General features: G+C 41.6%; 14 protein-coding genes and 4 gene segments (V, D, J or C); 1 reads left to right on the forward strand and 17 right to left on the reverse strand.

Annotated features, from left to right (window-relative positions):
* Window positions 1-2,224: 2,224 nt before the first annotated feature.
* On the reverse strand, window positions 2,225-4,233 carry LOC128468464 (anionic trypsin-2-like). Its single transcript, XM_053450204.1, has 5 exons — window positions 4,194-4,233; window positions 3,546-3,705; window positions 2,823-3,076; window positions 2,599-2,735; window positions 2,225-2,374 (listed from the first exon to the last, which is right to left on the reverse strand). The coding sequence occupies exons 1-5, from the start codon at window positions 4,231-4,233 to the stop codon at window positions 2,225-2,227; spliced, it is 741 nt and encodes a 246-aa protein (XP_053306179.1).
* A 2,918-nt stretch (window positions 4,234-7,151) lies between these two features.
* Window positions 7,152-9,763, reverse strand: LOC128468462 (trypsin-like). The gene is made up of 5 exons (XM_053450202.1): window positions 9,724-9,763; window positions 8,960-9,116; window positions 8,586-8,839; window positions 7,787-7,923; window positions 7,152-7,366 (listed from the first exon to the last, which is right to left on the reverse strand). Exons 1-5 carry the CDS (start codon window positions 9,761-9,763, stop codon window positions 7,217-7,219), a joined length of 738 nt encoding a protein of 245 aa, XP_053306177.1. The 3' UTR covers window positions 7,152-7,216.
* A 4,037-nt stretch (window positions 9,764-13,800) lies between these two features.
* On the reverse strand, window positions 13,801-15,873 carry LOC128468463 (trypsin-like). Its single transcript, XM_053450203.1, has 5 exons — window positions 15,834-15,873; window positions 15,250-15,406; window positions 14,873-15,126; window positions 14,426-14,562; window positions 13,801-14,015 (listed from the first exon to the last, which is right to left on the reverse strand). The coding sequence occupies exons 1-5, from the start codon at window positions 15,871-15,873 to the stop codon at window positions 13,866-13,868; spliced, it is 738 nt and encodes a 245-aa protein (XP_053306178.1). The 3' UTR covers window positions 13,801-13,865.
* A 3,850-nt stretch (window positions 15,874-19,723) lies between these two features.
* On the reverse strand, window positions 19,724-22,869 carry LOC128468465 (trypsin). 2 transcript variants are annotated; one of them, XM_053450206.1, is made up of 5 exons: window positions 22,830-22,869; window positions 21,004-21,154; window positions 20,577-20,830; window positions 20,336-20,472; window positions 19,724-19,906 (listed from the first exon to the last, which is right to left on the reverse strand). In XM_053450206.1, exons 1-5 carry the CDS (start codon window positions 22,867-22,869, stop codon window positions 19,757-19,759), a joined length of 732 nt encoding a protein of 243 aa, XP_053306181.1. In that variant the 3' UTR covers window positions 19,724-19,756. The 2 variants fall into 2 exon arrangements, with proteins under 2 accessions (XP_053306181.1, XP_053306180.1); XM_053450205.1 differs by lacking the exon at window positions 22,830-22,869 and adding an exon at window positions 21,314-21,353 and having other exon boundaries at window positions 21,004-21,157.
* A 1,414-nt stretch (window positions 22,870-24,283) lies between these two features.
* On the reverse strand, window positions 24,284-28,536 carry LOC128468460 (trypsin-like). 2 transcript variants are annotated; one of them, XR_008345842.1, is made up of 6 exons: window positions 28,388-28,536; window positions 27,468-27,624; window positions 25,744-25,997; window positions 25,349-25,485; window positions 24,555-24,770; window positions 24,284-24,519 (listed from the first exon to the last, which is right to left on the reverse strand). XR_008345842.1 is itself a non-coding variant. In XM_053450201.1 (5 exons), exons 1-5 carry the CDS (start codon window positions 28,425-28,427, stop codon window positions 24,621-24,623), a joined length of 738 nt encoding a protein of 245 aa, XP_053306176.1. In that variant the 5' UTR covers window positions 28,428-28,536; the 3' UTR covers window positions 24,284-24,620. The 2 variants fall into 2 exon arrangements, 1 of the variants encoding a protein (XP_053306176.1); XM_053450201.1 differs by having other exon boundaries at window positions 24,284-24,770.
* Window positions 28,537-29,948: 1,412 nt separating this feature from the next.
* Window positions 29,949-33,383, reverse strand: LOC128468451 (trypsin-like). Its single transcript, XM_053450191.1, has 5 exons — window positions 33,270-33,383; window positions 32,571-32,727; window positions 31,082-31,335; window positions 30,773-30,909; window positions 29,949-30,131 (listed from the first exon to the last, which is right to left on the reverse strand). Exons 1-5 carry the CDS (start codon window positions 33,376-33,378, stop codon window positions 29,982-29,984), a joined length of 807 nt encoding a protein of 268 aa, XP_053306166.1. The 5' UTR covers window positions 33,379-33,383; the 3' UTR covers window positions 29,949-29,981.
* Window positions 33,384-35,409: 2,026 nt separating this feature from the next.
* LOC128468458 (trypsin-like) lies at window positions 35,410-37,539 on the reverse strand. The gene is made up of 5 exons (XM_053450199.1): window positions 37,429-37,539; window positions 36,971-37,127; window positions 36,209-36,462; window positions 35,970-36,106; window positions 35,410-35,699 (listed from the first exon to the last, which is right to left on the reverse strand). The coding sequence occupies exons 1-5, from the start codon at window positions 37,466-37,468 to the stop codon at window positions 35,550-35,552; spliced, it is 738 nt and encodes a 245-aa protein (XP_053306174.1). The 5' UTR covers window positions 37,469-37,539; the 3' UTR covers window positions 35,410-35,549.
* Window positions 37,540-41,047: 3,508 nt separating this feature from the next.
* On the reverse strand, window positions 41,048-43,138 carry LOC128468459 (trypsin). The gene is made up of 5 exons (XM_053450200.1): window positions 43,086-43,138; window positions 42,826-42,982; window positions 42,002-42,255; window positions 41,743-41,879; window positions 41,048-41,297 (listed from the first exon to the last, which is right to left on the reverse strand). The coding sequence occupies exons 1-5, from the start codon at window positions 43,123-43,125 to the stop codon at window positions 41,148-41,150; spliced, it is 738 nt and encodes a 245-aa protein (XP_053306175.1). The 5' UTR covers window positions 43,126-43,138; the 3' UTR covers window positions 41,048-41,147.
* Window positions 43,139-46,054: 2,916 nt separating this feature from the next.
* Window positions 46,055-47,990, reverse strand: LOC128468454 (trypsin-like). The gene is made up of 5 exons (XM_053450194.1): window positions 47,881-47,990; window positions 47,324-47,480; window positions 46,984-47,237; window positions 46,531-46,667; window positions 46,055-46,277 (listed from the first exon to the last, which is right to left on the reverse strand). Exons 1-5 carry the CDS (start codon window positions 47,975-47,977, stop codon window positions 46,128-46,130), a joined length of 795 nt encoding a protein of 264 aa, XP_053306169.1. The 5' UTR covers window positions 47,978-47,990; the 3' UTR covers window positions 46,055-46,127.
* A 2,893-nt stretch (window positions 47,991-50,883) lies between these two features.
* On the reverse strand, window positions 50,884-52,786 carry LOC128468453 (trypsin-like). The gene is made up of 5 exons (XM_053450193.1): window positions 52,677-52,786; window positions 52,198-52,354; window positions 51,858-52,111; window positions 51,403-51,539; window positions 50,884-51,106 (listed from the first exon to the last, which is right to left on the reverse strand). The coding sequence occupies exons 1-5, from the start codon at window positions 52,771-52,773 to the stop codon at window positions 50,957-50,959; spliced, it is 795 nt and encodes a 264-aa protein (XP_053306168.1). The 5' UTR covers window positions 52,774-52,786; the 3' UTR covers window positions 50,884-50,956.
* Window positions 52,787-56,574: 3,788 nt separating this feature from the next.
* On the reverse strand, window positions 56,575-58,700 carry LOC128468457 (trypsin-like). Its single transcript, XM_053450198.1, has 5 exons — window positions 58,639-58,700; window positions 58,105-58,261; window positions 57,765-58,018; window positions 57,051-57,187; window positions 56,575-56,797 (listed from the first exon to the last, which is right to left on the reverse strand). The coding sequence occupies exons 1-5, from the start codon at window positions 58,676-58,678 to the stop codon at window positions 56,648-56,650; spliced, it is 738 nt and encodes a 245-aa protein (XP_053306173.1). The 5' UTR covers window positions 58,679-58,700; the 3' UTR covers window positions 56,575-56,647.
* A 3,233-nt stretch (window positions 58,701-61,933) lies between these two features.
* Window positions 61,934-73,844, reverse strand: LOC128468456 (trypsin-like). 3 transcript variants are annotated; one of them, XM_053450196.1, is made up of 5 exons: window positions 73,786-73,844; window positions 73,325-73,481; window positions 62,737-62,990; window positions 62,317-62,453; window positions 61,934-62,194 (listed from the first exon to the last, which is right to left on the reverse strand). In XM_053450196.1, exons 1-5 carry the CDS (start codon window positions 73,823-73,825, stop codon window positions 62,045-62,047), a joined length of 738 nt encoding a protein of 245 aa, XP_053306171.1. In that variant the 5' UTR covers window positions 73,826-73,844; the 3' UTR covers window positions 61,934-62,044. The 3 variants fall into 3 exon arrangements, with proteins under 3 accessions (XP_053306171.1, XP_053306170.1, XP_053306172.1); XM_053450195.1 differs by lacking the exons at window positions 73,325-73,481; window positions 73,786-73,844 and adding exons at window positions 63,082-63,238; window positions 63,627-63,730; XM_053450197.1 differs by lacking the exons at window positions 61,934-62,194; window positions 62,317-62,453; window positions 62,737-62,990 and adding exons at window positions 72,081-72,372; window positions 72,691-72,827; window positions 72,949-73,202.
* Window positions 66,500-68,589, forward strand: LOC128468452 (trypsin-like). The gene is made up of 5 exons (XM_053450192.1): window positions 66,500-66,611; window positions 67,089-67,245; window positions 67,332-67,585; window positions 67,974-68,110; window positions 68,368-68,589. Exons 1-5 carry the CDS (start codon window positions 66,515-66,517, stop codon window positions 68,515-68,517), a joined length of 795 nt encoding a protein of 264 aa, XP_053306167.1. The 5' UTR covers window positions 66,500-66,514; the 3' UTR covers window positions 68,518-68,589.
* A 4,935-nt stretch (window positions 73,845-78,779) lies between the features above and the next one.
* On the reverse strand, window positions 78,780-81,013 carry LOC128468450 (trypsin-like). The gene is made up of 5 exons (XM_053450190.1): window positions 80,887-81,013; window positions 80,286-80,442; window positions 79,532-79,785; window positions 79,275-79,411; window positions 78,780-79,029 (listed from the first exon to the last, which is right to left on the reverse strand). The coding sequence occupies exons 1-5, from the start codon at window positions 81,011-81,013 to the stop codon at window positions 78,880-78,882; spliced, it is 825 nt and encodes a 274-aa protein (XP_053306165.1). The 3' UTR covers window positions 78,780-78,879.
* A 3,025-nt stretch (window positions 81,014-84,038) lies between these two features.
* Window positions 84,039-84,715, reverse strand: LOC128468318 (T cell receptor beta variable 6-1-like). The segment is given in 2 exon segments: window positions 84,039-84,388; window positions 84,611-84,715. Coding segments are annotated over 2 exon segments (396 nt in total).
* Window positions 84,716-86,536: 1,821 nt separating this feature from the next.
* On the reverse strand, window positions 86,537-87,625 carry LOC128468469 (T cell receptor beta variable 7-4-like). The segment is given in 2 exon segments: window positions 86,537-86,934; window positions 87,275-87,625. Coding segments are annotated over 2 exon segments (369 nt in total).
* Window positions 87,626-92,594: 4,969 nt separating this feature from the next.
* On the reverse strand, window positions 92,595-93,557 carry LOC128468319 (immunoglobulin heavy variable 3-43-like). The segment is given in 2 exon segments: window positions 92,595-93,070; window positions 93,185-93,557. Coding segments are annotated over 2 exon segments (522 nt in total).
* Window positions 93,558-94,923: 1,366 nt separating this feature from the next.
* Window positions 94,924-97,453, reverse strand: LOC128468466 (T-cell receptor beta chain V region LB2-like). The segment is given in 3 exon segments: window positions 94,924-95,357; window positions 96,787-96,960; window positions 97,239-97,453. Coding segments are annotated over 3 exon segments (633 nt in total).
* Between the last annotated feature and the right edge of the window lie 30,822 nt (window positions 97,454-128,275).

Raw genomic sequence — 128,275 nt, forward strand, 5'->3', positions numbered from 1 at the left:
CCATTGGGCTCTTTCTCCTGTGAAGGTCACATCTGTAGTAGAATAAGGTGTTGAGTCCTTGATGTCCTGTATTCTTTAATATTAATCTCATTTCTAATAAACTCCATCAATATGAACAACTTAAGCCCAGTCTGCTGGTCTTGGGCTTGAAGAACATGACTGGTCTTGAAGATGACATTGGAAGGAGGACACACCTCTGGCATTCTCTTTTTGAGTCTTCTCTACCTCCCATAAGATATGTTCTTTATAATATATAATGTGGCTTCATTCATCCCTTTATTCATCATTCATTCAAGTCTTCTTCTCAGCTCCATACATGGTCGACATCAGAGGACCCTGACCCACAAGTCCATGATTCTAGAAGTATCTGAGAATGCCCGAAAGGTCTGGTCCATGGTTACTTTTTATCTGCAGATCAGAGAATGTGTAAACTGTTAATATTCCTTTTCTTTTCTTGGGAAATAAAGCATCATATAAAATACATTTAGTCCTCCCAAGCTATAAGACGTACCTGACACAATTCCATCTCTGCTTTCTGTCTCGCCCCTTTTCCAGACTGTGAGCTCTCCGTGTCATCTCTTCTCACATAGATCGTAAGATCCGGAACATCTGCTTCCTGCCACATTCAGACAAACATAGTAACGGTGATAAATAGTAATACATGGAAAGCCACTAATATAGATCTAAGAAGAAGGAAGAACTTTTAATATTTTATTTATGTGAGCTGTCCATAGCTAAAAAAAAAAAAAAAAAAAAAAAAAACTCCCAAAAAAATCTAAAAGCATCTTCTGTTGCAATGTTCTGTAGGAAGCAATTGTTGTGTACGATATACACAGAGACTTTTGTTACTGCTGGTTGTTGGTTGAATTAATGGTCGAATTCTCCTCAGAAAAAGTTTTTTTCCTTTATTTAGATTATGCGCATAATCGAGACAAGGCACACAACACACAAAAGTCGAAGCGTTGTCTAATTACATATTTGGATTACATGGTTTATATAACTTCTTATATTTCTTATCTGCTTCTAATAGCATGCATCATTCTGATTGGTTACTTTTTAAGCAGGTTACGCCTCTTAGTAGATATGTTGGCGCAACTCGTGATATATCATAGACTAGACATTTTCTACTGTCTTTGTCAGCAATAATATTTATGATAACATAAGCATTTTTCTAACACTGGTAATAAAAAATACGTATAATAACATTGGACTGAGAGGGTGGTAGATAAGTTGAACAGCTTCCCAGCTGAAGTGGTAGAGGCTTATACAGTGACAGGATTTAAACATGCATGGGATAGGCATACGGCTCCTGAGTCTGAGACGAGACCAACGACTGATAAAGGTTTGAGTATAGATGGGGCCGAATGGGGCCGATCTGCTGGAAAATTCTATGTTTCTAAGTTGCTCGATGGGAAGAAGTCTAGAAAAAAAGGCTTTCGAGAGCATCAGTGATATCGGCTCCCTCTGGTGGAGCTCACAGGATACTGCACCTTAAAATAAATTAAAATGCTCATCTACAAAGTTTTTCAACTGCAAGAGAATACTATAAGAGGTTAAAAAAATATACACACAAAATATATACCCAGACCTTCTAGAGACATATAAAAAAATGCTTCATGCAGAATGGATCTCAAACGTCTTAAACGTTAAATTCGGCTCTCGTGATCCTCAGACGCAGAGATTTCAGGAGTTTTTAAAGTTGTTTTATTGTCGTAGCAACTGAATCATCCCACTAATTGTATTTTCTCTTTTACTTGGTTGCTATAGTGATACAAAAGCATTTTTGTCTTTACACCAGGTTATCTTCTCATATAGAACCCCTAATACATTTCATTATACCCAAGCATATTTATATATATATATACGAGTGCATGTCAGTAGTCATCGGTCATCATTTAATTTAATTAATTTTTCATTTTTTTCCCCCATTTCCCAATTTACCAGCCCTTGCAAGAACTTCCGTACACTCGTGGTTAATGTAATATTATTATTATTATTATTTATTTTTATATCGCCATCATATTCCGTAGCGCCGTACAATGGGTATATATATATATAAACAAACTCCGACGACGCATTGCTGAATAGACACTTTATCATATTATTAAATGTGAGGATATCCCCATGCATACGAGAAAGTCCAGCCAAGGATTTTAAATAATTTTTTTATTATTTTTTTTTGCCCATCTATCAGCTTCCCAATTATTCCTCGCTCGCAACATATTTAATAATCTGCGATGGTGTTCTCGATCCAGGTGACGTAGTTGCACACCTTGGTGTAGACCCCCGGATACTCAGGTAGGGCGCAGCCCAAACCCCAAGACACCACTCCTTGCAGCTCTCCGTTGCAAACCACAGGTCCCCCGGAGTCACCCTACAAAAAAAATAATCCAAATATTTAAGAGGAGGCACCGAAATCTAAACCTTTCTCTAGTTCTCTGCTATCGGTTTAAATTTTGCCCTCAATGGCAGTGCCAAAAGTATCGTATTAACCCAAATGGTTTAATTGTCCTTTGCTTGGCATGTTGGTGACCCTGTTTTGGTGTCGAAAAAAGTATTAAAGGTATTAAAATATTTTTTTTTCTATAAGATACACACCTGGCAGGAATCTTTTCCTCCTTCCAGATACCCCACGCACATCATGTTCTTGGTGATTTGCCCTGGGTAGGAGTTGTGGCACTCCCAGTCAGTGAGGATGGGGGCGTCCAGACATTGCAGAAGATCTGGATTTTTAACTTGGAGAGAAGCAAATATCACAAATGTCAAAAAAATGGAATAACGTACGGTCTAATATATGGGATGACATCGTGTTTGATCCATACCTCCATCGCTTAGAGTGTTTCCCCAGCCAGAGATGAGGCACATCGTTCCTGGGGGGTTACACTGGGTGGGCAACCTAATGGCCTGAACCCTGGTATTGAGCTTGGCTGGCTTGCTTAGTCGGATTAGCATGATGTCGTTGTCGAGAACATCGGGGTCGAACTGAGGGTGTGGAATGACTTTGGAAGCTTGAATGAATTGTTCTGGTCCTTCTAGAACTTTAAGATTGTGCTCCCCGAGTCTGACCATGATACGTCTAGAACCACAAGAGATATATTGGAACGTACCCAAAACACCGTACACCCATTGATCTTCTCCGCTTAATTAATTTTATTTAGAGCAATTTAAATTTTCAGTCTAATATCATATTGGATGAGAAAGGACACTAAGGACTGAGCCTCTGCTTCGGGAAGAATGGACGGACTAGATGGGGCCGAATGGTTCAAGTTCTATGTTTCTGTACCCATTCAAAGTCGTGGCCATTGGGGGGATATAGGGGCAGGTCAAGGTACCAAGATGTAGGGGATGCTATATAGAACCCAAATATCTTATCCACTTTGGAGCTTCTTGATGACCCAACATTCCTACAATGAATGGTTGGCAATTATACATCTCTCCCCCCCATAAACCAGGAGTTAAGAGGTGTGGAATTGTGATCTCATCCAAAGTTTAACCTCCTCCGCATCTTCTGCTAAAAACGTATCTGCTTGAACATTATTACTTACGATAGGTAACAATGCGCAGCGGACACCACCCACACCGTATTAATCAGGGACCCTCCACAGAAATGATACCCTGCATTCAGGGACACCTGATAGGGGACAGAGTACTCGGGGCAGTCGTAGCCACCCACTATCTTATCGTCGTCATCGATGGGCAATGCCACTAGAAAACAAGACTTTGTATTAGTAATAAGGATAAACTCCGCTAGAACAGAACAGACTTTGATGACCACAAGAGCCGCCAATATATTACGGAAACTCTACCGAGGTGGCCCCTGTGGAACCGTGTCAATTAATTACATTAATTAATAAAAAAATAATTAATAAAAAGTGGTTGAATGCAATAAGAATTGATTGTTCTAACATCAAGTCTATTGAACATCGCAAATAAGGCATCACTTAGTAACGTCAGTAAAAACAACGTCCAAACTCCATCATCTTCACAATATGATCACATTTATCATTATTCTTCCAAGCATTTCTTCACAAAGTCAAAGTATCAATGAGTATTATTTATTGTTACTTAGTGTTAAAAGGTCCTCTTAAAGGAGACCCCATATAGAAATACATTTGAAGAGTTTGGGGTGAAGTATAGTTCTTTTTTTTAACAAAACAATTTAACAGCTATAGGTCCATGAAGATGAAACATACCAGCGAGCCCCAGGAGAGAGAACAGTAGGAAGGACTTCATGTTGAGACAGAACGTGAGATGTTTCCTGGTCTGGAGGCATCACTTTATACCCAAACTCGACTCCTAATCTTATCTGTCTTCCCAAACAACATGTCCGTTCCCACAGAAGTCGAGTCTCGCCAACTTAACAGAAGCCTCTAATGTTGGAATGTTCCGTTGGCGGTGGAAGTTGGCGTTCCTCCTGGGCGTCGTTGGCCAGCTTCCCCATTTCACCTGTGTTTCTGGATGCTGCGACATGATGCTGGTTCCCACACGGTGATGAACCTTGTTCCGCTGACCTCTTCATGACTACAATTTGTTTTAACCAGAAGAAAAATGGAGTTAGAGATAAGCGGAGGCCTCTCTGTTCCACACAATCGCACTTTCATGTACTTCAACCCATAGGCTAAGCCCTCATCGTATCTCCCTTGCTGATTTCTCCCTTTTGTTGCCAAAAAAAGTCATTTATTTTCTTATAATTTTGATGACTTCTTCCTCTCGGTAGGTTCTCTCCATGCTCCTCGGTTATTGCCGTAAATATTATTACTCCAAACAGTAGATAGAGCGAGTCCTAATTGTGGAATTCTAGATAGTTCCATAATGATGGAGATGGACTGTTCTAAATAACTAAATCTAAATTGACAAGGAAAAAAAATGGAAAAAGGAGAGTAATGCTTAATTTGTGAAAACGTTCCACATAAAGGCCGACATGAGAAAATCCACGTCCAGAGCTCATGTCACCTCCACACCAACATGGCCCTGATCCATCTAGAACAGCAAGAGAGATTTTTGAAGACTTGTTCTACCCATTGGTCTTCTCTGACACGGTTTTTCCCTTGATGTCCCTATTTATTTTTAAGAGAATTACACTCATGAAATCAGACACGTCTTGGGATAATAATACAAATCCCTTTATTCTGAATCAAACATTGATCAAAAGGTCACTGAGCCAGACACCCAACACGTAGTCATACACACACACACACATACGTACACCGGAAGTGTTTTCTGACCCTGTGGTTCCCTCACTGTGGATCCTCTTCCATTAGGACAACCACCCCATGCAGCGGACAAAGTTCTGCAAGTTCTTAACCCCTTAATGACAAAGCCCGTACATGTACGGGCTCAAAATGCTTTTTTTTTCAATGGGTTTAGGGACCACCCATTGTCCTTAAGGGGTTAATGCTTCCATTCCTTTGTGCTTTAATATTATGTGGTAATATTTATGGCAAAGCGCATATAAAAGCTAATGCATGTAAAATGATAAGGGAAAAAGTTTCTACTGAATGAAAATGTCTTGGTGGTTTCTAAATATCCTCGAGATAAATATTTTTTTACCACAACAACAGAAGTCTAAGCGATATACGGCCGTACAGTGTGGCGGAATCCCCAAATTTTATGCCGCATTTCTGAATATTTTGCTCCCATTTCTGAATATTTTTTGTGCATATTTGCAGGTTCTGACCAAACCTTAGGGTTGAGCGGCTCCTCCTGCCACACAGGCGCCTCGTTAATGGTGTCCAGAGAGGGCTTTAAATTGCAGGAGAGTCGCATTTGGGTTAAAATACAGAGCAGTCTAACTGATTCAGCTCCTTGGTAAGGGGAAAAGCCATTAAAAATTAGATAGGACTCCCCAAACTTGGGGTCCTTTGATGTAGTGGCCGGCGAAGCGATATATGGCCGTATAATGTGACGGAATCCCCAATATTTTTTGTTGAACTTATTGGTCAATATTATTAACTGAGAATATGAACGTTTATGTTTTTTAGGCTATGCGCTCTCCTCTCCGTATATTTTTTTAACAGAAGTTTACAATGAACCCTAGTCATGGTTAGGCCCAAATTAGGCCCGTTCAGTATACTTAATGTGGGGACCACAGTTGCCCTTAGACTATGTCATTGGACTGACAGCGAACGCCTCAATCTCCAAGGTCCATAAGCAGTCCTGTGAAGAGTCCTCCATAAGGTACAAGGTCTGAAAGTAGACGAGTTGCTATGCTTTTCAGCTCATTGCACGTTGAGTCGAGTTCACCTGACTCAAGATGGCAGATTCTATAAACAAGCAAGTCGCTCAAATTCAGCCAACTGCTTACTTAGTCAATTCGCCTGCCATCTGAAAGATTTGTGTCTAGAAGCCAGTATGTTTAAATGATATATGTTAAAATAAATATCATTGATTGTGCTTTACAAGACTGTCTTTAGATCTAATTTTGCCATGGGGCCCTCATACTCGAGCTAAAAGTGGAGGTCTGTACAGCCACCTCTACACCAACACTTCTCCCTTAGAGGTCTGCTTTCCGTCGGGATATGGTGTCCTATCCCAGCACCCCGTACCAGCCGGTGATGGAGCCACGAGGGATGAAGTGTTAGATGATGGTGGCTGTTAAGAGACTCAAGGAACAGCTGCCATGGAGCTCTAAAGTTCTCCAGAACCTCTTGGCAGCGGTCCAAGCAGCCGCTGATCTCAAGATCACCAGCCCATCCCTGGTTGGTTTCAATGGGAACTCAGCTTGCATGAAGTGCAAATTCTGTATGAGGATTCCTGTGAGTTCCCAAATATCTTGATGAAGACGTCACCTTTTTCTCGCTATTCTTAGCATTAACCAATGCCTTCCTGAGTAACATTGAGTAACATGCCCAACCAACACCGTGTAACAGCCTGTGTCTTATGACCCCAAATCATCTGGACCTATAGAGCGAACATTACCATGTCCCATATTCCAATAACGGTTCCATCTTCAATGAACCCAACAGTTCAACCACTGATTCACCTTTGAAGTCTTTTTATCACCGTAGGGTTCTGGCTGCCCACCCCATACAGCCCACAACGCGATTTGCCTGCTTTATATCAGTATTTCATGTTGGATGTCCACTCTAAAGTATGAAATATCTCATTGATTTGCTATAGATCGCGCTAATGAAGGAAAGCAGACACAGGGATTTAAGATGCTAATTTATTGGCTTTCTCCTGCATTTGATGAAAGACTTTACATTTCCCGAGATATTTAATAATTGCCGATGGTTTCTTCAATCCAGGAAACATAGTTGCACACCTTGGTATAAACTCCGGGATATCCAGCTAAGGCGCAGCCTCTACCCCATGACACCACTCCTTGCAGCTCTCCGTTGCAAACCACGGGGCCACCAGAGTCACCCTAGGGCGAGAAAAAATGTTTAATGTGATTAATATGAATTTTCACATGTTCATGTCTTGAAATGATTGACTCAACGGGGCAACCTTTCTGTAGGGTCGGGGGATTAGATGTAATGTAAGGAAGTTTTACTTTAATGAGAGGGTGGTAGATAAGTGGAATAGTCTTCCAGCAGAAGTGGTAAAGGCTAATACAAAGAGGGAATTTAAACACAAGATGAGACCAAGGTTTGAGTCTTTACAGCAGGAACAATTATCAGACTGGATGGGACCGAATGGGTCTGATCTGCTGTCAAAATATATTAAAGCAGCCAAGTACAAGCAGGAAAGTTCCCCCTTTGAACTTAAGGAGGTCAAATATTAATGGCGGCTGGGAGTCCCGATAGACCCCCTTGAAATCTTGCATTTCCTAAAATATACACACCTGGCAGGAATCTTTGCCTCCCTCCAGATACCCCACGCAGATCATGTTATCGGTGATTTGCCCTGGATAGGCATTGCGGCATTCTTGGTCAGTGAGGATTGGGGCGTCCAGACATTGCAGGAGATCAGGATAATTAGCTAGGAAGGAAACAAAGAATAATTAAATCCTTACGCTTTTAGTGCCCACAAAGCTCTAAACCTGCTGTTCCAGACAAAACATCAACTACACTCTCTCTAAATAAGCAAATAAACCTTAGCTGACGTTAATCCAAAGGAAACAGCACAGGAGCTTCTAAAAAGATGTTTTTAAAATGTTATCCAATCAGTGCCTGCTTTTATGTCACATGACAATTAAGTGTTCCTGGGTGAAATTACAAATGAGGCAAAATGGTTGAATAATTATTGTAAGGAATCATTCGTTGGTACAAGGAATGAAGTTTCTAATGCAGCATCTAGTTAGAGAAGTGTTAAACTGAGCGGAGTGCGGAGGACAAAGGCTTTCATTTTTATAAAAAGTATTAAAAAAAAGTATAAAAAGTACAAAAGTAAAAATAAAAAACAAAATTTGCATTCCCATTTACAGATTCTTCTCTTGTTCTATCCCTTGTTTATGCTGGTTCCATTCGCCTTCTCTCCCCCACCTTTCAGAGCTTCGCACAAGACATATTTACCTTCTAGAAGCTACCACGAATGGTCTATAAGTAACATCTACTGATCCATCTTTAACCGTCCTTGTTCTAGAACCCTGGTTATGCTCACTGCTGTACAGATAGCGTTAATATGAACGGTTTGATACTCACATCCATAGCTCAAGGTGTTTCCCCAGCCGGAGATCAGACATTGTGTCCCGGCAGACGCGCAAGACGTCGGCAGGCGGATTTGCTGCACGCGGCTGTTGAGTTTAACTGGTTCGGCCAGTCGGATCAACATGATGTCATTATCCAGGAGATACGAGTTATATCTCGGGTGACGAATGACCTTTTCGGACTTGATGAACTGTTCAGTTCCCTCTAAAACGGCGATGTCGTGTTCTCCGAGTCTGACTTCGATACGTCTTCACGGGAGAGAAAAACAAAGACAAGAGGTCACTTTATATTTAAATAAATATGGTGGAAAGGGGGACAAGAAGAACTAAGTCCTTTCCGTGTATTTTCTGGTCCATCCTATTACTTACGATTGGTAGCAGTGAGCAGCCGAGACCACCCAGAGGTCGTTAATGAGGGACCCTCCGCAGAAATGGTAGCCGGCATTCAGGGACACGATGTACGGGACAGAGTTTTGAGCGCAAGTGTAACCGCCTACAATCTTGTCATCGTCAAAGGGAAACGCCGCTGCGAATAATGACAAATTATTAATTGGAGGATCAATAAGGAAAGAAAAAAACATAGGAAAAAAATTATTCCATGTCTCTTATAAAGATTCAATTTCCAAAAAGTTGTCGAAATTTACTATTGCTAGTCTTAAAGGTTCCGCTCCACCAAACATGGCACTCCGTTATGTGTTAAGCATATAAACCCTATCTATGTATTTTATTCTTTTCTTTTAAGAGGTTTTTTTTCAGTTTCTATGGCAAAATACGTTCTACCTTTTGTGTCACATGACCATGAGGAGTTCCCAGAAAACAAAACGGTCGGGATCGGTCTACCCTGTGTATTTATTACACAGCTGTCTAGCAGTTTAATAATAAGACTATTAGACATATATACCTAAACATATATCAAACTGGAGTATAGAACAGTTAATAAACTCTTCTATTTACAGCAGAGAGAGTCGATGCTTACTGCCCTTTCTTTTAAACCAGTTTCAAAGTATCATCATATCATTTCAGATATGCAAGGCCACATGAACTTAATGCTGTCTGAAGTTAAAGCCAAACAAGAAAAGTTGAAGAACAAGACATGAAGGTGGAAGAGGAACGTGTTTGAAATGATTACTTACCAGCGAGTCCGAGGAGGGAGAGCAGGAGAAAGCACTTCATGTTGAAATGGAGGTGTGTGATCGTTCTTGGTCCTCAGACATCATTTTATATCCTAAATGTCTCCTAATCTTATCTCTGAGGAAGAACCACATGCCCATTCTCATGGATGTCTTATCTAACAAAGTTGGTTGGTTGGCATCCATCCCGGGTGATGTTGGCCACTCACTAGTCTCACTTGTGTCCTTCGGTATGAAGACCTGCTGCTGCTTCCCCTGGGTGCACTTTAGAATACATGTGTATGATTCTTCCTCGTGCCGTTACAGGTCACCATTCCAGGCAGCTGACCTGCCATGACTTGTAGCAGACGCACATCCAGCGTATACAACACACACCCAACTGAGATAGATCTATACACAACAGCAATATACATCCATACGTTGCTTACTCAATGCTCCATCCATTTTGCGCCAACATTCCAAGAAAACATCATCACAAACTATGTGATACACTTTTGTTTGGGTGCCTTTGGGATGGAGACTTCCATCCTTCTCCCCTGACTGGAAGGTCAGCGGAGAGGACGTCTGCAGAAGCACAGCCATTTTGGCGGAAGTTCGTTCCAGGTTATGTCCATGGAGATGCGGACAAAGATAGGAGATAAAAGAGAGAAGATGAAATATAGAAGATAGAAGAGAGAAGATGAAGAACAAGAAGATTCGGAAGTGGTGAGAGTGAACCAGATTGAGAATGTGAGAGAGTGAGAATGTGAGAGAGTGTGGGTGAAAGGGCCCACAAACTTTGGCCCCTGGGAATCAGCATAGCTAAATGGACAGGGAGCATGTATGTGTGTGGGTGAGTGCATGCTTGGGGCATGGGTGTTTTTGATGGGGGTATGTAAATGTAGGGGTGGGAGTCCCTAAGGGATAAAGGGTGCCCTCTGGGTGACCCCGGTCACTGTCACTTTTTCAGAGACGGATAACAGACTTACCTGCTTCCCACCCTCCCTCCCTAATTTTATGTACTAACTTTCTTTTCTTTTGTCACAGCAGGCGGTTTGTGTAACATAGTAACATAGTAACATAGTTCATAAGGTTAAAAAAAGACCAAAGTCCATCAAGTTCAACCTATATACATATTGTGTCCCTACTGTGTTGATCCAGAGGAAGGCAAAAAACCCTTATGAAGCAGATGCATTCATAACCTTGCCGGTCTGGTTTGGTAAGTTATGGAGTTTGGATGCTGGTGTGATGGAAGGCCTCCCCTGACCTCTGGTGTTTATTGGACGTGCCCACCGAGTTTATGGACGGCTGGTGGTTAGCATTGGTGGTGGGACAGCGGAAGTTAGCTGTCATTTTTGTTTGGACGAGGGGGGAAAGTAAGTACCTGTGGTCTGGATTGTACAGTGATGAGCGGCCGGCAAGGACAGAGTTAATTCAGTTCCTGTGTTGGTGATGTCTGAATGTATTTTGGATTATGTTAATATGTATATTTATATATTTGTATGTATTATTTATTTTGGTTGTTTACTGTGTATTTATGTTTATTGGGTTATGGTGTTTAGGCCAACACAGTGTTTGTGGTTATTGTTAAGAAAATATGCTGTGGCCTGTTTTATCCAATTTCAGTCTCCGTGTCTTTACTCGATGGGTTTAGGTGGTAGGTGTTGCCATTTGAATTATTAGGATAGGATAACCGGGTATATAAGAAATTTATATATATAAAGATGGAGGCAAAACACACAGGTACTCCTTGCTTCTGTGTCTTTATTGAAACATATTATAACTACTTCTCTTCCTGTTCAGGAGGAAGGAGGAGATAACAACATAAACTTTATTTATACTTATCTTAACCATACAATTGTGTCACATAGGCTATAGCACTGTGAGAGCACTTTCAGATTATATCTCAACAGTAGGGCTTTTTGCTTCATTTTAATCTGGTACGTAGGGTAGTCTGGCCTTGTTTCCATGGCTTCATACAAATCCCCAAGTTTGCCAAAATTCAATAAATCCCCAAAATTCCCCAAGGCTTTAAATTGCTTGAGAGTCTTTTTTGGGGGATAAAATGCGGTGCAGTCCCACTGATTCAGCTCCTTGGTAAGCAATATAGCTGTGAATAATAAGATAGGACTCGCCAGACTTGAGGTACTTTGATGTAGTGGCGGGTGAAGCGATATGTGGCCATGCAGTGTGACAGAATCCCCAGTATTTATTGCTGAATTAATGCTTTGAGAATCTGAATGTTTATGTTTTTTTAGGCTGTGCGCTCTCCTTTCTGTATATTTTTTAACAGTTTACAATGAACCCTAGTCATGGTATCAAATTAGGCCCATTCAGTATACTTAATATGGGGACCACAGTTGCCCTTGGACTATGTCATTAGACCATGACAGCCAGGGCCGGCCTTAGGGGTGTGCGACCTGTGCGGCCGCACAGGGCGCCATGGCAACCGGGGCGCCTGCCCGGGACTTAATTAAAACATCAGGGTTTTTTTGTTTGTTTTTTTTTTTACTTTATTTAACATCCTCCATGTTAAATAAAGTTTTTTTTTAACTTTATTTAACACGGAGGATGTTAAATAAAGTTAAAACAAAAAAACCCCCCGGTGTTTTAATTTAAGTCTCGGGCAGGGGCCCCAAGCGGTCGCTCGTGAAGTTTTCAGCAACCGCTCGGTCCCCCTCACTCTCCGTGACTCCGTTGCGGTGCCGGCGTTTCATGCTGAGCGACAGACGCCTCCCGCTCCCACCGCAGGACTCAACAAGGTAAGTAAGGATAATGAGACTTACGGAGAGGGGTTAGATAGTGAGAAGGGGGAGCAGTGAGAAGGGGCAGAGGTGGTAGATAGTGAAAAGGGGCAGATTTTTTTCCTCTCTTTTTTTTGGGATGGGGGGCGCCAGAGGAGTAGTCCGCACAGGGCGCCAGAACACTTAAGGCCGGCTCTGATGACAGCCAAGGCCTGTATCTCCAGGGCAGTCCTGTGGAGTGTCCTCCTGAAGGTACAAAGGTCTACATGACTCAAGATGGCAGTCGCTCAAATTGAGCCAACTGTCTCGAACTTACCTGAGTAATTTGGCTTTGTGACTAGAACCCGGTATGTTCAAATAATACATTTTAAAATAAATATCTTCGAATGTGAAGCCTAAGGAATTTCTGCATTACTGCCTTGTGGTTTTGCTATAAATCACTAGACATCTTAGTTCTAGAAATATGAGTAATCTAACCTAAATGGTGTGCAGCCAATTCAGTATGTCATTGCATGCTAATCGTTCATTGTAGACCCTGGTGTAAGTGTTTGGAGCACATGTTTTCGTGCTTCTTTTTTTGGTTTTAATAGGTAAGTCATATTCCATGAGCAAAGACTGTCTTTAGATCTCATTTTCCCATACCTGAGCCCAAAGTGGAGGTCTGTGTAGTCCCCTCTCCACCAACACTTCTCCCTTAGAGGTCTGCTTTCCGTTGGGATATGGTGTCCTATCTCAGCACCCCGTACCAGCAGGTGATGGAGCCACGAGGGATGAAGTGTTAGATGATGGTGGCAGTTAAGAGACTAAAGGAACAGCTGCCATGGAGCCCTAAAGTTCTCCAGAACCCCTTGGCAGCGGTCCAGGCAGCCGCTGAACTTAAAGCACTAGGGAGTTCCCTGCAAATTAAATCTGCTGGGGTCAGATATTGCAAGGATTTTCGTGCATGAAATATCAATCTTATGCGCCAAACACCCCAAAAATTAATATCTTGATGAAGACGTCACCTTTTTCTCGCTATTCTTAGCATTACCGAATGCCTTCCTGAGTAACATGCCCAACCAACACCGTGTAACAGCCTGTGCCTTATGACCGCAAATCATCTGGACCTGTAGAGCTAACATTACCATGTCCCATATTCCAATAACGGTTCCATCTTCAATGAACCCAACAGTTCAACCACTGATTCACCTTTGAAGTCTTTTTATCACCGTAGGGTTCTGGCTGCCCAAACCATACAGCCCACAACGCGATTTGCCTGCTTTATATCAGTATTTCATGTTGGATGTCAACTCTAAAGTATGAAATATCTCATTGATTTGCTATCGATCGCGCTAATGAAGGAAAGCAGACACGGGGATTTAAGATGCTAATTTATTGGCTTTCTCCTGCATTTGATGAAAGACTTTACATTTCCCGACATATTTAATAGTTGCCGATGGTTTCTTCAATCCAGGAAACATAGTTGCACACCTTGGTATAAACTCCGGGATATCCAGCTAAGGCGCAGCCTCTACCCCATGACACCACTCCCTGCAGCTCTCCGTTGCAAACGACGGGGCCACCAGAGTCACCCTAGGGCGAGAAAAAATGTTTAATGTGATTAATATGAATTTTCACAGCTTCATGTCTTGAAATGATTGACTCAACGGGGCAACCTTTCTGTAGGGCCGGAGGATTAGATGGAATGTAAGGAAGTTTTACTTTAATGAGAGGGTGGTAGATAAGTGGAACAGTCTTCCAGCAGAAGTGGTAAAGGCTAATACAAAGAGGGAATTTAAACACAAGATGAGACCAAGGTTTGAGTCTTTACAACAGAAACAACTAGCGGACTAGATGAAGCCGAATGGGTCAGAACTGCTGTCAAGCAGCCAAGTACTAGCAAGAAAGCGCCCCCTTTGAATTTAAGGAGGTTAAATATTAATGGCAGCTGGGAGTCCTGATAGACCCCCTTTGAAATCTTGCATTTTCTGAAATATACACACCTGGCAGGAATCTTTGCCTCCCTCCAGATACCCCACGCAGATCATGTTATCGGTGATTTGCCCTGGATAGGCATTACGGCATTCTTGGTCAGTGAGGATTGGGGCGTCCAGACATTGCAGGAGATCAGGATAATTAGCTAGAAAGGAAACAAGGAATAATTCAATCTTTAAGCTTTTAGTGCCCACAAAGCTCTAAAGGTTCCGTTCCAGGCAAAACATCAACTGCACTCTCTCTCAATAAGCAAATAAACCTTAGCTGAACTTTTTTTTCTTTTTTAATTTATATGTTGTCCTCCAATCAGTGCCTGCTTTTGTGTCACATGACAATTAGCTGTTCCCGGGAGAAATTACAAATGAGGCAAAATGGTTGAAGAATTATTGTAGGGAATCATTCTCCGGTACAAGGAATTAAGTTTCTAATGCAGCAATGAACAGTTTGATACTCACATCCATAGCTCAAGGTGTTTCCCCAGCCGGAGATCAGACATTGTGTCCCTGCAGACGCGCAAGATGTCGGCAGGCGGATTTGCTGCACGCGGCTGTTCAGTTTAACTGGTTCGGCCAGTCTGATCAACATGATGTCATTATCCAGGAGATACGAGTTATATCTCGGGTGACGAATGACCTTTTCGGACTTGATGAACTGTTCAGTTCCCTCTAAAACGGCGATGTCGTGTTCTCCGAGTCTGACTTCGATACGTCTTCAGGGGAGAGAAAAACAAAGAAAGAGGGTCACTTTTTATTTAAATAAATATGGTGGAAAGGGGGACAAGAAGAACTAAGTCCTTTCCGTGTAACATTTTCTGGTCCATCACATTACTTACGATTGGTAGCAGTGAGCAGCAGAGACCACCCAGAGGTCATTAATGAGGGACCCTCCGCAGAAATGGTAGCCGGCATTCAGGGACACGATGTACGGGACCGAGTTTTGAGCGCAAGTGTAACCGCCTACAATCTTGTCATCGTCAAAGGGAAACGCCGCTGCGAATAATGACAAATTATTAATTGGAGGATCAATGAGAAAAGAAAAAAAACATAGGAAAAAAATTATTCCATGTCTCTCATAAAGATATAATTTCCAAAAAGTTGTCGAAATTTACTATTGCTTGTCTTAAAGGTTCCACCAAACATGGCACCCCGTTATGTGTTAAGCATATAAACCCTATCTATGTATTTTATTCTTTTGAACAGTTTTAATGTATCATCATATAATTTCAGATATCCAAGGCCACATGAATGAATGCGGATGACCGGTCTGGTTATATTCACTATGTAGTCAGAACTTGGGACTGAGATCTATGGAGGAGACTCATCTAACTTAATGCTGTCTGAAGTAAAAGCCAAACAAGAAAAGCTGAAGAAAAAGCCATGAAGGTAGAAGAGGAACGTGTTTGAAATGATTACTTACCAGCGAGCCCGAGGATGGAGAGCAGGAGAAAGCACTTCATGTTGAAATGGAGGTGTGTGATCGTTCGTGGTCCTCAGACATCATTTTATATCCTAAATGTCTCCTAATCTTATCTCTGAGGAAGAACCACATGCCCCATTCTCATGGATGTCTTATCTAACGATATTTATGGAAACCATGTTCTGTTGGTTGGCATTCCTCCCGGGTGATGTTGGCGGCTCACTAGTCTCACTTGTGTCCTTCAGTAATGAGACCTGCTGCTGCTTCCCCTGGGTGCACTTTAGAATACATGTGTATGATTCTTCCTCGTGCCGTTACAGGTCACCATTCCAGGCAGCTGACCTGCCATGATTTGTAGCATATGCACATTCAGCATATACAACACACACCCAACTGAGAGGGTGTGTCTGGCCTTGTTTCCATGGCTTTGTACAAATTCCCAAATTTGCCAAAATTGGATACATTTGCAATTTATACAAATCTGAATACACAAGTGCCTTGGATGTAGTCAGCTACTATCATAAGTTATGAAAGTGTCAAGTTAGAATTCAATATCCTTAATAATCTATGTACTCCTCAGTGGCAGAACTACCGGGGTCGCAGGGGTCGCGACTGCGACCGGGCGCTGGAGTTCTGCCAGTCAGGGGGGCCCAAGGGGTGCCGAGCAGTTGCTGAAAACGACCGCTCGCCAACTCTTGGACAGAAATCCAGGATGCCTCCGCTCCCCGCCGCTGCTGCCGCAGCCGCCGCCGCCGCCTGCCTCAGCGCTGCCCAGAGTGCAGTGTTGGGAGCGTGAGGCGTTTGTCTCGGGTGCCGGCGCTTTACGCTGAGCACCGGCATATGACCCGAGACAAATGCCTCACGCGCCCAACACAGGAGTTGACGGTAAGTGACCTACAAAGGGGGGGTAGGGAGGTAGTGGGTAGATCGTGAGAAGGGGGAGGTAGGGAGTTAGTGGGTAGATCGTGAGAAGGGGGGTAGGGAGGGAGTGGGTAGATCGTGAGAAGGGGGGGTAGATCGTGAGAAGGGGGGGTAGGGAGTGAGAGGGTAGATCGTGAGAAGGGAGGGTAGGGAGGGAGAGGGTAGATCGTGAGAAGGGGGGGTAGGGAGGGAGAGGGTAGATCGTGAGAAAGGGATAGATGGGTTGGGGGTGGGGGGGGCCTTAACAGATTCTCGCACCGGGAAGAATGAAAGTATGAAAGACGCTCCTATAGCGTTACCACCAAAAGATCCTTTTTTTTTTGCCTCCTTTTATGGTAAATTAGACAGAAACCACCATTTTTTTACCCAAAAATCCAAAATGCTTATGACACCAATGGTGACAGAGACAATTGCATTTTTATATTGTTCCCTGTATTCAATACATTTAGATTATATAAAGGCTATATGACCAAGCGTACTTGGACACCCTTCCTAGATGTTGAGTTTAGATTAGGAGTTTCAGCCTCACCCATTGCTATCAGATGTATAAAATCTACCCCATAGGCAGCCGTCCCCGGAGAAGACGTTGGAAGTAGAATGGGTCGTACTGAAGAGCTTGCTGACTTTACTAAACTATAATAAACTAATAAAATATTTTGAAATTGTCCCCTAATCCTTCTTTTTCCTCTGGCCAAGGCACATGTGTATTCCCACAAGTTTTATCAACTTCATGAAACCCTCTGATTGAGGAGGTTCCAGGTAGATATTTGGTTTGGCATTCATCCCAGTTGACATTGGCTCTGACCTGTGTTCCTCTCTGAGTTAAACTTGGAATCACACTTCTGATTCCCAATTTTAGGTGTCTATTTCCATTCTTAATGGCCTTTTCATGGAATTTCAAGTACAAAGTATTCAGTGGGACAAAGTTTCAAAGATTAAAGGAAACAGATGGAAAATTACAATTTTTTGGTGCAAACTCACTTGAGCCATTAATGTTATAGCTTTTAGGAATAAGAGCTTCGTCAGGAGCTAAAATTGGATAAACATGACAATGAGCGATTTCAAGGTGTGCTGAAATCTATTGGCTCATCTGGGTTTATTTTATAACTCTACCTAGCTGAGTAATTTAAAGCAATCTGGACAGAACAAACTTCTATGTCAATGCGGGAAGACCAGGTTCCAAGATCTTCTTGGTGTGATGAAGGTTCTGCCTATAGTAACACACTGAAAATCCAGATCAGCCTTTAGAAGGGGGTGATGTCTTTTTCTCTCATGCTCCTCCAGGTTGGATCATAGAGAAACTTCTTACAATACTTGTTGTATATCCTCATCCTTTCTGGGCTGCAGAAGTGAAGACCTGTCCATTTCTCATGGCATTTTGTGAGCTTTTAAGAATCTATCCCTAAATCTCCTCTTTAAGCTCGGAATCTTTCTCCTTAGTCGGTGACCTTGAAAGGGGGTGGGTAATATATATATATATAAATATATATTTTTTCAAATCAAGGAAACTGATGACATCTTAGTCAATAAATGAGGTCGGTCACAGACCAATACTGTTAACATTAAGCGGTCAACTATTGCGTAAAAGGTCTCCTCTGATGTCTTTGGTGAATAGGGTCAAGATCTAGGATAGTCGTATCCCTTCCACTGGTCCTAATACAGATCAGTGTAAGAAGTGTCATGGCACATACCCGTTGGTTGGTGATCTTTCCATTACAAGAAATATATTCTGGGATGAAAGATAGCAAATCCAATGTAAATACATTATATTAATGAACCGTGGGACTTGGTACTCAATAAATACACAGGAGCCTCAAGACATACATTATGGGGGATATTTTTATATAAAGAATCTTCATCAGTTCTCCCCGGACAAAGATGATTCTTGTGTTACATGCATCTAGTGTCCTGTGCGTAGAAGAACCAAGAGCTCGACCCTGAGATTTCGCCTCTTTTCTCCGAATGTTTTTTAATATGCCCCTGCGAACAAGCTTCTTGACATCATGATTTCATATTTTTTATGTGTTTTCCCCTTTACTAATAAATTATTATCATTATTAGCATTATTGGTTCTTCGCCTTTTACACTTGGCTCCAAATATACAGTGTCGCTTTAAAATATATCTTATTATAATGTATTGTTCTTATTAGGACTAGTTGACTGGAGCATAACTGCATCTTTAAACTTTTTAGCTTTTATTGTAATTGATTCAATTTGCCTGACATTATGGAAAACCACTATTTAAGTTACTTTTTTTGTAAATGTCCTAGGGAGCATTGTCTTATATAGGAGTAAATACAACTTTTAGATTTACAAGGCTTCCAATGTTTACGGGTGTACCTGATGTGCCCATTATATATATATTTATTTTACTTCTGCATTCACAGAATTTTAATTACAACTAAATGTAATTTTAATTTTGTGCTTTTTTATGTATTTATTTGACTTGTTTATTGCATGTTTTTTTTATATTTTATTTTCCATTTGCTTATTTTCTTTGTTTTAAATATACTGTTTTCATTCCTTCATATTGTTTTAATATATATATATATATATATATATATATATATATATATATATATATATAAAAAAAACATTATTCTTTGTTTTAATTATACTGTTTTTATTCTTTCATATTGTTTAAAAAAATATATATTATATATATATATATATATATATATATATATAATATCATTATTCTGTTTTACAGTCTAATGATATGTGTTAATATTATAAATATGTGTATTGAACACTATTTCTAATTTGTCACAAATTCAACTCAACGATTATTTCTTACAGTACCATTGCTGCGTTCCAGAGAAAGACGGACACATATGTTATTAAACTCCATAGTGTGAGGCGACCCCAGAAATAAGAAAACTACTCTCTGTACGTTTTAACAAATAGTATATTGATCATTCAATATCCAGGCCAATGGATACACAATCAGAGAAATTCAAGGAGAAATTTAAGGGGAAAAAATGACATTTTATGTAGATAATTTAGTTGGAATTAATTGTGCTCTGGATCCAGCTGACGTAGTTGCAGACTTTGGTGTAGACACCGGGGTAATTTCTCTGAGCGCATCCATAGCCCCAGGACACAACACCTTGGAGTTGTCCATTACAGACCACGGGGCCACCGGAGTCACCCTGTGCGGAGGAGGAAAAAATAAGTTAATGGATAATAACTCTAGTATTATTACATAATGGGAAATATGTTGGAAAAAATATTATTTGGAGATCATAGAGTAGACTTCTGGTTTTTTGACTTTGTGTTTAATTAGAACAAAGTCTAATTTGAGGACTTCAAAGATAGACTTGTCACCATTAACTAATCCCATTGCACGGTGACTGTGTTGTACAAATAACTAATAATACATTTTGGGCAATTATTCTCATTTTTCTGCATTAGTTAAAGATTTACAAAGCTGTTTTATAGGATTATTATCGGATACAGCATATTCATGTGACTGCAAATGTTTAGCTGCAAGTGTATTTAAAAATCATAATATACAAATTTGTATTAATTTAAAAAAAAATGGGTCAAAAAAATATAGTGCCCGCGCTACAGCAACTTACCTGGCAAGAGTCTTTCCCACCGGCCAGGTAGCCAGCGCAGAACATGTTCCTGGTGATCTCTCCGGGGTACGATTTGCTGCAGTCGCTGTCACTCAAGATGGGGGCATTCAGACATTGGAGAAGATCTGGATAATTAGCTGCAGAGATAGAACGAGTATTATTAGTAAGTGTTAGGAAAATTGGTGGCCAATGGTGTTTTGTTCATTTCTTGATGGGGGAAAAAGAAGTCCGTGCCACTTACTGCCACTGCTGAGAGTGTTGCCCCAGCCGGAGACCAGGCAGCTGGTTCCAGCGGCGGCGCAGCCCGAGGGGAGAGCCACGGCTTTCACGTAGGAGTTCAGGCTGGCGGCGGAGGACAATTTAATCAGCATGATGTCATTATCCAGGTTCCTGGAGTTGTAATTCGCATGCTTGATGACCTTGGCGGAGTTGATGAACTGCTCGGTGCCCTCATTCAATGCAATGTTATGTTCTCCCAGTCTGACTTGTATACGGCTGCAGGATAAAGTAACATGAGTATGGAGTATAGTTTCCATCTATGGTTTGTACAACCTAAACCATGGTTTCTGTATAAGGTATAAGCACCATAAGCTTATAGAGATAGGGTATCTAGAAGATAATTTCACTGGGAGTTTGGTTGAATTACAAACCGTCCACTGGTTACTTACGATTTGTAGCAATGAGCGGCAGAGACCACCCAAAGACTGTTAATCAGGGACCCTCCGCAGAAATGGTAGCCGGAGTTCAGGGACACAATGTATGGGACGGAGTTCTTGGTGCAGGTGTATCCTCCAACAATCTTATCGTCATCATCAAATGCAGCTGAAGGCAAAATACATCATTATCAGGTTTAAGCAAATGAGAGGTCTATCCAATCCAGTTTATGAAGACGTATTCTATGAAGTTTGTGTTAGGTTTGTTTTAGGTGCGTATAGGTTTTTCTTTGTACTATATGACCCGCTAATGCGCAATACTCACCTACAGCTCCGAGGAGGAAAGCAATCACAAGGAACTTCATGGCTGGAATTCTCAATCTCCGTCTAACGTCAGGATCTCGGTAACAATATATCGTATATTTATATCAGGTCGGAGGAGTGCGGGGATTGCTGGTTCAAGGATATCTTTCTTTAACAAGTATAAATTAATCACTGATTAACAGCCATTGTCACTATATGGAAAACAGATGGACCGACGGCCAACATCCCAGCTGTCTCTTTTGCCCAAAGTATGGGCAGGTTCCCATGTTCTTTAAACAGTCAAACCTGTTGCTTTGGTGTAAACATTGACTTCAGATGCCACAGTGCATGGAAATAGATATTGATGTACCAGAGGGTGTCCTTGGTAGTTTTTGAAAAGAGGTGAAATCATTTAAAAAGGTCAAAGCAGGTCATAAAACCAAAGAAAATACCAATGTAGTGCCTGCTGTGACATATTATTCCCTTACATAAGTTATGGTGAGTAAAAGCAATGGGGGGGGGACCCTTCCACTAAAATTAAGGAGGTAGTAAAAACATTACTAAACACTCATCTACAGACACCAGACAAGCTAGAAGGCTTGTTTTTCCCTCAGAAATCTCATGGTGCTGACACAACCACAAGGGATTCTGGGTAGGCGCATGCAAATAAGGTCAACAGTAATCACCTTTTGCCTCTATATCCACTTTATACATGGATCCCTTAAAAGTAATCACCCGCTGTACAGGACAGCCTTTAGACAAAACTCAGGAAGAGATGAAATAGCCAGATCACCGCTCAAGGACAGTTGTTTTTTTTGGAAGCCCAAAGTCGTGCTTCTCTGTGCATAAAAGCAGCAGAAGCCTGATACTTTTTAATGTCTTTGTATGGCATTCCCCGTGGGGATATGTCAGACTCAATTCCTTCCCTCCCCAGCCATAAGACCTGCAGGAGAGCAGGAGCTTCTAGTCCACCTCCGAAAAGGAGGACCACTGTACGGAAGAGGGAGGAAGCCACAAGGCATCTCACTACCTCTACCTGCCAGGACAAAAAAGTCCAGCTCAACCGCTGGACTGCAGTGTACAAAAGTGCTAAATCCGTGATCCAAAAACAAAATCAACTCCTTGCCACGTTCAAAAAGCCATGATTCGGAACTGATTAGTTGTTACATGCACACGTGTTGGTACAAATCATGAAAATCCTTTGCCAAAACCAAAAAAGTTTTTTTTATTTTTAAGCTCATAAGGGTCAAGAACAATGTAAGGTGCAGACCACCAAATGCAACACAGGAAATAGCAAGCTGGGGTTCAAGTGCACATCACAGACTCCCTAAGGCCTATACTTTAATTTAGCCAAAGCACAAGCACTGCTTCATCCTTAATAGAACTCACCAGCACAAGGCTATAACACAGGCTTAATGCTTGGGGTAGCCAAGAAATACCATTATATAAGTTATGGTGAGTAAAGGTGATGGGAAAACTCTTCCACTTAAATTAAGGGGGTAGTAGAAGTATTATTACACACTCATCTACAGACACCAGATAAGCCAGAAGGCTTGTTTTTCCACTCAGAAATCTCATGGTGCTGCCACAACCACAAGGGATTCTGGGTAGGCACATGCAAATAAGGTCAACAATAATCACCTATAGAGGCAAAAGGTGATCATTGTTAATCTTATTTGTATGTGTCTACCCAGAATCCCTTGTGGTTGTGGCAGTACCATGAGAAAAACAAGCCTTCTGGCTTGTCTGGTGTCTGTAGACGAGCGTTTAATAATAATTCTACTACATATTATTCAAAATATGTTTGATGGTAAAGAGAGGATATAAGAAAATATCAGAGAGAAAACACCGACTAATTGAGTTGCAAGCAGACAGACGCTTAATCTGCTAAACAGTCTTCTTAAGGATGGGCAGTCTCTCTTTTTGGGCTCAAAAGCGCTCTGCTCCTCTTTCCTCTCCTGATGCTCTTCTCTTTTTTTAGGAGGTCAGAATGTTTGCTGGGTATGAGGGGGTTCTGCAGCCCTAAAAGCCCCAATAATGTGTATAAAAGTAGCAGGCAATGGCTTTATAAATTACGCTGTGTAATCATAAAATGTTCTTATTCTAAAAGCTTTAACCAGTTATATTTAATAACTAGCTAACAATAGATAACATCACATAAATGATCACACCCCTAAAACAAAAGTGCCCCTCTTTGGCCATTTGACTCCATTATGGATGTATGATCGGTAACGTCAGGATCGGACAGTAAAAATTTATTTTGTGGTCGGTAAGTGGAAGCTGCAGGCTTCAAGTGTCAGAGTTACTGAGTCAGGATCCTCCTGCCAGCAGCCTGCAGTCACAGGAGCAGAGATACTCTGTCTCTGTTCAGGTTGGAGCTTCGATCTCTGCTACCAGGACAAACGCAAAGATTTATTTTTATAAGAACCTGGTGCGGACATTTAGCAGCTGTTAGAACTTTCACGTGGATCCACTTAAATATTATTCCTCACCATGCTGCCATCTGGAGCTTTCCGATCTCAGGGTGAATGATCAGCGACTGTCTATGTGTGAACAAACAAAGAACAGAACTGTAGCAAAGTGTTTGTAGGATAAAAAACATACTAGGAAAGACCAATGGATCTCAATATGTCCGGCTTGGAGGAAACAAGAGAGATAGAAACATTTAAATACATAAAGGGTTAAAGGGATAAAAGGATTTTAACAAAGTAAGTAATCTTAATCTAAAACTTTATTAGGGTGAGAGGCTGGCAGATAAGTGGAACTGCCTCCTGGCAGAGGTGGTAGAGGGCAATACAGTGAGGGAATTTAAACCTGCATGGGATCGGCATACGGCTCCTGGCTTCTTTTTTTGATGAATTTGTGAATTCTATTAAATATTTTCACTCGATCCGGAAGTAAGAAGTATTGTAAAGCTATCGTCGTGGCGTAACCCCGATGTAATTGTGGCTCCATCTAGTGGCGACACAACAATGAAACTGGAAACAGTTAATCCAGTTAAAAAAAAAAATGGTATTTTTATTTTGCGTTTTTAGTACAAATAAGTTTATAAAGAAAAATCAAGCCTGACAAAACTACCATAACTACTAAGATACTTTTTGGGGTAAAATTCATTAATTACAAATATTATAGATCTATTATGTATTTTTTTTTTCATGTGGAATATTTTTTGCCGCTTTAATCCACTTTTTTATATATGCATAAATTTCAAAAAGTCAATTTTTTTTTCTGAAGTTTTCTTTCGACGGGCAGATTACAGTGACATTTTGTTGAAATTCGTTTATTTATGGTCTTGTGTGAGAAGGGAGAGCAGATGCCGTGGTTAAGGTTCAGTTGGAGGCTATGGCGTTCTGGATCCAGGCGACATAGTTACACACTTTTGTGTAGACGCCAGGACTGTACTTCAAAGCACAACCGTATCCCCAGGAGACAATACCCTGCAGCTGCCCGTTACAGACCACCGGTCCTCCGGAGTCCCCCTGACGAGAGATCATTATCAGAATTATCTATTAAATATTATAATTAATAACTCAACAGATCAATCACAAGTAACAGTCCCGGAGCGCAGACCCCTTCCCCTCCACCAGGCTTTTCATAGGACTTGCAGAAAAAGTAAGGATTTTGCCCAACAGGGAAAATAGATGATGTCATTTTTCCGCCCCACTCCAGAAAAAAAAAAACATGAGTGGAAAAGGACACATACTGAAAAGTCACCAACTCCTTAGATTTTCAATAATTCTACAAATTAGTTGTATTTTAAACAGTTTAGTACCAAAGTCTCTGTTTTCTACTACTTTCTGATAAAAAAATCAATTTTTTTTATAATTTTTCTTTTTTTTTTATTTTAACTTTAATTATTGTTGCTTGTTAACCCATCATCGTCTTTAAACTGTACATTATGGAATTCTCAATCACTCTTATATCTATAGAGTAACCTCCTTAGCCGGTGCCCCCCCCCCCAATCTAAGCAATGGCTACGTCTGCGAGCGCTGAACATACAATAAAAATAATAAATCATGGATCTAAGAAGATTTATGGCGGACGTATAGGGCAGTACCTGGCAGGAATCCTTTCCGCCTTCGAGGTACCCAACACAGATCATGTTCTCAGTGATTTCGTCAGGGTAGGAATTATCGCACTGGGTGTAGGTCAGGATGGGGGCGTTTAGACAGTGAAGGAGGTCGGGGTAGTTGGCTACAAATGTAAAAAAAATAAATAAATAAATAAAATCAAACATTATTGGATATAAATATAAAAAAAACCCATAAAATATCTTAATATTCATAAAGTAGACTTTATATATTTATTCATTCATAGACATGATAATTTGCCAATAATGTTTTTTTTAAGGTTTTTTTTTTTACGTTTTTGTTCCAGAGACGTAAACCCTGCAATGTGTAATTTATACTATTCCTCCCCAAAAAAATTATGGAAGAAGTTAGGCTGACTTACTGCTAACGCTGAGTGTGTTGCCCCAACCAGCGATGAGGCAGCTCGTTCCGGCGGGTGCACAGCTGGTCGGCAGGGCCACAGTGTTGACATAGGCGTTCAAGGTGGCGGGAGAAGCTAGCTTGACCAGCATGATGTCATTGTCGAGAGTCTTGAAGTCATACCATTGATGTCTGATGATTTTGGCGGATTGGATAAACTGCTCTGAGCCTTCGCTCACCGCGATGTTATGTTCCCCCAGACGCACTTGGAAGCTCCTGTAAATGTGAACAAATATGATATTTCTATCTCTAAATCATCTGCGTACACAGGGCCGGCCCTATAATGGGGCAGACTGGGGCAATTGCCCCAGGCGGCACTTTAGAAGGGGGGGCACTTCGCCGCCCCAAGCGCTTTTTTTTTAAATTTTTTTTTTTGAAGCGGAGGAGAGAGAGAGGGGCGCCGAGTGGTTTTCGCTTACCCGCTCGGCGCCTCTCTCTCTCTCTCCTCTGGGGCGAGTCTCCCTGTTCGGTCCCGGTGCCGGCTTGTAATGCAGAGCGCCGGAAGTGACGTGAATTTCCGGCGCTCAGCATTACAAGCCGGCACCGTGGCAGAGCAGGGAGACTCGCCGCAGGACTGTTTAAACGTAAGTACCGGGGGGGATCGTAGATTATGGCGTCGGCGAAGTTTAAAATGCCCCCCCGACGTCGGCAGGGGGGGAGCGGCGTTTTAAACTTCGCCCCAGGCGGCGTTAAGTCTTCGGCCGGCCCTGTGCGTACAGCTAGGTCACAGAATGACAGAAGTCCATCGAGTTCGACCTCGATAAACGTCCTTGGGAATCTAGCAGAGACATAGCTTCGACCTCTGACTCCTGGGGCAGGATCTGATGTCCACTACCACAGCGACGTCACGTCTGATTCTGGAAGTAGAAGGACAACTGAACAAAGTTCACTAAAGTATCATCCAAGTCCTTTTGACTTCTGTCCAGACTCGATTCAGATATTTGGAATCCAGCGGCTGTATATATAATCTTTTTGTCGAACATCAAAATAATTTTTTTTACCTAAAACCTAATATCACTTTTTTAATGATGATGACTCTGTTTGAATAGAGCCAATTTTATTTTTAGGTTAAAATGTGCGGAAAACTATACATAGGTTTTTTTTTCTTGACTTAATAGTTATAAATATATATCTACTATGTGTAGTTATGTGCTGATACCTAAATATATGTTATGTTTTTGCTACTCCAAACAATTTTATATATTGTAGCTTTTTCCCTTTTTTTCCCTTTTATTTTCATTTACTTGATAACTGTTTGGTTCAAGATCAGGTAGATCCAAGATCAGAAATATCTGGTTATTTTTATTGATTTCTTATAGAGATTCCTTGTTAATAATTTAATATTGTGTTCAGTTAATATATATATTTGCTTCAGTATTTATTTATTTATTTTCATCTATTGGAACCAATTTAACAATTGGAAATCAATTTTGAATTGGATATCACATTTTTTTATGTATTTTCCTCAACTCAAAAGTTTATTGTTACTATGTTGTAATAAGTACCAAAAAAAAAATAAAAAAAAAAAACAATTATTGACAAAAAATGTGCTTTATAATGAGGGCTCGTCGGCTCTAACGATTGCTCGTCAGAGAATGTCCACTGACCTCACTATAAGGTATTTTTATATTAATTTGCGAAACGAACAGATTTTTTTTTATAATTTTAGGCGGAACAATAACTTACGATTTGTAGCAGTGAGCAGCAGAGACCACCCATAGGCTATTAATCAGGGACCCCCCGCAGAAATGGTAGCCAATGTTCAGAGACACGATATACGGAACTGAATTCTTGGCGCATGTGTAACCTCCAACAATTTTATCATCATCGATGGGTAACGCACCTAAAAAGAAGAGAGACAGGTGACATTATTTAAAAACTTTACTCGACTGACCGGACTCCACTCCAGTTGCATGATTGTGGATTTACATGTCCTCGCCTGAAATTTGCAAAATATTAACCCCACTTAACTACAAAAAAAGTATTGAAATTAATAAAGAAATGGTAAAATAACAAAAAGAAATGGGGTTCCTTGGACCCCCTATTAACCAATGGGATGGAGTAGCGTTTGTCCCGCCTCTTTCTACATCCTGTGTGCTTTGAGGTGGAGGGTAATTAAAAAAAGCTGGCAAGGGGGGTACATTGCCCTATATCCCCCCGCTTCTGCATCCGCTGTTTATTGAAAACAGGTTAATTTATTAAATATATTTGAAAAAATAAGAAATATACTACAATATCTGATAATTTTTTGTTAAAAAAATTCAGATAAAAATACTTACTCCCATTCCTCTATATTTTAGGGCACTGTATACCCCACTCTTGCATCCCTTGCATCCACTTTTTTTTTTTTTTTTAAATACAAACTTAGTACATTGTAGTATATATATATGTTTTATTTGTATTTTATTTTTTTTTTAGAATTTTTTTTTTTTTTAAAGTGTTACAAAAAATACTTCCCCCCCTACACAGATAGGGCGCACATACTATGCATATGTAAATCACAACATAATGTATGTAAAACAGAATTCTAAAAGATCCATGTCTTATAACCAAGTGTACATTATTATATTATAAAATATATAAAAAAAATTGCATAAAATATTTACCAGCTATTCCCAGCAGAATACAGATCAGAAGCACCTTCATGGCGGAGCGCTGCACGGACGATCTCACAGCATTAAACTCTTTAGGTTTGTTAAATCCAAAACGTCTGCGGCGACAATTCCAGCCCTAGTCCCTCCCCAACCGGTAAACGCGTTTAATGTATACCAGACGCATACAGAAGCCAGGTGTATATCGGTGGCCTTGCGCAGAAGGCTATTTCTGTAATGGAAACTTTGTGTTTATTGCCGAGTGGCTCGAGATAAACTTATGCATGTTGTGAGTTTCATATCATTTTAAAAACATGTGCTGGGGGCATCAAATCAGCTTTATTTATTTATATATCTTGCAAAAGAAGGGTATAGTTGAGATAATTTGTTATTTATATTATTTTTTCATTTTCACAATGGTTCCACTATGTCCACCATTGTGTCTATTCACTGAAAGTCTGGTGGCCTCTTGAGATAAGAGTTAACCCAACAGATGCTTGACTACCACCGCCATTGGAATGGGATAGGGCTATTATGAATAATTAAAGTGGTGGCTTTTATTTGGCCAACACGTAAACAATGTCAGGTAAGCTTTCAGAGACCTCGGGGAAGGAATAGCTAAAATACAACATGAACGGAAGAGGGAGACAGAGTCTCGGGAATTATCATGACCCACAGGAGATGCGGACCCATGGCACGGTTGGTTAATAATGTATATGGTTGGATACCTCTGGTTCTTTAGCTCAATATGGAACTCAAGCCGCTTCTCTATAATCTTATATATTAGTGTATTTTCTAATTTAATCATCCTTGCCGAAAGCCACCGACATTTCAAGTATTTATGTTATTATGAATAATTTATACATGATTATCTTAGTACATAGAGAGCCACAAGATGTCCATTTGGTGGTAGAATTCCATGTTGGAATCATCTCTACTGTCTCATCATTTCAGCGATACTTTTTAATAAGAGGGCAACATCCGATGGGACAAACTTCTCTTGCTTCCCATTTACATTATAGAATTGTGTATTTCTAGAGAGGAACCCAGCCCTGTCTCACTAGAACGACGACTTTGGTGAGACCAAATTTCTCAAAGGTTTCTTCTCTGGAGTTTCATATCTTTGGGTATTGTATTATTATATAATCATATTATTGCCATATGTTGTAATACATTTATAAATAGTGTTATACATAATGTTTTTTTTTACATTTGTTTTTTATTTTTGTGTCCATTTAAATTGTGTTTGAAACCTCTGTAATGTTAGAAAATGTAAGATTTACCAATTTCTTAGAACTTGTTATAGTTGGGGGTGCTAAATTAATACACGTCTATGCTTTCTAATGAAACACACACACATATATATATATATATATATATATATATATATATATATATAAATATATATATATATATATATATATATTAAAAACTCACATTATGTGTATACTATCAGAGCAGCCTGTTATCAGGAATTTTTAAAATTTTCCTCACCAAATTATGTTTTTTTTTTTTTTTAGTAAACTACTTTGTTTAGTAAAATTTGTAGAAAAATCAAGGAAATGGTGTCTGCAGGTGAAAAGAAAGCGTATATATTTTATTAAAACATTTAGTTAGCAGCGATGGTGTTCTGGATCCAGGAGTTGTAGTTGCAGACCTTGGTGTACACGCCGGGGTAGTTCTTCAGCGCACAGCCGTATCCCCAGGAGACAATACCCTGGAGTTCTCTGTTACATACCACAGGGCCTCCAGAATCACCCTAAGAGGAGAAAAGAAAGTATATAAATACCAATACAAGTAAATATACAGTACATAAAGGATATCTAGATTTTTTTTTTTTTTTTTTTTTTTAGTTATGTTGCTGGTTATTGCTGATTGGTTCAGGCAGCCGTTGTAAGGGTGAGGGAGGAGGAAGTGGGCTTCTGGACAGGAAACTGATTAAATAAAGTAAATTCTGACACTTTCTGCCATCAAATCCATCTGTGATATTAATTTACTACTAATAAACCGAATGTCCCCAAAACAATTAAGGAAATATGCCTACAAGCCTACAATATAAGTTAAAGCCCCCCCTTTACATAAGTAGAGCACTGAATAGCTTGGCCGCCACTGAGCTTCTGGTAGAACGTGGACCCCACAAAAAGATTTTGTCCATGTATCCATACAGGAGGATATTGGTGCAAATACATCGAGTGATTATTGTTGGCGAGTTGAAAGGGTTCATGGAAATCACTGCACGGATTGCATTCAGAATGCGCTATCAAATTAATTTAAATGGAGAAACCTTTAATTTTATACATAAAGTAAAAAAAATTAGGGGGCGCCAGCGAGATATTTTGTTTCCTCTCCAAAGCTTCCAATAGAATATATATTATGCTAGTGTAATTAAAATTGGATTACCTGGCAGGAGTCCTTGCCACCGTCAAGGTAACCAACGCAGATCATGTTGGCGGTGATCTCCCCGGGGTAGGCGTTCTTGCACTGGGCGTCAGTCAGAATGGGGGCTTTCAGACACTGAAGGAGGTCTGGATAGTTAGCTATGAAGAAACACTGATTAAAATACATAGTCTTTGCATGCAGATATGACTTAAGACATGGCACTTCTTATATGGGAAACCTCAACCATTGTGGGTTCCACAACAAATGGCATCTGCTCACACAACAATGGAGTAAATCAAACTACATTATTAATCCGTCCCTTGAACTTACTGTCGCTGATGAGAGTGTTGCCCCATCCAGAGATCTGACAATTGGTTCCAGAGGAGGCGCAGCTGGAGGGCAGAGCCACGGTATTCACGTAGGAGTTCAGGGTGGCGGGAGAGGCAAGCTTGATCAACATGATGTCATTGTCCAGGGTTCTGGAGTTGTATCCGGAGTGTCTGATGACCTTGACGGAGTTGATGAACTGCTCGGTGCCCTCACTCACAGCGATGTTGTGTTCTCCAAGTCTCACCTGAACATTCCTGTAATGAACAAAGTATTAAAGTAACAGGATACTTTGAAAAGAAACCGAGTATCTGATCCAATGGAACATGTGGGTCCATTTAGGGTATTTCCCACAAAACTTTGTAACTAAGAAAAAATAAAATAAAATCTCACCTTTATCAACCCACTTTTTTTTTCCAAGATTTTCAAAATAATCAGTCATTGGTGGTGATTTCAAATCCAGTATAGCCTAAACCACCAGTATAGCCATTGTGAATTATTTCACTATATTTCTACCAGTTTTGTTGGAAGTCTGCTCCAATTATCTACCGCACTTTCAATGAAGAAAAACCTTCTGAAATTACGTAACAACCTATATCCTTCTAGTTTAAGCTTCTAACCTTATTTGCATGCGCCTACCCAGAATCCCTTGTGGTTGTGGCAGCACCATGAGATTTCTGAGGGAAAATACAAGCCTTCTGGCGTGTCTGGTGTCTGTAGATGAGTGTTTAATAATGCTTCCACTACCCCCTTAAATTTAAGTGGAAGGGATTTCCATCTCCTTTACCCACCATAATGGTGTTTCTTGTGCTCTTCCAAGCCTCAAGTGTGAAGCTGGTATCCAACCTCATACTGGTGAGTCCCACTAAGGAGAGATGTGATCTGGCTGTTGTATTTCTTATCTGAGTTTTGTCTAAAGGCTGTCCTGTGCGGCAGGCAATTACTTTCAAGGGATCCATGTATAAAGTGGATATAGAGACAAAAGGTGATAATTGTTGCCCTTATTTGCATGTGCCTACCCAGAATCCCTTGTAGTTGTCATAGCAACCATGAGATGTCTGAGGGAAAAACAAGCCTTCTGGCTTCTCTGATGTTTGTAGAGGAGTGTGTAATAATGCTTCAGTTGTTTACAGCAAATTTTCCTTAACACTATATTCTGCTTTGGGATCGTTATATCCCAAGTGCATCGTTTTACATTTATCAACATTGAACTGCAGCTAACAACAATCTACCATGCCTTGAAGTCACTTAAACCATTAACCATTTGGGTTATTGCACTTGGAATGTCTATACTTTTTTCAGGTGTTTTTTATTTGCCTGCACTATAACATGAAATGTTTGTGCTGATTTTACAATTGAGTCAAGATCCATGAGGTATTAAAATTAAGTGGATTTTAAGATCTGTTCTTTCTTATGTTTAAAGTTTTCCACAAAATGCAACATAGACTACATTTTGTTCACAAACAACTTCGAATCCGGATATAATACTTACACTTTGTAGCAGTGAGCGGCAGAGACCACCCACTGGCTGCTAATCAGGGACCCTCCGCAGAAATGGTAACCAGCATTCAAGGATGCAATATAGGGGACAGAGTTCTTGGTGCACGTGGAGCCTCCGATGATCTTGTCATCATCCTCCTCAAATGCAGCTGCAGACATAAAAGGTCCTGACTATTCCTTAATGTTAAAATCAGATTCCAAGGAAAGTTGTGCCAAGTTTAATAGTCACTATTCTTATACAATCTTTTTTTACAATCAGATTTGAGAAAGCAACCTGTACTTTGAAAGTTGACAGCTGCTTTTTCTGGGTAAGCAGCGCGGTGTCATTGTTCATATCTGGTGGGTAGAATCAGAAATTTTGGTATGGGGAGAAAGTAGGCACCATGGCAGCCATTGGCGCTGGCCATGGGAGCGCGACCCACCTCGACGACACACAATGTCACAATTATTGAGGACACATGGAAACGCAGAGACAAAGAATAATTAAAGAATTCATTACTATAGAAGCAAAGAACAAAATTAGATCTATGTATTTTTATATACATTTTTGATCATTTTTAGCCCCTCCCAACGATCTAGATTCTTTTTATGTGTTATTACATTGTAGGGAGATTTAGACACTCAAATAAAACATGTAAATATGAAAAAAGTCCCTACAAATTTCAGTGAGTTAACCATTCCTAGAACTTACCCGCTGCCCCGAGCAGCACACAGACTAGAAGGAGTTTCATGGCTGATCCGGAATGAAGCTTTTGGAAGAAGTAACCGTTATTTATATTATGAATGCCATTCACTCCCATATCTCTTTATAACTCTTTACCCTCCCTTCATGAAATGTGAATGCAGGTCACTCGGTGGGTAGATGACACGTGGAACAGATAGTCTATCAGAAACCTTGTAAGTGAACCTATTTCGAGAATAGGGAAAAGAAAAGATGTCGGTGCGCTAAGCTAGTCTCAGGCTCAAATAATACAAATGTATAATACGAGGCCTACCAAACAGTGTGAGCATGCTGCAAATACAGTGTGTTGGCTGTACAATGTATACAAAAAACAAAATACTGTCTGCGCTTCTCACCCTAATAAAGTTGGCAACAAATATATAAACATAATATAAATGAGAGGTTTTGGTTATATGAATTGGCCAAAGCATAATTATTTCGAGAATACTATATAAACAACCTGCCACCATTAAAACCAAACTGAGACTCAGATACTAAACCAAAATCATAAACCATAAACATCCCACAATCGTCTTCTTCCTAATTTGAAACCAATGGCTTCACTTTTTATGACTGTAGTAAAACTTGAACAATTAAAAATGTCGCTGGTATTACAGCTGGGAGGATGTTCATAGAAACTTTCCACGTAGCTACAGATACCCTCCTAAGGCTTTACCTCCTGGACCGCACTGGGGATGACGAGGCGGCCCTGACATTTTAATGTCGGTGGCCACCAATGAGGTACGTGCAGCCAATGGAGGGATATTGGGTTTTTATGCAAGTGGCCACCCACTGCAGCACCCAATCTCTTCGCACAACTTCTTCATAACCAATGTCAACATTCCACACGTGACAAGAAATGAGATCAACAAGGATCGCCAAACCAATAATACACATCTGATTGGGCAAAATTACATGTGGCAGGAAATGAAATTATTGGGGATCATCAAACTATGAACACATATTTTTACATGGAAACATTACATCTTTGACAGGAAATTGAATCATCAAGGATCATCGTGGTTAAAGTTTCCGTGGCGTCCAAACATTTAAAATATATTTAAATTCATATTTAATATAAACCAGCAATCACATATACTCATAGCTGAAGCCCCAGTGTGATGGGAGAAGTGACCAAATGCGATAAAGGCCAAGCTGGGCTGACTAAACCAATACTATTAAACTAACACGGTGAAACTAAGATTCTTTAGCTGGTATCCCTGGCCATGTTGATGTTCTTCTTAAGTCCTCCAGGAATGATCCTAAGAAGCACTCACGCTGAAACTCTCCGTCTCCAAGAGTTTTCTGTGGAGTTGCAGAGAAATAGAGAGCAATAGAGCTCTTTTTTCAGGAACCCTCATGGCGGGGAAAATGTTGCTCATGGGTGGAGAGTGACCAGAGAAGACCCTACCTTCTCCATATTATCCTGTGGGGAAGGATGACCAAGTTGAGAAGCCCAATTCATTAAACATAGCTCTAGAAGATTGGTATTTGATAACACAAATATAATTTATTATAAATTTACAACTTCAAATCTTTTCTTTATTTTTTTTTCTTTTGTTAAATATGGATTTGTTGACTTTTCTATCTTGGCATTACATTTTTGAGACAAGCCATTTATGGAACACATGCCATCTGAGAAACTTAAAGAAAGAGGAATTGGGGTGTCATAAATATATAGCATTCAGAATTGGAAATGTTAATAAAGAGTTGGAGCTACGTCATTACTGAACAGAACAAAGAGGGCAAATATAGATATTATTGGGAAACAAACATTTGGCTTATGTGATGGAATAAGTGGACAAGGCGAATACCAATTCCATCTAGAACTAGTGTTTAATAATGTTAGCATGTTGGTATGTTTGGATGTATCCCATTTTCAATGCCATTTCCATTTAATTTTATATTCACAAATGCATAACCTTTGATTTCTAAACGTTTAACCTCAACCTTGACCATTGTATGTTTTTTTCTTATTTATGAAAGTGATGTCTCATGTTTTCTATGAACTGATTTAACATGAAGTTTGATTAGGTACAGCATTGTGTTTTTCCAAAATCCTCTTGAAGCAGAGGATTCAATCTTTCACAAAGAGTTTCCACACAAATCATTCCATTCAATACTTTATTTGGACATTACGAGATACAATGTACTGCCCAAGAAGTTTGGTGAAGAAGAAGAAAAAGAAATAGAGTATCCGAGAGAAGTTTTAAGAATGAAAAGAAAGTGTATATTTTCATATTAAAACATTTAGTTAGCAGAGATGGTGTTCTGGATCCAGGAGTTGTAGTTGCAGACCTTGGTGTACACGCCGGGGTAGTTCCTCAGGGCGCAACCGTATCCCCAGGAGACAACACCCTGGAGCTGTCCGTTGCAGACCACGGGGCCACCAGAGTCACCCTAAGAGTTAAAAAAAGACAGATATAAATTACAGATCTGTATATTTTATTGTTGCCGTTCAAGATTACCTATCCTTAAGTGTGAATTATTTAATGTTCCTAAAGACAGAAAAATTAGGAAAGTTTGGAAAAATGTACTTTTCACTTTGCTGAGAGGGTGGTAGACAAGTGGAAGAGACCAACGACTGATTAAGGTTTACAGCAGGAGAAACAGGCAGACTAGACGGGGGCCAAATGGGGCCGATCTGATGGCAGATAGAAGACACATTACCTGGCAGGAGTCCTTGCCTCCCTCAATGTAACCAACGCAGATCATGTTGGCGGTGATCTCTCCGGGGTAGGCATTGCTGCACTGGGAGGAAGTCAGGATGGGGGCGTTCAGGCACTGGAGGAGGTCTGGGTAGTTGGCTGAAAATAAAAAAGATATTATTACATAAATCAATGGTTCATTGACGTTGTCATATGCCAAATGCATATTTATTTCCAGCCTTGTATGTTTTGTTGACTTACTGCCACTGCTGAGAGTGTTGCCCCAGCCGGAGATCAGGCAGCTGGTTCCAGCGGCGGCGCAGCCGGAGGGCAGAGCCACGGTCTTCACGTAGGAGTTCAGGGTGGCGGGGGAGGCAAGCTTGATCAACATGATGTCGTTGTCCAGGGTTCTGGAGTTGTATCCAGAGTGTCTGATGACCTTGACGGAGTTGATGAACTGCTCGGTGCCCTCACTCACAGCGATGTTGTGTTCTCCAAGTCTGACCTGGACGCTTCTACATGGAGGGATAGTTAATCGTTAATGACTACGAACCAATTTGTCTTTGCATCCCATTAAATTGCCATAGGTTAGACTAAATGGATGAAATGCTGCTCAAACCTTCCTGGTTTCTCACTCTAAAGTTCTAAAGTAGCCTTGGGACTATCTTGTCTGCAACCCATTATGTCGTCTCTTGTAATGTTACGTGAGTGGGATAGACTTTCTTCAGGAGTGAGAAAACAAACATAAAGCTTTCCTTCTTCATACCTAACTATAAGAAATAGAAAGTATAACCTAACACTTATATCAGAGGTGTTCAACCTGATGATTATTTTCATAGTATGTTGATGTCCTCCTAAACTGGTCGATTGTGAATAACAATTTACAAATTTCTAAATCTTCTGTTTCTACTCCTCTGATGTCGGTGGGATTATTTTCAGAAAACCTCCATCTAAGACTTTTGTCTTTGTTTTTGAACCTCACGAGTGATCAATGTTAACATGGAAATAAGACATTCTACTTACGATTTGTAGCAATGAGCGGCAGAGACGACCCACTGGCTGGCGATCAGGGACCCTCCGCAGAAATGGTAGCCGGAGTTCAGGGACACAATGTATGGGACGGAGTTCTTGGTGCAGGTGTATCCTCCAACAATCTTATCGTCATCATCCTCAAAGGCAGCTACAAAGAGAGGACACATTATTAAGAAATGTCTAAAACAGACAATAATTTAGTAGTATTACTAATAAAGTGTCGGGGAATACCAAGGAACACTCAACAAGGGTCTTCCATTTGTCGTAGACCACTTAATGGTCCTCAAAGTACTAGTGTGGTCAACAAGTAGATCCTTCATACACATAATGAAATAAAAAGTGCCCTAAATCTAAAATATATCTTAACATGTGTGCAATGTATACGTGAACTGCTTAGAATCTGCTTTAAAATATATAATTTTCAGAAATAATATAGTAAAAGGACTCACCAGCTGCTCCGAGGAGCACACAGATCAGGAGGAGTTTCATGGTGGAGTCAAATCCAGAATAGAATTTCACTGAAAAATAACTGGTATTTATACCAAAATCTCTCTCTACTAATATCGTCTCCTGTACCTTTTTTTATCGTCATTACAGATAAAATTTGGGAAAACCAGCAGGCTGTTGTGTTATAGGTCACCTATGGAAGAGACCACTTATCATTGACCTTGTTGTTGGGTGCTATTTCTGTATAGTAAGTAAGTTTCAGAGTATTTTAGTTCTGTTAATTTAGGTTAGAGGTAATATTTACTGTTTTAACGTGACGATTTATAGGACTTTGGGTAATTTCATTATATTCAAATCTCTACATTTATTAATAATTAACCATATGCCGAAGACTCAACAAACTGGTCACGATAACCACATACATCCAAAATATATATTTTTTTAAATTAATTTATAATTTTCGGTCAGCTATTATTTTAATACATTGCAATTTTCATGGGTTTATCAGTTAATATTTTTCCTCAATTATGTTAATTATTTCTAAATTATTAGTTTTGAAAAGATGATAGTTTAAGATGACTATTAAACCAATATCACTATAAATATTTTCTTTATCTCTACTTATATATTAGAATTACTTGTGGAATCATTTGTTCAAGGAATACATTATATGGTTCTCCTGTCTTCACTGAGATGGTGGTAGATAAGTGGAGCAGCCTCCAAGCAGAAGTGGTAGAGGTTAATCCTATACATGGGATAGGCATATGGCTCCTGAATCAAAGTCGAGACCAACGACTGATTAAGGTTTGAGTCTTTACAGCAGAAGAAACGGGCGACTAGACGGGGACGAATGGGGCTGATCTGTTGGCAATACTATGTTCCTAAAAGCAAGATTTTTATGATGTAATATTACAACGTAGATTGTGTAGGGAGATTTCTACCTTTTTTCATTATTTTCAGATTATTTAGGATAATTTTATTTTATGTTAATGATTATATATATATATATATTATTATTATTAATATTATTATTATTATTTATTTATTTATATTTTTTCATTAAAAAAATTTCAGTTTTGTGGTTTTATTCATTAAAACACGGCTGTGATTTTTTAAATTGAGTCAATTTTTTCCCAGACAAGACCTAATTTTTTGTCCAAAATGTCAGACATACTTCATAACTCATCATCTCATCTGCAGGCTTCCCGCAGGCTTTACTTTTATTGAACATCTGAATCGGGTCAAGTTTTCTCAGCAATTTTGACCCTTAAACCCACCTGACAACCAAACTTTAATGAATAAACAATTTTGCGATCTGCAATTTGAAAATTTGCATCTCAAATAATAATAATCGAGAATTAATTTATAAGGCAGGATTGGCCAAGGTTCAACTAAAACAAAATATAGAACGCACATTGATTATGCGGACCCAAAATTACCCGAATTATCTGAAAGGTCAATAATTACCTTCACATTTACTTATTTTTGCGTCTGATAAGCGTTCGTCCTAAATTGGGACTGTTTGTGGTCACCCTAACTGGATGATAACACTCCTAAAATTAGATCTAAGTCTAAGCCATAACCCCGTGTTACAGGTAACTTTGCATGACTTTAGCAAAACTTTGGATTGCAGCCTCTTTGGAAGCTGCCTGATTGGGTTAATGTTGGTTTTGTGAAAAAAGGACGGATATAGTGGGTCTGGCACTGGTCAGCGGATGGCTAACGATGTAAGCGTGTGAGGTAATATGTCTTCAGTAGAGTCCAGTCAGTCAGATTCAAGCTTATTTGTGTCTCTTAGTGAATAGACTCAATTGACTGGATGGAAACTTTATATTAAATATAGTTTGGTATATATGCATCCCAGACAATAGAGCTCCAATGGCCATTATAATGGACTCCGCACGGATGCCTGCTCTCGATCATGACCTAGGTATTGGATATTGGGTTTCCTTCTTGTATCCACTTGCAAAAGAGATGAAATAAAGATGGTAGGCCGTAATCATTGGAATGTGTAGGCCGCAAACATCAACTCTTATCGTAAAAGCTATGCAACCCAAACTTAGTACCCTCCACAAAGACACACTGTACTGATATTCCACACGAGCTTTAATACTACACCAGCAGGTGGACCCGTACCCAAAAGGTCCAGGGCTCATTCTTTGTATAATAGACATCTGTGTGAGACAATCAGAAGGAAGCTTGAATTGGCTATTGCATCTCTTCCCGAGTTTTGTTTAAAGGCTGTCCTGTACAGCAGGCAATCACTTCCAAGGGATCCATGTATAAAGTGGATATAGAGGCAAAGGTGATTATTGTTAACCTTATTTGCATGCATCTACCCAGAATCCCTTGTGGTTGTGGCAGCACCATGAGATTTCTGAGGGAAAAACAAGCCTTCTGGCTTGTCTGGTGTCTGTAGATGATTGATTAATAATACTTCTACTACCCCTTAAATTTAAGTGGAAGGGGTTTCCATCACCTTTACCCACCATAACATATGTAATGGTATTTCTTGGCTACCCCAAGCCTCAACGGTTAAGCCAATATTGCAACCTTATGCCTATGAGTTCTGTTTAGGATGAAACAACCAGGCTCTATCATTGTTTCACAAAATAAACCATCAGGGCTTTTGCATCTGAAGCCTGCATAGATTATGGGGGTGGTTGGGCCTTAGCCTTCTGACTGGATCTGTGTGGTCCCCTGATGAAGTTCAGGGGGGACCTCTGTCGGAACTGGATGGTCCCCCAAAGAGAAAAAAACAAAAGCTGTCTGTGAGAGGTGACCTGGTTATTGCGTCTCTTCCCGAGTTTTGTCTTTGCCGTTCTGTACAGCGGGCGATTACTTTCGAGGGTTCCATGTATAAAGTGATATAGAGACAAAAGGTGATAATTGTTGGCCTTATTTACATGCGCCTACCCAGAATCCCTTGTGGTTGCGGCAGCACCATGAGATTTCTGAGGGAAAAACAAGCCTTCTGGCTTGTCTGGTGTTTGTAGATGAGTTGTTTCCATCACCTTTACTCACCATAACTTATGTAATGGTAAACACTTCTATGAACTGACTGAACAGCAAACAACGATCTTACATTTAATGTCTGTATTTCCCTATCGTAATGGAATTTAGTTCGGAGCATTAAATATGTTTCCTTCTTGAGCTTAAAGTCGGATTCTAATACGGATCATGGAAGATGATAAAAACATGCCCATGAAATTAAAGTTTGTTGGGTAGAACTTTTCTCCTACTAAGAACATTCTATTATGTTTTCAAAAATGTTATGTCTTATCGACCATCAGAATGGTCTGATCCCCCGGAACAATCCCGTGGTGAATGATCGCTATATCCAATATCTCTTTATAAATACCTTCCCAATGTATTATCATGGATGGTCTGTGCGAGACACGCTTCAGCCCTCAGATAGAATTTTACTTCTGGATTAGAAGAAAAAATATGGTTGCTGAACCCTAAACTGCAATGAAATTCTGGTCCTAGGAGATTGACCTAATTCACCTAGAGTACAAAGGAATCTGATGTCATTTTACGGTTTAACAATGGACCTCACCAGGACAACTGATTCCGAACTCCACAAGATTAAGGAGACTTTATAAATCATTCACAAAGGTCTTTTGTTAAATTGTCATTTATTACATTCTTTCTGAATAAGATGCAGGTAGTAGTAACAGAAATACAAATCAGAAATTTAAAGTGTTAAAGTTAAGAATTTTTAATTGGCGGCGATGGTGTTCTGGATCCAGGAGTTGTAGTTGCAGACCTTGGTGTACACGCCGGGGTAGTTCCTCAGAGCGCAGCCGTATCCCCAGGACACAACACCCTGGAGCTGTCCGTTACAGACCACGGGGCCACCAGAGTCACCCTGAGTTGAGAAATGAAAACACATATATAAACAAGTGTATTTTGGTAAAAAAGAAAAGAAAAAATATAGACACTAAAATTTCATCTACCTGAAGTTATTAAAAAGGAGGCATTTATAAATTAAAGACCGTCTTTTTCTAACAGTGCAGATTAACCTCGCCCCAAAACATATATTTCTTAATAAATTAAAGACCCATTTTGTCAATGTTTCTGGGTAATATAATCTAAACTAAAAGAGATATTTAATATTTATTACTAAAAAAAACCTTATGTTCCTCGATGATAGATACATTTTATAGGAAATTTATAAAGGCAATCTGAATGTATTTGCTTTTTAAATGTATCCTGAAAATTTTTTATTGACATTTGATTCCGAGGAAATAAGGAAATTGTTAAAGTTGTATAAAAATGAGATCTGATTATGATGCAGATAGAAGACGCATTACCTGGCAGGAGTCCTTGCCTCCCTCAATGTAACCAACGCAGATCATGTTGGCGGTGATCTCTCCGGGGTAGGCATTGCTGCACTGGGAGGAGGTCAGGATGGGGGCGTTCAGGCACTGGAGGAGGTCTGGGTAGTTGGCTGAAAATAAAAGATAATAATAAATAAACCAAAGGCTCATTGACGTTGTCATACAAAATGAAGATATTAGAATGTCATATCCATCACATTTATTTCCAGCCTTGTATGTTTTGTTGACTTACTGCCACTGCTGAGAGTGTTGCCCCAGCCGGAGATCAGGCAGCTGGTTCCAGCGGCGGCGCAGCCGGAGGGCAGAGCCACGGTCTTCACGTAGGAGTTCAGGGTGGCGGGGGAGGCAAGCTTGATCAACATGATGTCGTTGTCCAGGGTTCTGGAGTTGTATCCAGAGTGTCTGATGACCTTGACGGAGTTGATGAACTGCTCGGTGCCTTCACTCACAGCGATGTTATGTTCTCCAAGTCTGACCTGAACGCTCCTGAATGGAGAAAAAAATCCATTGATTAACAAAAAATAATTCTTGCCTGAAAGCTATTAAATACTAAATTAAATACTAAATATTAAATTTTCCTGAGATTATAAACATAGAACATTAACTCAGGTATTTTCCAACAGGCAGGTCAAGTTGGCCACCAAGTTGAATGGTTGTATTGTTCCTCCATTGCCTCTCCTAACATTGATGAAACTCTCAATTGATCAGGCTTACCAACTTATATTCAAAGTCAACAGCGATCAACAGTGGCTCGACTATTGTTAAGGACATCTCTCAACTCCGTGGGAGGCTTAAAAATTAAAATGTCAACAAAAACACTTGGTTCTGGCATCTGAAGGTTCGATAGAATGACATTGGCTATGCTTGTTGGTTTTGGTTTGTTGAACTCAAACTTTAGTAATTGACCTTGCTTATACATGTGCTGTATTTTTTATTTATTTATCAGGGTTGCTTACTATCTTTGTAAATTATACAGCACAGACACGTAGGCATTATGGTATCTTTAGTTATCTATCCATTCTCTTTCCAATATCGGTTTAGGCGCATGTTACTTACGATTTGTAGCAGTGAGCGGCAGAGACGACCCACTGGCTGGCGATCAGGGACCCTCCGCAGAAATGGTATCCGGAGTTCAGGGACACAATGTATGGGACGGAGTTCTTGGTGCAGGTGTATCCTCCAACAATCTTATCATCATCATCCTCAAAGGCAGCTGTTAAGAAATAACGCCTTTTAGAAACAACCAAAATATGGCTCACAAGATATGTAGATCATAGCAGAATAATGAGGGCAATTTCTCCAGTAAGTTAACTCACCAGCTGCTCCAAGGAGCACACAGATGAGAAGGAGCTTCATGTTGGATTCACGTCCAGAATGTGACTCTACTGAAGAACCGGTTGGTATTTATACAATGTTCTCTCCTAATCACTTGTCTTGTTGATACTCTTTTCCTGACCTTGGTCTCTTTCCACAGGTCAGTTACTGTACACATGACATATATTTATCAGTAACCTTTTTTTAACTTATTCTGTAATGTAAACATCTTACAAATTTCGGGTGAGAACTATTCTACGATCACCAACTCTGGACACCAATGACGTTCTAATCGGTAATGAGTTTTTGATCTATATTTAGTTATTCTGATTACACTACAACTAAAATAGACATGAGACGTTTGTGCCTGGGAGACTCTATTTGAATCCGTATAAAAAATATGACTTTGCTCACAAAAAAGCATTATATGTATGTTCAAGTTTGGGTGAAGAACATCAAAGTTCTACACGTGGGACAATCTGCCCGCGTTACTAGTGGACTCCCTCTTCCACTTGGCCCTGCACTTTCATTGACCATAACCCATCATTATCCCATGGCATGGTCATGACAGACCTTATGGAATCGGGGCTTTCTATAACATTTCAGACATAAAACATAAAAAATATATGAAAGAGCCCATTTTAGTTAGAGAAAAGTGTTTTTCACGATTGATAAGAGTACTATTTATTATCGTCATGATCCGATGTGGTGGTTGAAATTTCAATGTTGAGATTAAAGGGGCCACTGGTTTATTTTTAGAGAAACACCTGGTAATTCATACTTGTCACCAAAAAAAAATTCTACTTTTTGAATCGATATGAACTCCGCGACCTGCAAAGATCAAAATAATCAATAACCTTGTTTTACAACCTGTTTTAGGTATAGAAAAAAGCAAATAGGTGACTATGTTCCTGATGTTACTGAGCAAGAAATTTTTTTTTTACAGGCAGAACACCATCTTTAATAAAAATGAGTATGATTTGACTTTAAAAGCAAGTCACTTTGTATCTTTTGGGAGATAAAGCCCTATTTTAGCTCTGTGAAATGAAACGACAGACACGTTATTTATTGGATTCATTACTATTTTTATTAAAGAGTGTTTAGATTTAGTTTTTGCAAATAGTTCTGCTACTAAAATCAGGATTTCGTTTCTAGTTTATAATATATGTCTGTAACGGGGGTCCGGGCATCTTTAACCCCTTAATCAGGCCTGGACTGGCCATCGGGCAAACCGGGCGTTTGCGTTTGACTGCAGCTCCAGGCCCCTACATTAAAATAGGCCCAGTCAGGACCGAACTGACTGGATCTTTGCGGCCTCTACGGCCGCATTAACGCATTAACATAGGACCGGGTCCGCCACTCTAAGGGGCCGGGAAGCCCCCACCAGGGCCAGCCTTACGGGTGTGCGGCCGCACAGGGTTTAAATTAAAACATCGGGGGGGGGGTTACTTTATTTAACATCCTCCATGTTAAATAAAGTTTTTGTTAACTTTATATAACATGGAGGATGTTAAATAAAGTTAAAAAAAACCCCGCTTTTTTAATGTAAGCCCTGTGCGGCCGCAGACCCATAAGGCCGGCCCTGGTGGGGGCTTCCCGGTCCCTTAGAGTGGCGGACCCGGTCGCAGTTGCGGCTGGCTTAAGGGGCAGGTGCCCCTTATGCCCTGCGTTAATGTGGCCGCATAGGCCCAGTCAGTCCGGTCCTGCCGCGGGCCCGGCCGCAGTTGCTGCTTGCTCCGACAACAAGGTAAGTAGGGTGAGGGAGGGGGGTGCAGTGAGAAGGGGCAGAGGGGGGTTAGATAGTGAGAAACGGGAGAGGGGATAGATAGTGAGAGGGGGCAGATAAGATGGGGAGAGGGGGTAGTGTGAATGCGTATGAGAATGAATAAATGTGTGGATGAATTGTGTGAATGCGTATGAGAATTAATAAATTCATGTGTGGATGAATTGCTTGAATGATTTGTGAGACTGCATTAATGAATGTGTTAATGATTTGTGTGAATGAGTAAATGCGAAGATGGTAAATGAAGGGTGGGCATTAACAATAAATAAATAAATAAAAATGGGCTGCTCGGGCTTAAAAGCCTATTTTTTGTCCCAGTCCTGGCCTGCCCTTAATGACAAAGCCCGTACATGTACGGGCTCAAATTGCATTGTTTTCAATAGGTTTAGGGACCGCCCATTGTCCTTAAGGGGTTAAAAAAACACCAAAACAGTCTGGGGCATTTGTATGACTTGACTAAACCCTTTTGGAAATCATAACCTAGCTTTTAAAAAAGCTAAACCTGAAAAAACTCTTAGACAAAGCATTGTTTTGTGACATGCAACTTTAATGGCATTACACAGTACAAACACAGAACCTGCCGGCAGATCGGCCCCATCCGGCCCCCATCTAGTCGCCCGTTTCTCCTGCTGTAAAGACTCAAACCTTAATCAGTGGTTGGTCTCGTCTTAGATTTTTTTTAGATTACAGCCTCTTGTTCTAACATTTCTCCACCTTTGAGACAAACCTTTTATCGTGTCATAAATATTTGTTAAAATTACCATTTATTTCCCTTTTTATCCAACAATATATGGAATTTTGGCGTGGAAATTATATGAGAACATGATTTTTTCATGGTTGGAAAAAATGTTGGAAATGATATTATGGTTATTAGTTGGAAGCCACCATTTGCCTTTTCGAATGAATGTTCTATAATAAAATAGGTGATACGTATAGTCTAAAAGAGTCACTTCCATCCTTTTTTGGGGGGGATGGGAGGCGGTTTTGGAATTTGCAACGGATTTCTCCCAAGGGCTAAAACCTTATTTTTTATTTCAATGTTTAGTTTTCTTTTTAGCTCTGATCCTCAATATCATGGATCAGTAGAATCCAGAAGAATGTAACACTTTCCCCAGAAAAGTTCCTTCTATATTCAGACCAATGTTTTTATGAAGATTCAAACCATTAAGAAGATATTTTCACCATTCATTTAGTTCATAAGTTTATTGAAATGATACACAGCCTTAAATACACAAGTCAAAATGGTCTTCTTTTCAGGGTATTAGTTGGAAGCGATGGTGTTCTGGACCCAAGCGTTGTAGTTGCAGACCTTGGTGTAGACACCGGGGTAGTTCCTCAGGGCGCAGCCGTATCCCCATGAAGTAATACCCTGGAGCTGTCCGTTGCAGACCACAGGGCCACCAGAGTCACCCTGTACGGAAGAGAGACATTGGGAGACAGTGAGAACATGGCAAGGCCCTTAGAGATATTTTAAGTTATATGAACCCAATATTCTATAATCGGAATGATAAATGTTCAAGTAATTTTTTTTCACATCTCTTTATCTCGTTTATTTCTACTCGGAATGAGAGCTAAGTAATACATTAGTAGTTTAGCTGATCTAGGATTTAATGTTAAAATACATTCATGTTAATGACATAAATAGCAGTGACACGATGCATTACCTGGCAGGAGTCCTTGCCACCTTCAATGTATCCAACGCAGATCATGTTGCCGGTGATCTGTCCGGGGTAGGCATTGCTGCACTGGGAGGAGGTCAGGATGGGGGCATTCAGGCACTGGAGGAGGTCTGGGTAGTTGGCTGGAATAAAATGATTTGATTGGTTTTGATTATTTTTTGCAAAAATATGATGTAATCCAAGTTTTATCACAAGTTTTGATTCATCCTTTTGATTTGTAGGAACCTAGAATTACATATAGAATGTTACAATAATGTTGTATCCAGATGATAAACCTAAACCTACAGAGCGTAGATATTGTCTTATTAAAAACAAAATAGTCTTTTGGAACCATTTGCTGATGAGTATATTCTCCTCCTAGGGAAACATTTTATCCTATAATTTGATCTAATTCTTTGTAGAGATATTATAGCTTCACTCCCTGTTTTGTTGACTTACTGCCACTGCTGAGAGTGTTGCCCCAGCCGGAGATCAGACAGCTGGTTCCAGCGGCGGCGCAGCTTGAGGGCAGAGCCACGGTCTTCACGTAGGAGTTCAGGGTGGCGGGGGAGGCAAGCTTGATCAACATGATGTCATTGTCTGTGGTCCTGGAGTTGTAGCTGGGGTGTCTGATGACCTTGACGGAGTTGATGAACTGCTCGGTGCCCTCACTCGCAGCGATGTTGTGTTCTCCAAGTCTGACCTGGACGCTTCTACATGGAGGGACAGCAGGACAACCATTGAAGAAAGTTGTAAGAAGTTTTTGTAGTTACTTTGCTAACCCATCACGTGTACTTACGATTTGTAGCAATGAGCGGCAGAGACGACCCACTGGCTGTTAATCAGGGACCCTCCGCAGAAATGGTATCCGGAGTTCAGGGACACAATGTATGGAACGGAGTTCTTGGTGCAGGTGTATCCTCCGACAATCTTATCGTCATCATCCTCAAAGGCAGCTGCGGATTGAAGGCATAAAAAATCTTATTTGTATGAAGCTCAGTTTGCAATATTGGCCTTAAAATTCCTGAAATGTTGAAGACATCGTGATCTCATCTGAGATCTTTGGGGTCTCTCTGAATGATCTACTCTTGCTAATGAAAGAATCACCTATACTGGTTCTAGAAGTCCATTGAAATTAGTTTTTATTTTTTCTGAGGCTCTTTGTGGACCTTTTTATAGTAGCTTGGGATATAAATGATAAAATGTAATTCATGACAAAGATGCCAAGTAGGAGAATGTCTACCATAAAACATGAGAACAGATAATTTAATATAATTTAAATCCTAATTAAAATTAGCTATAATCCCATTTATATTGTAAAATTATTATTTCATATTCCCTTATAAATCCACGTACCAGCTGCTCCGAGGAGCACACAGATCAGAAGCAGCTTCATGGTGGGGATGGGTCCAGGCGAATGTTCTATGTGAAGAATATTCCGGCATTTATACATTTGTCTTCCTAAACTTATCTCCCTCCTTTTTTTCACAAATTACGCAAACATAATCACGTTTATGTATATATATATATAGAAAACACAGCGTCCGTGTCATACTATCAGTAACCTTGCAATATGGACTATTTTAAGCATGGAAACCACTTATTCTGTAGCTGATAGGAGACTTTCTTAAATGTATTACATTTTTTTGTGGGTTTTTTTTTTTTATAATGGAAGAACATTTTTCAGCAAAAAGCCTAAATTCTGCTTAAAATAGGTTAGTTTCTGCATATCTTAGAGACCGTTTGGGTTACTTTGGAATCCGGAGATTGTATGTTTCTTGTAAATGTGTGATTTATCAACCCGCTGGAGAAACAGAGGGTTCTGATCAACCTATTAGTTGAAGAAATAACTACAATTTTATTATTATTATGGTGACTTTATTTTTTAATTACGTCTCTGTGAAGTAGACTGGAAAAAAGTACAGTGTTGTAATAATATAATTTACCCGATCGGCCAACTAACTTTAATATAAAACAAAGACAACGTGAATAAACACAAAATGTGGACTCATGAACACTGACCCTAAGTGAGGCGAGTGAGGCCTGACGTGCTTTACATGTTAGTCTGAGTGCTTTTGCGGCCTCCTGGATGAGTTGTTGACCGGCTCTTGGAGGAGTTTTGATCGGCCAGCTACTCCTGGGAAGGTTCACCACTGTTCTGGTTTTTCTCCACTTGTAGATAATGGCCCTCACCAGGTTCGCTGGAGTCGCAGAGCTTTAAAAATGTATTTGTAACCCTTTCCAGGCTGATAGATGTCAATCACTGTGTTTCTTGTATTATTCTTGAATTTCTTTAGATGGTGGCATCATTAGCTGCTTTTTAAGACCTTCAGCCAACTTTACTTTTTAAGACGGTTCCATTGATGTTTACATACAACAGGACTGTTCACAATCATGCCTGGATGTGTCTGGTGAAATTGAACCCAATTATCAATTAAATTTGGTTAATTGGTTGATTTAGTAAATAAGGGGGCCTTTATTTTTTGGGGGGCCAGGTAGGATTAGCTTTTTTCCCCCCCATCTATACATAAAATAGTACTTTTAAAGCTGCATTTTGTGTTTCTCTGGTGATCTTTGTATTACATTAAAATTAGTTTAATGATCTGAAACATTTAAGTGTGAAAGTTATGCAGAAATATAAGGAATCGGGAAGTAATGTAGCCAGCAGTAGAGAGATCATAAAGTCTTTCCACGTACTGCGTCTTACGGAACTGGTATGATTTCACTTTAAATGCATGTCACTTTGTACCTTTTGGAAGATAAAGTTCCATTTTATATCTGTGACATAAAATGACAAAAACACCTTATTTCATATTTTTATTGGTAATACAGGACTTAGTGTTTAGGTTCAGTTTTTCCAAATAGTTCTGCTATTAAACGATGCCTCTAAATCCACTTTATACATGGATCCCTTGAAAGTAATTGCCCATGTATAAAGTGGCTATAGAGGCAAAGATGATAATTGTTAACCTTATTTGCATGCGCCAACCCAGAATCCCTTGTGGTTGTGGCTGCACCATGAGATTTCCGAGGGAAAAAACAAGCCTTCTGGCGTGTCTGGTGTCTGTAGATGAGTGTATAATAATACTTCTACTACCCTCTTAAATTTAAGTGGAAGGGGTTTCCATCACCTTTACTCACCATAACTTATGTAATGGTATTTTTTGGCTACCCCAAGCCTCGAGTATTACAACCTCATGCTGATGAGTTTTATTAAGCATGAGGTTTGTAGCCTTAATCGGTTGGTTGAGTGGTATTATTTTTTCTTAATTTATATAATTCACTTCGTTTTACACGAGTGCCGATTAATTTACTCCCCTTTTGAATTCATGGTTTTGAAATTCACGGCTTGGCCCTCACTACTCTATGGCACGCGTTTTGTAACCATGTTTTTGGTACACTGTTTTTCTTTTTAGGAGGCAGTGAAGCCTGGACTTTGCTGGAGGAGGATTGGGAGCCTTCTGGCCCCTTCCTCTCTTCAAGAAGGCCAGCAAGGAGTCTCACTCTTCAGGGTGAGACTCAAGATCCGACCCTCCCATGGGGGGGGTTGGAATTTGTCCGAGTTCTCCGTGAGGGAACTTGGTATCGTAATCTGGCTTCTGCTGCATTGTGCACAGAATGCGGCACCAAAGGAGCACGCACCTCGGGCTTCCAAAAAAAAAAAATCAGTTGAGTGGAGCCTAATTGCTTCTTGGTCTTTTGGCTAAGATCAAGTATAGTATGTGTAAGGCAGAGGTGCTGGTTTGCCCTGGCTAAATGCCGGAGTCATGAAATTCACAGCCTGCACACAACTGTGTGCACAATATCACTGAAGGTTTTTTTTTGCTATTATGCACTCTTCTCCCCCTGAACCTTATGGGTTTGAGGTTAAGCAAAATTTTTTTTAATCTGGCCAGGCCAGGCCAGTAATGGCTGGCCCTTATTTATTTATTATCCGCTCACCTTTTGCCTGAGTGCCTATTAATTTGGACTGATGCACGTTATTGAACCCACGGCGAGGCAACTATTTTGTTTTGGATCACGATTTGGCACTATGTTTTTTTGGTCACTGTTTTTGCAGTGAAGCTTGCTTCGGTTGGAGGAGGTGTAGGGAACCTTATGGCCCTTCCCTCCATCCAAAAAAGGGGTCTTTCCTCTTGGGGATTGACCTGAAGTACAAAGGAGTCTTACCCTTCGGGGTGAGACTTGAAATTGAGGGAAGGAACTCTGTCTGGGTTTTCCCTTTGGGGAAGCCCAGAATAGTTTCTCAGGCTTCCGCTGCCTTCCTACTTCTACTACCCCTTAAATTTAAGTGGAAGGGTTTCCATCACCTTTACCCACCATAACTTATGTAATTACGAAGAAATTGTTCACCATTCATTTAGTTCATAAGTTTATTGAAATGATACACAGCCTTAAATATACAAGTCAACATGCTCTTTCTTTCAGGGTATTAGTTGGAAGCGATGGTGTTCTGGACCCAAGCGTTGTAGTTGCAGACCTTGGTGTAGACACCGGGGTAGTTCCTCAGGGCGCAGCCGTATCCCCATGAAGTAATACCCTGGAGCTGTCCGTTGCAGACCACGGGGCCACCAGAGTCACCCTGTGCGGAGGAGAAACATAGGGTGAAATTAACAAAAACAAAACCAATACCATAGGGTTGATATAAATTAAACAAATAGAGATGGTTTTCTAGAATACATTTCATTTTGCTAGTATGGGATTGTTTATAAATTATTCAATTCATTATTTTAAAAGATGTCTATGCCTTATGCATTATAGATATTTCATTTTAAAATTAAGTAAAAATTATTTGATATAGCATTAATTCATTTTAGTAAGTTTTATTTTCCAACTAGAGACAGGACTGAAACAAAAGGGAATGGCATAATAAATCACCTGGCAGGAGTCCTTGCCACCTTCAATGTAACCAACGCAGATCATGTTGGCGGTGATCTGTCCGGGGTAGGCATTGCTGCACTGGGAGGAGGTCAGGATGGGGGCGTTCAGGCACTGGAGGAGGTCTGGGTAGTTGGCTGGAATAAAAGATTTTATTGATTGTGATTATTTTTCCATAAATGTGATGTAATCCAAGTATAATCATGTGTTTTAATTCATCCTGCTGATTTATGAGAACCTAGAATTACAGTTAGAATGCTATGCTAATGCTGTATCCAGAGGATAAACCTAAACCTACAGGGAGTAGATATTGTAGATGTAGTGTTTTGGAACCATATCTTATGAGTAGGTTCTCCTCCTAGGGAAACTGCAGAAGCATTTCATCCTTTAATTTGATCTAATTATTTTCAGACATATAAAAGCGTCTCTCCCTCTTGTATGTTTTGTTGACTTACTGCCACTGCTGAGAGTGTTGCCCCAGCCGGAGATCAGACAGCTGGTTCCAGAGGCGGCGCAGCTTGAGGGCAGAGCCACGGTCTTCACGTAGGAGTTCAGGGTGGCGGGGGAGGCAAGCTTGATCAACATGATGTCATTGTCTGTGGTCCTGGAGTTGTAGCTGGGGTGTCTGATGACCTTGACGGAGTTGATGAACTGCTCGGTGCCCTCACTCACAGCGATGTTGTGTTCTCCAAGTCTGACCTGGACGCTTCTACATGGAGGGACAGCAGGACAACCATTGAAGAAAGTTGTAAGAAGTTTTTGTAGTTACTTTTTTAATCCATCACGTGTACTTACGATTTGTAGCAGTGAGCGGCAGAGACGACCCACTGGCTGTTAATCAGAGAGCCTCCGCAGAAATGGTAGCCGGAGTTCAGGGACACAACATATGGGACGGAGTTCTTGGTGCAGGTGTATCCTCCGACAATCTTATCGTCATCATCCTCAAAGGCAGCTGCGGATTGAAGGCATAAAAAATCTTATTTGTATGAAGCTCAGTTTGCAATGTTGGCCTTAAAATTCCTGAAATGTTCAAGACATCATGATCTCCTCTGAGATGCTTGGGGTCTCTCTGAATGATCTACTCTTGCTAATGAAAGAATCACCTATACTGGTTTTAGAAGTCCATTGAAATCTGTTCCCGTAATAGAAGCTTGGGATATAGATGATAAAATGTAATTCATGACAAAGATGCTAAGTAGGAGAATATCTACCATAAAACATGAGAACAGATATTTAGGTTGGGGTTAATTTAAATAAATCCTAAATCCACGTACCAGCTGCCCCAAGGAGCACACAGATCAGAAGCAGCTTCATGGTGGAGATGGGTCCAGGTGAATGTTCTGGGTAAAGAATATTCCGGTATTTATACATTTGTCTTCCTAAACTTATCTCCCTCCTTTTTCCCCTATCACATTATGCAAACATAATCACGTTTATGTATATATATATATATAGAAAACACAGTGTCCGTGTCATACTATCAGCAACCTTGCAATATGGGCTATTTTAAGCATGGAAACCACTTATTCTCAAGATAATATGAGACTGTCTTAAATTTCTTAGAAAGTTTTTCTGTAAGTTTTTTTTAAGGAAGAAAGCCTTTCAGCAAAAAGCCTTAATTCTACTTAAAATATGATACTTTCTTCAAATCCTAGAAGCAATTTGGATAATTTTTGAATCTGGAAATAATGATAAATAGACCCATTGGGCAAATAGAGAAGTCTGATCCTTTATTAGTGGGAAAAATAACTAAAGTTTATTATTATGGGGACTTCAATCAATATGAAGTGGACAAATACAGTGCTCTGAAAAATCATTTGCCCGATTATCCGACTCATTGCAATATAAGACAAAGACAACGTGAATAAACACAAAATGCTGCTTTAAAAAGATACGTTTTTTTATTGAAGATAAAGAGTTAATCATAGCCTATATATATACCCATGTGAAAAAGTAATAGCTCTCCTAAACTCAATAACTGGTTGGTCACCCTCGGAGGCAACGACTGCAAACATTTGCGATCACCGGCAATGAGTCTTTTACATCGCTGTGGAGGGATTTTGGCCGCTCTTCTTGGCAGAATTGTTTTAATTCAGACACATTGGAGGATTTTCAGACTGCCTATTTAAGTCATGCTGCAGCATCTCAATCTGATTCAGGTCATGGCATTGACTCGGCCTCCGGAATCTTCATTTGGTTTCTTTTGACCCACTCAGAGATGGACTAGCTCGTGTTCTTCAGATCCTTGTCCTGCTGCACAACCCAACTGCGCCTGGGCTTTAGGTCGGTTACTGGCGGCCGGACATTCTCCTTCAGGATTTTCTGGTAGAGAGCAGAATTCACGCTTTCACCAATCATGATGTCTCCCAGGTCCCAAAAACGGCAAAGTAGCCCCAGACATCACGACAGACCACAGATTGTCAGTATGCTGTTCTTATTGTGGAACGCTGTGTTACCTTTATGCCAGATGTAACAGGACCCATGTCTTCCAAAAACTTTCAGTTTTGACTCATCAATCCACCGAATATTATCCAAAAAGCCTTTGGGGTCATCAAGATGTATTAGACACTCAACTCTCCCATGGATGCCATTTTTATGCAGTTTATTTCCTATTGTGGAATCATGAACACTGACCTTGCCTGAGGTAAGTGAGGCCTGTAGTTCTTTACATGTTAGTCTGGGCTCTTTTTTGACCTTCTGGATGAGTTGTTGATGGGCTCTTGGAGGAGTTTTGATCGGACAGCCATTGCTGGGAAGCTTCTCCAAGGTTTCCGCCATTTGTAGACAATGGTTCTCACCGGGATCGCTGGAGTCCCTGAGCTTTAAAAATGGCTTTGTAACCCTTTCTAGACTGATAGATGTAAATGACTTTGTCTCTCATCTTTGTCGCGGCATCATTAGCTGCTTTTTAAGACCTTTCAGACGACTTTACTTCATAAGACGAGTTCTATTTACTCGATGTTTAGATACAACAGGACCGGTCATAATCATGCCTGGATGCGTCTGCTGAAATTGAACCCAATTATCAATTACATTTGGTTATTTGGTTTATTTAGTAACTAAGCCTTTACTTTTTTTCATTTATGGCCAGATAGAGTTAGATTGTTTCCATCTATACATAAAATCTTAGTTTAAAATCTGCATTTTGTATTACTCAGGTTACCTTTGTTTTATATTAAAATCAGTTTATTGATCCGAAAGATTTAAATGTAACAAAAATATAAGGAATTGGAAAGGGGCAAAAACTTTGCGTTCCATGACCCCATTGGATCTCTGCCTCCGCAAATGGCCAGTGCAAGGGGTACCGATCCTTTTATTGAATTATTTTGGGGTGATCTGGGGGAGATTGGCCTGGATCCCACACTGGGCAGATGCCCCCTACCCCCACAATGTGGGGCTTCAGGGGCCCCATTACATCAGTGTACTGTGGCATTCAACAGAAGCGGCACAAATATTAAAGGAGAAGCAGGCAGCATTTAGGAACGATAAGGAAACTTAGGATAAGCGAGATGAGCGCAAATATTAAGTTAAGCTGAAACTGAAGCTTCTGGAACATGCGCAGCTTAGTGGAGGGAGCCTTGACAGGGCTTGGAGGTGGGCCCCAGGAGTTTTGCTTTAATTTAATTGGTTTACCTGTTTAGGGGGTTGGGTCTTATAAATAGCTGGCATCCATTTTGTGAGCTCACTTTTTAATCTGCTTTTCAGACCTGTGGTTGTCCCTCCCTCCCTCCCTATTTATGGCCTGGGGGGGGGTTTCCCGTTTTGTCACAGCGGCGGGGTGGAGAGGCAAGTTTGGAGAGTTTTGAATGGGGGTCTGAGCGGTAAAAGTTAAATAAAGGTTGTTGGTTGGTATGTTTTGTAGGTTTCGAGCTGGTCTGTGGCTCAGAACCTGGGGGTGTGGGGGTATCTGGGTATACCCCTAGTAGGATTTGTGGAAAAGTAAAGTATTGGCACTTTATGGTTATGTTTTTGGTTTATTGTTAAATTATTGTTGGGGTCATTGTCATGGTGGGTGGTGTCGGGATACTATTGTTATATTGTATTTTGTATGACAATGACTTTTTGTGTATTGGTGTTTTAGCTGTGGATTTATAAATCATTTTCCACTGCAATCTGGTGTCCGTGTCTTAATTTGGGGGTTTGGGTTTGCTGGGATTTCTTCCCTAGGGGGCACACGAATCGACTATGCTCCTGTCAACATATTACATAGAAATAAATCATTAAAAAGGAGGGGATAACATGTTTTTTGTATTTATATGGAGGTGAAAATGAAAATAAGGAATGATTAGACAAATGACAAATGAATGTAAAGAAAAGGTAAAGAAAATCAGAAAAAAAGGAATAGGGAGACGTGAAACACGAGTGTATTTACTAGAATTGTGCCCGGCAAGAAAAAACTATTCTGACAAATTTTTTTTTTTTTTTTTCATGTTTTCAAACTTTGTTTTCTGACTGTTTAAAAAATATTATTAAGATATATATAATATTAAGATATTGTTTATTATTATTATTGATAATAATAATTATCCTACTTTTTGAAACAATATGCACATTAAGTCTTGCTATTAAACAATCGTCAATTCTGTAACGGGGATCCTGACGTCTTTAACCCCTTAATGACAAAGCCCATACATGTACGGGCTCAAAATGCATTGTTTTGCATTGTCCTTAAGGGGTTAATAAACCCACCATAACAGTCTGGGAAACTTGTAGGACTTGACTAAACTCTTTTGAAACTCGTAGTCTAGCTTTTAAAATGCATAGCCTAATCCCCCAAAAATATCATTATGAGAAATTATATGAGATAAGGTTTTTTTCATGTTTGAAATAATATTATGGTTTTTGGTTTGAAGCCACAATGTTCTAGATTTAGGCCCTATTGCTGGAAAACTACTCGTCAACGATTTCTACATAACTTAATTCACACGGTTCTCTTCCTTGTCGAATGAATGAATGTTCTGTAATAAAACATTATTTAAATATTTAAAATGTATTTTCTCCACTAAAAGTGTTTTTTTTTTTTTTTTTTAGCTCTGGTCCTCAATATCTTGGATCAGTAGAATGTTCCCGCTGATCACACCACTTATAACACTTTCCCCAGAGAAGTTCCTTCTATATTCAGACCAATGTTTTTATGACTTCCCGCCATTAAGAAGATATTTTCACCATTCATTTAGTTCATAAGTTTATTGAAATGATACACAGCCTTAAATATACAAGTCAAAATGGTCTTCTTTTCAGGGTATTAGTTGGAAGCGATGGTGTTCTGGACCCAAGCGTTGTAGTTGCAGACCTTGGTGTAGACACCGGGGTAGTTCCTCAGGGCACAGCCATATCCCCATGAAGTAATACCCTGGAGCTGTCCGTTGCAGACCACGGGGCCACCAGAGTCACCCTGTACAGAAGAGAGACATTGGGAGACAGTGAGAACATGGCAAGGCCCTTAGAGATATTTTAAGTTATATGAACCCAATATTCTATAATCGGAATGATAAATGTTCAAGTAATTTTTTTTCACATCTCTATATCTCATTTATTTCTACCCGGCATGAGAGCTAAGTAGTGCATTAGTAGTTTAGCTGATCTACGATTAAATGTTAAAATACATTCATGTTAATGACATAAATAGCAGAGACACGATGCATTACCTGGCAGGAATCCTTGCCACCTTCAAGGTATCCAACGCAGATCATGTTGCCGGTGATCTGTCCGGGGTAGGCATTGCTGCACTGGGAGGAGGTCAGGATGGGGGCGTTCAGGCACTGGAGGAGGTCTGGGTAGTTGGCTAAAAGATAATAAATCATGATCGTTATTTGTATCTAAATACTGATGCAGTACAGGCAGCGCTGCTTTGAAGAGGAGGACTACCCTAGGTCTGATTTCCTACTCTTCTAGTCACCCCCCTTCCATAACGCTCTGTGCCAGGTTATGGCATCAAAACTTTTCCAAGCACACGTAGCCCTGGAGGCTGGGGCAAATAGACTCAGTCCTCCATAGTGTAAATGGTCCAATTTGGGAGATCACAGATCATCCTTATCCCTGACCCACTGAGCAGCAGTGCATCAGCCGTCCTCAACAAACTTCCTTCCCCCAAACTAGGAAGAATCTGCAATCATCCTGAGAAACTAAATATTTATATGTATTTATATATTTAGGGAAAAGAAAAAATGTCGGTGCGCTAAGGCTCAAATAATACAAATGTATAATACGAGGCCTACCAAACAGGTGTAAGCATGCTGCAAAAAACAGTGTATTGGCTGTACAATGTATACAAGAAACAAAAACTGTCTGCGCTTCTTACCCTAATAAAGTTGGCAACAAATATATATCATTTATATTATATTTATATATTTAGGACTTACTGCCACTGCTGAGAGTGTTGCCCCAGCCGGAGATCAGGCAGCTGGTTCCAGCGGCGGCGCAGCTTGAGGGCAGAGCCACGGTCTTCACGTAGGAGTTCAGGGTGGCGGGGGAGGCAAGCTTGATCAACATGATGTCATTGTCTGTGGTCCTGGAGTTGTAGCTGGGGTGTCTGATGACCTTGACGGAGTTGATGAACTGCTCGGTGCCCTCACTCACAGCGATGTTGTGTTCTCCAAGTCTGACCTGGACGCTTCTACATGGAGGGACAGCAGGACAACCATTGAAGAAAGTTGTAAGAAGTTTTTGTAGTTACTTTGTTAACCCATCACGTGTACTTACGATTTGTAGCAATGAGCGGCAGAGACGACCCACTGGCTGTTAATCAGGGACCCTCCGCAGAAATGGTATCCGGAGTTCAGGGACACAATGTATGGGACGGAGTTCTTGGTGCAGGTGTATCCTCCAACAATCTTATCGTCATCATCCTCAAAGGCAGCTGCGGATTGAAGGCATAAAAAAAATCTTATTTGTGTGAAGCTCGGTTTTATAATGTTGACCTTAAAGTTCCTGAAAAGTTCAAGACTTCAGGATCTACTTTTCTATTCGATAAACATTCTACTTTTTTGTAAGAATCTTTAAGGACCTACATTAGCAGTATGATATATAGATCATAAAATTTAACTCATTTCCTAAAAAATGGAGCTAATAGTAGAGGATTTTCTTAAAGTTTTATTAATGTAGATGGCAGGAGAATGTCTACGATAGAAAAGGAGAAGAGACATGTTGAGAGTAATTCACATAAATATTAATTGACATTATCTGTAACCTCATGTAAATTACGATTATTTTATATTCACTAATAAATCCACTTACCAGCTGCTCCGAGGAGCACACAGATCAGAAGCAGCTTCATGGTGGGGATGGGTCCAGGTGAATGTTCTGGGTGAAGAATAATCTGGTATTTATACATTTTTCTTCCTAAACTTGTCCCCACCTCCTGTTTTCACACTATCACATTAAGCAAACAAATTCGGGTTTATGTATATGGAAAATACCGTGTCTGTGTTATACTATCAGTAACCTTGCAATTTAGGCTATTTCCAGCATGGAAACTATGCTTATTCTGTAGATGATATAAGGAACTTCTGATTTCGGTTTACTTTGTGCTGTAGTTTTTTATCATACAGATTTTCAGCTAAATGCCTTAATCCTGCTAAAAATATGTCAATTTCCTAAAAAAGTTAGCGAAAGCTAAGGTAGCATTATAATTTGGAAATAATAAGGTTGCTTGCTTAGGTGTGATATTAACACACACTCTAACATACACAATCACGCTCACGCTAACACATACTCCCTCTAACACACATTCACACATACACTTTCATGCTAGCACTCACGTACACATACATACTCATACTAACACATGGCCTCTAACACGCACTTACGTATATACACTCATACTCTCATCTACACACTTACACATACACACTCACTCTAGCATAAGTATATTCATGCTCCCTTAATGCCCTTACCCTCTCATTTTCTTACTCCTTTATCTCTTTGCCTTACCTGGAGTCTTCTTTCAAGCTAGCTAGTTAATGCTGCGTTCCAGCTTCCACAAGTGGGCCAGTCCAAGCCGAACCGGCCCTTTTTGAAAATATTTGGAAAGGCCCAGGTTAGAAAATGCCCTTTGGCCCCCACTTGGCAGGTGGCTGCGTGGGACCCGTTGTGCCAGTGCCTATGGTACAGTTCAGTGGCACAAATATAATATTTGTGATAATAATGAAGATTAAAAAGAAGGAGATAACACATTTTTTATATCTACGTTAATGAAAAAAGAAAATGTAAACCTGGAATAATTTGATGAATTATGGAATAATATAAATGAGGATAAAGTTCCAGTTGAATGTCTCGATAAATACTTCTGTTCATGTTTTTTTATACAGGAAGCTGAAGGCAAGGGACATTAGTTTTAGAAAAAATACATTGGGAGACTTATGAAACTAAGTGTAAAAGTAAAAACAAAGCGAAAACAGATTAATTAATGGGACCCGAAGGGATATCCTCAGAGTTATTTAAATAAAGAACTTTCAAAATGTCGAAAACCTTTAACAGACTCACTTAACCGGTCGCTATTGACGGGGGTAGTTCGAGAATTTTGCATGTTGCCGATCGTACCACTTAGCAAAAAGCGAAGACATGAAAGACTTATGTTGGTAAATGGAAAATTAATGGAAACCACATTGAACAAAATGATTGTTAGATATCTGGATATACATTGTTTGCCAGAACAAAAACAAAAATGCATGGAGATCTTGTCAAATCAACCTATAATTTTCTTCTTTTTTTTTTTTGTTTTCCTTTTTTTTTCTTTTTTTTTTCCTTTTTTTTTCCTTTTTTTTTCCTTTTTCTTTTTTCTTTTTTTCCTTTACAACTAAAGTTTTAGGCCAGGATGGAGCAGTAGATGCCGCCTATTTAGATTTCAGTAAGGCATTTGATATTGTCCCTCATGGTTGACTGACAAATACATTGAAGTGTTTGGATTTGGTTGTTAAAAAAGATGAATGGGTAAGGCGATGGTTGATGGCAGACAGAAGGTTGTAGTTAATGGAATCTATTCAAAGACAGGTCATATTACTAGTGGGGCAACTAAACCCAAAGGTAGGGTATGTATTTTGTCAAACAATACCAGGGCCTGCAGCAAGGTGGATGTTTTAATTCTGATAAGCCGAATGGCTAATGATTTAAGTAAATTAGAAGAATGATCGAGAGTGTGACAGCATCAGTTTAATGTTGATAAATGTAAAATAATGCACTTGGTAGGATTTATTTTATTTAAATTGAATCTTTTCAATGAACATGTATATATATTTTTTAAATACTTAATCCTATAAGGAACTGGAGAGAGGGGGTGAAGGCACGGAAGAGCTCATGACTCTCCAGAAGGTCAGGTTTACTTCCTGTGGGCAGGGGGCACAGGTGAGCTTTATGTCATCTATCGTATTTACTACCTGTTAGCACTCACATCACGCATCTTTTTAGAAAGGGCTATGGGACGGGTACGGTATAAGCTCCATATCTCTCATAGTGTTATTCATTATTTTAACCCCTACTATTTTCATTCCTACTAAGCACAGGATAGGTGGTGATGGAAGTATACACTGGGTCTGTACACGGGGTGGGCCAGGAGGATATAATAATTGGATATTATCACTCTGCAAGCAACTTGCATTTAGTAAATACAGAAGTATTAGCATGAAAGGCCATGTCAATTATGTGGAGTCCGGTCAGTCGAGTGAACGCGAGATAAGAGAATGTGAAGAGATTGTAAGGAATCGGTGGTGGATTCCAGCTTATTGGTTCCAACGTCTCCTGCATTTTTTCACAATTGGTTTTCTAAGCGCATGCCTGGCTTCTTTCTATACATATTTGTCCTAACGATAGTTCAAGGAAGACAGAAACCTCTTATGAAGCAAAACGACTGCCTCTTAAAGGAACAAACATTGTCTGTAAGAAAAACTTTTGGGGCCTTTACTGTATTAGCTCCCATGTGGACCCTTATTCCTGATGCCCTTCTTTCCTCCAGTAATGCCCCTATTTCCTCCCCTGATGCTCCCCTTTCCTCCCCTAATGCCCCTCTTTCCTCCCCTGATGCCCCTCTTTTCTAGGAGGTCAGAATGTTTGCTGGGTATGAGGGGATCGCAGGGTTCTACAGCCCTTAAAGCACTAAACGGCTTTATAAACTGTGGAAATAAAAATACATTCTATATTTATTCTTATAAATGTTGTTGTTCAATTAATAGTTATGAATAAAGTCACAAAGTCACATAAAACTATTACACATTCTTTACACGCTAACAACTTCTCTAACCATACCAGGGCCAGATATGGGATGACCGGTTAGCCCTGGCACGTTAAGGCCGGTGGCTTCCGAATGAAGTGCTGCCACCGACTGCCACCGAACCCATGGGTTCAATTTTTATACTCTCGCAGTGTGCAGCCGCGCTTGTCTAGCTGGATCCATAAGTAGGCATCCCTATTGGCCACAGGGGCATCTGCCCAGTGTGCCAGATGGTAAGTCTAGGCCTGATAGTAGCCCTTTTTGGCCCCTTGTTGGCCCTTTGAAATATTGGTAGGTTTTTTCTTGAATTGAAACAAGTACAAAACATTCTTTCATTAATACTTTATTGAAATAAGAGATAGATATTTAACATTGGCCTGAATAAGCCACATCGTTAAATATAAAACACTTTATGCTGGAAGCATCTGAAAAGGGTTTTTAGTTGGAAGCGATGGTGTTCTGGACCCAAGCGTTGTAGTTGCAGACCTTGGTGTAGACACCGGGGTAGTTCCTCAGGGCGCAGCCGTATCCCCATGAAGTAAGACCCTGGAGCTGTCCGTTACAGACCACGGGGCCACCAGAGTCACCCTGCGAGGTGGAGAGATGAATTAAGAGTCAGTGTCACAGGTAGGAAACAATTCCAAAGTAAGTTTTTTTTTATCCCATATGTTTAGTGTGATTTTTTATATAAAAAAGACAGAACGCATTACCTGGCAGGAGTCCTTGCCACCTTCAAGGTATCCAACGCAGATCATGTTGGCGGTGATCTGTCCGGGGTAGGCATTGCTGCACTGGGAGGAGGTCAGGATGGGGGCGTTCAGGCACTGGAGGAGGTCTGGGTAGTTGGCTACAAAAAATAAATAATGATTAATTGTGATATAAATATTGCTTAAAACAACAAGCCTACTTAAAAGAAAATTCATTTGTTTATAGTCTTTATACAGTCTTCAGGTAGATATTGGGCTAGATTGGTGGCCATCAGTGTATATCTCGTGTTATCTAGGGTTTCAAGCCCCTCAACAAAGTTCCTTCCGCTCAGAGACTGATACATCAGGAAGAACCTGTCATATGTCTTATTTCATTCTCAAAAAGTAAATATTCATGTAATTTTCTTTGTCAGAATGACTTACTGCCACTGCTGAGAGTGTTGCCCCAGCCGGAGATCAGGCAGCTGGTTCCAGCGGCGGCGCAGCTTGAGGGCAGAGCCACGGTCTTCACGTAGGAGTTCAGGGTGGCGGGGGAGGCAAGCTTGATCAACATGATGTCATTGTCTGTGGTCCTGGAGTTGTAGCTGGGGTGTCTGATGACCTTGACGGAGTTGATGAACTGCTCGGTGCCCTCACTCACAGCGATGTTGTGTTCTCCAAGTCTGACCTGGACGCTTCTACATGGAGGGACAGCAGGACAACCATTGAAGAAAGTCGTAAGAACTTCTTGTAGTTAAAAGACGTTGCTAACCCATCACGTGTACTTACGATTTGTAGCAATGAGCGGCAGAGATGACCCACTGGCTGTTAATCAGGGACCCTCCGCAGAAATGGTAGCCGGAGTTCAGGGACACAATGTATGGGACGGAGTTCTTGGTGCAGGTGTATCCTCCGACAATCTTATCGTCATCATCCTCAAAGGCAGCTGCGGATTGAAGCCATAAAAAAATATAATCAAAATTTTGACTATAAATCCCGCTCAGCCATGTGGGGTTCTAAAGATTTCTCCAAATCAGCCAAGGAGGATCCAAAGATCAGGAATCAACTTCCCAATTCTCTACAAATATACCCAAACTTCTTGGAGAAGTATTGCTGGGCCTCCTAAGAACATACCCACAATTTACACTTTCCCAGAGGACATTGTTTATAAAATAAAGATCTGATGAACATTAATTTTTTTCTATTTTAACTTAACAGGTAACTTTTTTTAATATAATAAAATAGAGTGGAAACTTACTACCACAATGAATGAGAATGTTAGAAGAAATTTGATGCTACAATATTCTCATGAATGATAAATAAAAGCCACTCACCAACTGCTCCGAGGAGCACACAGATCAGGAGCAACTTCATGGTGGAGATTGGTCCAAGTCGGTGTTTTTGTTGGGGAAAAATACGGTATTTATATATTTTAAACATCCAACTAACCTCGCCTTTTTTTCCCTCCTATGACATTGTTCAAACAGATTCTGGTTAATGTATAAAGAACATACCGAGTTCATGGTTTGGTGGCTATTTTAGAAATGGAAATTAGACAAAAATAACTTTCTAAACGTTGCTTGGGATTAGCTCATTCTATGTGTCTTCTTTGGGGTGTTTTTTATTTTGTTCATATATTCAGGAAAATTGAACGGTCAACCAATGAATCAAAATATGGCATAAAGGGATAGTCTAGACCCTCAAACAGCTTCATCATGCATGAACACGTATAAAAGTACATTGTAAATACTTTAATATGTATTTTTGGCTTTGGTTGAAAAAAAAAAAATGACCTCCTGAAAACGTCTCTTCTGCTCTTTGCGATTCCCACCTGTTTTGACTGCTCAGCGGGGGGGGGGGGGGAAGCAAATAATCCAAAAACAAGGTTTTGGGTTATAAGAACTTTAATATCTGGGAATCTTTTTTTTCCCTTTCTTACAATAAAAAAAAAACTTCTGGATTTTTAATCGGTCTTTAAAACATGTCTGCAGAGTTCTTGTTTCTTCAATTGCGCAGTAATAATGATTATTCAACCTATAATTGTTTGGAAGATGGACACTCAAGTCATTAAGGTAGAGAAGTCACCTGGTGTAGTTCCACTTGTCTTTTCAGTGTCATTTTACAGAGATCAGTTGGCAACCGAGATGACTTTGCGTTCGACAGACTTGGACTCGTAGGACAAATAGTCAACTTATATGAGAACTTGACAAGAACTGAACTTCACGCAACCCATCAGAATTTATCAAGCTGAAAATGAAAAAGCGACTTTGGGATTTATTAACCCATAAATTGCCAATTGAGTTGAAAATGTGAGTTTAACATGGAAGTCAGATTAACTCATTTGCGAAAGGTCCATCCATATGCATGTTTGAGGTCGAGTGGAACGTTAGTAAATATTTGAGTTTATTCTGTGAATTAAGTTGTGTCAAGTTTTGGAGTGTTCCCTTTAACTTGAATGACAGCTTAAACTCTAATTTCTCAGGTAACCTATCGAGTCAAGTATATAAACAATACATATGTAGGCTCTAATATGTGTGTTAAAGAATTAATCAATGTTATTGTTAATTTGACAATGCACTATAGTAATGCCGCTAAATAATATGCTACATAATATTATATATTATAATATATAACCAAGTGATTAAAAACAATCATTGTTTTACATCGTATCCTATCAACTATTAATATTTACCTGAGATACTGATTTTATCATCTGAAAATTAAAAAAAAATGATAAAAGGAAAATTGTTAATAGAAAGAATTATGACACAATATGTTTATTTAATTATTACTAATTATATAAACTGAAAATATAAGGTACTGTTGGGTTTTTTCATTTTTCATTTTGCAAGTTTAAGGAGATGACATGCGAGTTGTTATTCAAACAAGATTTGGCATCCGTTTTCAACAAGACGTATATTAGTGAATATCTGAGTTGTGTTAACTTACTATTCTTAGGAAGAACTTGTTACTAAACATACCAAAAAGTCTATGACAAGCTGAGACTGCTAAACAGGAATTGTTGATCAATAGTGGTCATTCGATACACTGGAATCCACTGGATTTCTGTTATAGTCGAGACACTAGCCACATTCTCTACACTGAAATCACAGATTAATCAGCAGGAAAGTGCACCCAGAGAACCGTTAGCTGACTTGTTGAATGGAAAGCCAACTATGAAACTTAGAAGCAGATCGGCCCCATCCGGCCCCTATTTAGTCACCCGTTTCTCCTGCTGTAAAGACTCCAACCTTAATCAGTCGTTGGTCTCATCTTAGATTTAGGAGTCATATGTCTATCCCATACATATTTAATACCCTCACTGTATTAGCTTCTACCACTTCTGTTGGGGGGCTGTTCCACTTATCTACCGGCCTTTTAGTACTTGTGGGTATATATCTAAACTACCTATCACGATAATAATTAACATCTGAGCAGAGCTTCTTTGTTCTGACAATTCTGCTGACCCACTCACAATAATTAAGTTGAAGTTGGAAAAGGTAAAGCTAAAGTTGACTTGTTGCTAAATGAAGTTACATGTCACTGATGTGATGACCCCCCATGTAATGTAGAAGGATCTAGAGGGGGCATGGGATGAACGTGAGTTCCTAAGAAATATTCAGCAGCGTTAAAATAGGGAATGCTGTTAAAATGATAAAACAGCATGAGTTTCTGGCAATGTATATGATCGCTGAGTCAGCAATGTATTGAGCTGAACAAGGCCTGACCCAGGGCAGCACCCTCAGCCGCATCTCTCCGAGGCCTCCATCTTCTCACATGGACCATTGAGATATGACATCATATTCCCATGCTTTGTGTCATAGGGGCACATTATTATATGATGGCCATTATATCTATCCCTTCGATGACTACAAAGCCTCTATGTGTCCATGTTACAGGCAATGGGAGCAGAAAGGTGGTTTACCTGCGACAACAGCTTTATATGATAAAACATAGTCATTTAATAATTACCTTTAATCTACCAAAAATCAGACTCAAGCTACTGATGATTCATATAGAATTGTAATTTAAGTATTTAGCGCATAAAAATAATCATGGAAATTAATAAATCATCAGAAACTTGTTGATTGCATTCCCAAAATAGCCCTAAAAACAAGGTTAGTGATAACAGAAAATTTGACCTCAATACATTCTATATACATTAACCAGAATCTGGTTGCAAGAAGTGATAGCGGCAAATGGTTAGTTTGAGATAACAAAAATGTATAAATACCAAATTATTTCCAACCAGAATCACCCACTTGGACCCATCTCCATCATGAAGTTGCTCCTGATCTGTGTGCTCCTAGGAGCAGCTGGTGAGTAAATTTTACTACTGGATACACTATACATTTATCAATCACTCACATAAGGCTTAGAATTCATTCTTACCCTTCCACCTGTGTGAAAATGTTTCTTCTTAACAATACTTCATAATTCCCCAGTAGAGGCGCTTCAGCGAGGTAGAGTTCCTTGGTGTGTCCATAGAGGAATAGGAATCTATTTCTTTGGAATCAGTTCTTCATCTTCTTCTGTTTCTTTGAGGAGATGATTTGACCCTTTCATTTTAGAGGAATGGACTGGTGTTGGAATATGTGCTTCATAATTTATTGAATATATCTTTATATGCTTTCTCGGCAGCTGCCTTTGAGGATGATTAGCAAGAGTAGATCATTCAGAGAGACCCCAAGCATCTCAGAGGAGATCGCGATGTCTTGAACATTTCAGGAAATTTAAGGCCAACATTGTAAACTAAGCTTCATACAAATAAGATTTTTTATGCCTTCAATCCGCAGCTGCCTTTGAGGATGATGACGATAAGATTGTCGGAGGATACACCTGCACCAAGAACTCCGTCCCATACATTGTGTCCCTGAACTCCGGATACCATTTCTGTGGAGGGTCCCTGATTAACAGCCAGTGGGTCATCTCTGCCGCTCATTGCTACAAATCGTAAGTACATGTGATGGGTTAACAAAGTAACTACAAAAACATCTTACGACTTTCTTCAATGGTTGTCCTGCTGTCCCTCCATGTAGAAGCGTCCAGGTCAGACTTGGAGAACACAACATCGCTGTGAGTGAGGGCACCGAGCAGTTCATCAACTCCGTCAAGGTCATCAGACACCCCAGCTACAACTCCAGGACCACAGACAATGACATCATGTTGATCAAGCTTGCCTCCCCCGCCACCCTGAACTCCTACGTGAAGACCGTGGCTCTGCCCTCAAGCTGCGCCGCCGCTGGAACCAGCTGCCTGATCTCCGGCTGGGGCAACACTCTCAGCAGTGGCAGTAAGTCATAAATATATATAAATATTTAGTTTCTCAGGATGATTACAGATTCTTCCTATTTTAGGGGAAGGAAGTTTGTTGAGGGTCAGGGATAAGGATGATCTGTGATCTCCCAAACTGGACCATTTACACTATGGAAGACTCTATATAATGGAGTCTATTGGCCCCAGCCTCCAGGGCTATGTGTGCTTGAAAAAGTTTTGATGCCATAACCTGGCACAGAGCGTTATGGAAGGGGGTGACTAGAAGAGTAGGAAGTACAGCGGAGGATAAGGCTGGTGGAGCTGCCCTAAATCAGACCTAGGGTAGTCCTCCACTTCAAAGCAGCGCTGCCTGTACTGCATCAGTATTTAAATACAAATAACGATCATGATTTATTATCTTTTAGCCAACTACCCAGACCTCCTCCAGTGCCTGAACGCCCCCATCCTGACCTCCTCCCAGTGCAGCAATGCCTACCCCGGACAGATCACCGCCAACATGATCTGCGTTGGTTACATTGAGGGTGGCAAGGACTCCTGCCAGGTAATGCATCGTGTCTCTGCTATTTACCTATGTCATTAACATGAATGTATTTTAACATTTAATCCTAGATCAGCTAAACTACTAATGTATTACTTAGCTCTCATTCCGAGTGGAAATAAATGAGATATAGAGATGTGAAAAAAAATTACTTGAACATTTATCATTCCGATTATAGAATATTGGGTTCATATAACTTAAAATATCTCTAAGGGCCTTGCCATGTTCTCACTGTCTCCCTATGTCTCTCCTCCGCACAGGGTGACTCTGGTGGCCCCGTGGTCTGCAACGGACAGCTCCAGGGTCTTACTTCATGGGGATACGGCTGCGCCCTGAGGAACTACCCCGGTGTCTACACCAAGGTCTGCAACTACAACGCTTGGGTCCAGAACACCATCGCTTCCAACTAAACTTTTATTGTTGTTATTGCCTTTTCATTGTACTCATATGCTGGGCAGCACTTAAATAAAGTGTAAATGACATCAACAATATCTTGTTAATAAGACCATATCAAAGACGCCGTTACATAATCATAGAGAACACCGTGCCTCTGGTACATAATGGGACACTCTTCTTTTCAACAAGAGAAAAGAACTAGAGAAAAAAAAGTTATAGAATATACACGAACAACACTTTTATGCAACCAAAAATTGAGTTATTCAAGTTGTTGGAAAAACCCAAGGGTTCTATGGGAAATGGGCTATGTTTTGGGTAAAAAAGAGCTCTCCAGGTGCTGACACACCTTCATCTCGGGGGTAAATTGTTTAAAGTCACATAGCACAAATAACAAAAGGCTTCCTGAAAAAGAAAATGGAAGGTTTCAAAATGTGATGAAGCCTGTGAAGCCTAACACACACAGGGTTAAATTGGAACTTAAGATGTAACAAGAATGGAACCAGAATGGAACCAAAGTGTAACAGTGTAGAGTGGGAAACCCACAATACTTATAGGATGAATGACATCACATGTCTACAAAGACGCAAAGATTCTGGAAGGAACCAGGAACTAAGCGTCAAGCAATGCTGGTGGCAGGGTGTGTGCACACATCTACTCCAAACACCCCATGTCCTGCATGCTTGCAGTGATAACCCACAGGAAATTTTAACCCAGGATCTAGTGGTTCATCTACAAACACCAGACAAACCAGAAGGTTTGTTTTTCCACAACCACAAGGGATTCTGTGTAGGCGCATGCAAATAAGGCTAACACCTTTGCCTCTACATCCGCTTTATACATGGGCAAGACAGCCTTTAAACAAAAAGCAAGAAGAAATGCAATAGCCAAATCATCACTCATTGATAACAACAGTTTTTCATTTTTCTTTGATTTATTCATTTAAATTTTTTTATCCTTAATAGGACTCATGAGCACAAGGTTATGATGCTGCCTTATCACTCGAGGCTTGGGGTAGCCAAGAAATACCATTACATAAGTTATGGTGGGTAAAGGTGATGGAAACCCTTCCATTAAATTTAAGGGGTAGTAGAAGTATTATTAAACACTCATCTACAGATACCAGACAAACCAGAAGACTCGGTTTTTCCTCAGAAATCTCATGGTGCTGCCACAACCACAAGGGATTCTGGGTAGGCACATGCCAATAAGGCTAAAATTATCACTTTTGCCTCTATATCCACTTTATATATGGATTTAATAATAATTCTACTACCTTAAATTTTAGTGAAAGGGTTTTCCATTACCTTTACCCACCATAACTTATGTAATGGTATTTCTTGGCTACCCCAAGCCTCGAGTATTAAGCCAGTATCACAACCTCATGCTGATGAGTCCCGTTAGGGATGAAACGGCTGTCCGTGAGCTGTGATCTGCCTATTGCACCTCTTCCTGAGTTTTGTGTAAAGTCTGTCCTGTACAGCAGGCGATTACTTTTAGGGGATCCGTGTATAAACTGGATATAGAGGCAAAGGTGATAATTGTTGACCTTATTTGCATGCGCCTACCCAGAATCCCTTGTGTTTGTGCCAGCACCATGAGATTTCTGAGGGAAAAACAAGCCTTCTGGTGTCTGTAGATGAGTGTTTAATAATAATACTTCTACTACCCCCTTAGATTTAACCCCTTCCGGACAGCCGATTGCATACTGCGTCTTCACTTGAAGACCGCAGTATGTTTTTAAATATTTCAATTCCGTGATCGTGATTCGCTGCAAAGCGATCACGTGCCCGGAATTGAGGGGGGGTGGCTGCTACTGATCGCTGGGAACACCCAGCGGTTAGTAGCAGCCGCCCCTCGCGACCCCAGCGTTCAAAGCGACGCTGGATCGCGTAAAGGCAGTGATGTACCTGGTACGTCCCGGTCTGCCGGTGACCCGTGACCCGGAAGTACCAGGTACGTCCCGGTCTTGAAAGGGTTAAGTGGAAGTGTTTCCATCACCTTTACTCACCATACCTTATGTAATGGCGTTTCTCTTTATTGTGCAACTCATCTGTCGTTCCTGGATCTTCCATCTGTGGATGGCAACCTTTGGGCTCAGGGCTGGTGACGCCTGAGACCACATCTTAAAACTACTGCTGGAAAATATACGGCACTGTTGGTTAATTTTTACATTGATTTTAGCTTCCCCCATGCCACTTGGCACACGCTCGGAGGCAGGCACAATATGAGATATTTAACAGCTATAGGGTCTTTTATTATAAATAAGCCTCTCATCCCCGTTTAGTGAAGGATGATGTAGTTGGGCCTACCCCCCCCCCGAGGTTTATTACCTCCACTCCAATACACAAAAGATGAGAAAAAGCAGAAACAATTGCCCCCAGGTCATCATGCCCTGGTATATAAGAGGTACTTGGGACTCTATTTCTATATTTATTCATATAAGTTAAGTCATAGAGGTTGGGTATTCTAATTTTGTGAGTTTAAGGAGATGACATGCTAGTTGTTATTCAAACAAGGTTTGGCTCGAACCGAAGACAGGAACGGGCGAATATTCGCGAAACACAAAGATTTTTTCCCCCACAAACACAAAGATGAACACAAAGATTTGGCCGGCGCCCAAGTCTAGTATCTATCTAAACATCATGATAATAATTAACATCTGAGCAGAGCTTCTTAGTTCCCACTCACAATAATCAAGTCAGAGCTGAGTCCCACTGAGTTACCCCTGTCTTAGTCAATCCTGAATCCATCATTCCTCCTAATTGAAATATTACTGCATTCTCATCTTCTACCGGTACATTGTCTCTAAAATGTAAAAAAAAAATTAAAACCAACCAAGTCCCTCCTGCTCAGAAGTTCTGTTTTGCCTCCTTGTATAGAGCTGGCTATATAAAGGGCTATATTCAAGTATATAACACTTGTGCCCATACTGCGATCTTACAACACAGGCCACAAAGTCTTCTTCATTTACTTTCTGTATCTACTAAACCATGGACGCACATTGTGATGGACTTGCTTGTTGACTTCTCCCCTCTGAGGGTAACACTGCTTTCTTAGCTGCTGTTGATTAATAAAATACTTGACTCTCAAAGGTTCTGCTTTTTGTCTCCGGCACCTCAATAGGGTTTATCCACAAATAGAAGAGATGGGAGGAGAGTTGTGATTTCAACTCCTTTACTTCACTATTAATTATGAAGGACCAACAATGGCAAGTTTCTCCAACAGGATAGGCTGAGTTGGCCCTGTATAATGATTTAACTATTTATCCAAGGTCAGTCAAGGTCTTCCCGCAGCAGATGCTCACTGTGGTTGGCCCATGATAATAAATAAAAAAGACAAGCGGGTCTATTCAATGAAACGTACAAAAAAATGTAGGTTTCCAGGAGGAAACACGTACCAATTGTCATACACTCATATGCCTAGTCCTGTTGATAGGGCATCCTGATCTCCTCCAATGCTACCAAAACAAACGCTAGATGTACTAATACGTCCTAAAGGTCATCTTGACCCTGTTTTGTGAAAATATTATTACATTCATTAGGAGTCATTCAAATGGGATTTTATAAAATGACAACCATTGTGAAGTTGGCAGTTAATTTATTTAGATAGAGTCAAATATTAAAATACATTAAAAGTAAATAAAAGTAAAGAGATACTAATATTCAGAGACTAGAATGTTTTAAAAACAGAAACGAAAGGCGAACATTTCACTAAGAGTATTAGTTTGAAGCCACTGTGTTCTGGATCCAGGAGTTGTAGTTGCAGACCTTGGTGTAGACGCCGGGGTAGTTCCTCAGGGCACAACCGTTACCCCAAGAAACCACGCCTTGGAGCTGTCCGTTGCAGACCACGGGACCACCAGAGTCACCCTGTTAGGTGAAAGAACATACTTTAGTATTATGTAGTCTACGAAACACACAGAAAAAAGTTATGTCTGCTTAGCATCACGCTTAAAGACAACAGTCTGAAAAGCAAAATTATATGGCGTGAGCTCCTGTTTAATAAATGGGAGGAATATGGGTATCCGAACCTATCATAAAATAGCATAATACGCCAGAGCTCATGGATGTCCTGATTATGGCATTAGTGCATCAGTTCATTAGCGTAAGGGAATCATTAAAATGTTTCCTGTTGTTGAGTGCATGTAACTTTGGTGCGGATGGGAGAGAAGTAATTGGATCCATTACCTGGCAGGAGTCCTTGCCACCTTCAAGGAAGCCAAGGCAGATCATGTTGGCGGTGATCTGTCCGGGGTAGGCATTGCTGCACTGGGAGGAGGTCAGGATGGGGGCATTCAGGCACTGGAGGAGATTTGGGTAGCTGGCTGCAAAAAAAACCCAGAATTTTTCCTAAATACAAAACAACTGCGAACTCCTTCATGCTATTGTAAGACAGTTATAAACTAAGCTTTGTGTCCATTCTTGGTCATGGTTGAGTTGACTTACTGCCACTGCTGAGAGTGTTGCCCCAGCCGGAGATCAGGCAGCTGGTTCCAGAGGAGGCGCAGCCGGAGGGCAGAGCCACGGTCTTCACGTAGGAGTTCAGGCTGGCGGGGGAGGCAAGCTTGATCAACATGATGTCGTTGTCCAGGGTCCTGGAGTTGTAGCTGGGGTGTCTGATGACCTTGACGGAGTTGATGAACTGCTCGGTTCCCTCACTCGCAGCGATGTTGTGTTCTCCAAGTCTGACCTGAAGGCTTCTGCATGGGGACGCATAACGACAAAGATTTCTTTCTTTACGGCACAGAATATCGTCTTAAGAATGGGTTAAAAAAGTAAATTTAAAGATCTTCTCTGCAATGAAATTGGATAATGAACTTACGATTTGTAGCAGTGAGCGGCAGAGACGACCCACTGGCTGTTAATCAGGGACCCTCCGCAGAAATGGTAGCCGGAGTTCAGGGACGCAATGTATGGGACGGAGTTCTTGGTGCAGGTGTATCCTCCAACAATCTTATCGTCATCCTCCTCGAAAGCGGCTGAACAGAGACAAGACATATTACATCACTATGAGTATTCCATGGTCTTTATAGAGGTAGTCTACAAAGAACAATAAGTTCTGGGGTATGTGACGGTATTCCTGGCTCATACAGAATTTACAGATTCATTTCTAAATCATGAAATAATAAAAGTTAGAAGATGAAACACGGCTCTCAGACCCAAGCTGATCTGAACGTATATGTGAGAAAAAATGTGAAAAAAAAATGGGTCATTGGAAGCCATTGGAACCCGAGGCGTCCTTACAAAGCTAGACGGGGAAAGGTTTAATTTAATCTGATTTACCGGCTGCGCCCAGCAATACACAGATCAAAAGCAGCTTCATGGTGGAGACCAGAAATGTGTCAAAAAGGTGTTTTGGGTGTGAAATAATCTGGTATTTATACTATGCTGGGAGTAACCCTTCCCTGCATTAAATACCATATGTGTTCATGTTAAGCGGTTAATGTTTACTCAACATACGTGTTTATCAGTGACCTTCTCTAAATAATATTAAAGGACTGGAAATTTGTATTGAATTACAGATAATGGCTATCTTATCAGCTCCGTTCACACATTTTTGGGCAACCCAATTCACATGTCATTTTAAAGACATTTAAATTTAGGTCAGATTAGCAAAAAATATTACAGTATCCAAGAAGTTAAACATTTTAAGATATGCAGAATTGTGGAACAAAAAAGAAAGATAGCAGGTTATTTTTCAATGAAATACTTAGAATTATTTTTAATATTTTTTTTAAAAAAAACCTTAAGCATTTAATTTTGTTACGCGTTTTAAAATTTATTGACAACTGTTTAATTTGAGGATATTTTTGATGTATCTAATTATTTGGGTCTATTCGTTAAGTTGCGATTGCCTGTAACTAAAATATGTCTATCGCATATTAACAAAAGTCAACTTTTTGTACAACACTGCAGAATATGATGTCACTTTATAAAAAAATTATAATAATAATTTCTATCATTAGTTAATAAATGCAATGAACTCATGGGTTAATTAACTCACTAGTTACAGATCCCCGGGGGACAGTGAAGTGACATGCGAGCCACACTCCAAAGAAAATCACTTAATTTTTTAAATTTTTTTTAATAAATAATAATAATAAATAAAATTATGAACAAAAAGGGTGTTCCCAGAATGCCATTTTAACCAATGGAGGGTGACAATCTCCCTCTCTTCCCTGTTTGCAGTAGAGCGGGGGGGATAATAAAATCAGCCTGGGGTGTATAGTCCCCAACAAGCAAAATTTGTCACTCAACCACCTCATGTGTTGGAGAACCAGTGAGTTGCTTTCCAAGTGTTTCCAATCTCAGTCGAGAGGTTGACACCCAACTTCTTAGTGAATAGATCCAATTGTCAGTCATGGACAGTGGCTGAGGAGAAAATCTGTATTCATACAATTATAGTTTTTGTCTTAAGTAAGCTTCAGGAAGAGAAGATGGTTTCATCTGCTTCTTATACAATCAGGGCGGGTTGGCCCAGGGTCAGGAGGGCAGTTGCGCCCCAGGTCGGTACAAAATTCTTCAAAGGTGTCTTCTTCAAAGATGATGTTACAAAAACCTGAAGTAAAAGCGAGACTAAGAAAGATCTGAGCAGCATGATGGGGTAAGGGAGTGAGGTAGAGAGTGAGTATGTGTGTGAGTGTGTATCCGTATATATACTAGACTAAGTATGTATGTCTTAGCCTGTGTGAGCATGAGCACCCTGGAAATTTCATTTCTGGATATAGATGTAGGATGGCCTTGCACAACATAGGTCAACCATGTTGTTTATCTATGCTTTTTCCCTTTTTTTTAATTTTGGAACACTTTTCCTCAATGTACTACTTTTGCCCCCCAAATACGCTTAAACACCTACTGATGAGTGCCACCTTCTGAGTTGGGGAGATGTTTAGTGCTAAAGTATTCGCTGTCCCTAAATCATTGTACGTATCATGAAATGAACTCGTCATGAATGGGACCACAGTGATGACTCCAAGGTGGAACATCGATTTGGAATCGGAAGGATGGAAAAACTGTGCGTGGGGATGGTAGTATATAAAGATTGCATACGGTTTGGTCATAGACATGTAGTCAGAATAATCAGGACCATGTATTGGATGCTAAAACGAATATATAAATAGGGGAGGAGGGTGAGTTAGGGCTTTGGCTTGAGATGGAGGTAGGCAGGCTGTTTGTTATGGTGCAGGAAGGCTACAAGAGGAGAAAGAGAGAGCGAGATGACAAAAAATAAGAAGTTTAAAGTAAAAAGAGCATGGGTTACGGGTGTAGGAGGCCAAAAGGAGGGGATCGGGGAAAAAGAAATGTGCAAAAAAGATAACTACAAACATTTGGCCAAAAAAGAAACAATCTCCCCAAAATACATATTTAGGACATATACAGGAAAGCACGCATAATTATACAAAATATGTAAAAATAATAAAAAAAAACTTGCTTGCAGATCTGGCCAACTGGTCCAAATGTGATTAAATATAAATACATTTTCTATCTTGCAAGAGCTTGGCTTGAGATGATACTAAGAATTATAGGGAGCGTTCCATGTCAGCGTTTGACGTTACATGCATACAGAAGCATTATCTGTATATAAAATGTTCAGGTGTTTATTTTAAATAAAGTTAATAGAGTGAATACGGTTTATTTTAGTATATAACTGAATGATATATATATGTATATGTAAGTGTTTATTGAGGCTTGCTGTAATACTTCTATATCTCAGATATTACATATGGCAACAGAGATTTGAATATGTAAAACATTTTGACATAAAACATTTTTTTTTTAGTAAAAACATTAACAGGAAACTGCTAATACAAAATAATATAAACAAGCAGTTTTTTCCTTCTTTTTTTTTCTCTTACTTAACCCCTTCAATCCCGGGGGTTTTTGGTACCTCAAAGCCCAGAGCAATTTTGCCATTTTTGGGGTATGTCGGTTTGGCGATTATTCTCTGTTCCTGTGAATAGTGTACCCATGTAAACTATATATTGTTTTTTCAAGGAGAGATAGAGCTTTCGTTTGATACCATAGTTGGATGATTAGCAGAAAATTTAAAATGAGAAATTTAGTAAAAACTAGCGAAGATTAGAAAAATAAACTAATTTTTTTTACATTTTCCCTCTGAATCCTCACAAAATTAGGTAAAGTGATGGAAAATCCCCTCCAAGTTTATCAATTCAGGTGTCCTGATTTCAGAAATACCTAATTTATATAGATTTTCCAGACTTTCCCAGCACCAGGGAGAATACTATTAGGTGTACAATTCATGCCGGAAGCTGTTACAGGCGATCGGACAGCAGAAAGCCGGCAAAGCCGGCTTCTGGTCTCCCGTGCAGCGGCAGGGATGTGTCCCTGACGCTGCACGAAGGGCTGGACGTACCGGGACGTCCATAGGGGTTTCTTTGTGGGCGTTTTTTGGACGTCCCGGTACGTCTATAGGGGAACGAAGGGGTTAAAATTTAAGGGGTAGCAGAAGCGTTATTATTAAACACTCATCTATAGACACCAGGCAAACCAGAAGGCTTGTTTTCCCCTCAGAAATCTCATTGCAGAAAACTGCCCAGATCCCGCCAAAAGACCAGGGCCCAGCAGTTCCCCCTTTAATGTCTGGGGGGGGACCACAGAGATCTGCCAGAAGGCCAAGGCCCAGCGGTTCCCCCACTCTTCCACTTAAAATGAAGGGGGGGCAGTAGAAGTATTATTAAACACTCATCTACAGACACCAGACGGTTTGTTTTTCCCTCATAAATCTCATGGTGCTGCCACAACCACAAGGGATTCTGGGTAGCTGCATGCAAATAAGGTCAACAATAATTACATTTTGCCTCTCTATCCACTTTATACATTGAGAATAATTGCCTGCTGTACAAGACAGCCTTCAGACAAAACTTGGGTAAGAGGTGCAATAGCCAGATCACAGCTTTTTTGGGGGGGAGCCCGAGGTGTGTGCTCCTCTATGTGCAGCAGCAGAACTACTTCAGGTTCACCCCGAAGGGACATACCAGCCTGGATTCCCCCCCACGGGAGGGCCGGATCTTCGGGTCGAACCCCGAAAGGTAAGACCCCTTTACCAAAGAGGTAAGGGGCCATAAGGCTCCACTATACCTCTACCAGCTAAGCCAAGCTACAACTGCAGTGCAATGTCCAAAACCAAAAAAAAACGTGTAATTGCCTTGCCATGTTTGGTAATGTGAAATCAAACCAGCAATTCATAGGCACACATGAAAAAATGTGGTAATAAATAAGTGTCCAGCAATTTTTGATAAAAATCAAAGAAACTCTGCTAAATCTACAAACCCATAAGGGCCAGGAAATAAAGTATGCAAGGTAATAAAAAGCCCTTGGTACATATCATGCACACACCTTCCACAGTAGGCACATACAGTAAAATAAGCACCTCAGCCATAATGCCAGAAGATCAAGCATGCACCCTTAAGGGCAATATACTTGATTTTAGCCAAAAAAAAAAAAAAGCGAAGCCACAGCATTTTTGTCTACAACAGACCTCATCAGCATGAAATAATGATACTAGCTGAGTACTTAAGGCTTAGGGTAGCACAAGAAATACCATTATATAAGTTATGATGAGTAAAGGTGATGGAAACCCTTCCACTTAAAATTAAGAGGGTAGTAGAAGTATTATTACACACTCATCTACAGACACCAGACAAACCAGAAGGCTAGTTTCCCCCCCCAGAAATCTCATGGTGCTGCCACAACCACAAGGGATTCTGGCTAGGTGCATGCAAATAAGGTCAACAATAATCACCTTTGGCCTCTGAAGCCAGTATCACAACCTCATGCTGATGAGTCCCATTAAGGATGAAACAGCTGTCCATGAGCGGTGATCTGGCTATTGCTTCTCTTACCGAGTTTTGTCTGAAGGCTGTCCTGTACAGCGGGCAATTACTTTCAAGGAATCCAGGTATAAAGTGGATATAGAGGCAAAAGGTGATTATTGTTGACTTCATTTGCATGCGCCTACCCAGAATCCATTGTGGTTGTGGCAGCACCATGAGATTTCTGAGGGAAAAGCAAGCCTTCTGGAAGTGGAAGAGTTTTCCATCACCTTCACCCACCATAACTTATGTAATGGTATATCTTTTTTCTCTTAAGAATTGCATACATTTTAATACCGAGTATTACTGTCACATGATGTGTAAGAATATTTCATTTTAATTGCTTATTTTTTCCCCAAATTTCTTTGTAGGTTTGTTAAAAAAATATATCCGCTCATCAATGCGACCGCAAGTAATTAAAATAGCAAAATCAAGATGTAAAAGTATGTTCTCAAGATCAGGACTTTATTAAAGCTGATAAATCAACGGCAGGGAGGAACATGACATGAAATAACACAAAAGGAGTAAATATTAGAACAAAAATTTAGTTTGAAGCCACTGTGTTCTGGATCCAGGAGTTGTAGTTGCAGACCTTGGTGTACACGCCGGGGTAGTTCCTCAGGGCACAACCGTTACCCCAGGAGACGACACCTTGGAGCTGTCCGTTGCAGACCACGGGGCCACCAGAGTCACCCTGTGAAGAAAGGTTTTAAAAATGTTTACCTTGCCATATATGCAAGAAATTATTTTTTACAAGGATATAATGGGAAACCGTTATATACAGTTTATGAATTAGTGACATGTAACGTTATGCATTTAGGGAAAGAACAGTATATAATTTCTAAACCTCTCTTTCGGGACAAGTGTTCATAGATACTAAAAAAATAAGGAAATATTTAATTTTTTCTAAAAATAGCAAGGACAAGAAAAAAAAATTACCTGGCAGGAGTCCTTGCCACCTTCAAGGAAGCCAAGGCAGATCATGTTGGCGGTGATCTGTCCGGGGTAGGCATTGCTGCACTGGGAGGAGGTCAGGATGGGGGCGTTCAGGCACTGGAGGAGATTTGGGTAGCTGGCTGCAAAAAAAAACAGAATTTTTCCTAAATACAAAACAACTGCGAACTCCTTCATGCTATTGTAAGCCAGTTATAAACTAAGCTCTGTGTCCATTCTTGGTCATGGTTGAGTTGACTTACTGCCACTGCTGAGAGTGTTGCCCCAGCCGGAAATCAGGCAGCTGGTTCCAGCGGAGGCGCAGCTTGAGGGCAGAGCCACGGTCTTCACGTAGGAGTTCAGGCTGGCGGGGGAGGCAAGCTTGATCAACATGATGTCATTGTCTATGGTCCTGGAGTTGTAGCTGGGGTGTCTGATGACCTTGACGGAGTTGATGAACTGCTCGGTGCCCTCACTCGTAGCGATGTTGTGTTCTCCAAGTCTGACCTGAAGGCTCCTGCGAGAGACAGGGGTGTAGAACTATAATCAGATAAAGACATACGCATGATCTGCAGTCCTAAAATGTGGCGATGGCATTTTTTGTCATTGACCTAGACATCCCTATTCCCTCCATAGGTATAGATAATGTCCACGCTCTATGTGAAATGTAAAGAAGACATTATCTCAGGTTATGTTGAAAAATAATTTCTCCTTGACAAAGGATCAGAGATGTCATGGTTGAAGCCTGCAAGAGGTGAAACGCGTCGTGGGAGAACATCAAGTTCAGTCGTAGAATCATTTGCTCTTTACAGAGAGATGGCTTGAAGAGACTTGGGAGAAGGATCTGGGTGACCCATTTCTTTTTAATAGTAAGTTATTTTATGTTCTTCTTTTATGTGATAAATTCACAGGAATTAAGATTGGTGGAGTGTGACATTTCATATTTATTATAGAAACTTGAGAGGTCTAATCAAAAGCGCAATTAGACACACTCCTTAAAAGGTCAACTTTACTTACGATTTGTAGCAGTGAGCGGCAGAGACGACCCACTGGCTGTTGATCAGGGCCCCTCCGCAGAAATGGTAGCCGGAGTTCAAGGATGCAATGTATGGGATTGAGTTCTTTGTGCAGGTGTATCCTCCAACGATCTTATCGTCATCATCCTCAAAGGCAGCTAAGGCAACAAGACACCAGTTAATGTGAGCAACACCGCCAGTGATACCATAGAAGAAGACATCTTATGTCAAAAGTGTTCTAAACCCGTCCAACCACCCCATCCTCAGAAGATGTAGACAGGGTGAGATACAAATAAATCATAAAGTTACTTTACTACAATATTTATGAAGATAAAACACAATGCTGGCCATAGATATTGGATTTGAGCCATGGATATGGTCTACATAGAAGAAGCTACGTGTCGTTAAAACAAAATCTTCATCATAGTATTGATTGCATGAGTGTAGACAACCCATTGTGATGAGCTCCAAGGGCTACCTTTAGCAAGTGAAGAACAAGTGAAGAACATGGACATTAGAAGACCCAACGACCATGAATAAGAGATTTCTGAGAAGATCCACGTGTCGTTAGAGTCATTTTAATCCCCCAGTAAGAGACTTACCAGCTGCGCCCAACAACACACAGATCAGAAGCAGCTTCATGGTGGAAACCAGAGTTACCAAACAGTAAGTATTTGGGATTGAGACGCATTGGGTATTTATACTGGACCAGAACCTCCCCCTTCCCATTTTTTTGCTTCCAGCCCATTATGTTAATGATCTATGGTGATCACGTTATCATCAGTGGCCACCGTGCTATAAAGTATTTCAGGAATGGAAGTTTACTTACGCGCTGATTGTAATTATCTTATCATATTGCTAATGTGTTTCCACTGCTTGTTTCCGAAATAATTAGAGATAATTAAATGGACTCACGTAAACTAACATGTTTTTATATTCCTCTGCCCCAAAAACGACTTAAACTTAACCACCACGATAATCACTCGTAAGGGCTGCACTCCACATGACTAACATACAACATACAACATAGAAAATAATTCATCTTCTTTCTCCTTTCCTCCTTTTTTAAACTTAATAATGTTATGATGTTATATATTAACATTATATATATATATATGATGAAATAATACAATGACACACAGTGAGTTTAATGTCTTTTATTTAGTTTAGTATTGGATACATCAACAACGCCTGTCTTATTCAATCTGCTTAAGTTATATGGCATATATCTCTTTGAAAAATACATAAAATACTGTTTTTTTTTAAATAATAATCTGGCGGCCACTGGCCTTAAAGAGCCAGAGCTGCCAAGTCATCCCCTATTCTCCTCCACAACCAGATTGAATAGCAAAAAAAAAAATAGTATAAAATATCTTGTAAATTGTAGCGATATATACAAAAAAAACAGGTAATGTAAAAAAAAAATCCTCTATATCTGGATGCCCAGGAAAAAGTTCCTCTCCTTGGCAGGACTATGTGACCCAATACAAACTAGGAGCCCTCACTAAACCTTAAAATTAACGGTAATACTTAACGGTAACAGAGGGAATTAAAAAAAAACAAAAAAACTAAACATTTTAATTTAAAAAAAATAAAAAATACACAAGAGCACCATGTTGAAAAAGCAAAAACATAAAAAAAAGATGTAAAAATGAAAGTCAGGTCCACAGAGCCATAATGTCTCCTCTCCTATTCAAGAGGTAACTGTGAAGGTGGTTGTTGATTATGTAAGAAACAGAAATAATAACTACATTGGTTGGAATAATTTCTAAAATAAAATTATGAAAATTATAATAAATAATATATTTTTAAATAGTAAAAATATTTATAGACGCAACTGAATCAAGAGTATTGTCATTGAGGTTGCTCTTTAATAAAGCAACCTTCCCGCGGCTGGTTTCTGGCCCGAGCTGACCCCTGTTTGGTACCGAACCAACTTTTCCGGTTTTACCGCCGCCATTTTATTAATTGACATTGAATTTGTGTACAAGTCAAGGCCTGGACCGGCCACGTGGCACACAGAGCAAATGCCCGGTGGGCCAGTGGCTGGATATGCTACATGAGCATAAAAACACACTGACATAAGTGCCGCCACCGACAGGATATGCCGGGCCGCACCTACATCATCGGGTGGCTACTGGCCTTAAAGTGCCGGCGCCGCCACCGTCATCTCCGGTCTGGCCCTGTAAGAATCAACTGTTTTCTCCCATCTAAAACAGGGAGCAGGAAGAGAGGGATCTAAGCTGACGGAGACTTCTATCTCTGTTGACCAACAGCTACCCCCCAGGATCTGCCTCTGCATACATACCCTCTCCCTACAGGGGGCGAGATAAGGAACAAGCAGTGGTGGGGGGGTGCAGAATATTTACAGCACAGGCCCCTCGCTTTACCGCCAGCTGGGGATGCCTACATGTTTGAAGAGTAAATAATATTATTTGGCAGTTTGACAAGGACATCAATGTAAAGTAACGTTAAAAAAATATCATTCGAGAAACACCTGTGCTTATTCCCACTTCTATATTTGCAGCTATTTATTTTTTGCTTTCATCACTGGGAAAGTTACACAACGGGGTAGAAAGTTCTGGTTTTGCGCAGTTTTCTGCCCTTTCAATGAATCCGGTTTACATTTATGGCAGATCTCACAGGGTTTCGGCAAACCTCATATCCAGAGATATTTTCTGTTCTATGCTTCAGTGAGAAAAACATCAAGTATTGTTATTTTATAGGTTTTTTTTTCTACATTTTTGGTGCCGGCTTGTAGAGAGAAGGACATGAGGTATCTGTGCTTGAAGATAACGCATAACTCCTAAGTGTCCCTGTTTAGAAAAGCCAGTCTCTCCTTGGGTCCCAAATTCCAGTGTCCTCCTTTCCTCCATTGATGTCCCTCTTTCCTCCTCTGATGTCCCTCTTTCCTCCTCTGATGCGTATGCACACCACTTTTTTCTGCTCACGTAAAGCATGTCTGGGTATATCCAGCCCCTGGCCACATGCCAGGCGAGAATGCGGTGATGTTGGGTAGCAACCCAGCAGGCATTTCCAGGCACCAAGGATTTAATATACGTTCTTCTACCTCCTACAGTCAAGTGAATCCAAGTCAAGTCTAGACAAGGGCAATTGTGAGTTGGCAATGGTGAATCGTTGGTCTGACTATTGCAAACTCACTTTTTAGGGCTGTAGAACCCTGCGATACCCTCATACCCAGGGCCGGCCCAAGGCATAATGCCGCCCCCCCCTTATCTACCCTTCCTCTCCCTCCGTCCCTGCCGCCCCCCCCCCCCATTATCTACCCTCCCCCCCCTTATACTTACCTTTCAGCAGTCCTGCGGCGAGTCTCCCTGTTCGTTCTCGGTGCCGGCTTGGGATGCTGAGCGCCGGCACCGAGACCGAACAGGGAGACTCGCCGCAGAGGAGAGAGAGGGGGGCGCCGAGTGGGTACTGACAGCTTGGTAGGCGAAAACCACTCAACGCCCCTTTCGCTTTAAAAAAAAAAAGGGGCTTCAAAAGTGCCGCCTGGAGCGGTTGCCCCACTTGGCTCCATTGTCGGGCCGGCCCTGCTCATACCCAGCAAACATTCTGAGCTCCTAGAAAAGAGGGGCGTCAGAGGAAGAAAGAGGGGAATCAGGGGAGGAAAGAGGGGCATCTGGGATTTGGGTCCAAAGAAGGAGATGATCTTTCTGTTCTCCTGTCCCCAACAAACTGTGAGATGATCTCTTCCTCCTCCTGCCCCTATCTCACTCCAAGCTGTTCAAGCTGTTCAGCCCCGAGGATTTTTTGGCAGGTGTTCCTTTGCTCTGTGACGCTGTGTACTCGATGCACAGAAATACACAGCCGAGTCTCCTCTCTGTGCTTTCTGCAAATAAAGAGTGGAATTCCGCACATGTCTTCTTCTGATGGACCATCTGTCTTTAAAGTCAGATTCCATATCTTCAGAACCCTCATTTACGGAATACACCATAAGCTTCAGTCCCTCTCCCGGTTTCTGCCGGTACCAGAGCATGTTGTAGTAGCTATCATCATTGTGTCTGCAGTGAAGTATCACCTCTTTATCGGCGTGGAGTACTAATAACCTGGGCTCTTGAATAACTTCAATCCCGTAGCAGAGACCTGGAGAGGAAATCGAGTAATATCAAGAAAAATACGATAAGCTTTATCAAAGTATAAAAAAAATCTTCTCCATGGTATTACCCCAGACTTCTCCCAAGTGTGCCAATATAATGCCAACCTTGCACTGTGCAAACAGCACCCTCCGTTCAAACAAACATTGGCAAGAAGCGTGTGTTCCTATTAAATAATTCTACGTAATTGCCCAAAATGTTCTAATCTTACACGGCACAACAGTCAGAGCCCACGCCAGCCACACGTGTATTCTCATTTCATGTGATGCTCTTCCAGATGTTTTCTAGAACAAAAATAACAAAGAATTGTTACCCCAGCTTGGAACCCTCTATAGCAAAGTCATAAGCAGGGCTCTGGGTGCCCAGGGTGTGATTGGCGGTCCTGCCCTGTGCTGACATCACATCCCGTTCTGGAAGTGGAGGGGGGCAGAGGGGCATTACCACCGGGCAGTTTATAAGCCCCCCCCCCACTCCTTTTGGTGTCTGCCCCTCTTGTTCTGTAAAAGTTATGACCCTGGTTTTTAGTTTTGATAATTTTCGATAGGCGTATATGTAACTTTGCATGTGGCGTTCCTTAAAGTGATTAATTTGTATCAGGGTTAATATTAACACTAAAACAACCGTACTGACAAATGGCATACGGTTTTCCTCTTTTTGAAGACTGTTCCAGTGTTCTTTTTAAACTGTATAATTTTACCAATCTGTCTCTCTGTGTCTCTTTTGCTATTCGAAAGACTCTCCTTACCCATTAAACTATTTCTCTCTCTCTCTCTCTCTCTCTCTCTCCTCTCTCCCTCTCTCTCCCTCTCTCTCTCTCCCTCTCTCTCTCTCTCTCTCTTCTCTCTTCTCTCCCTCTCTCTCTCCCTCTCTCCCTCTCCCTCTCTCCCTCTCTCTCTCCCTCTCTCTCTCTCTCTCTCTCCCTCTCTCCCTCCCTCTCTCTCTCTCTCTCTCTCTCTCTCTCCCTCTCTCTCTCTCTCCATATATATTAACCATTTCTCATTAGAATTTGTCTGCCACCTTTCTTCTGCTTCCCTCTCTGACTCCCCCATTTTCTTTACTCATTTCACTTTTTTGGAATTTCTTTGAATTTGACTTTTTTCAATACTCGCCTCTCTCTTCCTGTGTCTTTTTTTTTAATTCTTTGTTACGACATTTACTCTGTTGGTTCCTGACATCTGACATTGTATATTTCATACAAAAGAAATAAAATAATATAGAACATATATTACATGAAATTATTATTATTATTATTATTCAGAATTATGTACATTTTTACATTTTAAGCTTCTATTTTTCTGCGGGATACACTCCACTAATTCCTACAGTAAAAGTAATAGAGAAGGGGATGTAATCAAGACGGTTATGGGTTAATTCATGATATTAGGCCATATTTTTACAAAAATACATGTTTTCTTTCACCGTAACACAAATATCTGAGACATGTTTGTTTGATGAAAATATTAGTTAATAGAATAATATTTGTGCCGATAACATTTGGAAACAACATTAAATTTGATTTATTTTAATAAGATAATTAATAAGTATTTAGTCATTAACGAGCGATATAATTATTGAGTGAAAAAAATGCATTATTTTAGTAAAGGCAAAATAACGTGTAGAAATGAAAACTCATTATAAAACAAATTTTGAAGCAAAACAAGTGTAATAATTAAAACACAAAATCCTCCAAAATCAAAATGCGTAAAAAATAAAGGCTTTGAAAATAACACTATATTATGCAAAAATAGAATTATTTTATTTAAAAAAAAAAATAAACTCATTACAAAACAATTTTTTTTAATTTTGAAATTTCTATTAATTAAAATTTTTTATGACACATGAAAATATGTAATAATGAAAGCAAAAAAACCCCTCTAAAATACCATATGTTTTAATTAAAAATATATTGCAATAAGGGGATTTATGGTAAATGTGACGATACATAATGTGAAAAAAAAAAGAATTATTTAATCAAAAAGGAAATAACATAAAATATTGGCCTCATCTAATTTTTAGAAATAAAAATTAAATAAATAATAAAAAAAATACAAAAAATAAATAAATAATATAAATATATATATATATCGTGGTAGTCTCATATAAACTGTGACGCTGATGTTGCTCAATGTCTCCCCCTGCAGGTCAGTATGAAATCTGTCCATATTTCTAGAGGTTTCACCCCAGAGCTGTAGGTTTTCTGCTTGGCGCTGCTTTATGATTTGTAACTGTGTCTACTGATTGCACAGAAATATACGGCTGAGTCCGTGGTGCCAGCGTGTGACAGTTTGAGGGTGGCATACTGAACGTGAGGTCTGCTCCAATCCCACGCCTGAAATTCTGCCTCCATTGCATCGCTCTTAACATTGGCATCCGTCGAATAGATCATGAGCTTCAGTCCTTCCCCAGGCTTCTGCTGGTACCAGAGCATCGTTAGGTAGGTACTCTCAGTATGGTTGCACTGGAGCGCCACGTTCTCCCCAGCCTGGGTTATTAAGACCCTGGGAGTCTGCGTCACCTCCACCCCAAGGCACGGACCTGGAAATAACATTTTTAAAAAATGATTAAAAAAAATGATAAAAATTAAAAAATAAAAGAGTATCCAAAAAAGAGAACAAAATATTAAAACCCGTTTCTTATTAACTTTCAGGTGACATCTGCAAAAAGACTAAACCCAGAAGTAGAATACAGAATATTTTTTATTTTAATATTTCATTTTTTTTTTTAATGTCGCTCAATTGGTAGGAATATCATATGGAAAATTAAAAGCGTAAAAAAATCCCAGACTCCCCGTTTAATATGTGTGTTTCTTGTTTTTTGGGGGGTTTTTTTGCCATTCTTCACATCCCCGAGCACCCTGGATGCTACTTATACTCACACGGAAGGCTAATCAAAGCCATAAGCAGTGGAAAGGTCACAAACATTTTACGAATGAGAATTCCGGTGGTCAGTCTCCTAAAACAATTATGGTCATCGGAAGAAAAGAAAAATAAGAAAACCGAAAATCATATTCCAAAAAGTGTCTAAAAATAAACTTTCTCTTGTATTTCGTGTGCTGTCAATGGAGTTATGCCTATTGATTCATGTAAATGCCTACTGCATCTGATCCTCCAGCCTGCCAGGTTTATGCGATCGGTTCTGGCAGATGTGGGGTTAATCTGCAAACCTTCTATATTTCAGAGACGCCCTCCGGTTTCCGGCTTCCTCCTATACTCAGGAAACGTTCTGTTTTATATGTTTTAGAATAACTGCCTCTGTTCCACCTGCAAAATTTTAATATTTTTGTAAATATTACAAACAATTTTTTTTTTTAGCATTACCAAAAAACAGACAAATCATACAGAGAAAAATGGATTTTTAAATTTTTGGGGCAATAATTGATTAATCAACTAGTTATGTTGTTGGAGATTTTAGATTGTGTATCAACTCCTTCCTAAGTAAGAACGTAACCGGAATTTTATATAAATATATATTAAAAAAAAAAAAAAAAGCTGATCAAACTATATATCTTAAATTGATATTTTACTAAGGCGATAAAAAATTTAAAATTCACATGATTAGACCAAGATGAATTTTTTTTAAGAATTTTTTAAAGAATTGTTAAAATTTTTAAGAAATGATAGGAAAATGTAATTTTTATTTAAATAAATAAATAAGAAACAGATTCCACTGAATCCCATATCTAGCAGAGATTCTATCTAAATGAATATCCAAACATAAACCCCTGATAATTAAACTGTAAATAAAGTTCATTTATCACCTTTTTGATGCAGAATTTGGGTTTGATTAAGATTAACCCATTAATGTCATGTCCCCCTTTAATAAGTTCAGCCCATCTGTACAATTTAGATTTTTTGATCAACATGCGACAAAGCTCATTAGAGTCCGAAGGCCAGAATGGAAAGCCGGCAGATCGGCCCCATCCGGCCCCCGTCTAGTCGCCCACTTTTCCTGCTGTAAAGACTCAAACCTTAATCAGTCGTTGGTCTCGTCTTAGATTCAGGAGCCGTATGTCTATCCCATGCATGTTTAATCCTCTCACTGTATTACCCTCTACCACTTCAACCGGGATGCTCTTCCACTTCCCTACCACTCTTTCAGCAAAGTTAAACTTTCTCACATTCCATCTAAACCATTGAGTAATGAAGCGACGCAGGTGTTTGGGAGATGTCCGTAAATTGTAATGCAGGGTTTGTGTAACGTCGCCCCCTGCAGGTGACTATAGAGAATGACACTAGTCATTGCTTTAGATCTGTCCTTGTAGTTGGCGCTGATCCGGGCTCCAGGTTTGTGCTTGGCGCTGCCCCGAAATATCTGACTGTGTTTTCTGACTGCGCAGAAGTATACTGCCGAATCCACCATCTGTGGCAGTGACAATTCAAGGGTGGAATTCACGATATGAGGTCTTTTAAAAACCCATAATTTAAACCCTTCTTCCATATCGTCTGCATTATTACGCTCAGTGTTGGTGTCTGCTGAGTATACCATCAGCTTCAACCCCTCTCCGGGTTTTTGTTGGTACCAGAACATCTCAAAATAGCTGGGGTCGGTGTGGTGGCAGCGAGGCGTCACAGCAGTCCCATCCTGAGTTACCAGGAGTCTGGGAGTTTGCCGCACCTCTACTCCAAGACACCAACCTGTAAAGAAAAAAAACAAACAGAAAACGCACAAATAAATGAAAAAGTAATAGAAAAATATTTAATGCTTCCCATTTTATCAACCCTGTTAAAAAAATCTGTTCATCTGTTAAATAAAATATTTAATTTGGATTAAAAAAAAAGAAAAGCAAAATAAAGGATTTTTATAAAAAAAAAAACATTTTTTATTATTCCTTTATTATTTATTATTTTATTATTCTTGGTGCGTGTGACATCCGTAATACCTCAAATCTTCACAAAGCATCTATTTCTCTGATTTGGGGTTATTAATTGCTTTCTAATATTTACTCCCGAAATTGGATCGGTACCCCTCAAAACAGCTGGACCCAGGGCACTGCCCCCCCGATATCTCTTACATGGAAGAAAGGTCAGAGTCGCAAGTAGCCACATCTCCATCCGACTCCCGAGGTTCAGCCTCCTGAAACAGTTAAAAGAAAGTCAAGATCGATAGATGTAGAAACATAGACTCTGCCGGCAGATCGGCCCCCATCCGGCCCCCGTCTAGTCGCCCGTTTCTCCTGCTGTAAAGACTCAAACCTTAATCAGTTGCTGGTCTCGTCTTAGATTCAGGAGCCGTGTGCCTATCCCAATGCGTGTTTGAACCCTACCACTTCTGCTGGGAGGCTGTTTCACTCATATACCACCCCCTCTGTAAAGTATTACTTCCTTACATCACACCAATAATTATATACTGAAATACAATGTTATTCTTTCTGTTGACGCGATGCTCTGCAGTATAGCTATTCCATCCCCTTTGAATCCCCCCGCCCGGCCCTCTCTGTGGGATCCGTTCTGGCAGGGGTGGAGTTAACCGGCGTGTGTCCTGCGGAGACTTCCTGCGGGTTCCGGCTTCCTTTTACATTCAGGAAGTTTCCTCTCTTACAGACGTCTCTCCAAACAAAGGTGTTTTCTTAATGTTTTTAACACTTCTTCATATGTGAATATACCGTATTTATCGGCGTATAACACGCACTTTTTTAACTAAAATATTAAGCTGAAACCCTACCTGCGTGTTATACGCCGATAAATCCTAGAGCCAGTGGCGGAACTACCGGGGTCGCAACTGCGACCGGGCCCTGGAGTTCTGCCAGTCAGGGGGGGCCCAAGGGGTGCCGAGCGGTTGCTGAAGACGACCGCTCGGCAACTCTCGGGCCCCCCTGACTGACAGAAATCCAGGACTCCTCTGCTGGCGGCCGCCGCCGCCTGCCGCCTGCCTCAGCCGCCGCCGCCTGCCGCCTGCCTCAGCTGCCGCCTGCCTCAGCCGCCGCCTGCCGCCTGCCTCAGCGCTTCAACTCCTGTGTTGGAAGCGTGAGGCGTTTGTCTCGGGTGCCGGCGCTCAGCAGTGAAGCGCCGGCACCCGAGACAAAAGCCTCACGCTTCCAACACAGGAGTTGAAGGTAAGTGACCGGGATGGGGTTAGGGAGAGAGAGGGGAGATCCTGAGAAGGGGGGTTAGGGTGTGTGTGTCTGAGTGTGAGTGTGTCTTACTGTGTGTGTGTGTGTGTGTGTGTGTGTGGTTTCCCAGATAGCAGTGATTCTGATGAAGTTTTTTTTGTTCAGTTTTTTTGTTCAAAAATGGGGGTGCGTGTTATACGCCAGTGCGTGTTATACGCCGATAAATACGGTATATATATATATATCACACCAATACACGTACCACTGGAACTAAATAAACTATGCATTATACAGGGCCAAATAATCTTTACGTTGTTTTTTTTTTAAAATGAGAGGGTAGTAAATACATGGAACAGCCTCCCAGCAGAAGTGGTAGAGGGTAATACAGTGAGGGGGTATTAAACATGCATGGGATAGATATACGGCTCCTGAATCTAAGACGAGACCAACGACTGATTAAGGTTTGAGTCTTTACAGCAGGAGAAACGGACGACTAGACGGGGGCCGAATGGGGCCGATCTGCTCATTTCTATATTTGTCGTTTGGTAACCAGCGCCCCCTGCAGGTCTGTGAATAGCTGTACCGCCCCCTCCCCCCCGAGCTGTCCTTGTGATTGGTGCTGAACCCTGCTGCAGGTTTTGTGCTTGGTGCTACCCCTCGGTACGTTGCTGTGCTTACTGACTGCGCAGAAGTAGACGGCCGAGTCTGCCACCTGAGCCCGTGACAGTGCGAGGGTTGAATTCCTGATATCTGTTCTCTTAAAAGCCCACGACTTAAATCCATCTTCCCTTTCATCGCGTTTAGAGTTTTCCTCGGTGGAATAAACCATGAGCTTCAATCCCTCTCCGCGTTGCTTTTGGTACCAGAGCATGACATAGTAGCTGATGTCATCGTGATGACACCGCAGCTCCACGGGGTTCCCGGCCTGAACTAGAATGAGTTTGTGAACCTGTTCCACCTGAACCCCAAAGACCGGGTCTGAAAGAAAGAGGACAAAAAGGCGTAACTGCTGGATTCTTCTCTACTACTACTGTGGAGTCAACGGAGGTTCAGCTCAAGTCTGAAGCCAAAAGCTGAAGGACATCAGCTCGTTCTCCATGTGACCTACTCGTTAATATTAATTGTTCCCGCCTAAAACATGTTACTCTTATTTTAATCAATGATCCTCAGACTCAGGTCCTTGACTCAAGGATCCAACTCCCAGAATATGCACCCCAGTCTGCCTCGCCCCACTTACTCGGCAGGACGACCAGAACCAACAATCCCCATATCTCTCCCATGTAGGGCACAAGCTTCAGTTCCCTGGAATGAGAAGCAGCACGGGTTATAAAGTGGACTTATGAGCCCTTCTACCAAAGTCAGTCTCTCCGAGGTTCCTTCGTTTATGTTTTATCGAGTCTTTGCCCAGGAACGTCGCCCCTTAACCCTGCCTGATCAACGTTCTCACAGTTAAACCGCATGCCCCGAGGTTTTATACAAGTCCTGTGGTTCTCCACTTCCTGCCATGTGCAGACACTTCTCAGATGACGATATTTTAGAGCAACCGCCTCTGGATGACAGATATACTCCCCCCCCCAACATTTCAGGTGTCCAAATGGGGACACCTTTGTTGAGGACTTCAGCTAGAAATGGCAACGGAGCATCATGAGGTGGCCACATCTGGTTAGGGGACAAAAGAGGTCTCCGCAACGGGACCGTGACCCCCATTTCCTACAAAAGCAGAACAATGAGGCAGCTACGTGGGGCTGTGTCTGAAAATTGGGACTGTGTGGTGAAACATGTGACACTTGGGAGGTTTGATTAATTTAGGGTAGGGTAGGGATATTTTAGAAACATTGAAAGGGATTTAATATAATAAAGTTTGTTTCAAAGGAGGAAAAATATCACAAGAGACCGCAATCTAACACTAAAGGGTCAGAGGCTGAGATGGAATTTAAGGAAGTTTTACTTTACTGAGAGAGTGGTGGATAAGCGGAACAGCCTCCCAGCAGAAGTGGTAGAGGGTAATACAGTGAGTGTATTAAACATGCATGGGATAGACATACGGCTCCTGAATCTAAGATGAGACCAACGACTGATTAAGGTTTACAGCAGGAGAAACGGGCGACTAGACGGGGGCCGAATGGGGCCGACCTGCTGGCAGATTCTATGTTCTTATACCAGACGCAAGCTTTACTCCTGGAAATGGCTCAATGAAGCGAAAATAAAACATTAGAGGCACGGCGCCCCCTGCAGCATTTCTATCGCATTTCATGCCCTCACTGATGACTTCCATTGCTGATGTTTTGTGTTGGCCGTCGCTCAGAGTTCTATGGCTGTGTAAACTAGCTGCGCAGAAATACACGGCCGAGTCCTCAGTCGTCAACTCAGCTTTCCTTCCAAGAACAGAGTCCTCGTTGCTTGCTCTGTCCATAGTCCAGGAGTCCTTGAAATCTTTCTCCACCGTAGAATCTCCTGTTGCTACCGATATGGCAATGAGCACCAGTCCCTTTCCCGGTTTCTGTTGGTACCAGAGCATGTTGTAGCTGCCGTCGCCGGTATGCTTGCAGGAGATGTTCACCCGCGATCCGGAATGCAACACAAATCCTTTATCCTGGGTGACCACGATGCCACGGGACAAACCTACGAAAGGGAAAGGATACTCATTCATGAAGAACAGAAATAAGATAGGTGATAGCTTGGTGACCTTCACCCGCCTCACACGTGTCCTTCGCATCACCTGAGTCTTCTACTTACTTGACAAAGCATTCAGGACGAATATCACGGGCAGGAGTGTCTTCATCACAAAGCTGGAATTTTCTGTTAATAAAAGATAAAGGTTCTTCTTATACTCAGGAAATAATCAACAAAAAGCACCTTCTAGGACGTTGTTTTTTTCATGTTTTTTTTTTATATTTTGGGGTATTTTTGTGGTTATAACGTTACTCCTAGTTGGTTCGTTGTGATAGTGAGGGATCTACAGATAACTATCTTGATGTCTCGTTCCCAGGAACTCTCACTCCCTCTCAGGTTGCCCCTCTTTTAACTGTTACTTCCCCTTGAAAGGTCTTCTCCAGTAATTGCCACCGCCTCTCCAGACGTCTCCTCCTGGTACAGACTGCTAAACACACGCACATCCGCTCTTTGTTTCTTACCCAATAACTGACACTGTCTTTCCTCCTTAATTTAAGAACGTTGTTTTTTTAGTTGAAGTTGATACTTTTATGGGGCCAACATTGTTTCCATTTGAAGAAGAAACATCGGGGCTCAAAAGCTAATGTAACTTTATTCTATGTTGGCCTAATATAAGTTACCAACTTCAACTAAAGAGTCAATTTCCTCATGGGCTACTATGACTTTTCTCTAAAAATGTTCAAAATAGATGTATACAATGTCCTAATATCAGAAATATCCACACTAAAAAAAACACTAAACCTACACTTTTGGGGGAAATCTGATAGAGTTGGAGCTTTTCGTCTCTCCCACGTTATATTCTAGGGGTTTTGATATTTGTTGCGTGCGCCTAATTATTTGTCTTGTAATTGATTTACCCATCCTGATCTATAATGAAGTAGTATAGATGACAGCGCCCCCTACAGTACAGCATCAGCCTCTGCTACGGACTGCCAAAGGGGTCGATTCACTAAAAAGGTTTGTAAATTAGGAGTAAACTCAGTTTACGACTCAAAGTCACCGAACATGGATGTAATGCGTGTGACTTTTTTTTTGAGTTGCAGGCGAGGTCATACGAATTGACTTACAACTCGCAGATTATTCCTTTCCCATTTACATAATTATATATTTATTTAAGCACAAAGTACAAAGGAAGGCTGGCATGCACCCCCTTCTTCCTCCTACTCAAGTATGGTAGGGTAAGGGTTAATTTAAAAAATCTGGAAAATCTAATAAAACGTGTTCAGAGAGGGGATACTGGAAATGTATTTAAATATTCATTCAATACCTCTTTTGTTAACCCCTTAAGGACAATGGGCGGTCCCTAAACCCATTGAAAACAATGCATTCTGTGCCCATACATGTACGGGCTTTGTCATTAAGGGGTTAATGAATATTATTTCGGGATTGTGACGGTTCATACTGTAAATAGTTATTATAATGAAAATAAATGAAAAATGTTTCATAAAAGTTTATTAAAACACTGTGTGAATACTTTTATAGGCATTCTTTAAAATTTATTTTTTTTAAAGGAGAAGCTGCAGCTCCCAGGCTCATTGGGAATACTTTCTGTGCATGCGCATCAGGGTCTGGTTAACCCCCCCCCCCCAGAAACTTTCCACAAGCCAGCTCTGGAGCTGAATGGCGATTGGTATATTACATGTCAGGTGATGTGTTGACATCTCCTGTGTGGCACATAGCTGGGGGGGGGGAAGGGGCAAATATAAATGGGGTATTCTGCAAAATCTTCCCATGCATTTTTAATTAGGCTACTTCATAAATTTAAAGGGACCGCTCAGCTGTAATATTGCATTAGCGTGCATATAATGGTTGCAGTGTCTGGTTCACAAAGTATGCCCCCTGCAGGTCCATTTGAGAACTGCGTTTTCTCCGGCTGTGGCTCGGGGTGCTGAGGTTCTGTGCCAGACATTTCCTTGGCACCCGTGTCTGTGTGAACTCGCTGCGCAGAAATACACAGCTGCGTCCTGTAGCCGGGATGATTTCAGGCGCAGCACTGAATTCTGGACGTCGCTTCTCTCGATTTCCCAGGATTTTCCGTAGTCGTCCTCCATCGCGTTATCTTTCCTAACATCTGGTAACCAGACCATGAGCTTCATGCCTTCTCCTGGTTTGTGTTGGTACCAAAACATGTTCAAATAGGTATCATCATCTTGGTGACAAGTCATCTCGGTGGAGTCACCGACCGTCACCAAAAGATGCTTTTGATGTTGGGTGATGACCACTCCTGAGCCCGGACCTGGAGGGGATGAGACGGTTAGAGGATAAGTTGGAACGCAAACCTAATGAAGGTGGATCTATCATCCCACCTACAACACATAAATAAAAAGATGACTAGTGATTCTACATTCAATCCACTAAGACTCCTAAACAAACCACAAGACTGACCATCTATGTAACCATAACCTCCATGTCTTACACGGAACGGTGGCCAGGACAACCAGCAAAGTCCAAACCTTCATCTTCTCATCAACCGAGGCTTTGAAATCTAAATTTTTTCGCATTAAGATGAAAGGTAAGCGACAAACGCACAACATTCTATTCGAGAATAATGTGTCAAACCGATTCCCAGCATCCAACCAGCATCATTGTCTACCAAGTCTTCTGCCTCCTAGTGTGACAGTCCCGTGGGCGCATGCTTCCATTTATTGCCTCAACTCCACCCATTTTCTTTAAGTATATGTGATAAAATAGACTTATCCGGCCAATGGCTGCACCCCCCAGCACTCAATCTGCTGCTGGAGCGGCATTGGGTGCTGCCAGCCGACGGCCTACCGGGCATTTGTACGGCAAGCCAGATGGCCGGTCCAGGCCTAGCCAGCACCAATGGTTTTTAGCTACAAGATGACTGAAGAATGCACATTAACCATTGATTACAGGACACATTGTGTAGGCTCAGCCAAGTCATTGGAGTTTATTCACTAAAAAGGTGCTGGGCAGGAGAGTTTGCAGGAGAGTTAAAGTTTCATCCTGATGACTTAGCATTATGATTGATCAACTCTATCGAGCTTCTGCTCTGAGAACAGAGAAATTTGGCTTGGAGAGAACTTTATATGGAGAATTTAGGGAGTTAATACCCAAACTCTCGTACAAACTCTCCTGCCAACTCATTGGTTCTTCTCGTGCGGATACTGCAGAGGGAAATGGCAGAAACGGCATGTATCACTTCATATCTGTAACGTTGGTTTTATGGGAGGCTGATACCTCCGAGTCTGGCTGGGTTCCTAATAAAGAGGCAGAAGATAGCGTGTGTGTGTGGCCTGTACGCACATAGCCTTCCCACAACAAACGCACAGATGTCATGGATACCTTCCAACTTAACCAAAGGGAAGACATTATTCTCAAAGCCTTGCGATAAAATGGGTTAAAGCGAGATATTTTTTATTTCATAGGATCCTCCTGATTGGTAGAGAAGATGCCCACATGTCTGTTTTTGTTCCAACGGACTAGTAGCGCCACCTGCTGGCGTCCTCCGGAAGTGTCTCCTCTGCCCCGGTTTTCTGCTAGCCGTGACCCTACTGTTTGTTACTGTGGACTAACGGCGCAGTAATACACGGAAGAATCCTCGGCCTCCAGTTTGCTCGCCGTCAGTTGCGACTCGAGAGTTTCTGGCCTCTCTATGGCCCAGTTTTTCTTTTTTATGTCCTCGTCTTCTATCACATATTCACCCTGTTCTGCAGAGTAACCGATGACCGTAATGGCCTGTCCAGCCCTTTGCCGGTACCAAAATAAGGTTATGTAAGATGAATCGTTGTAGCTGCAGGTAATTGCGGCCGGATCGCCTTCAGGAATTATCAGGAGTTTCTTCTGAATAACGCTTACCGAGGCCCCGCGGCCCCAGCCTGTAGAAGAACGATGCAAAAAAAGAGAAAGGTTAGGCCAAAATTAGGACGTCAATTTCAACACTTGGTTTCACGCGTCCTTCAACCCAGCGGCTCCTAGCGCTAAACTACCTCTACTGACCCTTTTTGTGTCTTTTGGGGTGTCAATAATTCAAAATGGCTCTTTAAGAAGACAACAAAGTAATGGTGGGTTCCTGGATAGCTTAGAAAGACCTCCGTCGGGTCAAATCTCATCCTTTGATTCTTTGTATCAACCCAGACAATGGTTCTGGACTTACTTAGAAGAAAGCATTGGATGAGAAAAAGCTGCAGGAACCTTATCATTCTCAAGTAGCCTGATCCACGGGGATTCTAAAATGTTTCAATCTCTTCATTCTGTCTGTAATATTGTTACTGTTGCTGTTGGCTCGCAGCTTCCTGTTAACTCACGCTATTTCCTCCCCGGCTGCCGGCTGCGTTGCGGTTTGCTGGATAAAACCCTTTAAAACAATGCATTTTGAGCCCGTACATGTACGGGCTTTGTCATTTAGGGGTTAAAGCATTTTATTTCTGCAGAAGAACAGTTCAAATTAGAACCTCAAAAAAAATGAAATCGGACGTCCCATTTACTTTTGCATTAATAAAGTTTTTATTTTAATTTTTTTCTCGCATTAAAAACCATTTTGTGTTATTTTTGATGTTAAAATTATTCTATTTTTCACATCATATGATGATTTTGGACAGGTGCATGTTTGTCATGTGTATGTGCCTCGTCTCCATTATCTCGAGAAAAATATAAAAAAATACTGATTTTTGGTAAACTATGGAATGGGACTCCCTATTAGCTAGGGAAGGGTTAATGGCCGCTGACTTTCTCTCACTTTTAAATAAATAATCTCAGGGGGCACAACTATATCCCCTGTTGGAGATGGGGGCAGCATAGGTGACTCCTGTGCTCCCGTTGTTTCTTCTTTAATTATTATTATTATTATTATTATTATTACTTTTAACCCTTTATTTCACAAGAATGTGGGGTGAGGCATGGGATGAGTTCTGTGCTTCCCCCCCCCTATATTTTAACCCTGGAAATATGGTGAGGAAGGGTTTAAGATGACTTGTTTTGCTGGTGGGGTAATTGCTGACTCGTATATCATCTTGTATGGGCAGATATGAATACGGTGGCATTAACCCCTGCTGAGAACCAATGACTTGTATTGACGTTGATGTCACGTTATCGCTAATGATGTCACGAAACACATAACATTTTCAAGTAATGTTTTAATCTCAGCATGCAGAAAGATCCTGTAGAAGACGCTCTCCCTCAAATGCTTAAGAGGAACACGCTAAGACGGGTGTCTCGGGCACCCAGCACCCCTATAACTGAGGAGTTCACGTGTTGCGTGACCCCGTAGTAGGGGAGCAGCTCACACAGAGAGTGAATCAAGCCTAGACTCCTCATTCTTTCGCTCAAGCTGGGACTCACCACTGAGTGATTAAACCCCCAGACCGTGAAGATCCTTCTCATTCTTGGGCACAAGGTGGGGTTACAGTTTCTGTACAGCCTCCGCACACTGTCATCACACCGTGTATGCTGCTGGCACAGTAATAAGCTGCTCCGTCCTCCACCGAGACGCCAATAACGGTCAAATGGCTTTTCTGAGCACTTTCAGGGTAAATCGTTACTTTATTCTCAAACTCCCGTTCCAAATTAGGTTTGTCCATGTTGTAGGTGCAGCCGATTAATTTAAGCTCCTGTTCCTTCAATTGACGATACCAGCATTTGGTGAGATAGCTGGACTCGCTGTGTTCACATCGAAGAGTCGCATTGTCCCCGGGATGAGACAGCTGGAGTTTAGGTATCTGGATAACGTCGGCAGTGAGACAGCCTGCAGAGAGGAGAGAGTTAATACATTTCGGGGGGGGGGGTACATAATAAAAATGTTTTATTGCATCGATTTAACTTAAAGCTCCAATGATCAGATTATGTGAGCGATACAATACGCAGACACGCGCTGACACAAAGTAACAGGACAGAAAATCAGGCGCTCACATTGCAGCCAGAACCCCGCGAGAGACAGACACAGAATGTGCTTCATCTTCAAATCGGCAGAGAACGACTGAGATACGGTGGCAAGACAGGAAAGAGTAACAGGCAGGGCCGGCCGAAGACTTAACGCCGCCTGGGGCGAAGTTTAAAACGCCGCCCCCCCCTGCCGACGCCGGGGGGGGCATTTTAAACTTCGCCGACGCCATAATCTATGATCCCCCCCCCCCGGTACTTACCTTTAAACAGTCCTGCGGCGAGTCTCCCTGCTCTGCCACGGTGCCGGCTTGTAATGCTGAGCGCCGGAAATTGACGTCACTTCCGGCGCTCTGCATTACAAGCCGGCACCGAGACCGAACAGGGAGACTCGCCGCAGAGGAGAGAGAGAGAGAGGGGCGCCGAGCGGGTAAGCGAAAACCACTCGGTGCCCCCCTCTCTCTCTCTCTCCTCCGCTTCAAAAAAAAAAAAAAAAGCGCTTGGGGCGGCAAAGTGCCGCCCCTTCTAAAGTGCCGCCTGGGGCAATTGCCCCAGTCTGCCCCATTATAGGGCCGGCCCTGGTAACAGGTAACAGGAAATGACATCATTACTGAGGTCGTCCAACGTAACAATGATAACTTATCCCAATGGACTAAAATCAAAAGTAAGACTTTAGGTTTTATAGATGGCAGAAAGTTGGATGGGTCAGCTGACCTTCGACATTATTTTACATATTATTTTACTTTTTTTGAATGAATAATTTATTTTTAATACATCATAATCAGGGGTTTTATTAGGTTAGAGCCGAGTCCCTCTATTCAAAAAAATGTCAAAAATTCATTTATTTATTTTTTGCCCCTAGAAACTCCGGAGGAAACTATTGTGTTTTCGTGGCTGAGGCCTCATTTAAGTCATGAAGTTTACATCATATGACCGCTTATGATGTCATAGCGCAACGTTTCAGGAACTGGCAGTTTTTGCCCACTTTACCCAATAATGTTACTGCAGAAGGGGGAGAAAACGTGAAAACAAATTTCTATACAACCCATAAGCAAAGGTATTTTTGTCTCTGTCTGTCGCACGGCACTCATGCTGGGCCATGTGTTAGCGCACTTGTTTGTCTTTAATGGTTTGCTTAACCTTTACTTAACCATCTATGGTGTTGAAGATTAAAATATATACTTTTTTATATCATAATCACGTTGCTATAGCGACACCCTGAGGTTAATTTGTGCAACTGCAGCGAGAATTGTGAACACACAAGCCTTCAGAATGTTTTATAACGTCTGAATTTGTGAACTCAGATACCCTGAAAGCATTGCCAGGAATCCTAAAAACCTCACATTAAATGCTTCTATCCTAATATTTTGTTAATTCTTCTTAACACCAAAACTGATCTCCACCTGAAGCCCACGGAATGTGTCCTTTTGCTCTAAGGTCCATAGAATCACCCGTGTGATCTACCTCTACTCTCCCTAAAGATCTGCCCATCAACCCTAGGAGTGCAGACAATGTGGCCATGGATCCGCCCATTTACCCCCAAAACTGTGAGATTGGGATAATCTGCTCATTCATCCACAGATCACGAAGAGCTGGCCACCTGTCCCCAACATTCTAAATCTTAGACAGATATAAAGCTCGTGGTTCGACTCCAATCATCACCAACACGATCTACGTGGGCACCATCCTGAAACTTTGGAAACCTTGATTCTTCGGCATCTTGGTGTGAAGATTCTTGAAGGTTCTTCGTCAGAGGAACGATCGCGTCTACCGACAATTCGATTACATTGTTGCAGGTAAATATATATATATATATATATATATATTTACGTTCTTTGGGTTTTCGTCTCTCTATGATCTGGAATCTCGTGCCTCTCTCTGTCTCGCAGCGCTGAAGGCTCCCCGTCAGGAAGTTACATTTCTGCATGGTCGCTCTCGATAGACGTCTCGCCGTGCATACTGCTAGCACAGTGATACACCGCACTGTCCTGCACGGAGACGGAGTAGATCTTCAGGATGCTTTTCTGATCGTTTCCCGGGGTGGGAATTATCTCCATCTTTCCGCTCTTATCTTCCATGATAGGGTTATCCGATCTATACACGTATCCAACGCACGTGAGAGGCTGCCTTTCCTTCTGAACGTACCAGTATCTGAAGTCATAGCCGGGGTCGTTGTGTTCGCAGCGCATTGTCACGTTGTCCCCGGGTAAAGACGCCTTGAACAGAGGATTTTGGATAACATCAACCGCGAGAGAGACTGCTGGGGAGGAAAAAAAAAGAAACCGACAAGAAAATATAATATTTCTCTGATGCTTACTCTTAACCCTTCGAGTCCCAAGGGCGTGAAAGTGCCCCGTTGGCACTCGGTACGGTAACAGTCACAGTGACGTCTTGTATTGTCTGAAGGGCTCGGTTTGTAAACCGATGAACCGTCGTTAAAAGTCATGAATGATTTAACCCCTTCAGCACTTGGTTACGACAATATGGTTATATATACGTCGGCCGTCACACGGCTGTGATATGGATATAAAATGTTCAGTAACGCGCTCGTCGTACTCGCTTGCAATATTTACTCACACCGCAGGCGCCAGAAGGTCAGAATCACATAGCGGAGGCCCTTCATCTTTGACAGCCACGGGGTATGAGCTTGGAGACACCTGCGGAGGAAATGATTACCCCGTGAGAACCACAGAAGCCCACCCCTACTTCCTGTAAACGTGCCTGCTTTCCGGGGGCTTTCTGTCGGTTTCTGAGTAAACTGAGAAATATATTTAAGAAATAATGGCCAGGATTCGTTAAATGACAATTATAGAACATTCCAACCAAATTTTAGAATGTTACCGTTGGTAACGTCCGGGATAGGGTTACTGATAAAACCCAGCGTCTTGAAGCTCACGGAGAGCCCCAGCTGAAGGATTTGGGGGATAATTTAACCTGTTGAGGGTTTGGGGATTTGAGCTTGGGATAGACATACGGCTCCTGAATCTAAGACGTGACCAACGACCGATTAAGGTTTGAGTCTTTACAGCAGGAGAAACGGGCGACTAGACAGGGGCCGAATGGGGCCGATCTGCCGGCAGATTCTATGTGTCTTTAATGAATAAAGAGGAAGTCTCTCTGGTTTCTGAACGCTCTCTCTGTGCCGTTAGCCCACTGTGGATGCTGCTGGCGCAGTAGTAAACCGCGCTGTCGTGGGACGATACGTTGTTAATGGTTAGAATACTTTTCATAAATCCTTCGGACTGGATGCTCATCTTCCCCTCCGTGATAATCTGATCCACGACGAGGAACCTCTTGCTGTACCTCTGGCCGATAAACGCGAGCGGCAGCCCGTTCCTCTGACGGTACCAATATTTGTAGGCGAAGCTACTGTCCTCGTGAAAGCAGATCAGCGACACGTTCTGCCCCGGAGGGGATATCTTCAAAGGGGGTTTCTGCGTGACATCAGCCGCTAAACTGTAACCTATGGAGAGAAACGCAACCAGAAACGTGAAACGGCCCCCTCGGGTCGATGTGACTTTTCACGGTGAAAACAATGGAAGCCCCATAAGACATGAGAACAACGGAATATTAAAAAAAGTCCTAATTATTGTTTCTTAGACACGGCCGGAAACGACCACAATCGCACACAAAATGTTGTCCTTACAGGGCAGCCACCAGACAGCGAGCAGCAGATGCAAGGCGAGTCCCATCTCCTTATGCCAGAGTCAGTAGTGAACGCGAGACCACAGAGCTGACACTCACACAGCCTAAAAGGGAAACGACATCACAGTGAGCGGCAGGTATATCCAATGCGAAGCTTCCTCTCCCCCCTAAGCGATTGTCTCTCTGCTCAAGTTTCCGTCCCGCTCATTTAGCCACCAATACCTTCAATGAAAAAAACCTCTATGAACAGCCTGAGCGGTCGGAGAGTTTTTATGTCCTAGTAAAAAAAAACATTACTAATTTACTATACCATGGGGGGGGGGAGTAAAGAACGCCTGGATCTATTAGTTAAATCTAAACAAAACAGAAAAAAAATGTCCCAATAAAACATCATTTTTATTAAACTATTAAACAATGCATTGCTACACGGTATGACCAAATCTACGTGGACCCCCCCTCGTAATTATTGAGTTTAGGTGTTTCTTACAGGTCTATTAAATTAAGCCCATAGGCGGCCGTCTCCAGAGACAGGCGCTGGGAGTAGAACGGGTCGCACCGAAGAGCTCAGTGACTTTAAGCATAGGATGCCACCTTTTGCCACAAGTCATCTGGCTTCATTTCTGCCCTACTAGATCTGCCCCGGTGCTCTATAAGCGCTATTATTGTGAAGGGGTAGACCACTCACACTCACGCTCAGGGCCGCCGAGTGCAGAAACATTGTCTGTCCCCTGTAGCGGCACTCATCACAGGGCAGACGTGTGCATTCAGATTCGTCCAAATAAAAATTTTAATGAAATCTGACAATGTCGTTAATTTTAATGTCTGAAAAAGAGGTAGTTCTCCAACTAAATAAACCAAAACTAAGCAGTTTACTCACGCTCTCCCTCGCACTTTAACAGATATTTAATAAGAGACAAAAACACAGTAACATACAATAAATGAGTGACAGCCCAACATACAATGCAACACTTTCCAAGACTAACCTGCAACCTAAAGGTCCAACATAACCCAGCACACCACCGATTACCCCATCCATGCAGGATGGTGGGCAGAGAGAAACTGAACTAAGATTTTGCATTCAACGGGCATATTGAATCACTGTAGGTGTGCCCTCGTTAACATATCAAAAGACATGTAATACAGGAAGAGTTCAACTGGCTAAAACATTGACCACAATACTTATGTCACCACACTAGGTGGGCACCATCCTGAAACTTTGGAAACCTTGATTCTTCGGCATCTTGGTGAGAAGATTCTTGAAGGTTCTTCGTCAGAGGAACGATCGCGTCTACCGACAATTCGATTACATTGTTGCAGGTAACTATATATATATACGTTCTTTGGGTTTTTGTCTCTCTATGATCTGGAATCTCGTGCCTCTATCTGTCTCGCAGCGCTGAAGGCTCCCCGTCAGGAAGTTACATTTCTGCATGGTCGCTCTCGACAGACGTCTCGCCGTGCATACTGCTAGCACAGTGATACACAGCACTGTCCTGCACGGAGACGGAGTAGATCTTCAGGATGCTTTTCTGATCGTTACCCGGGGTGGGAATTATCTCCATCTTTCCGCTCTTATCTTCCATGATAGGGTTATCCGATCTATACACGTATCCAACGCACGTGAGAGGCTGCCTTTCCTTCTGAACGTACCAGTATCTGAAGTCATAGCCGGGGTCGTTGTGTTCGCAGCGCATTGTCACGTTGTCCCCGGGTAAAGACGCCTTGAACAGAGGGTTTTGGATAACATCAACCGCGAGAGAGACTGCTGGGGAGGAAAAAAAAAAAAGAAACCGACAAGAAAATATAATATTTCTCTGATGCTTACTCGTAACCCTTCGAGTCCCAAGGGCGTGAAAGTGCCCCGTTGGCACTTGGTACGGTAACAGTCACAGTGACGTCTTGTATTGTCTGAAGGGCTCGGTTTGTAAACCGATGAACCGTCGTTAAAAGTCATGAATGATTTAACCCCTTCAGCACTTGGTTCCGACAATATGGTGATATATACATCGGCTCTGATATGGATATAAAATGTTCAGTAACGTGCTCGTCGTACTCGCTTGCAATATTTACTCACACCGCAGGCGCCAAAAGGTCAGAATCACATAGCGGAGGCCCTTCATCTTTGACAGCCACGGGGTATGAGCTTGGAGACACCTGCGGAGGAAATGATTACCCCGTGAGAACCACAGAAGCCCACCCCTACTTCCTGTAAACGTGCCTGCTTTCCGGGGGGTTTCTGTAGGTTTCTGGGTAAACTGAGAAATATATTTAAGAAATAATGGCCAGGATTCGTTAAATGACAATTTTAGAACATTCCAACCAAATTTTAGAATGTTACAGTTGGTAACGTCCGGGATAGCGTTACTGATAAAACCCAGCGTCTTGAAGCTCACGGAGACCCCCAGCTGAAGGATTTTGGGGATAATTTAACCTGTTGAGGGTTTGGGGATTTGAGCTTGGGATAGACATACGGCTCCTGAATCTAAGACGAGACCAACGACCGATTAAGGTTTGAGTCTTTACAGCAGGAGAAACAGGCGACTAGACGGGGGCCGAATGGGGCCGATCTGCCGGCAGATTCTATGTGTCTTTAATGAATAAAGAGGAAGTCTCTCTGGTTTCTGAACGCTCTCTCTGTGCCGTTAGCCCACTGTGGATGCTGCTGGCGCAGTAGTAAACCGCGCTGTCGTGGGACGATACGTTGTTAATGGTTAGAATACTTTTCATAAATCCTTCGGACTGGATGCTCATCCTCCCCTCCGTGATAAGCGTATTCAACTCTCTGTACCTCTCTCTGTACCTCTGGCCGATATACGCGAGCGGCAGTCCGTTCCTCTGACGCCACCAATATTTGTAGACGAAGCTACTGTCCTCGTGAAAGCAGATCAGCGACACGTTCTGCCCCGGAGGTGATATCTTCAAACGGGGTTTCTGCGTGACATCAGCTGCTAAACTGTAACCTATGGAGAGAAACGCAACCAGAAACGTAAAACGGCCCTCTCGGGTCGATATGACTTTTCACGGTGAAAACAATGGAAGCCCCATAAGACATAAGAACAACGGAATATTAAAAAAAAAGTCCTAATTATTAGACCCGGCCGAAAACGACCACAATCGCACACAAAATGTTGTCCTTACAGGGCAGCCACCAGACAGCGAGCAGCAGATGCAAGACGCGTCCCATCTCCTTATGCCAGAGTCAGTAGTGAACGCGAGACCACAGAGCTGACACTCACACAGCCTAAAAGGGAAACGACATCAGTGAGCGGCAGGTATATCCAATGCGAAGCTTCCTCTCCCCCCTAAGCGATTGTCTCTCTGCTCAAGTTTCCGTCCCGCTCATTGAGCCACCAATACCTTCAATGAAAAAAAACCTCTATGAACGGCCTGAGCAGTCGGAGAGTTTTTATGTCCTAGTAAAAAAAAACATTACTAATTTACTATACTATAAGGGGGGGGAGTAAAGAACGCCTGGATCTATTAGTTAAATCTAAACAAAACAGAAAAAAAATGTCCCAATAAAACATCATTTTTATTAAACTATTAAACAATATGATCAAATCTACATGGACCCCCCCCCCTCGTAATTATTGAGTTTAGGTGTTTCTTACAGGTCTATTAAACTAAGCCCATAGGCGGCCGTCTCCAGAGACAGGCGCTGGCAGTAGAACGGGTCGCACCGAAGAGCTCAGTGATTTTAAGCATAGGATGCCACCTTTTGCCACAAGTCATCTAGTTTCATTTCTGCCCTACTAGATCTGCCCCGGTTCTCTATAAGCGCTATTATTGTGAAGGGGTAGACCACTCACACTCACGCTCAGGGCCGCCGAGTGCAGAAACATTGTCTGTCCCCTGTAGCGGCACTCATCACAGGGCAGGCGTGTGCATTCGGATTCGTCCAAATTAAAATTTTAATGAAATCTGACAATATCGTTAATTTTAATGTCTGAAAAAGAGGTAGTTCTGCAACTAAATAAACCAAAACTAAGCAGTTTACTCACGCTCTCCCTCGCACACTCTCTCTATAAGTGGCACCGGATTTCCTCTTTGAATTTCACCCGAATAGAAAGTCAATTTTATTGACTATAAATAAATAAAATAAAAAATTTGTCCGGTCGGATCCCTGACTTCAGCCCCATCGAACACCTTTGGGATGAACTGGAACGGAGATTGCGGAGATTACCAATGAGTCCAATAAAGACAAAATATATTTATTTTTTTTAAAAAATGACAAAAAAAGGAAGACTGATACACTAATTTTTCCTCAACACAAAAAACTTATGGAGAAGTTGCAGCAGAACGCCTCCTTCCTGGTCCAACAATTCATGTTCGAAGCAGCCAATCAGTGGAAAGAAATGTCTCCCATTTATTTCTCCTGGATGGAGGGTCTCAGTTGACCACCTCCCCAGGTGCCCTCCGAGGCATTCCACAAAGGAGCACTATAACTAAGATCCACTAGATGGCGCCCTCTGACAACATACCCCGAAGAGATCGGCTTCTCATTGATCGGTCGTTCCTTGGGGTTTATTCACTTAACGGCGAGATACAGGTGAGCAGAAGAACGTCTCGTTGCGTTAGCTACGTAACAATAACAGAACGGCAAAAGGGACTGAACTTAAAGGTTCTAAGTTTGTAAAGGATAAAGAATTTTAAGAAATCCCAATAGGACTTCTAGAGATCTCGGAAAGTTTGGACGGAGGAGACCTGTGTAGTAATTCCTCAAAATCCAGGACTTAAAGCTTTTTTTTCCTCCCCCCAGATATAGCTCCCCCCCCAGATATAGTTTACTTGCTGATGGGGTTGGTTGTTATGTTCCGATGACAGCAGGGGTGGAAGAAGGAGCAGACATGATGGATTGTAGGTGTCGGGAAGTGGAGTGGATAACACGTGTTCGTACCACGTCTCCGCATCACTTAGTGAAATGAGGAATGATTTTCTATTATTATACCGGCGCTGGATGGGTTCGGTTTCATTATCAGCTCTCTGAAGGTGCATTCAGCTGAGGCTGCGGCAGATCTTCGCGCTCGAGAATCTATTTTTGTCAGGACTGTAAATGTCCAACTTATCATCCTTGTTATTTATTTCTTGGCCAGCAATGAGTCCATATTCCTCCAGACGTAACCGGTCACCGTTGTTAATGTATCTAGAAAGTTGCAACCTAACCCTTCAATAGAAACATAGTATCTGCCGGCAGATCGGCCCCATTCGGCCCCCGTCTAATCTGCCCGTTTCTCCTGCTGTAAAGACTCAAACCTTAATCAGTCGTCGGTCTCGTCTTAGATTCAGGAGCCGTATGTCTATCCCATGCATGTTTAATCCCCTCACTGTATTACCCCCTACCACTTCTGATGGGAGGCTGTTCCACTTATCCACCACCCTCTCAGTAAAGTTAAACTTCTTTACATTCCATCTAAGCCTCTGACCCTCTAGCGTTAGACTCTGGCCTCTTGTTCTAATATTTTTCCTCCATTTAAATAAACTTCCCTCCTGGTCTTTTTTGTTGCTTTAGGACTCATCTGCAGCTTCGAGGCCTACAGACTTCCATGCGGAGTCTCCAAAGAAGTTGAAGGTCTCCTCTTGGCTCCGCAGGAAGTTACCGGATTTACTACAGACTTCCTGCTGAAATAAAATTGTATCAAAGGACACATTTAGGTCAAAGAGGCACCCGGCATAGCAGGACATGCGTGTAAGTCAGAGACTGGCCAAGGTCTGCACCGTATAAATAAAAAATTTAAATAAAATGAATATGCAGAATAAAATTCTAAAATAAATTAAGGATTTTAACAAAAGAATAAAAAAAGGGGCACAGCTCATAAAATGTAATTATTTAATAAATACAAGAAAAAAAACTTGGGGTATTAGGCTCCCCAAGACAAGAAGACGATCCCAGTCACCATGGATGATCCAAGGTGTCCAGGAACAGCATCGTTCTGGGCAATGGTCTTCTTCGAGGTCGGGATTTATCTTTCTTTAGAAATACAGTAAAACTGGAGACCGGGGCTCTTTTTATTCCATTATAATCCAGCCCGGCACAATATAAGAGAACCACTCGCTGGCAAAAAGGAGGAGAGCGTCTGACACCCAACTGGTTTTGAGCACCAGGTTCCAATCCGGTTTCAAGCCCTATTTTATTTTTCAACACCAGCTTTTAATCAGTGATAATGATATAAAACCTGTGTGAATGAAATAAATATTTAGATATCTAACATATTTAGATTGCTGGCCAGACTCATTAAGAGATACAATAAACACATAAAAAAAAAATAAAAAAAAAAAGCCTTTTTTTTTTTTTTTTTTTTTTTAACAAAAATGAACATTTATTTACTTATGACAAATAATATAAACGCAGGTATACGGCTAGTCCGAGTAGAAATTTGAAGCCATTTTTGCTTTGAAAGTATTTTTTTTTCTTCACTTTGGAGCTAAATTGCTTCCATATGTTTGTGTTTTATGTGTAATTTTTAAATGTAGAAACCAAAATGTGTTATTTGTTGAATGGAAGCCCTTTTTTTTCTTTTTTTTTTTATGTAACTATCTAAGTTTGGCAGCGGAGTAAAGAATTGTGGAGAAGTTTATTGAGGAATGCAGAGCTACAAACACCAAAAGCCAAGACTCCAACTAAACACAAACCATGAAAAGGGTTTGGGGTAAACAGAACCTCCGGGACGCACGGAACTGCATCAAATTGCCTAACATTGTGTTTAAATGTAAATATGATTATACCAAATTTCGATGATACAATCTCCTTACAGATCATTAAACCGCACGTCTCAGCTTTGAAAAAAACAACTCGCAAGGTAGCGATTACAAAGAAAATGTAAGAAAAATGAAAATACTCTCGCCCACCATCACACAGAGCTAACACTGAAAGCCACAATGTCCACAGACCCGCCATACAGACCACACTCACAGGACCACCATATTGAGCTGTAGCTGAAAGCCACCACCCTCACAGACTCGCCATACAGAGCTATCCATGAAAGCCACTACTGTCAAAGGACCACTATAGAAAGCTAAGCCTGGAAGCCACCACTCTAAAAGGATCACCATACAGAGGTGACCCAGAAAGGCACCATGCTCACAGAACCACCAAAGCCAGCCCATAATGCCACCACACTCACAGACCCACCACACAAAACTAACCCTGGAAGCCACAATGTTCAGAAACCCACCATATAGAACTAATCTTTGAAGCCACCATTTACAAGGGAAAATCCACCATACTCACAGGACCACCATACAGAGCTAACCCAGAAAGCCACCATACTCACAGGACCACCATACATAGCCAGCCCAGAAAGCCACCATACTCACAGGACCACCATACTGAGCCATCCCAGAAAGCCACCATACTCACAGGACCACCATACAGAGCCATCCCAGAAAGCCACCAAACTCACAGGACCACCATACAGAGCTAACCCAGAAAGCCACCATACACACAGGACCACCATTCATAGCCATCCCAGAAAGCCACCATACTCACAGGACCACCATACAGAGCCACCCCAGAAAGCCACCATACTCACAGGATCACCATACAGAGCTAACCCAGAAAGCCACCATACTCACAGGACCACCATACAGAGCCAACCCAGAAAGCCACCATACTCACAGGACCACCATACATAGCCAGCCCAGAAAGCCACCATACTCACAGGACCACCATACATAGCCACCCCAGAAAGCCACCATACTCACAGGACCACCATACAGAGCCAACCCAGAAAGCCACCATACTCACAGGACCACCATACAGAGCCAACCCAGAAAGCCACCATACTCACAGGACCACCATAGCCAGCCCAGAAAGCCACCATACTCACAGGACCACCATACAGAGCCAACCCAGAAAGCCACCATACTCACAGGACCACCATACAGAGCCAACCCAGAAAGCCACCATACTCACAGGACCACCATACGGACCTAACCATGCAAGCCACCATACTTGCTAACATAGCTGGGTAAGGATTCCAGATTCAATGTTGCGTTGTGGATTCACTCCCTGTTCACAGGATTATGACCCCCCCAGCTGTATGCTTCACGCCACCCTGTTTCTGTAATCTCTTCTAGATTGTCCCACTTTAAGAAGAGAAGATAGTTCAACTGATTCAGACTTCTGTGATCCTTATGATGCATTTCCTTCTGTACTCATCCGTTGAACAGACGTACTCAGCAGTTTATAGATTACTGTATAATAAAAGGGGAGATATACCATAAGCGCAGTCATATAATAAATACCCAATCCTTTAGAGTTTACAGTCTGGACGCTTTAACAACAAGGTTTAATGGGAAGAATGTTGCTCAATTCAACCATATTCTCCACGGTAGCACAAACTTTAAATGACGCATGCATGGCTGATCTTCCAATCTTTGCAATGATTCGACTTCACATGATGCATTTTCAGTAATCTAAACCAAGCTTAGATTATGGCTTTTATGCATTTTACATGCGCAGCTTCAGTGTATTCCTTAATTTATTCAGAATTCTGATCCAATTTTAGGTATCCAATTATTAAAGGGACAATAACAAGTTTTTTGGCTTTTTACCATGAAGGCGTTATAACTCATCGGTGATCCGCAAGTGTTTGGTCGGCTTTCATATGAAGGTGGATCTGGATACAGAGTGTCTGTAATTGGATCAAACAATGAAATTCTGATAGCGTTTCCAGATTGCCCAGCTCCTGATCAGATGAATTTTGAAGCATGCATCAAATTTCATTTTCTAAACAAATATTTACCCAGTCATTGTGTACAAACAGTTATTTAGTGAAGACGTGATTAATGGTGAGTTCTGTGAGAAGATATGGAGCTCCCCGAGCATCTAAAAGGTATTTTCAGATTACGTAAATGGAATTTTGACCGTGGGTCCCAGAGAAGCCCCCAGTGAGGGATTATAGTCAAATATTGGGAATAATGTGATGAATCTGGATGTCGGCACATGGATGGGCCAAGCTTTATTCCCATGGGCCTCGCATAAACATAGACAGGGAATGTGACAAAAATACCTTTGGGGTCAATCCTTTAAGACGGAAGGAGCAGATGAGCTTTATTTTTTTGATGATCATCTGTCTGCTTAATTCTCTTGTACTCTTTGCCTGCTTCCTTCCATCTATCCACTTGTTTCTTCTCTCCCTCTTTAAACTTCTTGCTCCCCTCACTGCCTCTTTCTCCCCTGCCTCTCATTAGCCACCTGCTTCTCTCCCCACTCGTCTCTACTTGCTTCTCTCTCTCTATTAAATTCCTGCTTCCCTCTACCTACTGCTTCCTCCTCTACCTCATTTTCTTCTACCCACTGCCTCCCTCTTAAACTCCCTGCTCCGCTCTATTCACTGCTTCTCCCTCTTAAACAACCTGCTCCCCTCCACACTCTGCCTGCTTAACTCCCTCTTTTACAAGCCATCTCCTCCCCTCTCTTCTCTCTACCTGCTTATCTCCCTCTTCTTTTAACTTCTTGCTTCATTCTACACCTTTCTTCTTCATCTCCCTCACTTTCTTCTACCAACGACCTCCCTCTCTCCCTCCCTCTTAAACTGCCCACCCCCTTCTACCCACTGCCTGCTTCTCTCCCACTCTTTTACATCAACTGCCCTCTTCCTGCTTCCCCCACTCAGCTTCAACTACCTTCTTCTCTCATTCACTCTTTTTTTCTTTCTTCTTCCCTCCCCACTGCTTACTTCTTTCCATCTCTCCTTTAATTATGTGCTTCCCTCCCTGCTACTCTCACTGCCTGCTTCAGTCCTTCTCCCCACCCTCTCTCTGGCATATTCTATGTGGCTCCCTTGTCTTCTCTTATATCAAACCTTTAATTAGATACTCATTAATTATATCTCTGTGTGATTCTGCAGGGAGCCTCTGAATAGAACATTAACCCTTCGTGGCCATACTGTTTTTTTTATTTTGTTATATTCCAAAATTGGGATCCTCTGAGCCAAGATTTGTTTTGCCATATGGTGGGCGGAATGTTGGCCAAAAAAATCAAATATTAACCCATTCCCATGCATTATTGTATAGTTATCAGGTGATCACATGATTAAAGACATTAATGTGAGGAGGAAAAAACAAACAATGATAACCATAATGGATATTTAATCATAAAAATATATAAAGCATGTTTGTCTTGGACTTTGTGGGGTAAAAACACGAACTGTGATGAGATAAATAAATAAGATAATTCCATTGCGACATCATCAGGTTGGCATTCAGTCCCAAATCCCCACCCATCTGGTTCCAATCTTTTAATCAGGAATTGGTTTGAACATTTCGGATCCAGCGTTCGGGGGGCCGCTGTATGGTAATCGTTAGAAGGAAGGACTCCGTCGAATGACCTCCATGTCTGACTCATGCCCCGTTGCTCAATTCCACGACCTCACCTCCTTGCACGGTTCATTTTGGAACGAGATTATATTATAGTCGTTTACAATGGAATGATGTGAGTCACTTCTGTAATTCCAGACTTTGACTCTTGGGATGGAGATAATATTTACACAATCTTTTTTTCTTTCTGACGGGAGTGGATCAGATATGATTCGTTGTTGTGTACAAAGTAATTATTGCGAAACTTTGGAAACAGTGGCGCAATCACCATAGTGACCAATGGAAAGGACCCTTGTCCCTTCTTGGAGGAGGCCTATGGCAGCGGTTGGGCAGCTAGAAGTGAAGCTGTCTCCTGTTAGAAGCGTCAGATGCAACAATGTATCAGGGGGTTCTTAACATGGCTGCTAGGGGACAGAGCCTACCTCGTTGACTAACACATGGATTTGTTATTTCTGTTTTGCATGTCTGTTTTTGGTCAAAGCTGCAGAGATGTCCCATGGCCAGCATACTCCATGGTGTTCCACCAGAATGTGATTGAGGAGATGGGCCTTGTTGGCCAATCATAGCACTTTCTGGACTAGGACTTTTGGTCACAGGTTGGGCCAAACCACTCGACTAAAGGGTTTGGGAGCTTATGGATCTTTTCAGTAGTGTATTTACGTTGGGAGATGCCATAGGCATGATCAAGGGCAGAGTCCCTGCGGAGTGCCGAGATCTCATATCTTACAGGCCTGCAGCACCCTTTACTTCATCATATGGATGCTATACCTGCAGACCTACACGGTATAAATAGGGCAGTTGGAGAGATCAGAGATTTCCCTTGTAACTGTTTCATTGAGCGGTGGGACAGCGGGGGGGGCATGATCACTCAAGAGGGTGTTGTAGTGGCGTAAAAACTTAATGCGTGGTTTGTCATATCCAGCGGTCAGACACGCTTACGTCGTCAGGTGGCTGTCGGCCTTAAAGAGCTAGGGCCAACCTCATTATCCAGCCCTGCCCTGCCGCCCCAGTTATCCTAGGACAGAATCCGTTGTTGCTACCCCTTTTGGCCAATGAATAACCCTCCGATGAACGCCCTACTCATAAACACAAAGTTACTGGGTTTTTTTGTGTTCAGGGATCGTCTGGGGTCGGGACTCGAGGCTACGGGGCTAAACGCTCAAGTTCATGTTGATTGCTTCATTTTACTGCTTTGTACCAGAATTGCTCTTTATACATAAAACCCATTAAACCTGTTTTCTGTTTTGACTCTTTTAAGAGGAACCACGTCTTCCGAGCTTTAGTCCCTGACTGTGATAACTACCCTGAACCGCACGAGGCATAAAATGAAAGACACAGACACACAGTCATAAATAAACCTTATATTATAAGGCAGAATGTGCGCACGCGCGTTTGTTCGACCGCTCAAAGTTTACAAAATATCTCGTATAACAGAATATTGGGGATACAGATCATCATGTTTTTAAAAAAAACTTGTTAAAAATGAAAGCATCAAATTATCCATAAACAGGAAAAAAAAACACATTCAGGCGGTAAATGAAGCTTTAGGTTGTCCTGATTTATTGAAAGCGTCACTAAACTTTATTGTTCATACTAAAGAAAACGATTAAAGCAAACCTTGCTTATAGAAATGGTAAGGTTTGTATATTCATTAACTTAAGAATTTCAATAAAAAAAAATCACTAATTCACCACTGATCACTTTCAGCCGCGTGCTTTCTGTGGGTTCCAGGCACCTGCAGTGCATGCGCCGGAACTTTCCATGATGCCCATGGTATGGCAATACCAATCAATAGCTGATTATGCAATAAAATAAAATATTTAAAATACAAATATCTGTTTTATGGAAAACTCCAGTCCAAATGACCGAGGTGCGTCTTCCATGGGGCTGTTTTGGTGACGTACTGTTCTTTAGAAATATGCGAAGTATTTTTTCTCTGGTGTCCCAATCAGTTTAAGGCGGAAAAACTAATTTAACAGGGACCTGCCTACTTCAGTTTTATGGAAAAGTATGGGTTAAACCATAATGTCATAATGCCATTCATCACAGGATGATGAAATAGGTTAAAAGGTCTTCGAAAGAGTAAGCAAAGTCAGAATGACTTTGGAATCTTTAGAATACTGTAGAACTCTAGCGATCTCTGAGGTCTGTAAAGCTATGACATCATAATAACGGTTATAAACGTGATAACGGTATGTCTACGAGATGTTTTCCACGGTCAAGCAAAAGCGACGGGGGTTAAGAAGCAAATAGGCAGTTGGCATTTAGACTGTGGTATAACCTACAACCCCTATGTCAAGCACGTTAAGCAAGTGTTGGTAATAAATTAAATAGCAATATTGTCTCGCATTTCCTTAGCTCGCCGGAAATGTTCTGTAGATACTTTAAGGATATAAAGGTTTTCGTTAATAAATAAAAATGAATAAAGGTTGCCGCCGTCGGCTTTAATGTCCCACCGGTACGTAGTCACCAGTCTCAGATCTCTGCGTTACTGTTATTGAAGTTCATGGAGATCGTGGAGTAACCTGTCATGTCCGCGATATATGAGCTCCGCTGATTACTTTTCGGAGGTAGGTGGCATGTTGAGCGGGGGGCCCCCCAGTACTTATTCACATTGACGGCATTTTTCCTTCTGATCGAAGCTTTTGTGAGAGTTTTCTGCTATCCCAAAATATACATTTCCATCCAATTTCATAAAAACATCCATCAACCAAGCACCGTCCAAGAAGAACCGGTCATGGGACAACATAGAGCCGTTAGTCTTCGTGGTGTTGGGCAGAGGACTAAACCGTCCTAAAACCCGGCTCTTTTTTTGGGGAGCACTAAACATTCAATCTGTCCTGCAGAGCTTACTTAATCTTTCGTTTGGCAGAGCAGTAACCATAACCCTGCAGTCCGTTCTGATGAGCGCTAGTCGTTCATTTTAGTCCGAGGAGAACCTGGCTTTCACTCCATCCAGTAGAGCGTATTTTGTTCTGTAGGCCATTGAGTTCACAGTAAGTAGAGAGTCCATCCTTCATTTCAGCCCTGAAGAGCGCTTGGACCCGTGGGACGCTAATACTTCGTTTTGGCCATCCGAGGCATTGATCCTTCATTTAATTCCGAAGGGCATTAAGCCCCCCGGGCTGTCCCACAGAGCCCTGAAGCTTGGTCCGCTCATTGAGATGCCTCAAACACATCGTCCCATTGTCTGACGGTGTCGTTGTACGATGGTGGAGGAGTCAGCGGTTCTGGCCATCTGTCTCCATTAATGCCAACAGTCTTGAACTCGTGGATGTCAGAGCTGATCCTCAGCAACGTTGGATGGGGTAGTCGTATCTCCCCTATCGCTCCTCGCCTGCCGCGGTTCAGGGCGCTATATGGAGGGGGTTCCGTTTCTTGCGCGGGACCAAGCGTCACCGTCCATACAGTGGCAGGGCCACAGACAATGACGTCTTCATATCGTGGGGCGTCAAACTGCCTGCTATCCCTGATGGAAGAAAGAGAAAGGCATGAGGTTTGAGGGAAGCACAAACACATCGGACAAGGGGGGGCTATGCTAAGCAACTAAACAATGGCAGATATTTCGTTATATTGTTTCCTGCGAAACAAAATCAAAAGTTTCTATGGCAACAACCTATCAGTGCCTGCTTTTATGTCACATGACAATTAAGGGTTCCCAGCAAAAAGTTTCAACAATTCTACATTATCAAAGAGTTACTTCGACAAAAGCTTTGGGTGTTTAACTGTACTGGGTATAAAATAATACACGGAATAACGTGCCAACAATTAGGTGCAGCGGGCTGCGCGCCAAGACAGGAGACGGTGCCGAGGATCTTACAGGGTCCCTCCAAGCTTACTTACTTATGAGTAGGAGAGAGTGGGGAGCGAAACCCATTATGAGTAGGAGTCAGTGGGGAGCAAAAGCTTTTATGAGTAGGAGCCAGTGGGGGGCGAAATGCGTTAGCCTCTTAGTCTCTGTATATACTAACGCTGGCATATCAATAAAATCTACCTGCTCGCATCGGACCCTTGAGATATTCCTTTGCTTTCTGGTTGTTACCGAATTGTTTGGATCAAGACCTTTAAACTCAATGCCTCATTTATCCCAAACCCTGCTCTTGCAGTATATTTTACTTCCTGATAAGCCACGGGTTTTCATAGGGACTGTTATTAGAACCCTTTAGTTGCCACAATTAGTGAGTCATTGCCCTGTGAGGAGCCTTCAAAGGATCCACATCTGGCAATCCCCGGATTAGCTCATTGAGGAAGCTCCCGGATATTTATTGATCTGCATTCCTACAAAAAAAACTTGTCTTGATATCTAAAGGATAATTAAGAAAATTAATTAATTAAAAAATGTCTTTTTAGATCAAATTTCAAGGGTCCCTCTCATTGCTTTGTTTGTTTATTTATTTATTGGTTGATAGGATTGCCTTCTTTTTTTCCCCCCCAGGGGAACAGAGAAGAAATCCGGAACGAATGGTATGTCGCCTACACCTACGCAGCGATCAGAAGCCTCCCTGTCCTATATCCGCACCAATCAATTACATTTAAAAAGAATAAATTATAAATAATTCAGCTGGGGAAGCACCTGGGAAAATCCGATGGGTTTGGCAACTTCAGTTATTACTGTTTTTTTTAGCGCTGGCATGGCCGCTGGCTTTGTGTTTGGGGTAGAGGCAACAAAGCCCTTAGGTTATTGGGGGAAAGCATTGGGGGGAAAGTGTGATGGGTAAATTAATGAGCGTATACCCCAAATTTTAAATACTCCGGAGAGGAACCCCCGCGGTTTTAGGAGGTGGGGTTAGGGGAGTGGCTGTAAATTTTTGACATTTTGTGCCTTATTGATAACTACTTATTGTTGCATATATATATATATATATATATATATATATTATAAATATATATTATATATCGTATATAAATATATATTATATATATACTGTATCTGCATATATATATATATAATAATTATTTTATAATGTATTGTTTTATATAGCGCCATCATATTCCGCAGGGCTGTACAATGGGATGTATGATTATTTATATATATATATATATATTATATATTATTATTTTATTATTTCTCTTTTTGGGCTAAAATCTCAATTATAAATAGTTCTATCGTATCAGCTTTGAGGCAAAGTATGCCTGGAAATGCTGGCTGTTTTAAAATAAATAAATTGATGGAAATGTCAAATTTAGTGTAAAGGATTTAAAAACGTGCATTTCTAGAGTATGAAAGGGACCATAACCGGCAGAGTTTTGGAGACATTAGGTAGCAATGGTTTGGCGCCTCTCTCGGACTCACGTCTCTGTCTGCGGCGGCTGCTGGCTCGTGTTCCCGCTCTCGGCCTCTGTCTGTCTTTCTGCGTCCTGATGTCTGCCTGCTTTCTTCAGGCAGGATGAGAAGGTAATCACGAGATAGAAGATGACTGCGAGAGAGCCGGCTCCCATGAAACAAATTCCCAGGATGAAGACTTGATTGGATACGGTCAGCAAGACCACGCCGATCAGCAATAACGCCATCCCGAGCGTCACCAGCAGGCGATGGACGCCCTTCTTGAAATCTCTGGAAACCATGGTGTGGTGTGCAAAAAACGCTAAAAAAGGAAGAAAAATATCAAATAAAATTACAATGTCTCTTTAAGAAGCGCCTCAGCGAATTGGAGTCCATTTCCATTTCGCTGCATTTTACAGCAAATTTCATATTGGAGTTAGAAAATAAAACGTTTTTAGCTCCTCCCCCAGCTGCCTCTTCTGTGAGCAGGGAGTATACCTGAGTATGCTTCTTGCTCATGCTCAGTAGAACTCTAATTCTAGTCAATGGGAGCTGAGTAACCATTAAAGTCACAACGCTGATGTTATGCAAGCACACCTGTGATTGGCTGCCAGGGGAGGAGTTAAATGAGACAGAAGTAACTGTAGTAAGTTTATCAGAATCAGGATCTCTTCCCTAACCCGTTATTTCTGTTATTTTTTATATTCGTTAAAACAAGGGTATTATCGCCTCAATTTGCCGAATGTCTTAGCAGAGTGGCTCTGATACACTTGAGTCACCTGAATTCAAGCAGGGATTTCAACCATAACATGCTAGTAGCAAAAACACCAACTGGGAGTCTTATATATGATCACAGCGGGGGGGGGGGGTGGGGGTAGGAGAATCCGTCTCTTCACCCTGCGATTGGGGTGAAAACCCTGAGAATCAGCATCAAACCTCGAGAGTTCCCAGGTATGCTCTTAACCTCTGAGGAGGAATGTGTATTAGTTACTCGTGACTTTTATACTTGCATTCACCTTTTTACAAGGAGAGCAGGCAAAGATTGAAAATGAGTCCAACTCCTTTATTTTAGGTTGAAATATAGACCCATGATCCACCTTCAAAAATCATACCTGTTGGACCATGACTATTTAAATATTAACCCCTTAAGCAGCTCATCACACAGATTCTGTTTGCCGTAACTCACTTATGGTGGCAACCAAATGGTCCTTATTGGATGGAAACCACAATTGGTACAGGAGGTAAATATATTTAAATGAAGTCACCTGTATTTAAGCAGGGATATAGCAGTGAGATGACCCGAGATTCTGCCCCTTCACCCTGAGATTCTGGTAAAAACCCCAGGTATGCTAATCGGCTTATCGCCAGTCATCAAAAAAATAGTACATTATGATTCGAAAGAATAAATGATTGAAAGAGACAAAATGTATGCTCCTTGGTGACCTCCATTGATTAACCCCTTCACGACAAAGCCGGTGGATATACGGGCTCACAGTGCATTGTCATGAACGCGTTGTCCTTAAGGGGTTAAACACGCTAAATTAATAGCGTGTTTAACAATTATTTTACACCACCTCCAAATCGTGTAAAAATTTGCCCCCAATTTTAACCCCCATTATTTACAATGAAAGTGTCGAGGGGATATAGAACAGGATTGCGTAATGTGTGACACAACGTGGACAAAGATGGCCCCCTGCCAACACTATGTATGGACAGTCACAAGACACGCAACGTGGGTGTAAAAAACACGACCGACAAACCGACAATAAACGTTTTTACGACACGCCAATGACTTCTGCTGAAAACCCCTTTTGCAATTATGTTACAGCCAGAAATGTCCTTGTTTTCCCCCAAAACAGCTGCGTGACCCCAAACCTTGTGTAAGATAATGCATATATACCCTGAAGTAGATTCTGGCTAAATTTCTTAGTTGCCTAAAAACCCCAATAGCTTTAGTAAAAAAAAATAAAAATAAAAAAAAAAAAACGATCAAAAACTTATCCCATTTGGAAATGGATACAGCATTTCTTGAACACCTTGGCTGTGCAGCAGGTTCTTGTAAGCACTACCTGCAGCACAGTCTATCTCATTCACTCACCGATCGCAGGAAATGTGCTCCTCTCTCAGATCCAGTCTAGGCTTCTTCTGGTCGCTCCAAGGTCTGGCTTAGTCTCAGGTTCTCCAATATCTTTCCCACAATCTTTATCTTCCTCATGCTGACCTCGCTGTCTCAGTAGATGCTTCCTGGTGGAGTCGGCCTTTGGCTTCTTATTAATAAACTTTCCTGCTCGTGTTAATTATTATTCAGTCTTTTGTAACGAGCCGAAGATAAACTTGGAAAAGCCATGCTGTCAGGAATTCCCCGTCTCGCCGTGTGTTTTTGGATCGCCTCTGACTCACCTGTCTGCTTCCAGAGCCGCGCGTGTTCCTGCACTCTCTCGTCTTTGGAATTCAAGCTGTCTCTCTGCCTCTTCACCTGTAACCTTGTGTCGTTTGAATCAGGAAGCTGAACTCTATAACAGATGACACGCCGTCACTCCCTCGTTTGTCTGATAAAAAAAAAACCTTTTTCATTCTCCAGGTGCGGCCGTACCAAGGAGCGTCAGACTCTTAACCTTAACTAGACCCAACCGGTCACCGACCAGCACAACGAGAACTTCATCCCGGCTTATACAACCTCTCCCGACGTCTTAAATCTAACAGATTCTGGCTTTAGAATCTTGGGTATGTAACGCAAAATAGATAGGCAAGAATATATCATAAAGGGATTTCTTATGTTGTGAAGGACAGGACTTCTCGAGGTCCTTGTGGCCCCATGACCAGACTCATTTCAAGGTTTCATAGTGTTCTACAATAGAACCCGAGTGTTCTATCACAAGCAAACACGAACACTATCTCCACTACCTTGATGGCCACCAGAACACATTTGGACTTAGACGTTCACCAGAACTGCTTAACTGCAGAAATATTATGGCATTTGATGTCAAAGTCTACTGTTTGGTGGCATGGAAGGGCAAACCGAGGAAGACAATCACGAGGTTAGAGGAGTCCACTCTGATAGAAGATGAGCCCAGAAAAAGAGAAATGCTTGGGGTATATTTTCAGCTTTAAGCACATTTTCCAAATCCTACATGTTATGGTTCTATTCACTAAATAAACCAATATTTGTATTAAAATCCAAAAATATGTTTTGAAAGCCACCTTACATGTATGCCCTGGGAGCAGACATCTTAACGTCCACCTCCAACCTTCCACAGAGTAAAAAGCGGAGTTACTTGAGCTTTCAGGACCCAACGGGTCTTTTCTTCTGAAGACGGGACCTCCGATATCTTGAAAGCTTTAGGTGCCATCTGATCATGTCAGGTTCTTCTCTGTGGTTGGTCCACCAAAAGGTATCACAACTTATTTGGGCCCTGTGATGAACCCACTGACCCAAATCTCTTAATTTTAAGGGGAAGATGCTTTTTTTATAGCATTGGCATACAACACCTCTGGAGTCCAGATACTTCTGAGGAGGAGTTGGAAACCATCCTGGAAAAACCAGAAGGAAAAGCTGGAAAATGGGTAGAATAGATGGGGCGATTTCATTTGGTCGGGTGGTCTATCAACAAATTTGTGGTCTGGATTTCTTGGTGCTTGGGGCACGACTGGGCAGGATCATGCCCTGTGCCAGCATCACATCTGCTTCTGGAAACATAAGGAAGCTGAAGGAGGCGCATGGGCATTACCATCAGGTAGCTCATGCGTGAGGAATGATAAGGGGCAACCATTTTTCCTTTACCGAGAGGATGGTAGGTAGGTAGGTGGAACAGCCTCCCAGTGGTAGAGGTTATTAATGGTAGAGGGAAATATGTATGGCATAGACATATGGCTCCTGAATCCAAGATGAGGCCAAGACCTGAAAATAGAAGTTTGGTTCTTCTCTGTCGTCACATTCTATGTTTCTGCCCTTCCAATGGCAACCAGAAGGCCCCCATCCCTAAAATGTACTATTATTAACTATTACTCCCCAAAATATAACCCTCCTATTAGAAACCCTTCTTTATAACATTCACCTTTCACACTCCATACACGCACCTGACAGCAGGTGTAGGTTCTGTAACCTGTCACGTCTTGCGACATACATACCTGCGCGCAATTAAGTCGTTGCCGTTTGGTAACACTTTATTGGGACCGGGTGCATCGAGCCACAGCTATTAGGAACAGCACTTATCATTTAATGACATAGATTGCGTTGTCTATAGTTATCGCATAGATTGCAAAGACTGTAAAACTGCCCCCTTCCGTCAGCAACGACGAGTCCTCCCGCTAGAAGATGCCGTAAACGGGTTAATAATAGCCAATATCTGCTGTTGCGTAAGAAACTGGTTTAGAATGTTCTGTATCCAGGTTGCGGACGGGATAATATGCAATTATTGTGTCTCTGCCATCACGGGGTATATTGTGTAGGTGCGGGTGTGATTTATAGGATTGCGTTCTTCTTACCACCTCGTGGCTTCTTCTCCATCTCATTCTTAATTGCCAAATCTCTAAAAACGTCACCTTTATTCCTCCCACATCAGAAACGCCGCTTAGCATTCAAAGCCCAGTGATGACCTTCCTAAAATCCGATTGGGTCCAAGGATGTGCAGCATTCATCCTGTCTCCCCGTGAACTGCCACAGGAGACAGAAACACACCCCGCGGTGACAGAGGGTGCGCAAGCAGCCAGAGGGAAAGTTGTAGGAGCGGTGAGAGGGAAGCGGGGGCAGGAGGTGGGATATATGTGTATGTGTTTGCGTGTGTGTTTGAGAATGCATGTGTAATTGTAAGGGTAGGGTGAGATGGAGTGTGTGTGTTAGTATGAGTAAGTGTGTAAGTGCGTTTACATATGTTGTATGTTGGAAGGAGGGGGCAAGAGCAAAGAAGGCACAGACCAGTTGTTTGGGGGCACCGATGGCACAGACCAGCTGTTAAAGTAGGAGGGCCCGGGGCAATTTTTGGCACCAGGTCCCCGTGGTTCCTAGTTGCGCCTCTGACAGTGTGTTTGTGTGTGTGTGGATATGTGTGTAACCTCGGGTTATGGGAGCAGCGTTGCGGCACATCTCACTCCCCGACCCACTTCCCCTCCAAACACGGCATGTGTCCCCCCCACCAACCTCAGCGGGACCTCCTACCCCATCCTCAAGTGGGGGTCGGGTAGCAGGAGCCAGAGAGTTCCCAGGTATGGTATAAATGTGTAATTGTGTACAGCCCCGGGTAGATGTTGAACGCCAAATCCTGCTGTATCCCCCCCTACCCACGTCACCTGCCCTAGTTACCCCATCTCGGTCCCCCCAGTTCTGGATCCTATGCTCATTTTATTGGTCTCAGACCAAGAGCTCAGCTGATCTGAAACATGACGGCTCCCGTGATGGAAACTCCCGCGGAAATTTACCAACCGGCATTATTACCCCCGATGCCCCGCCCACCGTAAATTATCCAGTTTATTTAGGCTCCGATAGCCACACCCATCACGCAATCAGAAACATTCATTTCCACGGCACGCCCTGTTCTGTTTGTGGCCATTTCTTCAGGGCGACGGCCGACGGACCGGTAATTATTGGGTAAGCAGGGAGAGTGAACCTCCGGAAATCTAGTACCGCGCAACGAAGGAATCTGTGGATTCAAACCATTCCATTTCAGTTTCACGTTATGATGGTTTGTAGCCGGCAGGTTTCCGCCGCGTGTTCACCTTGGGCGCTAGCGGCACGGGAAACAATCATATAAACAATAATCAGGCCGGATATTTACAGGCATATTGGCCCCATTCGGCCCCCGTCTAGTCGCCCGTTTCATCTGCTGTAAAGACTCAAACCTTAATCAGTCGTTGGTCTCGTCTTAGATTCAGGAACCGTATTCCTATCCCCATGCATATTTAAATCTCCTCGCTGTATTACCCTCTACCACTTCTGCTGGGAGGCTCTTCCACTTAACTACTACCCTCTCAGTTAAGTGTATCTTTAAATAACGACAAGTCAAGGGTTCCATGAGGGCCGGTATTAGAGCCATTTGGGTAACACATTTGATGTTGTTACATAGAATCTGCGCGATGGGCTATTATAGGGTTAATATTTCCGCAGAATGCTAATAACCTTGTTGTTTTTTTTTATTCCTAATAACTTGGATTGGATTCCATTTTCCGGCGATCGGATTGCACTTTGATCCATTGAGACTTTATGGAAAACATTCTCTCTGATGTCGTTTATCTGCCCCGGGCTTATTGCCCCCAACTGCCCCCCCCAGTGATTATGGATTTCCACAATTGATCATAACCTATACCCTATCATAATTAAAGGAGTGGGTAAACTTTAACCCTTGCACTCCCATAGCCAGGGCTGTCTCACCACGATGACTTAACTTTTTCGGGCGGGGGCTCCCCATTGGCGTCAACGTCACATAGATGTATTGGGGGGCTGGGGCAAATTCACCGCAGCAATAATTAGCCTTGTGCATGGTTTCCTTGACCAAGTGACGGGTCACAGCTGATATTAAACGGATGCGCTATACTTTCAATTAAATTAAGGAAAAGCTGTGACATCAAAGACTCAGAATCGACTCCAGCAGTGACATCATCAATCTCTTTTTTTTTTTTTTTTTAGGGTTTTCTCATTGATTTTTCTCATCTCTAACCCGCACCAAACGTATAGCCGACTCATCCTATGGAAACTGTCCCGGCTCCACCAGTTACACGTCCGTCGGATTCCGGCTGTCAGTCTGGGAGATAAAAAAAAATAAACTAAAAACTAAATTAAATATTTTAAAAATGTAAAAAAAAATCTACTTTCAGCTTCCAATGAAAAATTGCAATCAATATTTCATAGTCATAAAAACAGCAAAACCAACAAAAACAGCAGTCATTTTCTGCATTTTATATTCTTGCAATAAAAGGGTCCTGAAAGAATTTGCCCGTTTCTCCTGCTGTAACGACTCCAACCTTAATCAGTCGTTGGTCTCGTCTTAGATTCAAGAGCCGTTTGCCGATCCCATGCGTGTTTAATACCCTCACTGTATTACCCTCTACCACTTCTGCTGGGAGGCTGTTCCACTTAACTACCACCCCCTCAGTAAAGTAAAACTTCCTTTGATTCCATGTCAGCCTCTGACCCTCTAGTGTTAGATTCCGGTCTCTTGTTGTAACTTTTCTCCTCCTTTGAAATAAATTCCCTCCTGTGCTTTATAATCCCGACGGTCCGTGTATCGCCGTCTGTAGCTGTCTCTCTCTCTGTCTCTCTCTCTCTGTCTTTGTGTCTCTTTCTTGTCTTTTCTTCTGTTTTGCGTTCAGTGAAAGGTTTCTGGTCCCCGGCGCATTTGTATCTCTTCAGCGCACGCGTAATTACGTCTTTATGAAAAGGCCGCAGCCAATTTTATTTATTAACCAAGTCATTGCCACGCAGCCTTAGGCCCGACACCTCGATGCCTTAACAGGGTAAAGACTACCAACTGAACACAAATATAATAAATAACATCCATAAACATAAATAATTAACAAAAACCATAAGGCCTACCAGGCAAACGCGGACCGCCACACAGGGACGGACACGATGCCCAAACCTGAGGCTCCCAGCACCACCTACCGGGACCCCCCCACCAAACGCTTCAGGTCACATCGCACTCTCCTCGTCTCGTATTTCATTTGGCAGAGAATTCCTGGCTGCGCCTCGGAAAAATGCAGCTTTACGGACATTTATTTCATGATCGCGCATGCTGAGGCAGATTAGCGTTGGAGGGGAGTGTACACATTATATAGAAAAAAAGGGTTAAAAAACCACTTTGCTACACGGCGTACAAAAACGATGATAAATTCCCAGCTTGCTTATCTCCAGAGAATGGAATGGGGACCCTGGGGTCGCGGCCCGAATCCCGCCGTCCAGCCGAGCTCTACCTCTGTCCCGAAAAGCAAGATAGAAGTAGAGCTCGGCGGGATAGAGTGGGAAAACCGGGACTGTCCTGCGCAACTTGGGACAGTTGGGAGGCATGGGGCCGGGAAATCTGCGCCTCCAATGAACATAACCTAAGGTTTTTGCCATCATTCAGGGCAGACCATCAATGACCCACAGTTGCCAACAGTCCCGAATAGGCTGGGAAAGTCCCACTTATGTCTCAATGGACAGCTGGCATCAATGCATGTGAAATACCAACAGGTGGAGACTGGATATGACATCATATGTTAAATGATGTCACTGCCCACGGCCGGACACCCAAGTGACACCATGAGACGCTCCCAAGTACGAAGCAGACCGCGCCATTCACCTTGCCCTGACTTAGTTGCCCCAGCCTCTCGGTGGGATCCATTACGCGTTCTATAGCCACCAATAAAATGTACAGAAATGTGGAATCTGCCGGCAGATCGGCCCCCGTCTAGTCTGCCTGTTTTCTCCTGCTGTAAAGACTCAAACCTCTGTCGGGAGGCCGTTCCACGTATCTACCACTTTCTCAGTAAGGTTAAACTTCCTTACATGACATTTTATTACGTTTTCTTTTGTCTTTATGTTTTTGAAGGCTGTTTATTGTCACAACAAACCAAGACTTTCATAGAAGAAGCATATTTACCAAACAATTCGTGGAAATGCCGAATTGCTTCGCAAGAAAGGCTCTTTTTCTGATTTTCTTTACATTTGTTTAAATCCCCTCCCCTCTACCACTTCTGCTGGGAGGCTGTTCCACTCATCTGCCACCCTCTCAGTAAAGTAAAATGAACAATTCATACAGTTAACACTCCCCATATTTCTTTAGCTTGATGTTGAATAAAAAAATGCCAAGACAGAATAAGGTAGTCCGCAAACATTCGGGAGTCTAACAAGCGCAGCGAGGCTTTCCCAGCAGACAAACGGCAGGACTGTGTACTCGGCGGATTAATCTGGAATGTATGATATGCATCGCTAACAACCAATCATCAGGGGGATAAAATCCATTCACAAACAATGCATGTTTAAATTCCCTCACTGTATTAACCTCTAGCACCTCTGCTGGGAGGCTGTTTCAGTTCTCTAGATATTGTGCATTTCTACTGATTTATGGGAAAGCAAAAGTTAAAACAATATATAAAAGCGTAAACGTATAAAGTAACATTTGTAACATTTTTATGGCAGGATGACCACACCAGGGAGCGCTCCAGGGCTTGTCCCGGATACTCCAGGTGAAGCGCTCTGGGCTCTGGACACGCCCACTCCCCACCCACTCCCTGCCCCACTCCCCGCCCACCAGGGCCAATGTCAGCAGGAACAGCCACTGATATCAGGAGACCGCGTGCCGACATCAGCGGGACCACCCACCTGCATCAGCCAATCGCCCACTGACGTCAGCGGGACCACCCACCTGCAACAGCCCACCGCCCACCTACATCAGCCGACCACCCAACAGGACAGCGACTATACCAGGGTTATAAAATGTTAACCCTTTATAGTCTGACCCCCGCCCCCCACTCCCCAGCATTCCATGCCGGGTCATAACGCAGAAATTTAGAATATTTTTTCAGCCTCCAACAATGCCTTATAAGGGAATATTATTTACTGTAAATAGAAGAAAATAAATAAGCGGTTTGGTGAATGACGTTGGTGATTCTTCGTCCAGCAGTTTAATAATATTATATTTCTGTTTCTGGGAACACGTCTAATTCTCTATTCACTAAAATGTGAGGTTTTTTTTGCTAATAACTTAGTAGCTAAATTTTGTAGAACTGAGTCCAATTTCATTGGGTTCTACTCCATGATTTCTGTATTAGGTCAAAAGTTGTGTATGACATCATCACTGAGGCGAGGACACAATTCAGTACCCCTGGAGTTACCGGCAGAAAGTCCTATGAACACATTCCATGCTAATCCGGCATTAGACAACCCCCCCACACACACACACACTACAAATGCCGTCTACACAACTCTATGTGGATAAAAGTATTGGGACGCCTGACCGTGACACCAGCAGGGACTTTGATGACATCACATTCTAAATACATAGACATTAATATAAAGTTGGTCCCCCATTTCCGCTCTTCTGGGAGGGATTCCCGCAGGATTTTGGGGAGTTCCTGTGGGATGTTTTGCCCGTTCATCCAGTAGAGCGTTTGTGAGG

This window comes from Spea bombifrons, chromosome 11 (assembly GCF_027358695.1).
Source record: "Spea bombifrons isolate aSpeBom1 chromosome 11, aSpeBom1.2.pri, whole genome shotgun sequence".
Classification (NCBI taxonomy): domain Eukaryota; kingdom Metazoa; phylum Chordata; class Amphibia; order Anura; family Pelobatidae; genus Spea; species Spea bombifrons.

Bases quoted from the DNA above. Each gene is read 5' to 3' on its own strand.
- LOC128468452 (XM_053450192.1), top strand. From the start codon at position 66,515: ATGTATAAATACCAAATTATTTCCAACCAGAATCACCCACTTGGACCC. The intron at 67,586-67,973 runs GTAAGTCATAAA...ATTATCTTTTAG, and splicing joins CAACACTCTCAGCAGTGGCA to CCAACTACCCAGACCTCCTC. The intron at 68,111-68,367 runs GTAATGCATCGT...TCCTCCGCACAG, and splicing joins GTGGCAAGGACTCCTGCCAG to GGTGACTCTGGTGGCCCCGT.
- LOC128468456 (XM_053450196.1), bottom strand. From the start codon at position 73,825: ATGAAGCTGCTTTTGATCTGTGTATTGCTGGGCGCAGCCG. The intron at 73,482-73,785 runs GTAAATCAGATT...GTCTCTGTTCAG, and splicing joins TGTATTGCTGGGCGCAGCCG to CCGCTTTCGAGGAGGATGAC. The intron at 62,195-62,316 runs GTAATGCGTTCT...TCCACCTCGCAG, and splicing joins GTGGCAAGGACTCCTGCCAG to GGTGACTCTGGTGGCCCCGT.
- LOC128468458 (XM_053450199.1), bottom strand. From the start codon at position 37,468: ATGAAACTCCTCCTGATCTGTGTGCTCCTCGGAGCAGCTG. The intron at 36,463-36,970 runs GTAAGTAGAATG...CCCTCCATGTAG, and splicing joins GCCGCTCATTGCTACAAATC to AAGCGTCCAGGTCAGACTTG. The intron at 36,107-36,208 runs GTAAGTCAACAA...TTTTATTTTCAG, and splicing joins CAACACTCTCAGCAGTGGCA to CCAACTACCCAGACCTCCTC.
- LOC128468457 (XM_053450198.1), bottom strand. From the start codon at position 58,678: ATGAAGCTGCTTCTGATCTGTGTGCTCCTCGGAGCAGCTG. The intron at 58,262-58,638 runs GTAAGTGGATTT...TTCAATCCGCAG, and splicing joins TGTGCTCCTCGGAGCAGCTG to CTGCCTTTGAGGATGATGAC. The intron at 56,798-57,050 runs GTAATGCATCGT...TCTTCTGTACAG, and splicing joins GTGGCAAGGATTCCTGCCAG to GGTGACTCTGGTGGCCCCGT.
- LOC128468453 (XM_053450193.1), bottom strand. From the start codon at position 52,773: ATGTATAAATACCGGAATATTCTTTACCCAGAACATTCACCTGGACCC. The intron at 52,112-52,197 runs GTAAGTACACGT...CCCTCCATGTAG, and splicing joins GCCGCTCACTGCTACAAATC to AAGCGTCCAGGTCAGACTTG. The intron at 51,540-51,857 runs GTAAGTCAACAA...CTTTTATTCCAG, and splicing joins CAACACTCTCAGCAGTGGCA to CCAACTACCCAGACCTCCTC.
- LOC128468454 (XM_053450194.1), bottom strand. From the start codon at position 47,977: ATGTATAAATGCCGGAATATTCTTCACATAGAACATTCGCCTGGACCC. The intron at 47,238-47,323 runs GTAAGTACACGT...CCCTCCATGTAG, and splicing joins GCCGCTCATTGCTACAAATC to AAGCGTCCAGGTCAGACTTG. The intron at 46,668-46,983 runs GTAAGTCAACAA...ATTTTATTCCAG, and splicing joins CAACACTCTCAGCAGTGGCA to CCAACTACCCAGACCTCCTC.
- LOC128468460 (XM_053450201.1), bottom strand. From the start codon at position 28,427: ATGAAGGTGCTTCTGATCTGTATTCTGCTGGGAATAGCTG. The intron at 25,486-25,743 runs GTAAGTCAGCCT...TTACATTTGTAG, and splicing joins CAACACACTCAGCGTTAGCA to CCAACTACCCCGACCTCCTT. The intron at 24,771-25,348 runs GTACTGCCCTAT...ATCTCTCGTCAG, and splicing joins GCGGAAAGGATTCCTGCCAG to GGGGACTCCGGAGGACCGGT.
- LOC128468459 (XM_053450200.1), bottom strand. From the start codon at position 43,125: ATGAAGCTCCTTCTCATCTGTGTGCTCCTTGGAGCAGCTG. The intron at 42,256-42,825 runs GTAAGTAACATG...TTCTCCATTCAG, and splicing joins GCCGCTCACTGCTACAAATC to GAGCGTTCAGGTCAGACTTG. The intron at 41,880-42,001 runs GTAAGTCAACAA...TTTTATTTTCAG, and splicing joins CAACACTCTCAGCAGTGGCA to CCAACTACCCAGACCTCCTC.
- LOC128468451 (XM_053450191.1), bottom strand. From the start codon at position 33,378: ATGGGAGTGAATGGCATTCATAATATAAATAACGGTTACTTCTTCCAA. The intron at 32,728-33,269 runs GTAAGTTCTAGG...TTATGTCTGCAG, and splicing joins TGTGCTGCTCGGGGCAGCGG to CTGCATTTGAGGAGGATGAT. The intron at 30,132-30,772 runs GTAATCCAATTT...TTCTCCTCTTAG, and splicing joins GTGGCAAGGACTCCTGCCAG to GGTGATTCTGGAGGCCCTGT.
- LOC128468463 (XM_053450203.1), bottom strand. From the start codon at position 15,873: ATGAAGTGCTTTCTCCTGCTCTCCATCCTCGGGCTCGCTG. The intron at 15,407-15,833 runs GTAAGTAATCAT...CATTATTCGCAG, and splicing joins CTCCATCCTCGGGCTCGCTG to CGGCGTTTCCCTTTGACGAT. The intron at 14,563-14,872 runs GTGAGTATCAAA...TTTCCTTTCTAG, and splicing joins AAACACCTTGAGCTATGGAT to CTAATTATCCTGATCTCCTG.
- LOC128468464 (XM_053450204.1), bottom strand. From the start codon at position 4,233: ATGAAGTCCTTCCTACTGTTCTCTCTCCTGGGGCTCGCTG. The intron at 3,077-3,545 runs GTAAGTAATAAT...TTGTGGTTCTAG, and splicing joins GCTGCGCATTGTTACCTATC to ACGTATCATGGTCAGACTCG. The intron at 2,736-2,822 runs GTATGGATCAAA...CTTCTCTCCAAG, and splicing joins AAACACTCTAAGCGATGGAG to TTAAAAATCCAGATCTTCTG.
- LOC128468450 (XM_053450190.1), bottom strand. From the start codon at position 81,013: ATGGGAAGGGGGAGGTTCTGGTCCAGTATAAATACCCAATGCGTCTCA. The intron at 80,443-80,886 runs GTAAGTCTCTTA...TTGTTGCCTTAG, and splicing joins TGTGTTGTTGGGCGCAGCTG to CTGCCTTTGAGGATGATGAC. The intron at 79,412-79,531 runs GTAAGTCAACTC...TTTTTTTTGCAG, and splicing joins CAACACTCTCAGCAGTGGCA to CCAGCTACCCAAATCTCCTC.
- LOC128468465 (XM_053450205.1), bottom strand. From the start codon at position 21,353: ATGAAGTTCCTTGTGATTGCTTTCCTCCTCGGAGCTGTAG. The intron at 21,158-21,313 runs GTGAGTATTGCG...TTTTGCCTTCAG, and splicing joins TTTCCTCCTCGGAGCTGTAG to CTGCATTTGATGATGACGAT. The intron at 20,473-20,576 runs GTAAGTGGCACG...CTATCTCTGCAG, and splicing joins CAACACTCTCAGCAGTGGCA to CTAATTATCCAGATCTTCTC.
- LOC128468462 (XM_053450202.1), bottom strand. From the start codon at position 9,763: ATGAAGTGCTTTCTCCTGCTCTCCCTCCTCGGACTCGCTG. The intron at 8,840-8,959 runs GTAAGTAATAGG...TCTCCCGTGAAG, and splicing joins GCTGCTCACTGCTACCAATC to ACGTATCGAAGTCAGACTCG. The intron at 7,367-7,786 runs GTGTGTATATTT...TTCTCGCCCTAG, and splicing joins GAGGCAAAGATTCCTGCCAG to GGTGACTCTGGTGGCCCCGT.